Raw genomic sequence first — 125,026 nt, 5'->3', positions numbered from 1 at the left:
GAAACACCAAACTCGTGATAACTTATCGTTAACGGGCTGTAGGAATAATATTGCTAATGTCCCTTTCTTTAACAAACAAGGTATCGTAAGCACAAAACAAGACTATCGTAAATGTACCAGCGCGTTCAATAATGTTAGAATAAAGTTTGTATCACAAACTTTCACATCTATGGAACTGGGTAGCGGCGTAGACTGCGCCACTCTCGTTGGCTTCTTCGGAGGTCGTAGTCTTTTGTTCTCTTCCCATCGGGTGGTCCTGGCTTGGCATGACGCACTGTTGGACGCAGAACTTCTAGGTTCCCTCGGAGCACCTGGCAGTGTTGAGTTTCCACGAAATATGAACATGGCGTTATGGCTTTGCATTGTACGACTGCAGGCCCCCAGCTCTGCTTGTCGCTGTTGTAAATGGGAATGGCTTTACCTGGCACAAAGTCGTGTTGTCGCATTGCTGTCTCATTCTAGTAGACTGACTAACTACGCCGCAGCTCGTGAAGTCACATTTTCCTTTGGAATATTTTTGGGATCATGTTGCTTCTGAAACTGGTAGTAAGGCCCTGGTGTTTCTTCTCATAAATCGCTCTACCGGAGACTTGAGAATATGCTATCCAGGTTGATTCCTTCATTCGAGCAACGCTGTGAAGAACTGCGTCGTTCCATACTTGTACTTCTTGAGAAGATGCTTTCTGATCGCGGTGTGATTAAAGTATTAAAATGAACTTACTCCTTCTTTCTTGCAATCTACTTTCATACATACATACATTTATTTACTTTAAGGACCCTCGATGAGGGTATTACATAAAGGGGGGAGTAAGCATACAACACAGTGCAAGCGCGGCATGAGCACTAAGAAAAATGTTCAAAACACAGTGCTATAAAGGAAGGCAAGTCTCTCTCCAAGGCGATGTGAGATGGTAGGTTGTTCCAGGTGGCAACCATGAATTGATGAGGGGAGAACAGAAACTTGTTAGTACGCACCGAAGGGGTAAAAATTTTATGAAAATGATCAAGCCTGGGAAAAAGTCTGTGAGCCCGTGGGCAGTAGATGGGATGTGGGAGGTCAGCGGCGTAGTATAACCTATGAAGAAGTGCAAGGCTGGATATCATCCTTCTGGTCCGCAAAGGATGTAGAAGGAAACGTTGCTTTATCGCCGTAACGCTAGAGAAGGTACTATAATCGTGAGTAATGAAACGAGCGGCCCTATTTTGGACAGCTTCCAGTTTGTCAATTAAGTACGACTGAGACGGGTTCCATACAAGCGAGGCATATTCTAATTGAGGTAGGACTAGCGCTTTGTATGCAAGAGCTTTGACGTCAGGGGAAGTTAGGTACAGGTTTCGCTTCACAATGCCTAGCGACTTATTTGCTTTGCGGATCACATTATTTGTGTGGGCATTCCAGGACAGGTTGCTAGTCAAAGTTACTCCAAGGTATTTGTATTCACTTAACCTTTCCAGGTGTGAGGATGGAGTATGGTACTGGTGGACTAGGGGAGAAGCCAGCGTTGAAAAGGACATGCATTTTGATTTATCACAGTTTACTTCCATCAGCCATTTCGAGCACCAAGAAAAAAGATTAAGTAAGTCTGCTTGAAGAACAGCACAGTCGGACGGAGATTTGATATTGTGATAAATCACACAATCGTCTGCGTAGAGCCTGACTGATGATTGCAAGTGGAGGGGCAAATCGTTTATGTACAACAAGAAGAGCGTCGGTCCCAAGACGGAGCCTTGAGGAACCCCGCCCAAGCAGCACAATGTACTGAAAGTCGAGTGCAATAGGGGGGGACGGTATGTGCCTTATCAATGTTCTGTAGTTTCATGAATCTGTTCAAGGCCTTTCACCTACCCGTCCACCCCTATTGCACTCGACTTTCAGTGCATTTTGCTGCTTGGGCGGAAGTGACTGAACAACGTTCAGAATAAACTCCATTAATGCTAACAGTCTGGCTCCTATTGCTGAGAAATGCGCGTAACCAGTTCGTGACTTGCGTGGATAGGTTGTACTCGGCAACGTTTAGCAAAAGTCGTTGATGCGGGACCTTATCAAACGCTTTTTTAAAATCAATGAACAAGGCGTCGGTATGACCGAAGGAATGAACCGAGTTGTGCAGGTCTGTAACTAGCTCGAAGAGCTGTCGCTCGCACGAGTGGGACTTTCTGAAACCGTGTTGATTTGCATGCAGGTAATTATTTTTTTTTAGATGAGTCATAATATGAGATGTGAGCACGTGTTCAAATATTTTACAAGGAATTGAAGTTAGGGAGATGGGGCGATAGTTGTTCACAGTGTTTGTGTTACCGCCTTTGTGTATCGGTATCACGAAAGCTAGAAGCCAGTCATCAGGCAGAATAGCCTGCGTTAGGGAATCTTGATAAAGGAGACTCAGAAGTACGCTAGAGTACTTCAGTGTTATCTTGAGAACCTTGTTATCAATGCCATCGGGGCCTGGTGAGCATGAGGATGGAAGATTATCTATGATAGCTGCAACGCCAGCTGCATGTATAACAATTTGGGGCATTGCTTCAGATCTGTTATGAATACCGAAATCAGTGGGTGGAGCCCACTGAGCCGACTGACAAGGTACCAACGTCATTCATAAGTGCCGGGGTGCTGTTGGATCCTCGCGGATTTATCAGCTTCCAAGCCTTCTTCGGATTGTTTATCAATATGTTGGGGAGATCTACCTTATAGAAGTGATTTTTGGCGTTCATGATCTCTTTCTTGAACAAGGTTCTGCACTGCCTATAGGCTTCCCACGAGCCTTCATTGTTTGACTTCCTTGCGTTCCTGTACAATCTTTTCTTTCTGTTTGAAAAACGACGTAGAGCTCTATTGAACCACGGGGCGGATGACTGGCATCTAATGGAGACGCGAGGGACAAAGCGCTGTCGCGCAGTTAAAAGTGCGTTTTTTATGCGATTCCAATTTGAATCGACTGTATGAGTATCACGTCTCCTAAGAAAGTCACCGAGGAAGTTAGCGAGGTGTGCGTCAATGTCACGTATCTTTGCATTTTTATAGTCCCAAATTCTGGACTCGTGTGTCGTGTTTTTTGAAACTTTAAGGTTGGTTTGTATGATGACGATGTCATGGTCACTCGAGTTCGTAACATGTGTGGGGAATGATGTAACAATACCTGGGGAAACAAGAAACAAATCTAGAAGTGCATCGCCTCGTGTTCGTTTTGTAATTACCTGAGACAGACCAGCAAGGGCGCACAGATCAACAAAATCGGAGCACATTCTAGAATCCCTACAGCCAGGTAAGACAGTAAGCATTTTCCAGCTAATGGATGGGAGATTAAAATCACCACAAAGAATAACATAACTGCCAGGAAATAGTTCAGAAATTTGGTCAACAGCACTGTAGTCTGACAACGAAATTGTCAACAAAATTCGGTGGTCTGTAACATACACAAACAATTGTATAAGGCGACGTATGTATGCAAACACAAAGGAACTCTAGTTCAGAAACAATGCTGACCTCGTGTGAATCAATATTCTTGTCAACGCATATAATGACACCCCCGCCTCTGTACAGACAACGATCTTTCCGGTAGATAATGAATGAACTACTTAACAGCAACTCGTTGTTTCCTATGTCAGAGTTCAACCACGTTTCTGTTCCAACGATAACATTGGGACAACAATCATTAATGATACCGCCCAGTTCTTCTTGTTTGCACATCAGACTTCGAAAATTTGCTAACAGAAACGTCAAGTTCGTACATCTAGGAGGGTGCATATTGCGTCATTCAGCGGGTCTAGACTGGTTTTGATATCCACGGCTGGAAAACGAATTTTCGCCTGGGCCACGCGGCGTGGCCGTTCGCTTAACAGACTTACTAGCTGCTTTCACGCCATGTTTGCTGCGGATATGTTGAAATTCATATTACACAGAAGAGGAAAAGCGCTTCAGCAAGCAAGCGTAGAAGGCGGTGATTGGTTTGTCGGGTTGGGTTGATTGGTGTTTTGCTTATCGTGTCTAACTGCCAATGTAAGGAGCATCCAATTTGCTAAATCTCCGACCGCCGTTTCTTATGAACCGAGGCGCGCGACAAGCGAACAAACGATAGGAAGATAGAGCAGCGCGAGAATGAAAAAAAAAAACAAAAAAACTCTCAACTGATGCTATGCTCCATCAAGGCCCGAAAGTGCGTTGAAGAAACGCCATCGCATTAAAAAAAAGAAAAAAAAACTTTCGAATAAAGAACACGAGTGAATGCTCGCGTCCAAACAAATCATGACGTAAACGGGACGATTCTCCAGAAAAGCGCATCTCATATAACCCGTTAAGTACGGGTGGGTCAAGACGGTGAATGCGTATTTATACCGTGCAGGTAAACTGACGTCGCACATCTGGCAACGGGAATGATTACAGGAAAGCGCTCGCTACCGGTTACATGGGGATCCTCCGCTGCTAGTAAAGCAGAGAAAATGTGGTCAAGTCCGCATGCACGTTTTATTTTTATTGTTTTGCTCAAAGAAATGCTAGTGTTTCTCAGAATAATTATCGACTTAAATATGAGCGGTAACATACTGTTGTAAAGTCAACAAATCTGAGCGGGATCGCTGATGATCACTTTTTCATCCTAACATACATTAAAGAGTGTAGAGGTTAGCTTATGCGGACAAAAAACAACGTGAAGCGCAAATGACAACGAAGGCTCATGTCCAACCCGTCAAAAAGAAAGCCATGAAAGCCGCATTGGCGGTAACGGGTGGTTTCTCGTTCGAGGAGGCTTACTGCAGTAGATGCGGAAGCACCACTCTAACTTGCATGCCAACAGTGTTTAACACTACCGTCACGCCGGACTCCATGCGCGTGCATGCACATGGAGAAGTAATCGGCAGCATCCGAAATGCATCGTGTATTCCTGTCGCATTCACGCAAGCCAACCCTCCATCCCCACGGTGTACCGCATAATCAACACCAATAGATAACATAGCAAGGCCGCTTGCGTTCTTGCAGGTTCAGGCACTGCTCAGGTTAAGTGAGGAAGGGTGAGGTTCATACACGTGGTTCCTCAATCAGTCTACGGAACGCTGCTCGAGCCAATAGACAGACACATGAATGAGTTGCGGCATCTGTTTCTTGCTCGCAGTATAATATCCGCTATGAGCCCCAGTATTTCCGGTCTGTGCACAGGTGGGCTTGTCGTGTCGGAATATAATGTTACTTGTCACTTTCGATGCGAAATAAACGATGCGGTTGTGATGTGCTATTGTTTAGTTTCTTTCCCTTTTGTTTCCGCTTTCCAATACTTACTCGAACGGAAGCTTCTTTTGGATGCACGCGCATCTTCTGTTACATGTTTCGGATCGTGTCAATGGCAAAGTTAATTTTTAGATGGACTATCGTTTTTCTCCTCAGTTATTCTGCCCGGACTGATGGTGCGTAACTCTTGACCTCTAATATCTCTTATGTTTGAGAAAGACATTCAGGCTGGTATATAACACTCTCATTCTACTCGCGAGGGTACGAAGGGTCGAAAATGAAACTGAGCAACCGCGAAAGCTGACGGTGTCGCGCATACAAACTCAGTATGTAATGTAGTGTCTTGTACGTATAGTCCCCTGGGGAAGCCTCACACAACATCCTCCAGGCCCCCAATCACCGCTCCATGACTCTCGATCATTTAACAGCTCTTGTTGACACATGAGTTTGTTGTGGTCGATGGGTAACCGCCCCTGAGGTCAATTTCATCATACACGATCATGCACACGTGTGATTTGGTGCAGTGTGCACATTTAGCACGCTGCACTATTTTATCTATTTATTTATTTATTTATTGAGCCATCAAGGGGCCGTGAGGCCATTACATAAGGGAGTGGGCATCGCTTAGTACCTCATATAATACCATCACGTGAACACAACATATTAAATACATCATGATTAGATAGTTAATAAGCGACAATTACGATGGCGTAAAAAGGGTTCCATACTATATAAGCCACAACCATAACTGGGGACAAACAGAAAAGAAAATCGAGTGAGTCAGGTGAAATATAACGTTAGAGCCCGGACAAACTGGTTGTAATCAGATAGTTCAGCAATATCATGTGGTAGGTTATTCCAGTCTGATGATGCTTGTCGGAAAAATGACAGTTTGAATGTGGTTGTTTTAGAGCGGCTTAGTAGTACTTTGCGTTGATGATCGAGGCGGCTGGATATGTATGAAAGGCTGTTTATGTAACTGTAACAGAGAGCTGGTGAGTAGAAGAACTTATGAAAATGCATGTTACCGCGGGTTTTGAGGTCAATGAGTCCGGCTTGCCGCTTTCTTGCCAAATGCGCAGAACGAAGTTGTAATGTACATTACAACTTCGCACTGCGCATTTGGCAAGTAGCTTTGTAACGGATGACTGTTATTCCTTTGTCATTTAGTTCCCATGTGGCAATTCGTCCTGGTAAAAATCGGATTTGATAGATGAAACATTTTCATGAATGTCTCGACTAAGTCTTCCCAACAGCACATGTGTAGGAGAAAAATACTAGCAATTAATTAGCCCGTGAAATGTCGTCCTGTGCGAAAACTTATTTTAATAAGAACTCGTTATTCATAGGTTGCTAAACCAATATTACATATTTGCCTCCATGAAATGACTATACTATATAGCTGCAGCCGTCGTGAATCCTCAGGAACACACGGCTCGTACGGGTGTCGTTATAGTTTGAATGCTCAGCCGAATAAACTCAGGCATTCCCTCCTTCATAAGGCGTTGAGGAGAAGGTGGTGTACCCAGTCTTCTTGGAAGGCAGGTCCGAAAACGGCGCCAGGGTCCTCAGAGTCACGGATGAGCTGATCCTCAATCTGCAACAACAATCAGCATACGGAGACCAATTGCTTTTAAGAACAACAGCAAAGGGTGGTTCATACACGCAAGAGTATGTGAGTGGAATTTTTGCGAGTAAATTTTGTCTCTCATATTTCGAGCTGTGTACTGCGTCTTACATATTACAGCCTCTCCATTCCTTCAAGGCTTAGTGATCCACCGTGCGTTTTTCATTTGCATAATGTCTTACTTATTGATGTCTCATACATTGTTACGCTCAATTCGTGGTTTGCTTTTATTTTATTTTCTTTTTTTATCCTTTTTTTGCGCATGTCATCTTCATGACTTTCGTAGGACTTCGCTTAATGCTTCATTTCCTGTGTGCTGTTTTTCATTCTGGAGGGCTCACTTTTGTCCCAGGAGGCGTTCTTTTTTCCTCCACCGTTTTCGTGTACAACCTACACTCTTAAAAAAAAGGGTGTACTTTAACTCCTCTCCTTGCCACATATATCACTTCCTTTTTGGAGAGTACGTTTACTCTCAAAAAGGAGTCCCCTCACTCCCTTCAGGCTCTTCAGAGAGTAAAAGTACTCTCCAAAAAGGGAGTGATATATGTGGCAAGGAAAGGAGTTAAAGTACACCCTTTTTTAAGAGTGTATAGGATCGTCCCACGGTTTCTTGCGTGTCAAGTCTTGCAGTATCCGTTCACCCAAATCCCCCAGTTGAGCTCAACCAGTCTCCTACCGAAACCACAGCACCGAGAGACACAGACACAAATCAATCAACACCTCCTTTACTGTGTCACAGAATGTTCACTTACATTCTAGCCAGAAGGAAAAAGCGCTCCACTCCCTCCTCACAGCTGCCGCTCAGACCAGAAAAAAAAAAGCCCCCCCCCCCCATCGCGCTCCCGTCTTATCAAGCCTCGCTAATAAGCGCGCTCAGCGCCCCCTCTTTTTGTCTTCCACAGTCTTCAGCTTGCCTATAGACCGCTTAACAAGGCAGTCCTTACCTTAGAAGGGATACTGAGGAGACCCGCTTTTTTATTTCTGTGTTTGTTTTTGAGTGCATCGTGTTCTGCAACGAATAAAATGAGCTTCCGAAAGAACGACCTGCATGAGATGGCCTGCAGCGTGCGCTTGTCAAATGTCCGCCACTCTTCGATACAGCGTATCGGAGAATAAGATACGGTGGAGGGCACGTCGCGAGGTAGCCTATTCCCCTGTCATGTGACTCGTGACCTAGATTGATGCAGCTCAAGCGGGTATAAGCACTGCGTGAGCGGAAAATTACGGAAAAAAGAAAACAGGCAGGGGGACAACCCGGCCTCGTGCGAGGATCGTGTCGGCCGCCCACGGCTAGTTTCTCCGACTGCTTTTTTTTTAGATTTAAGGCCAATTCCCACATACAGCGCGTCGCTTTATAGTGCTAGAAAACAGCTATCAACATCTGGTGCTGTTTTTCCGCTTGCCGTTTTCATATACAACTGAGCACATAGCCCTACACTGCTGGAGTCACGGGATATGTCGTTGCGACGTAATGCATCGGTGCTACCGTGACTGTTTACTGTCCGCGTCGGGTATCCGCAAGAGCCATGCATTGGCAGATGGAACTCGTGGCCATTTTCACGTCGTCATCCTCGTTGCCTTCCCGCCTTGCTGCTTCGAGTGGTCGGAAACAAAACAAACCCAAGCTTCCGCGACGTCACGGCTGAAAGGAGCTCACGATTGGTTAACGGAGGGTCACGGCTCAAAATTGCGCTAGAAAAGTTGACCATGAAAAGTACTTCGACAAGAGTGGTTTTATAGCGGTTCGCAGCAATACGAGGAGGAAAATATAGCGAAATTTTCTAGCGCTATGTAGGAAAGCGCTATATGAGGGAACTGGCCTTCAATTACGCGGTCACAGTATAACCGCACAGCGAAAACATTTTGCACGTTGACTCCTGATGGACACCTTCACGAATGAGACACGGTTTAGGGCCATCTTATATCTCAAACCCAATGTCGCAAGATCCACATCACGCGCAATCGATAGCGGGCAGGCAGCGCACAAGCAGCGGTCAGCGCTAGCATCGTGGGCAGCCATCGTGGCCCTAAGGTGCGGGCAAAGCGAGTCTTGGCGACAGACATCAACAATAGAGACACTTGCCCCCGTTCGCAAACGTGATTATGCATAGAGGTGAGTGCGGGTAAGCAAACTTGGACCCGCAACCGCACACTACCCGCGCGTGTGTGACTCGCACCTGCAACCGCAATAATTTAATCTGGGCGACCCGCACCCAGGTGCTGTCTGTATACCCGCATACCCGCATTGGGACCCGCAGCGGGAAGTGTTCCTCGTCCACTTTACCGCTGTTTCTATTTCAAAACAATGGAAATTGGGAGTGCTGTCTACGTGTCTCTGACGGCTTCAATCGTATGCCAATAAAACTGCAATTCAAAAGAGAGCCATATATGTCTGCATTAATAAACGAACTCACCCGCCAGCACTTGCCTGCTGCAGTCTGGCACATGGATTTATACGGCCAACGACATAGGGCACTGCAGAGCTCGCGTGTGACAGAGACGGATCACTTAATTGGCCATGGAGTGCGGGTATACCAGCATTTTACACGCTACCCGCAGCGATCGCGAATTCCTACTAGCGAAGCGGACTAGCGTCGCTGTCCGAAGGACGTTAGATAAATGTTGTCAGTGGAACATTCGGGAGAACTGTTGTGGACAGCAATTCAGTGAAGCGGTATTGAAAAATTGTGCATATACGGAACCACTACGATCGGACCCGTTCGAAATCCACAAGCCCACAATAGGTGTGCGCGCGCTTCTCCTGCTGTCTTATTGGATGCCGCCCATATTTGCCTCCTGGGGATCCCATTCGTTGCCGTTAAAGACGGCTCTGTTTTCATTGAATTTTTCTCCTAAACGGTAGCGTTGTGTCAACTAATTGTGGTCGAATTATACTGACTAAAACACGGACTTTCATTTGCGAGCAAGTTATTTTTGCATTTTAGTGCCCCTTCACTTCAGCTCCTCCTACAAGGGAAACCATTTCTCTCACGAAGAGGAAGTCAAGTAGGATATCTGTAGTTCTGTAGCGTCAGAGTATCAATCGTTTACATTGCCGAAAACTTGACGATACACAGGTGACTCACAGCATATTACACATACACTGCAATGTTGCATAACTATATAATAGTGCCAAGTGGCGGCATTGTCTAATTGGTCTTTCACGTTGTGTTCTGTTGTTGGGAACCAGCAACAACACGACTCGTTTACACATACGTTGGCGGCTTCTTTACAACAAGCGAGCACCCAGCGACAGGCTTACCGGCAAGCTGTATTGACTCTCGCGGAGTACATATCCTTTTGAAACGTGGTAGTGAAGCCAAACATGCTGGAATTGCTGGCCCAGTGTAGAGCTGGTCTTTCCATATTTTCATACTTTTTCTACTTTTGGTGACTTCCGCTGGATGTTCTCGTTCGGTACACTTTAGTGTGCCAAAGAACTGAGTGCGATCCGAACCATCAGTGAAACGGGACCCACAATGCACTGAAGTAGCAAGCGTAACATATTGAATAGAGAACAGCGTTGACCCCCGCACACGCATATTACTCGCTGTTCATTAGCAGATGTACGTATTGAATATTTTGTGACTTCGCAGATCTCAGCCTCCTCCTATAACGACATGTTATTCCAAGACGAAGCGAACATGGCATCGGTTGCTATTACGAATACTGATGGACTTCACGTGGTAAGGCTTTTATCGATGTACTACAGAGGGTGAACTGCACTGATATTTGAAAGTTTCGTCGTCTTCCTTTTTTGCTCGAAAGTGGATAAACAATCTTTCCGAAAAGAAAATTAGTGTTTGTGGGCGATTTTATCTCAATTGAGGCAAGGCTGCCCATTTGGGTTCTTCGATATTCGTCATTATTTTTTTATGTGAAAGCACGTGATGAACAAGGTCACGAGTTTTTGAGTGCTATGTGCAGGGTGTGGAAGAAAGACACAAAAAGAAAAACAAATGACAACCCTCGTGAACAACAACACGTACCAAAACTGCGCTCACCTCATCCGCTCCGCATAGAAGGCACGCAGTCAATTTTGTTCACATATTCTATCCATAATAGACTGTTAGTTTATGCAAAAACAATAATAATAAAACTTGTGTGGTTTTACAAATTATTGCAAAAATGCGAGCTAGTGCGATTTCTCTCTCAATGTTTGCAGTCGGTTTACAAATAAAGTATACATCTCGAACAAACAATTGTTATATCAAAAGGAAGTTTAAATTTTGCTATTTTTTTGCTTTGTTTGCTCATCAACTCTATAGAAGCAGTGTAATATGCGTTAGATTAGACCATGCTTCAAAAAATTCACCGTATTTGTAAGAAAGTGTACGTCACATCAAGAAAGGTGCCGCGTGCAAACATTCTACCCGGAGTGCATCTGAAAAAAGGAAATTCGAAGACTCATACCTGAGGCTAAGATGTATGTCATAGGGAAATCGAGATCTCTCAGAGCAAAGCATCGAGTCCGGGCGCTTCCAAAGAAAATGTGCGGGAGACCCTATTGTACAAAGTGATGTAGATTCTGCATTAAAATGCTACTTGCAAGTTGAAATGAACTGCTCCATCCAAAGCCCAAACGAAAATGATGTAGTCCACATTTTGACGGATGGAAAGAAAGAACCCGCATCGAAACTTTCATGACCAGTTCCATCAGCGAGACGTACAGTATTTTCAAGACGGATCATCCCGGTATAAAAATTGGAAAAACCAAATTCTATACGCTCTGTCCAGAGCGGGTTCGTCTACAGCCATGTCAAGAACTCATCGTTAAGAATTGTGTTTTCGCACCTGTTGTGCCAGTTTCGGTTTCTTAGTTGCGGCCATGAACAACACATCTGCACAACGAATTTCGGGGGGAACTGAAAGGCACTGTTTTTCTGCGACGAGCCAACAGATGCGTCTCTCTTCCAGCAATGCAACCACCGCGCAGGAGGGAAGCACCTTAACTTACAAAGCTGCGAATCCAGCGAGACGGCGAAATTGAATTTGAGTTTGATTACAGAAAAAAACGACGAAAGTTACATTTCCTTGTTGGGACAAGGGAGGTGCGCTTACGGCGACATTGAAAGCGGCAACATTTCTAAAAGAAGTAATGAAGTTGACTGCGCTTTACATTAAGCACGCACATATACATAATATCCAGAGGAACGCCATCAGGGTCGTGAAGTCTTTTCCGCAACCTCGGCACATTGTCCTACATTTTGACTTCGCAAAAGTGGACGGTTAATTTTCCTAGCGAACTGTATGGACACAGCTAGAAAAAGACCAACTTTCTATGTTCGCATGCGTCCCTGCAACAATGCTGGATACGACGGGCAAAGCCACGGTGAGCGAGGGTATGACCCACGACACTGCACATGCGCTGCCTGCATTGCAAAAAGAAAAAAGAAAACAGAGTAGTTGGTTCTGGAGGATGCTCTACCTCTCTTGTCTCATGTAATCAAAGAATCCGATAGTGCTGCAGCACATTTTAAAAATACATATAAGTTTCATGAGATGGAATAAAAAATCTTGCTGAAGTGTCTCTCCTCTGCAATTGAACACGGGAAAAACGCGTGTGATGTTGCTGACGGCTCTTGAAGCACACGGCTGCGTTGCACAACAATGGCTGCTCAGTTGGTTAAGCAAGTAAAGTCCCCGCAGATTTTGTCCGTGTATTAACAGAAAAGTCCCATTCGACTATTCTGTTGCACCAGTGAAGTCAGGGAATTTCGGGAAACCAAACAAGAAGAACTATATAATATAAAGACAGTTCAGTGAAGTCGTTCATCGCATATGTTGGGTAGAAGAAATTAGACAGTGATAACGGCCGCAAAGCTCTGATGGCAAAAACGTCAGTTGCGTGCATTATTTCGTCCCATCGATGTGCGTTCTTATCACGCTTAGATGGACCACACTGAATGTGACATACTTTGTGTGCTACTTCCGCCCATAGGCAACCGAACTGGACCACAATGACCTGTGTGTAATGCGTGCATACGCGTGCGTTTCTTTCACGGAAAAGTCGTACCCTGAATAGAAGCGCACTTTCCATGCCTGACATTGCATGTCATTTCATGTCTCACATAACCAGTGTTAACTCCTTAGCGCATAAAAGCAGGCCGGTAAAACTGCCAAGAAATAAACAATTTAGAAGCTCCTTTTTTGCCACGCGAAGAAGAATGAAAATGCTGCGTTTCGAGATGCACGCCACGTGTTTTTGCGCGGCAGCGACGTAGCGGCGCGATCTGCACTCTTAATCTGGTTGCTTTTAGGGCCACGTTGAAAATGCTGTAACATCTAATTTAAAAGTTACACTACTTTTCTGACAACGATACACACCTTCTATATGTCACAGTTGAAGGTACTCGTCGGTAATATAAGTGACTGGCCTCGTGCCAGATGGTGTAACTTGTAAATAATTGTGTTCCCTATTCATAGAAGTAACGGCGATGTTACTTATAAGGTTTACCTCACTAGAGCGTCCTTGGCCACGCGCTGTGCACGTGGTTTTCGCCCTCTCGTTCTTCATTATTCGCCCCTTGACATGCAACTGCCTGCAGGTCTTGGACGCCATTTTTTTACACTGAAAATTTACCAGAAGAATGTCGTATGAGCTTCTTCATATCGGAGGTTTTCGGCTGTCACCAGCTCGATCACTGCTGGCGGAGGTCGCGCTGATGTGTCAAAGGTAAACTGTTTCTATACTCAGCACGTTCTGCATGTCACTAAACGCAGAAACTGCTTTTTCAGGCATCATGCCCGTTCTCAGGTACGGTCGCTCGCGGTGTTCGCCATGGAAGGTGCACAGGAGATGAATGCGACTGCCCAGAATACATCTCTGAGACAGGCGAAACTGGAAATCATAAACGCATATTGTGCTGTTACTGTTAGCATGGACCCGGAAGGTACTTGGCACTTTCCGAAATCGGTAGGAATGTCGATTTAGTTGAGGCTGTACCTGTGCTCAATAGAAGGAGAAGAAGATGTAATTTTTATGTGAACAATTTCATTGACACGTGAACAGACACAATAGCAGCGCGCACATGTGCGCAGCGAACATGTTCGCCAAACGAACATGTTCCCTCATGCCGTGTAAAAACAACGCTTAACACCGCGTCAGTCGCTGAAGGGAGAACAGACATTGAGATGCTCGTTAAAAGACAAAGAGAAAGGAAAACAGTAAATAAAATAACGTTCAGAAAACAGCGAAAGGAAATAGCAAGAGACCAAACGACAACTCAAAAAGGAAAAAGAGGACTACGTTTTAATATCGTATTTTGGAAATATATAGTTGGATATAATGTATAAGCTTGAGAATTGCTTCAGGTGAGTTTCAGTAAAATTCATTGTCCTTCTAGAAATTCTAGAAGATTCTCTTTTTTGCAGTGTAACGATTTTGCCGTCCCTTGACTAGATCGCAAAACGAGACGAACTTCCCGATTATATTAAGCGACCTAGGGCATCTTCCCTCACGCCATGAATGTTTCTGTCTGTTGATTTTATTGTAAAACAACCTTTAAAGTTGAGCATCGCCTTTAAAATTGATTCCGCTCTGAGGATGCGTTGAAATTTATTCCGATGATTGCTATATTCTGTCACTTGAGTAACTTGAGTGTCACTTGAGCCTTTTGTGTGTGACAGAGACGTTCCAAAGACTGTTTTCGGGTTTTGTACCGAAGAATGGCTGTAAATATATGTAAGGTAAAAAACTACTGCCTGACATTTCTTGTGGTCTGTGTACACTGACATCAACGTCATCACCACGTTACAGAGGTCGCTATTGAAAGCCAGTCACAAACGCTGACGTCTGAGATGGACCTGACTGGCTCCTATAGTTAGTCGTTTTGTGACTAAGTAAAGATCTTAATCGCATCAGTCTCACAGATCAGGCTTTGTGACTGGCATTTAACAGCGACCTGGTCGCAGAAATTGAGGTACGGTGCAGACAAAGGATTACGAGACACGAGGTCGGCGCAATTTTTCTTCAGCGTGATACTGTGGCCGTCGACACGACAGCAGCAGTGGAAAACAGAAGAACAATCTGTTACTGTTTCTGCTGTCCACTTGTCCCCACGTGTCGGCGGCGGCACTGTCACGCTGAAGGAAAAGTACGCCGACCTCGCGTTCCGTAAACTTTTGTCAGCACTGGATCCTTAACATAAAGGGAACAGCAATATACTTCCTTAAGGCTACGATAGAGCCTCCAAGCAGAGGGTACTGAATTCAAGGCAACAGTAACCTTAACAGAAAGGTAACGGTGATAATTCCATAAGGCTACACACAAGCCTCTACATAAGAGTTACACATTGTAAAAGAGATCGTACTCTAAACATCAAAGTAACCGTGATATTTTAAGAAGTACACCGTAGCTTTTATTCAAAAGAAACGAAAGGGAACACTGAACACTTCTAAATAGAGATAATCTCTTTGCCAATTTGTTGCCTTTACAATAAGGGTACGAAGCTAAGAGTGTGGGTTACCCAGGTTCTGGCAGTGGTTTTTCATTTTATAAATGCGGTTCTACATTCTTAGACTGAGTCTAAGTGGTACCATTGGAAAGATAACATGCTACTGCATAAGTAGTATTTTTTAAATTTTTTGTCAAGGTTAGAACAGGTATTTCTGAAGAACGTGCTTACGAATACAGTGCAACTTTCAGAAACACGCATATTACATCTCTCCAGGAGCATCAATAAGTAAGCAAAATCCATTGCTAAAAAGAGCAAACAATAATCTGCCTTGTGATATGAAATTTGTTTGTTAGAGACATATAGCTTATTTGTAAAACGACTGCAAACATTGAGAGAAATCACACTAGGGAGCATTTTCTGCAATAATTTCTGAAACGAAGTACGCATAAGTTTTAAAGGGACTGAAAAGTGGAAAATAACCCCCATATTTTTGCCCACTATCGTGCACAACATCATTGTGTGATAACACACAGAAAGCATTACTTCTCAATTCGGCATATTTTTTACGTATAAATATTTTGAAGATTGCCGGAACATAGACGGTGCTGCCAACGAACGGCGAAAAAGAGCATCTTGGGTTTCGGTTCCAGGGGTCTCAGAGATTGGTCAACCCTTACAACGTGAGAGCTAATTTTGTAGAGAACAAAGTTGACGCACACTATCTTACAGCTAAACGCCATTTTAAAAATGCGTTACACGCTACATTAATAAAGCGTTAATAAAGCATTCAGCTACTCCGCCGATCCAGCCGCTACGAGCTACGATCCGCAACGCCATCTGCTATAGGCGTTTATTGTGGTTCATTGTCTACGTCGTGGGTGGTCATGCTGGTCGCGCGAAGCAGAAAATGGAAGTGAATGATATGCCTGTGGCTGCTCTGTCACGTATTCGAGAGACCGCCTGGCGTAGTTTTGGCGTTCGGGGATGCAAAAATCATCTTCGTTTATCTCCGACGACGGGTGTTTCCTGCCACAAGATTCTACACGAGAGTTCGCGAAAACGAATGTGGTTCCAAGCACTCTGCTATTAGATACAGCAGTCGTGTCGTGTGTGCTGAGCTAATTTTGCTGCCGATGACTACGAAGATGACGTAGAAAGCGAATTGCGAAGACGTCCGAATCAAGCTGACATTCAGTAACCAGTGATTTTGCTTCATCGAGGTGACGAGTTCAACACATCCTCTTACGTATGTGCAGGTGCCACGCATGTATAGATTATAATACAGCAATTCCATTTAACTTATGTTATCCTACTTGTCCCGTACTGAGCATTGTCAACATCAACAAATTTGATTTTAGGGGACTTTCAGTGTTGAAGTGGTGTCAGACTGCTTCGTGTGTGTGTGATCCAGGCACTCAAGTTGACCTGACAGAAATAGCTGAAAGCAGGTATGCAAAGTCCACAGATAGAATCACTAGATCTGTTACCTGTTCCAGACTTCGTGACATTTTTGGCGTCTTTGGGCAGGTGTAGAACATTAGTATGACACCAACAGCAGGAGAAGAAACCGATGGGAACTACTGGCTTCTTTGTTGAAGTACAGTTATGACTAGGGAACGTTAATTAATTTTCTAGAAATGCATCCTCTACACTTGAAAGCCCACTGAAACAGCGAAAGTTCATTCTATTCGCAGCCCCCGTACTGGAATTGTTCAAAGCGTGTCACAGCTGCAGTGAGCCGTGCAAGGTTACCACATCATATTGGTCCTAAATATGCAGAGTTCCCCTATCTCGGACAAAACAGTCATTTTTCTTTATTGCTCTCTCAATCCTACCTTCTCCTAGATTAAGGTGGTCCTGCGTTGCATGGGTACTGCTTATGCTTTTTCTACTATTGCTTTCAGATTCTTGTTCTGTTGAATAAATCTTCAATTGAGAGTTTGCAGCCATCACGCTGTCTACTGTGTCTGCCCCTCACCTATATTGGTGTGCTATAACGGTATAGCACATCAACATGCCGACAACTTACCAACAGCAACCAAACAACCTTGCCTAGTCCTACTTTTGGACGGAAACTACACCATGTCGTAGCATCCACATATATAAAATTTTAGTCGACGGAGATTTTCTGTTTTTGTACAGCCTTCATTGTACATTTCTTTTGTCTTGCTTAGCATGCGTGAAGAAAAGTTCTCATCTTCATGAAGATGACAGATCATTGTTGGATCTATCTGCAGCATTATTGTTCCTGTAATGTTCTCATCAACAAGAGAATACAAAAGTGCACACATGGTGAAACATAACTTGCTTGTTAAATTCACAAGGGAAAGACAAATCTGTTTTTACAACTCAAAAGGTTTTACAAAAGGTTTCCAACTTTATCAAGTACGTCAAAACATCAGAGGGCGAGAAGTCCTACTCTGTTTCCTAAATTTCTGGACGATAAAAAAGAAATATATAGTTTGAGGTGTGACAAAATGTTGCTTCTGCTCTTATATTATGTTTCAATTAAATGTTACGATGCATTTGTCGTGTACACTGAAGCCAGTTGCAGTTTACGGGGCTGTCAAAAGTACTTTACAAAAGTACATCTCAATTACAGTAACCGATAACTTATGCAATAAATTATTTCACCATTTTTGACTATTATGCACACCAATGCTGCATGGTTGACTTTGTACCCAGATCCGAAGGGTTGATAATACTTGAAGTCAGCCCTCAAGTCCTTCTTTACGAATGTTAGTTGGTGACGTGATAATGAATCAGTTACAAGTACTCCTTTTAGTAAAACAGAGTTAATCAAGTGTTAAATCCCAATCTTGGTTCAAATATTAATTGGCATTTGGAAACGTGGTCAATAAGAAGTATATTAAAAGGCTATGAACATAGTTCAGCTGAATGACACTGATGAAAATTATCCTATTTACTGCTCATATATACAAGATGTTAGTATAACCTACAAATACAGATTACTTAACCCTCAGGATCGCTTAGCCCCCAGGTTACTTAAACCTCCAGGAACAAACTAATAATTGTGCTGTGACAGCAAAGAAAAAGCAACGAGAAAAACTTGCAGGAAGCAAGAAATGAAAATTTGCTGACGTCAACATTTCTACAAGTCTGCGCACTGATGGGAAAGCATCCCAAATAGCGTGCGACGCAGATCGAGATCCAGTGGACTACTTTCTATTGTATTTTCTCGGAGCACCCCATATCCTTCTTGTGAACGGCTGACAGGTGATATAGCGGAATTTGCTGCAGAAATAAGGGTTTTCCGTCCAGTTTGCCTTTCAAGTAGCGCGTAAAGACACACGGCGCTGCCGGGTATGAAGCAATGCTCTTCAGTTTCTCGAATGTATGTAAAAGACACTTGCAGTACTTCGGTGCCAAGGCACAGTATTTCGGAATATTCGTTAGTTGTGATGCAGTTGTCTGTCAGCTTTCCACACGCATTCTCTACCCCTTGGCAGCAAAAACCGTAGTATCCATCGGTTTGCATTTCACATATGAGCACCTGCACGACGAAAAAAACAGCGCTTGTTTCGGCTTACACAAGTGCTTCTTCCTGATACATAGAGATTTCACAAAGTAGTCGATGTTCACGGCACGATGAGCTACTGGTGAAGACGAATGTGACTCCGGTTAATCTCTGGACGAGGAATCTTCTACTGCGAAGCACACACCAGTGGCACACACTTTCCAGCACGCTAACACACGAACAGAAGTTCTGTCCGCGACAGTTCTCGAATGCGGAATTCCAGCGCACTCATGTTCAAGAGGCTCGACATTATCGGCGTAAAGAGTGGTCACAAATGCCCACTGCCATTTTCGTTTTCGCCTGATTAGCGACCGGAAGCGCGCGTATTGCATGCGTCCTCGACACATGGCGCGGGGTCATGCAATTGTTGATAGACTGCTCGGTTTCCTACTAGGTCCCTGGACATGCAATTATGGAAAATTGGATTACAGAAAAACTACAGCGATTTCAGCGGAGTTCTTTGATATTTGAAATTTTAATGGTTCAAGCTTTTCGCTGATCATAAAGTTTCGATAGGTTTATATTCACTTTTCGGTCCCTTTAATAATTCTTGCATAGGCTAACAGTGTGTTGTGCATAGAATATGTCAAACTGTGACTGTGTGGCTTCTATACGTGACGACTGGGGTGCTCTCAAATTGCAGGGAGAGCGCATATCGTGCACGCGCTGTTGTTCACGTGGTTAGACATTTAATTTTGTTTTCTTTCGCCGCTGCAGCGCCTAGCACTCAAAGACTGGTGAACTTGTTCATCACACACGGTTGCTTTAAAATAAAAAATAGTGATGAATATCGGAGAACCGCAGTGGAGAGCCTTGCCTGAATTCAGTTGAAATCGCGCTGTAGAGCAATGTGCTCCTTGGGTGGTGTTCCGACGTGACACAATGATGCAAGATTCATCCTTTGGCGGAACACTAAAGCAATTATCCGCCGATCAAGAATTGCTGCATCATACAGACCGCGTAATTGGTACACGGTGAGACTCGCATTAATGCAGTTATTACGCCTTCAATTTTAAGATATCCTAAACTCTAGCTTGCCCGAAGATAGCTGCACAAGCCAACCGGCTTTCCATTCAATAAATATATACCCCCCTCCCCCCAACCTGTAGATGTGTTTTTGCAAAAGTTCCCAGTGATAAACTTGTTACATGCGCACTGACAACATCAGTATGCTGGCTGTAGCACCTGCTATCGTATATGGTGGTGGTGGTGGCGGTGGTCGTGAAAGAGCTCGCCGCTGCCGGCCTCACAGAGGCGTATACCACGGCGTGAGAACGCCTGAGAGTCATTGGTCGGGTCTTGCGATAGCTTGCAGTGCCCGTATATATGTGAACAACCAAACGCACGTCAAGGCATTGCAACGCATATGTACGCAACCGCGCACACGCATTGTAACGCCAGAGCGTGAACCGAACTACGGAATGATGAGAACCAGTACAAAAGACTTTATCTCTGCTGGAACACAGGCGCTTCGCAAACGATGGCGCAGCAGCATTGAGAAGCGGGTTAAGTTTCCAAAAAATATGTTACATTTCCCCGAAGTTATTTACCTTTATTGTTTGCCAATAAATTATTTAAGGTTACCACTCTCGTACTTACGTTGTGAAAATATAACATTGACCAACACCTCCGATCATGCGCGTTTCTCGGGCGTAACGCGAAACGTACATACCGAATGGAAAGCGAAAACACGAAAACAACACCGGACGAGCTCACTGTTGTTTTCGTGTTCTCCCTCTCTCTTCAGTATGTACGACAACCAACTGGCCGAATCTTCCACTCTCGCAGCAAAATGTGTCAGTGTCTGTGTCTCTGTTGCATGCCGACTCAACGATATATCTCACACTGAATGAGGTATTAACCATTGACGTTGTTTCCAGCGTGGTATGATTGGTGACAAACTACGGATCAAGCCCTTATACACAGCGGAACGATCCGAACTAGGTCTCGTGCCGCATCTGCTTTATCAGGAAGACGCCCTAAAGGGAGAGGCTGCCAGATATGACTACGGTGAGCAGTCGATTCTGTTATACAATAGGCGAAGAACACATAGCTCTGGCGCATACGACACACGCAAATGACGATATGTCTCATTCTGGGGGGTCAACTAGGCTCCTTCTCCTTTAAGGCTATAGTGTAGGAATAGGACAGGAACAGGAAGAATATGAATGTTTTTTTTTCTTCATTCCTTCTCCTTCTTGATCTTACCTTCATGTTTTTCTCAGTAGTTTGTGTTGTCCTTCGCAGGACCACGGGGATACGCGAGTCGTGTTTTAAAGGAGGTCACAAAACCATCTCAAAGATTTTCTGTTTTGGACGCACAACGAAAGCATGTCTAACTTAACATGGAACATGATACTCAACAAGTAACAAACGAAAACCACTCTCTATATATAATATTTCTCTTACAAATCCAACACACCCTAACATCGACGCGCGTTCCCGCAGAAATCGTTCTGCAATCTGCAACGTGGAGGAGGGGGTGGAGGAAACGTAACTGCACCGCGCAAGAATCGCAGCCGGCGCTTTGCACTTTTCTTCTTTCGTTCTCCCTGGGTAGCAGAGTTTCTCTAAATCAAATAGAAGGCTGTACCCTAATACCTTCAAAGTGACCCGGACGGCTAGTTGCGGGCATTGCCACAGTTGCGCGCGGTCGCGTTTGTAAAATATGAGTTCTAAGATATTTACGCATGAGTAAATTCATATCGTGGGGGGGGGGGGGGTTGATGCAGGGGGAAGGTGGGTCTGCCTGCTCTGAACTGGCGGCTAGGCGCATCCTGAGGAGGGAGAAGAGGGGAGGCTGAAAGACGGAAGGGAGATGATGGTGGCACAGCAAAGGGAGAGTCGTGATAACCCCCTTGCTTTGGGACATGGGTAGTCCCACTGGACTACCCAGCACAGGAAACATGCGAGCATCCTTCAGTAGTCTTCATTGGGATGCTCTCTGTACCACTTTAACCGCCAGGATTATTGGCGAAGTTTCCCCAACAATTGCTTTGCGTAGTGCATTTTAATAGGGAGGTTAACGACTACGTTTAAAAAAGTGTGGTGACTGAAGTGCTTCCTGTGCTCTTTGGTTTGTGTGTTCAGTGGCACCACGGCTGCCTGTCCTGGGATTAAGTTTGCCCATCTCAGGGGTCCTTAGGTTTGCTCAGATCCCAGCACAGGGCACGCCATGTTTGACTTACCCCACGAAGGCGGTACGACGCATATGCACGCCATGCTACCAAATTGCTACCTCGGGCGCATCAGCCGTGTTCGAATGCTCAACCTCTCTACCGGTAGGAGTATGGGAAGGGTACTTTAGCTGGTTGGAAGTCTTTCATATTTTGTATAGTAAAGCATAAAGACCATCCACGTAAGACATTTCGACTCCACAAGGTTTTGTTGAGAGAAAGTGGTGAAGGTTCACATCTGCATGGAAGAAGGTTTTTAATGGGCGACTATAGGCTGAATGGTGAAGGTGAAATGAGGAATGTTTCTTAGCGCGCTGGGTAGCGTTGTCATACATCGCGTGCCGGAAGACTGTGGCTGATGATGCGGATGCTACATCATCCCCACCCTTCTGGATGAAAATGTATTTAACTGACCAGGAAGGCACTAGCAGCGCAGCATACGGCTTCACGCAACGTGTTTGCTAGCGGCATGTCGGAGGTTCCGAGGAGTCCTGCGTGTTGGAAGAAGTCGGCTCGTCATCAAGGTCAGTCTCGGAAAAGATTGCTACCGAGGATGAATCCAAATGTGCAGGTTTCAGTTGGTAGTTTGAAACAGTATCCTCACGGCCATTGACAGACAGCTTGTACCACTTCAAGATTCGTGCTATGACACGGCATGGACCATTGCAGTGGAGCTGCAGCGACTTCTTGACGGAACGACGAATAAAACATGCGTGGATGTCTGGAGATCCGAAGCGACGAACGTCTGTCTCCACAGGTGCCGCAGAGCTGGTGATGGACGGATCTTCGTTGTACTTTAGCCGTTGTACTTTAGCACGCAGACAGACAAGACAACGACGGGTCCATGATCTTACGTCAGCGTTTATGGCAGGCCATAGGAACCATGACGTCACCAACATGTTTGGAAAAGTCTGCTCCTAAAAGAGGGTACTGAGGTCGGCAACGACGAACATCCAAGCGAAACTGCGATGGTGACGAAATGTTCTACGTCGTTTGTACAGATGGAAGTGGAATTCACGGCTTGGAAGATGCAAGTCGTCCGTTGACGACAACAGCGGAAAAAGGTATTACGCTTACACCTGCCCGGTGCCAATAAAAAAATTAAGACCTGAGTTTTTGTCCATGACGAAGTGCAGGCAGCTACACGATGCGCTAGAATCACCAGTTGCCGTCTATAGTGACCGGTGTGGCTGTTTCCCTGGAAGTTGCAACGCTGGAGGCACCAGCGTGTATCCCGCAATTTCATTTTGAATTATATTTTAAAACCGCTGCAATTTCACTAAATTTAATTTTAAATCGCTGTTGCGGGGGAAGGTTCGGGGCCTCCAAGCGCTTCACTGTTGCGATGTCAAACCCGCAATGCGCCTCATTCGCCGCGAAAAATCTGTCTGCTAATGACAGGGCGGCGTGTTGCTTGTTCACTGCTATTCTTTATGTCACTATGTAACAGTAAACGAAACATTCTGATGACATGTTGGCTTTGCACTGTATTTGCTTTGGTTGCGTAAGTAGGGAGTAGCCGTAGCGTCCGGGGTTTTGGAATGGGGTGAACCATTCCATTCAAATTCCATTCCTTTCAGTTACTCGGAATGGAAAGTTGTGGTCAATTTCCACTCCTGAAATACGTCGGCAACCTCATTCCATTCCTTTAAGTCCGGCACTAAAAGAAAACAGAGGAGGGCCGATAACTGTACTGGCTAGCCCGGCAGTGTTAGAGGAGGTTGGCGTTACCCAGCACAGAAAAAGCACAAAGACGAGGTGCAGAGAGGTTCTTAACATCACAACAACATCAATACTCTAGTAGTTGTGATGCTAAACTTTTTCTTACCTCGGATATGTGAGAAATCTCGCTGATCAGGGATATTGTGTGTCCCGGTTCAGAAACATCAGGTGCTGGAAATTGATGCCTAATAGTCAACTTCGCTGCCATAGTATACGAAGCTGCAGAGAATACTCGTTCTACATCTGCCGAATCTGCGTATAGTTCTGGGTGACCGCGAGTAGCTTTACCGTATTATCATTATTATTATTTTGGAAATGAAGGACAAAGGAAGCCCCGTTCATACATGCCGAATATTAAACAATATTATTTCGCTTTTGACTGTGTGCAGATGAGATGCACGTGCGCAAAGGGTGCGAGGGGAGAAACCAGTGGGGGTGGGGGTGGAGGATATGTTTAATGCAAAGTAACAAAAAGAGAAGGGAGGGAAACCAGTAGGTTGAAATCAAAACTACCACCGGAGCAACCAGACTATTCAAGCCCAATTCCATTCCCATTCCATTCCTAGTACACTTTCCACCATTCCATTCCATTCCTAGTACACTTTCCACCATTCCATTCCATTCCAATTACACTCCAGGCTCTGATAAATCTGCAATGATTCCGGAATCATTCCAACTCCGGAGTGGCAATACCGCAACCCTGGTAGCGTCACACATGAGGCGGCATTCAAAGTGCCTATTTGCGAACCGTTCAGTGTGATGCAACTTTATTGTCTTCGTCCGTATCACTTGAGGTACAGCCTGCTTAAATGTGGCTGTCCGTACAAAAGTGTTTTAGTGTACCCCCGAGGAGGCCTGAAGTGATGAAGTGATGCCATGTGGAATTCGAGGCTCCCGAAGGAAGGGCGGTGCTGACGGTGCACCCATATGAGGCGTGCCGATGACCCATCGCAGCGTAAACTTCGTGTGGACACACTTCAGAGAGGACGACAGAAGAGAAGTAAGGAGTCGGAACTCTGGCGCGCCGCCTTTGTGAAAACGTGATCCCGATCCCTCAAGTCTAATTGTGGCCGCGGCGCGGCGCACGCGCTCCGTCAGGTACTTGCTCCTCTGAAATGACGTTCCTGTAACGCGCTGTCTCAGACGTACTTGTGTGTCCAGTGCGAGCAAGAAAAAATATTTTGATCAATACACACGATTGTCGTGTATCAAGGAACGATCTCTCTCTGAGTTTTTTACCTCCAGTTTATGTTGGTGCAAAGCGAGAGGCTTTTATTTTACAATGTGGGGAAGCCGCCGTCAAGGAGGATCCGCGTTGGCTTGAAGGCTTGAATGTCGAAATAAGCGTAGTGGTCTCGCAGTTAAGAAGCTGTCAAGAATCGCGGAAGTACGTTTTGTTTTATTTGAGACAGAAAGACACCTGAAGAAGCACAGAGGTTGTTGTTTGACATCGTGCAGGATGGTACGGGTAGAAGTTCCATCACCGGCAACGCACGACTGCGAGGTCTACATTGATAAATGGTGTACATTCATTATTATGACTTTCCACGAACACACCTCGCAGCGAAGGGCAATGATGTAATTGAGCTGGTTAATACACGTTTGCATTCCAGCTGTTCCACGAGAGCGTCGTCACGAGCGTTTCTACCAGCTGCTTCGTGTGCACAACGCTTTGGGAAACGGGAGCTTTTTGTCGTAACTGTCATGCATCCGCTAGAATAGAGAGCATACAGTTACATTTCCCATAGAATTCAATACCAAGGTGCCAGAACACTTACTGGCACAGGTTTGCACACGTGGCACAGGATTCAGCGCATGTACTCCTGTTCAAGGGCGGGATCCCGAAGAAGATTTTTATCTTGGTGTCCACGTGGGGGTGTGAAGCCCATGTCTACTGGATTTGGGGCTGCTTTGGATTTTCTGGCAGGTATCTTGGGGGTGTTGCAATATTGTTTTTTAGGGGGGGTGGAACTAAGCATGGAACTGAACGTCAAAGCGATAGTGTATAATGTAGAAGTCAGTGTTCAAGATTGGTCAACACACATTAGAGACTAGATCCTGACTTTCTTTTCAGTTTCCAAAGTCGTGTCATACAGCGATTGGCATGCATGACAAGAAATAAGAAAATAAGTGTCACTTAAACGTCGCCATTACGCGAACGAACTGGCGCTCATTCAGGATAATAGCCCCTGAACCTTCGTAACTCCACCGTGTCCCTCCAGCAGAGCGTCCCCCCTCCTTGCACTCCCATAAACAAAGGTTTGTTAATTGCTTCACAAGTACACACATACAACTTTCTCAGTCCCAGCTTATGCGGCGACCCACATAGCGCGTGATTCCGAAAAGATGGCGTTCGGTGACTTTGCAGAGCTTCAAACACACGCTTCCCACCACGCCATTCAAATGTGGCTTTTCAGCACAACCTTTGCTTCCTTTGGGGTAGCTTCCACCTATGAAACGAAAACGAGGCAACAGAAACTGCAAAAAGTGACTGTAGGTGACGAGAAAACAATACGCTCTGTAAGCGCGCGGGGTCACCGCGCATGACGCAGGAGTGACGTTTCAAGGACGCCTTTGATTGGCTGGACGAAACATGTGCTCGCTCCTAAAAGGTAAACAATGCAGCGTCTAGCCGAAGCTGAACTGTAAAACAGCGAATACGGCTCTGATATCGACATCAAAAGTGTGTGTGTTTTTTTTTTTCTTTCTGTGATGATCTTGGCTGTATGAACAGACGTGAAAAGAAAGTTGAACGTAGGAAACGCGCTTAAGCGTGAATTCCTGGACGTCTGTATTAGTTCGAATGCGCGTGCTTCATTCAGAGATCGTTCATACCGCGTCAGGGTTACGCTGTCGACCTATGGACGGATGCAGTGTGCTTTGTGTGAATGCCCCAACGGAAATGAGAAATGTAGTCATGCCGTTTGCTGCCATCAAATACGTGTCAAAAACTAACGTACCGCAACAGTAGAAACGCCGCCCCAACAGTACCATACCACTAGACATGATGAGTGTATTTAAGTGTGTTTCTAAGAAGGCCAAATTTAGTCATCGAACTTGAATACTTTTTCTGTACTTCTACGCGTTTTCCATGTTACACTGAAAGCACTACTCTGTGCGTCACCCGGATGTCAAGCGAAATATTCCCTTTTGTCGCAGAAATGCATCATGTGTGTATGAATGCTTCAATGACCGAAACAAGCGGGACATCCATGTCCCTCTTTTGAATGGGTAGCATACTGTGCCTCGGGTTTGGGCGGTTTGGGGGCACGCAGGAAGCGATGTGAGGTCCTGAACGGTATGCGGTTAAACTATCCAAACACAATCAGACAGGACCGATGTCCGCCGGAATGTGACATCAAAGTATATAGAAAGTAACTCGTTACTTTTAAAAGTCCTGAAGATGGTGCCTCGGAACTGCGGCGTCAAAGTAACGACAACAAACAACTCTGGTAGCTGTATCTTGCCAGTCGCGACGGTCGAGTGCCTTCTGCCACCGCCGACGTTCCCGTTTGTCTTTTGGAACATGGAAGACAGATACTCCATCCAATTGTCCATAGCACGTATTTATCACAACACGAAATCCACAACACGTATTTACCATTTTGTCGCTTAAAAACGACGTAAAACACAACAAACTGACAGCGTGAAAGCGACCGATCCGTCTTGTTTACCTTTTTCGCTGCTCGCACGTGGTGCAATGGCCTTCTCCACCAATAGGAGCTCGCCACATCACCGCGCGCTTCACTCCACTCTCTCCCCCTCCTCTTCTGCGCAGAAACTCACTCACAAAGCGTATAACTCATTACTGGAGAGACCGTTGTTCTTGTTTATTTAACAAGCGCTCGTTTTGAACGCTTTTTAGTAGAGCACAAACGGCGCATTGCAGGGAAGGAGATTTCGAGGAGCTAGTTACCGGAGGGAATACGAGCGCCGCGGCGAACAATTGACTCGAGGAATTGGGACGTCATTCTCCAGCCGAGTTCGGTCTCCTTACTTCTTCTCCGTGGAGACGCAGGAGCTGCGCCACATTGTTATGGGCTGTCTCGTTGCGCGCCACATGTCCCCTACAAGGAGGAGAGGATTTTTCTCGTGCATGCGAATGAAATCCCTCCGTATCCGCTATGGTCGTATTATTTTTGAAAAAAATAATACAGGACCAAGTGGATAAAAAGCATCCACTCGTTGGCTGATTACAGGCAGGTGGTCAGTTCCAATACAGCGAAAACACCATGTGTTTGAGACTCTCCCTGGATTTTCCTGTAGTCTTTCGAGAATGATGTCGGCAGAGTTTCCCCTCAAGTCCGCCCAGGACGCGTACTAATCCCCGGTCCACAACTCCTTCCTACTGTCCTGTCTCCATCTGTCGATGTTTGTACGCCTCGCATAGACGCAGTTGCTTCACGACGATAAAATGGAATCAAAAAAGTAACTATAGTACTCAGACATTCTAATAGACCGCAAAAGAGTACTCTTTTTTGTATGTGGATGTGGTTAGGGAGCGGGAAGTATAGAGGGCATTACGCGAGGTTAGGCATAACCAGGAATTTGTCTATTGCGCAAAGTTCTTGCCGGTGTGTATGTGACACTGTGGGAACGAGCAGCATCTTTAAAATGTTCTCCATTGTAGCACCTCGCCTTCTATTGCGGAAGCTGTCCCTGTTCCCCGTCTTTCTGCAATACGAAGATTAAAACTTCCTCTTGCAGCGAGATAACAAAACTATACAGGATGCAAAGGGAAGAAGAAAATTGGGATCTGCACTCTGTAGCGCTAGATGATAAGGAGTACATGCTCCTGGATAAGATGGGTAGAAATCCAGCGAACCGGTAGAGATGTAGGAATGGAGTTGCCTCAGGACAGAAGCCGCCGATATTTCGAACAGAGACTGTTCTTCTTCTGGGCACCGTCCTCATCATTGGCATGGTATTTAAAGGGTTAGGTGTGACGTGTTTAAAGGTTCATGCGAATTGTGGGTCAACAGCCCGGAGGGAAGAAAGGTCCGTACGGGTTTTTACGGCGGGAGTGAATGGCTGCTTTGTTAGAGTGTGGAGGGGATTATGTGAACGTAGTGATCTAGGCTACAGACCGGTTGCAGAAAAATGGAAGGTTCACGAACACGTGGACGAAACGGGACAACAGGCAAGAATTCGCAAGCATAGCGAAAGATAAGGAGGTTAGTGGTTACGTGGGGAAAATTCCAGAACGAGCAATTTTTTTCTTAAATATATATTTGTAATACAAAGTTGTGGCATGCAATACTCTTGCAATGCTGCAAATTACTGTGCAATGCTCTTTATTGCATGCCACAACTTTGTATTACAAGTATATATTTAAAAAAAATTTGCTCGTTCTGGAATTTTCCCCACGTAACCACTAACCTCCTTATCTTTCGCTATGCTTGCGAATTATTGCCTGTTGTCCCGTTTCGTCCACGTGTTCGTGAACCTTCCATTTTTCTGCAACCGGTCTGTAGCCTAGATCACTACGTTCACATAATCCCCTCCACACTCTAACAAAGCAGCCATTCACTCCCGCCGTAAAAACCCGTACGGACCTTTCTTCCCTCCGGGCTGTTGACCCACAATTCGCATGAACCTTTAAACACGTCACACCTAACCCTTTAAATACCATGCCAATGATGAGGACGGTGCCCAGAAGAAGAACAGTCTCTGTTCGAAATATCGGCGGCTTCTGTCCTGAGGCAACTCCCTTCCTATGCTCCTGGATAAGCGCGTTAATGGACGATGATTGTTGAACACGTTTATTCGGGTATGTTGTTTCCCAGTCCCGCTGTGGTTCAATGGGTCTCCATTTGGGCGATTGCAGCCGAAACCGGCAAGAGGTGTAGCTCCAGCCTCTTGGATTTCGCTGAAAAAAATTGTGTACATTCCGTTAGGGGTGTGTATGTTAGATATGAACTTGTTTTCTCAAGATCTTTTTCTTGAGCATTGGGGTGCCTCGAACTTGGCCCAAACATGAAAAAGGGTTGTCCGTTCCGCGCGTCCTTCAAACGCATACAGACGACATTTCTGCAATTTCTTTGCTTGGTGTTGGAGGGGAAGCGTCGATCTTCCTTCTCAAAGTCCATATGGAACGAAAACTAGTGTAGTGACGTGGTGAGAGCTTAAGAATGGAGCGCGTTTTGAGCCAAGTTTACGATTCATTTTCGGAAAGGTAGCATTTTTGCACGAGCCCGAGATTATTTATGCTCATAAAATACTGCATGGAGACTCGCTTCATGTAAAACTTTGAAGCTGACCTGTGTTCATTGCTTAACTAAGCGATCAAGAACATAGACCATTCGTAAAAAAAATTCGGATAGTATTCGGATAGTATTTTCACGTACCTGAGGTCATCTAGGAAGTGAAAGAACTGGTGCCATTTGCAGGATAGATCCTCTCCTATAACATATTGGAAATCCACATGCGTTTTTTCCATAAACCAGACACCAAAAATTTTCGTCACCGTACTCCGCTGGAGCTCCTTCGTTAGTCGATGAGCTGTGGGAAGTATAAAGTGATGCTTTTGTAACCCTCTCCTGTGAAAAGAGACGCTTTCGTTTACCGTGTTGAAAATATACAGATGTATATTTCTTACGCGAGGACAAAAAATCTTCACTATAGTCAGCTGCAGGCCATTCGATAGTTGAGGTAGTTTGGGAAGCAAAAAAAAAGTTTACGTGTGTATTTTTGCTTAAGCTAGGAAAAAGATCGTCAGCGCATTCATATCCCATCTGTAGAGTACAATTATCACGCTTTGAAGAAAGTTCGCCATTCTACTGTTCTCAAAGCTCTACCGCGAGTACTGACAGCCAGCTCTTCGTAGCAGCTTCGTCGTCGTTTCTGGGAGCCTGACTGATGAGTGATGACACTGTTAAGGGCAACCTCCATGGAGCGAATGTACAGCGAAAAAGCTGCGAACTTCGCTCAGCGTCGGACGCCCTGCGCGAGGCGTCAAAAATGAGAGCGTCCGCCGCCGATCTGCCCATGCCAGATATTTTCGCCCAGCGTCCGCGATTCCGGAAGCGTCAACTGCAGATGAACCAATCAAAGTGCTCTTCCGCTACGAATCTACGCCAGATCGCCTGCACGTGGTGGTCTGCTCTCGTGAATCATCGTCATCGTCCTCTTCTTGCAACTGGATGCTGTCGTCTGCTCGCTGTTTCGCAAACTGCATCGTTAGAACGTGAGGCATTGTATGCCAAGAAACATGTTTTCCTTTCGCAGTAGTGAATATGCATTTCGGTACGTTACTGGGCGCATCTTTTCAGACAGTTGTTGGATTTACTTGCAAAATTTGTGACATTAAATGCACTTTTTCGAGCAATTGATTTCACTAAGCTTTCACCTCATATCCTGGCAACAGTGACATCACAGCATGACTTCGCGACGCCGTCCGCTGGTTTTTCGCTCCATGGAGCTGGTGCCGGCGAACAACTGGCGGCGGAACGCGCGTGGCAGTCTGCCGCGCGAACTTCGTTGCAAAAATTCGCTCGATGGAGGTTGCCCTTTACGGTGCACACCATTCGCAACTTGTTTGTTCAACAATGTCCAGGAATGTACTACTTCTCTAATGGCGCTGCGTCGCAATAGAACAATAGAAAATACGATTGCCTGGTTTTCTTTTAAATAATCAATCAATCAATCAACGATTGCTAACCTTTGCCTCCACAAGGATGGCTTTGGCATGCTAGGTAGCTCTTTTTTTCCTCATCCTGTGATAAAGGGCAATGTCATGGGGTTGGCAGTACAGCTCGGAAGGTTGGCTTGATTGAAGTGCCCCTATTGAGTTCATATGTTATGACGCCTGCACAGTTGTTCCTCTGGGTGTTCTGGGTGGGGTGGAGAGAGTGCATGCGTTGTGGCTCACCGCCGAAGACATACGGTTGCAGAAGAAATTACTGAACTTGATGCACAATAAAGCATGCTCCATCCGAGGCAGCAGGAATGTACGATTACTTTAAGAGTACATCTTCTCTTCATCACACCACTTCACATCTGTTTCCAGTGGAAAGACAGTGCACGTGGAGTCATATATTTCCTCTTTTTTGCTTTCTGTTGTGAAACCATAATAAATGGTTCCTAAAGACTCTTGTGTCGCGTTCTAACATATTCTGAGTTAATAGCTATGGTCAAGTGGCGCAGCAAACAGTGGAAGAAATATCATGATAATGGCAAGTCACAGAGTGGGATGTAAATGTGCTGACGAAGTTTTTTTCCCGTTTAAGAAGAAATACGCAGGCAGACTCTTGGTGCTATAGGGGATTGTCTGTTCTTGAAATTGTTTTTTTTTTTACTTACCAGACGAATTCAGGTATGCGAAAACAATCATAAATGAAGACGAAGCTGTTACGAAGCAGTGACTGTGAGCGTTATATTGGTGGAACTTACCAGAACAGCAGAAGGCAAAATTCGACAACGGGGTGATAATGGTACGTTACAGGGGGGATGCGAGTGCGCTGACGAATCTGCTTTCTCGCGTAAGACCAAATACATCTGTCGATTTTTGAAAATGCTAAAGGGGAGGGTCTCTTTTCACAGGAGGGGGTCACAAAGGCATCATTTTATACTTCCTGGGCGACCTCAACTAACGAATGAGCTGCAGCGACGTACGGCAGCGTAACAAAAAAAAAGTTTTTTTTTCTCTTTTAAGGAAGTATACACCTGTAGATTTTCAATACGTTACGGTAGAGGATTTGTTCTAGAAATCACACGATTTGGTTCACCTCCTAGGCAACCTCAGGTATGTTCAAATACCATCTGAAAAGAGTATTTAAAAAAAAAAATTTCGATGTTCTCGGTCGCTTAGTTAAACAACGAATACAGATCAGCTTCATATTTTTACGTGAAGCTAATCTTCATCAAGCAGTTTATGAGCATAAATAACCTCGTGTTCCTGCAAGAACGCCTGCTTGCAGAAAATTATTCGATAACCTGTACCAAAACGCGCTCCGTTCTTAAAGGACGACGGAAACGAAAATAGGCTGCAAAGCTATTTGCCTCATATTGCGATGTGTACCAAAACAATCCGGAATTCGACTTAGATTTGCGTATATTAGTTGAAACGCCGCCACAATCGCGATATAAAATTCGGCCGTAGAGCACTCTGAGCCCCTGGTGAGCGTCGCCGCGCCGCCGTAGCAGACCACGGAAGTGACGCACGTTGGCTCTCCTGTTGGAGTTCCTGACTTTCATTTCGCTTCATTTCATTTGGTGTTTCGGCGTACGTCTAATTCCTGCTACGGGGAAAGAACGGAGACGAAGAAGCATGTACGAACCCATCTCTCGTAGGATATATTGTCTTCAGACTTCCATGAGATCTCCGAATCAAACATCTTCAGGCGTTATTCAGAATTCGCCGTGTTTGTGCCGGGCAGCCGCACATGGAGCGCGAGAGATATTTGACGTCACGCGCTCCTCAGATTTTCCCGCAATGCTTGGCGCGCTCCATGGGCGATCGTGTCGAGTGGGCGGCCCAGCGCTCTCGTAATCGTCAGAAATATGGCCATCCGCACAGCGTACTTGCAAAATACTAGTGGCACCATAATTTTACATAATATTTACACCTTGTTCGGTCCCCTTTTTGCAATGGACAAATTTCGTTTCCGTTGTCCTCACCACGACACCAGAGAGTTGGTCTCGTAGATCGACCCTTCTCCTCTAACTCCGGGCAAACGAAGCCCAGAAATGCCGTATGGATGCGTCAGAAGGACGCGCGCACTTTTTTTTTTTTTTTCATGTTTGGGCCACGTTTGACGCGCCCACAGTGTTCCAGAAAACAAAGTCGTGAGGAAAAACGTTTATATCCTATATACACTCCCCTAAGAGAATGTATAGATTTTCTGCAATATGCAAGGAGCGGGATGGTAAGCTCGCAAACTGCCGGCTATAAATTTACGCGTCCACGGTGCCCCACTGATATTCTTATGTATTACATCAAACCGTTTCTACATTGTACTAAAACCTTTTTCCTGTCTTATTCACTTGTGTGCACTGTAACATATGCAAAATTAACGCCCATGGAATTAAAACTATTCGACAGTAACACACTGGAAATGTATGGAAATTTTGTAACCCTAGAGGTCAGGGTATTAAAGAGTGTATAGCAGTTATTCACTTATCACTAAAACATCTTGAGCGCATTGGTCCTGCAAGGACAATCAACACCAAAGGGCAAGTAATAATAACAGAAAAGTAATCGTACAGACCTATGCAACGTTTTGCGAAGCAACGTAGTATTTTAAATGTTTCCCACTAAGCCTCCCAAAATGGACAACTTCTGTAAGTTCGTTCGTTTCCGATTTGAAAGCCTCCACTCCGTGACAGTCATAGAAATTTTGACGTATACATTAGCTATATACACTCCCTGTACCCTTGGGGTCATTAGGTATTATAGAGGAAGTGGGTCTAAACTACAACTCGTGGGAACATAAATACATGGATGGTACATTGTTTATAACATGAAATGCATAATAACACACTGCATCTACCTTGTACATGGAAGTGGTTATACAAACGCTTTTTAAACTCTTTACTGTCGATAACTGACGAGAGAGAGCCGCGGAGGAGATTACACACAGCCGTGCGAGGTAAGAGCGATTCTTGCAATGACCTCATTGACCTCAATGACTCTTGCTAATTGGTCGTGGTCAATGCGATGAGATGTATAGCGACTAACGATTGTCCCAGTAGGTCCTTATGATAAAAAAGTTATGCAATTAAAACGAATTATTCTGCAACGAAGTAAAACACTGGGGAAACCAAATTTATTTTTTATAGTACATACATGGTGGTCCTTACGCAGACATGACGCGAAAAGAAGACAGGACAACACAACACAGACACTCAATCGCTTTCTAAAAACTGAAATTTTATTATAAATTTATTTTGTCAGAAAGGAGTTGTCTATGTCCTCCCGTCCTGCCTTCTTTTTTGCTCGCATACGTGTTGTCTCAAAACAGGGTGGCACATTTGGTTTCCACTCCATCCAGCAATAGGGATAGTAAACACTGAAATCAGAAGGACCGCAAATAATCCTAATAGAAAAGGATTGAAAATTGGGCTGTTTGGTGTGACATTAAAATCGATAAAAACCCCAGTGCAGGGCTACAATTAACAGACGACACATGCACATCGCTGAATTGAAAAAAAAAAAGAAGAAAGAACGAGTGCTTTATTTACCAACAACCCATGCCTGCTCTCCGCTCTGTCATTCTTCTCTCAACCTCTCCTTGATTGGCCACTTGTCTTCGTGTTTAGTAGATCATGGAGCAGAGAGCAGCTTATCTCAAAGGAGTATTTCAGTAAAGATAACACAAAACGTAAACACGAAGTGAAATAGCCAAATGGAAAATAAAGTATTTCGGTTGTCAGTTCAGTGTGTGCCTTTGTCGTCTTTTAAGTGTCTCCTTGCATTGGGGTTTTTATCAGTTTGAATCATAATAATTCGTAGAGTAAATTGTTTACACCCACATTACTGGGACAGGATGGATATCGTGACGATTTATATTTGGACATATTCTGAGAGTCGTTTTCGCGGTCTACTATTTCGCGCATTTCGGAGTTTTTCGTCGTTTAGCTTTTACATACCTGCACTCATACCTGCATAGCACGCTGTGCGCCAACCATTGCAAAGAATGATAGAGTTATGACTTCTCATTCGAAGAGAAAGGTGGGCGTATGCCTTTTTGTGGTAATTATCAAATATCCAAACTGCCACGAAAAGGCGTACGCCCACCTCTCCCTTCGAATTAGAATCGATAACCCTATCATTCTAGGCAATGGTTGGAGTACGGCGTGCTATGCGGTGAAGTTCTGTTTTTAGAGTGTGCGTTAATATGTGAAATTCATAGGAAAAGCGACGTCTGTAAGATGACCTACTCACTGAAATAATTGGAATCTGCATTGCAGAAGCGCTTACTGTATGCGGCAGAACCGGCAGATAAATGGCATCTGTATCACGATCGCGTGCCGACGTGAGAATCTCGAAACCCGTGTATTCCTTCACATATGCGCAATGCAGCTTTTCGCTCGCGTCCTGTCTTACTGTTTCCGTTGCAACAACTATTTGTCGTTTTATGAGGACAATACACATGTCTCCTCTGTGCCCTTGTACACTTTGAGGAGGAACGGATGCATGATTCACAGAACAGCAGAGAAAAACTTGATAAATGGCTTAAAAGACCTCCAATGTCCTCATGTCGAACAGAGTCACTAATTATAGATGGGTAGAAATCCAGCGAACCGGTAGAGATGTAGGAAGGGAGTTGCCTCAGGACAGAAGCCGCCGATATTTCGAACAGCGACTGTTCTTCTTCTGGGCACTGTCCTCATCATTGGCATGGTATTTGAAGGGTTAGGTGTGACGTGTTTAAAGGTTCATGCGAATTGTGGGTCAACAGCCCGGAGGGAAGAAAGGGTCCGTGCGGGCGCTTCCGGTCAAGAGATCCAACGAGTCAAGAGATCCATCGAGTCAAGAGATCCAACCGGTCACGTGACAGGCGAGTCAAAAGGTCCGAAGCGTCAAGAGTTCCAACACGGTCAGGAGATCCAACGAGTCAAGAGATCCAACCGGTCACGTGACAGACGAGTCAAGAGATCCAACCAGTCAAAGCGTTATAGGGATCAGGATTCCCGACAAAAAAGAAAGTCTATCCCTTACCATGTTCATTGCAGAACGATTGAGCTGTACGTACAATTAAGTTAGGAAGTAGCACGGTATCAAAGGACCGTGGAAGTAGTATGCCCGGTAACAGTGAAGACTTTTCGGTGTTTTCTCTCTTCTTACCACACACGCACCCCCCCCCCCCAAAAAAAAAAAAAGTAAGCGAGAAAATCCTGAGGTTGTGCTGTAGGTTACGGCGGCGAGTCCACTTTTTTTGCCTTTGCACGTTTATGTCCATAGCCCCTAGCGCCGTAACACGCTATGAAAGAACGGATGCTTGTCACCAAGAATATTGAGCTCAACGTACAAAGAATCGTAGGCCGCAGGGCTTAAAACTTATCCTTGTCGCGTTCTTTTCATTGGCCCCCAACCCTTATCACGTTATTCTGTTCTTTTTTTTCTGACCGTGCGGGAAAATACTGTCTGACTCTGCTTTCCAATCAACATTGACCTGTCACGTTCATTGACCTCCCAGTATACCCAAAATGCAGGGTATACTGCTGGACTTAGACTTGTCTCTGTACTTCTGTGTCCATTGGCGCAGCCGTCCCCACGTTATGCCAGAACTGAAGTTTGTTACCGGTAATAATGGGCCCAGCCGCAAAGTGCTTTGTCTTTGTTCTTTTTGGACGGCGGGAAAAATTAAGGGAAAACTTGATACAGAACACACACACACACAAAAAGAAAGATGTTCGGGCATATGAAGCTATCTTTCGTACCGTGAGAGAGTCCACGATCAGACGGTTCCGCCATGTAGAACGTCTGTCCACAACAGCGACTTGGCTCTTCGACTACGAGCCTGCTATGATACGAGAAGTGATTGAATAATCAACGTGTTTGAAACAGCAGCCGGCCCATCCAACGTGAGTGTACATAGCCCACGCTAACTGTAGAAATAATCTCTAACACCAAACGCTGTCAAAAAAAAAAAAAAAGACAGCATTCCTATAAATCCTGTGTTACAAACAGGTTGATCTTACAATGCAACCACCTGTTTTCAACACAAATGACATGACACAAATGACACAAGAGAACTGTCGGTTTTTCTTTGACTGCGCTATGTGTTACAAAGTAAGTAGAGAGAGAGAGAGAAACATGATGACGACGATATGGGGATGTAAAGTAAGTAGAGAGAGAAATACATGATGACGATGATATGGGGATGACTTCCGGTCATTGAGCAGAATGCTACCCCATTGCTATTGGGGGAAAATGAGAGGATGGTGATGAGGATGATGCTGACGACGCTGAAAGGGTTTTAGAGAGAGTCAATCAGGCCGGTAGTTTGCAGGAATTTGATGAAGGGTCGTAAGACGGACATCTGCGTTCGTGTGTCCCATGTTAGAGTTAACGACGTAACACAAAGGGGTCAAAATATCCAGGCCTGGCAAACCCTCAGACGAGTCAAGAGATCCAACCGGGTCAAGAGATCCAACGGGTCAAGAGATCCACCGAGTCAAGAGATCCACCGATGGATCTCTTGACTCGATGGGTCTCTTGACCCGTTGGATCTCTTGACGTGGAATCCGTGCGGGCTTCTACGGCCGGAGTGAATGGCTGCTTTGTTAGGGTGTGGAGGGGATTATGTGAACCTAGTAATCTAGGCTACAGACCGGTTACAGAAAATGGAAGGTTCACGAACACGTGGACGAAACGGGACAACAGGCAAGAATTGGCAAGCATAGCGAAAGATAAGGAGGTTAGTGGTTACGTGGGGAAAATTCCAGAACAAGCAAAGCTTTTTTTTAATAATATTTGTAATACAAAGTTGTGGCATGCAATAAAGAATGCAGAAAGCAGTGGTCATGCAGAACATAACAGATGATAATGGGGGTAAAAGGGAAAAGCATATTTTATTTGTGAAGTGTTTCTAGGGTGCCTTGTGATTTCTTGATACCGGACGGGTGAAGAGCGTTGAACTTGTATATGAGATAAGACTCCCTATCACGTCTGTCACGTGTGGATCTAAACCCGGTTTCTAGAATATATAGTTTAATGTTGTCAAAATTGTGACCAGGAACGTTAAAGTGTTCGGCGACTGCTTTGGGGAGTTTGTTGGACGTGTCGGTTCTGTGTCCGGTAAGGCGGTTGTTCATTTGTTGGCCGGTTTCACCAATGTATTGCATAGAGCAGTCGCCGCTTTCAATGCAGTATATGACATTGGAGCTTGTGCATGTGAATGCGTGGTTAACGGGGTGGGTGTAATTACTCGCAGTGCTTTTGATGGAGTTAGCGTGTTGAACGTGCTTGCATGTTTTGCAGCTCGGGAGGTTGCAGGGCCGCGTTCCCGTGTAGGGGCTCTCGTTTTGCTGATGTTGGCATTGACCAAGGAGTCTGCTAGGTTTTTTGCGCGTCGGTATGTCACCTGTATGGGATGGGTGAATATATTGCTAAGTCGGTCACTGCTTTGGAGGAGGGGCTCGTGCTTCTGTAGAATGGCTTTGATGCTTGGAAGTGCGTTGGAATATCTTGTGATGAAGCTTATTTGGCACGCGTCAGGATTTTTTCGGTTTTCCAGAACCTCGTTTCGATCGAGTGTGAGTGCCTTGCGACGGAATTCGGTTAGGAGGGAGTCTGGATAGTCCCTTTGGGCAAGTGTACTGCAGACTTCGTCAAGCTTCTCAGCGTAATATGTGTCGTTTGAACAAATTCTGCGTAGTCTTACACTCTGCCCATTAGGAATTCCAACCTTACAGTGGCGCGGGTGGTGACTCTTGAAGTGAAGGTATTGTTGTTTGTCAGTTGGCTTTTTGTACAGGGTTGTGATGAGGTTGCCGTTGTCTAGTGATATTGTGGTGTCGAGGAAGTTAATTAAGTGAGTTGACTGTTATGATGTGAACTTTATGGTGCTATGCGCGGTGTTCAGTAGATCTACGAACTTTTGAAATTCATGTTCTCTGTGTTCCCATATTATCAGTATATCATCGATGTATCGAAGGTACACAGTGGGTTTTAATGAGAGGGCGCTGAGAACTTTGTTTTCCAAGAAACCCATGAATATATTTGCGTATGTGGGTGCAACAGGTGTGCCCATACTTGTACCGTGTACTTGTAGGTAGTATTCGCCATTGAACTCGAAGTAGTTCAGTTTAAGGACCAAGTCCGTTACAGCGAGTATGGTTTCCGTGTCTTTTCTGATGTTTGTTGTAGAAAGGGTATTGCAGAGGGCTGTGATTCCGTCGTTGTGTGGGATGTTAGTATACAGTGATGTCACATCCAGCGTGGCTAGTATTGTGTCCCTACCAAATGTAAGAGTGTTGTTTATATCTCTGATTATTCTGAGGAGGTGGGGTGTGTCTTGTACATGCGATGGCAGTGTTGTCGGAATACGGTTTAAATAGTGGTCCAGGAATTTCCAGAGTCTTTCTGTTGGTGTGTTGTTATTAGATACAATTGGCCTGCCGGGGATGTCAGCCGTATAGAGCTCGTTGGCGTGTACCTTGTGGATTTTGGGCAGTAAATAGAAACGACCTGCGCCTGTGTTTGATGGGGTGAGATATCTGAGGTCATCACGTGTGATGAGCTTTCGTTCGTGGAGGTCCTGTATGGTATGGGTTATTAGCGCCGTGTACTCCTTTGTTGGGTCATGGTCCAGTTTGAGGCAGTGTTGCGTATTGTTGAGTTGCCTATGAGCTTCAGAAATATATTTATCTGTGTGCCAGATGACGATACTCCCACCCTTATCTGCGGGCTTGATAATGATATCATCTCTGTCAGCTAGCGCTTTGATGATGTCACGCTGTGTTTTAGTGAGGTTGTGACCACGCGAGCTTTGGGAAATACTGCGAAGGATGTCTTGCTTACTTGTTTAACGTACAGGTCTAATGCGGGTTCTCGGCCGTGATTTGGTGTCCAGGTTGATGGTAGTCGGAGGTCGTTGTTGTTTTCTTGTGTTGTATCAGCGAAGAATTCTCTAAGGCGTAGCCGTCTCGCAAAGTCTGATATGTCTTTGTGGATTTCGTATTCGTTAACAGAATTGAGTGTAGGGCAGAATGTTAACCCCCTAGAGAGGGCTTGTACTTCGTCGCTGGTTAGTGAGCGTGATATATCTATTACGGTGCTTGCGTCAGCGTTTTCTCGCGGTGAGTCAGCGATGTTGCGGAGAGTTGTGGTTGTGGTGCTGGAAATGATTTGTTCGGCTGCTGCGTGTGTCATGTTAGTGGGTCCGGTATCCGTGTCGTTGTTGGAATTAGGTTTTCCGAGTTTTTAGAGTTCCTTGTTAGCTAGCTCGCGGTTGAGTTGTTGAATGTGTAGTTCGAGAGTGTTTGCCTCCGCGTCGGTGAGACTGATATTGTTCATATGGGCCTGGATCGTAGCGAGTTGCGCGTGGCACTGTTTCTTTAATATTTCTAGAAACGTACGGGCTGTGTTGCTAAGGGCTGATGCCCACTCTAGCTCTAGTTCAGGTGTCAGTTTTCCTAATGCAGGGACTGTTTTAGGGCTGATGCCTTTAGGTACTGTGTTGTGAGCCAGGTGGTGGGTGTAGATTCGTAGATGATGTAGGTATCGGCTACGTTTCTCCATGAGTTTTCGCATTCGTAGAAAGTTCGTTGACTGCATGGTAGGCTGGTGATTAGATAGTCAATGGTGTTTTCTGCGTGATGCCGCCGCCCCACCGAACATGACGCACTTCATACTCCACGTAGGGATCAACGACATCGCACGGTCGACAGCACAACATGTCATCCAGGAATTCGAAGCACTAGTTTCCTTCATCACAAACAACAGACCAGGCGCTGAAATAGTACTGACAACAATACTTCCCCGAAGACAGAACAAACACCGAGCATACATATACCAGGACACATGGCTACACGAGTTCAACAGGAAGGCGCACGCTGTCAACAACCACCTCATCCACATGCGTCAGGTACACACCAAGGTTATGGTTATCACAGACGCAGCTTTCTTATACCACGCTGAAGCACATCTCGCTCGGGACGGCATCCACCCAAACCACGCAGGCGTACGACCTATGGCACACAACATCAAACACCTAATGGTCCATAGATGCCGTCCTGCACTGACAAACGCTCAAACACAACATCCTCAACCAGCTTACACTTTAAGTGCCAGCACCGCAAACACGCCAGAACACACGATGGCATGAAAGGGGACCACAACGACCACTGCACCCACGCATACACACGCGGCAAACGAGAACACTCCAAACACAACCCGCACACACACAAAGTTCACGCAAACTGTGACACGGAAGACCACAAGCACGCAAACACAGACAGATGACATCGAGGAACACAGCAAGTCTCCACAGCCACCGACCCCACAGACACGACGCACGCGCACATCTCGCAGAAAACACCGTTGACTATCTAATCACCAGCCTACCTTGCAGTCAACGAACTTTCTACGAATGCGAAAACTCATCGAGAAACGTAGCCGATTCCTACATCATCTACGGATCTACACCCACCACCTGGCTCACAACACAGTACCTAGAGGCCTCACCCCTAAAACAGCCCTGCATTAGGAAACCTGACACCTGAACTAGAGCTAGAGTGGGCATCAGCCCTTAGCAACACAGCCCGTACGTTTCTAGAAATATTAAAGAAACAGTGCCATGCGCAACTCGCTACGATCCAGGCCCATATGAACAATATCAGTCTCACCGACGCGGAGGCAAACACTCTCGAACTACACATTCAACAACTCAACCGCGAGCTAGCTAACAAGGAACACTCAAAACTCGGAAAACCTAATTCCAACAACGACACGGATACCGGACCCACTAACATGGCACACGCAGCAGCCGAACAAATCATTTCCAGCACCACAACCACAACTCTCCGCAACATCGCTGAGCCACCCCGAGAAAACGCTGACGCAAGCACCGTAATAGATATATCACGCTCATTAACCAGCGACGAACTACAAGTCCACTCTAGGGGGTTAACATTCTGCCCTACACGCAATTCTGTTAACGAATACGAAATCCACAAAGACATATCAGACTTTGCGAGACGGCTACGCCTTAGAGAATTCTTCGCTGATACAACACAAGAAAACAACAACGACCTCCGACTACCATCAACCTGGACACCAAATCACGGCCGAGAACCTGCATTAGACCTGTACATTAAACAAGCAAGCAACGACATCCTTCGCAGTATTTCCCAAAGCTCGCGTGGTCACAACCTCACTAAAACACAGCGTGACATCATCAAAGCGCTAGCTGACAGAGATGATATCATTATCAAGCCCGCAGATAAGGGTGGGAGTATCGTCATCTGGCACACAGATAAATATATTTCTGAAGCTCATAGGCAACTCAACAATACGCAACACTACCTCAAACTGGACCATGACCCAACAAAGGAGTACACGGCGCTAATAACCCATACCATACAGGACCTCCACGAACGAAAGCTCATCACACGTGATGACCTCAGATATCTCACCCCATCAAACACAGGCTCAGGTCGTTTCTATTTACTGCCCAAAATCCACAAGGTACACGCCAACGAGCTCTATACGGCTGACATCCCCGGCAGGCCAATTGTATCTAATAACAACACACCAACAGAAAGACTCTGGAAATTCCTGGACCACTACGTAAACCATATTCCGACAACACTGCCATCGCTTGTACAAGACACACCCCACCTCCTCAGAATAATCAGAGATATAAACAACACTCTTACATTTGGTAGGGACACAATACTAGCCACGCTGGATGTGACATCACTGTATACTAACATCCCACACAACGACGGAATCACAGCCCTCTGCAATACCCTTTCTACAACAAACATCAGAAAAGACACGGAAACCATACTCGCTGTAATGGACTTGGTCCTTAAACTGAACTACTTCGAGTTCAATGGCGAATACTACCTACAAGTACACGGTACAAGTATGGGCACACCTGTTGTACCCACATACGCAAATATATTCATGGGTTTCTTGGAAAACAAAGTTCTCAGCGCCCTCTCATTAAAACCCACTGTGTACCTTCGATACATCGATGATATACTGATAATATGGGAACACGGGGAACTTGAATTTCAAAAGTTCGTAGATCTACTGAACACCGCGCATAGCACCATAAAGTTCACATCACAACAGTCAACTCACTTAATTAACTTCCTCGACACCACAATATCACTAGACAACGGCAACCTCATCACAACCCTGTACAAAAAGCCAACTGACAAACAACAATACCTTCACTTCAAGAGTCACCACCCGCGCCACTGTAAGGTTGGAATTCCTAATGGGCAGAGTGTAAGACTACGCAGAATTGGTTCAAACGACACAGATTACGCTGAGAAGCTTGACGAACTCTGCAGTACACTTGCCCAAAGGAACTATCCAGACTCCCTCCTAACCGAATTCCGTCGCAAGGCACTCACACTCGATCGAAACGAGGTTCTGGAAAACCGAAAAAATCCTGACGCGTGCCAAATAAGCTTCATCACAAGATATTCCAACGCACTTCCAAACATCAAAGCCATTCTACAGAAACACGAGCCCCTCCTCCAAAGCAGTGACCGACTTAGCAATATATTCACCCATCCCATACAGGTGACATACCGACGCGCAAAAAACCTAGCAGACTCCTTGGTCAATGCCAAAATCAGCAAAACGAGCGCCCCGTACACGGGAACACGGCACTGCAACCTCCCGCGCTGCAAAACATGCAAGCACGTTCAACACGCTAACTCCATCAAAAGCACTGCGAGCAATTACACCCACCCCGTTAACCACGCATTCACATGCACAAGCTCCAATGTCATATACTGCATTGAATGCGGCGACTGCTCTATGCAATACATTGGTGAAACCGGCCAACAAATGAACAACCGCCTTACCGGACACAGAACCGACACGTCCAACAAACTCCCCAAAGCAGTCGCCTAACACTTTAACGTTCCTGGTCACAATTTTGACAACATTAAACTATATATTCTAGAAACCGGGTTTAGATCCACACGTGACAGACGTGATAGGGAGTCTTATCTCATATACAAGTTCAACGCTCTTCATCCGTCCGGTATCAACAAATCACAAGGCACCCTAGAAACACTTCACAAATAAAATATGCTTTTCCCTTTTACCCCCATTATCATCTGTTATGTTCTGCATGGCCACTGCTTTCTGCATTCTTTATTGCATGGCACAACTTTGTATTACAAATATTATTTAAAAAAAAAACTTTGCTTGTTCTGGAATTTTCCCCACGTAACCACTAACCTCCTTATCTTTCGCTATGCTTACCAATTCTTGCCTGTTGTCCCGTTTCGTCCACGTGTTCGTGAACCTTCCATTTTCTGTAACCGGTCTGTAGCCTAGATCACTACGTTCACATAGTCCCCTCCACACCCTAACAAAGCAGCCATTCACTCCGGCCGTAGAAGCCCGTACGGAACCTTTCTTCCCTTCGGGCTGTTGACCCACAATTCGCATGAACCTTTAAACACGTCACACCTAACCCTTTAAATACCATGCCAATGATGAGGACGGTGCCCAGAAGAAGAACAGTCTCTGTTCGAAATATCGGCGGCTTCTGTCCTGAGGCAACTCCCTTCCTAGAGTCACTAAATAGGGTTACCCGAACCCCGCCAACCAGTCAGCAGCTCTTTGGTTTTCTGGCTGAGGATTTTACTCTAAAAAGCGGGGTTATTCTGATCGTTCGGAGTTTCTGCTTTAGATTTTGTCGACGAATGTTTTTTTTATTCAGATTTTGCGGGTGTATATACCAAACCCCGCAACCCTATTTATAACGGAGTCGAGAACCACAAAATCCCGTGGCTTCGCTAGGATACTAAAGTGGGGTGGTTGGTATGACATCCTTGAAGTACAAAAACGCAGCAAAAGATAAGAGGGACATGAGACAGAAAACGCACAGCACAACTGCGTTGTTTCGGTTAGTTAAGTTCGTCCGCATTATTAGAGATGCGGATGGCACAGCCACTATCGCTCCTGGTCACGAACGTTGATGTAAGAATCAAAAAGGAGGTACGGCTTCGGTGACAAGGCTGATACTGTGGATGGTCTCTTAACTATTCCTGTTCCACTATGAGGGGCTGCTGCTGTCAAAGACGAATGCAAACTGCAAGTCTTCAACTACATTATGACTGACCCAGTGGCGTAGTAGTTATCATAAACCCCTCTTAGGCTGGGACGTGACTATGGCTCGAATCCTGTAAGCGAGTCTTTGGGTGCTTTCTCTGGGGTTTCATCGGAGATTCTAAGTCCTAGTGTCCTCACAATTCCCTACGAAGTAGGCCCAGGGCATACCATTACCCCCTAGCAGCATGCCGCCATATTGGCACGCAGATCAAGCGTCACGACCACAAGTTTACAACTACCAGTGCCGAAAGTGCCTCAGGTTTCGGATGGACCACATGCGTTCGTGGTGTAATATAGCACAGCGTACCCGTGGTGTTGCGGCCGGAACCGCGACATGTCCTCTGTTGAAGGCCATATCAGAGCTTTTGCTATGTATGTGGACAGGTAGTCCAGGGTTTCACACTGAACTCAAGGTAACGTTTGGTCGTGTCTGAAAAGAAATTGTATCTATTAGTTGCAGGACCAACCATCGAGGAACCGGCCAAGTTATTGGAAGGCATCAAGATTGGTAAGTCTCATTCTTTAATAATTGTATGGAATGCACATCATATGTATCAGATACGAGTGGTGGTGGTGGTGATGGTGAAAGGGCTTGCCGGGCAAATACGAGTACATATGCAACTGTAGCCCCAATGGCCAATCGTTGCCCATTCCTGCATCATCAAGGCTCAGGAACAATAATAAGGTAGACTAAGGTCACATTCATAAGCACTAACTTAGTCTGCGGACTCGTGCGAATGCTTGGCCCTAGTTAGCTGACAGTACGTTAGGTTGCAAAGGGGTAGATGTGGGGAGGGGAAGAGCGTGCTATATGCAGCGGAACCGCAGCTGACGGAGCGCCCACAGCAGGGCCGGCGGGGAGGGAACACTCCATTAAGCCATATGTTCGCTCAATCTGTGAAGGTAGCCGCCGTGCTTGTTCAGGTCTCTCCCCCATATGTCACGGCAGCGCTCAGCGAATGCAATTATCGCTACTACTTGGGGTCAGCGCGCTCTTGAGATGAAAACTACGCAAATCCCTCATAGCACCTCTGTTGCGCTTCCTTTGCTGGTTATTTCGGAACGACGCACTCCTAAAATAGACTGAAACAGGAACGAGCTTGGGAGAGGAACAAGGAGAGGAACAAGCTTGGGACAACAGTGATCAAGGGGGTGATCAAGTGAGGAAGGGGGCGCTTGCCCCCCACAACCGGCTCTGACTTTTTGTGTGTGTGTGACCTTGCCAGAACCCTGCCGACGTGACCAAGTCTGCACATCTCTGAAAGTTCCCGCCGCATTTCTCATATTTTTCGCTTTCGTTCCGTCCCCCGGAAACAGCATACGATCTGTCGTGAACAATGTGGGATTGTGGAGTGGCGCCCGTGTCCGATATCTTGCCCTTTCCCCTGAAAAATTGCCTAGCAGCGCCCCTGACAGTGATATTAGTGTTGGGACACAAGTGAGTGACAACTGATGGATGCCGTAAAGTACTCAACTGAGTTTACTGGTAATCTGTCGCGAGCGTATGCAATAAAAGGAATAGAGACGATGATGTTGGCATCTCCTCTACATACCCCTCTCAGCGTAGCGGTCGTAAGAGGGATTGGTGCAGACGGAAGATGTCCAGTGCAGCTGGCACAATCAGGATGGGCTGTCGGTTGGATGACGCCTACCGTAGGGCATGCAGGGCGAAAAGCGGTTGCTAGGGAAGACTGGGCTGGGGCTACATCCACTGGCGTTATGGCATAACCACCTACCTCACCTCACCATACCTCACCTACGTGTCGTCCTTATCCTCCTCTTCGTGGTGTCGACTGGTTGCCGTTGTATTGGCGGCTTGCCCAAGGCAATGGTTATTGAGGAAGACCAGCCTGAAAGCTCGTGAGGGCTGGGTTATTGGACGAGATCGGCATGCCGCGACCGCTACTGGAGCCTGTTGCTCGGAAAGGTACCACTGGTGAATGAGCACCATCCCGAACGCGCTTTGGGGTTTCGCGTAAACAAATAGGATCCACTGCCCCGAATTAGAAAGACAACTTTTTCGTTCCGTTGCCCCTGGCAGGCACCTCGAGTGAATGATATATAAATCACACTTTTTTTTTTCGTCGTGTGTTTTGAGAGCCATTGATTTCAGTTATCGCAAGCATTCGGATAAAACCTGTGAGGACGACGACAGGCCTAAACGGATATACTGCAACGCGTAGACAACGGCCACCAAAATGCGAAGTCTGAGAACGACCGTTTATTCAGTTCGCCAGTCCCACGCCACAACGAAGCAAGACGTCGCTCGCCCGCCTTGGCAGTCTCGCTAGCAAGAAGATGTCGTATCACGTTGCATTCCAATACCCGCAGTTGCCTCGTGATAACCTCACCTAGCAATCACGCACGGTGCTATACTTTACTAGGCACTCCTGCGCTTCTGCGCTCTCGTGGCGCCATCTATCATCCGAGCTGAGTTTTCGCCGCAGACCACAGGAATTTCAGAGGGGATAGCCCTATCACGCTGTCGCACTAAGAGCTACTACAGCGCTGTAGTCCTGGAGGAATAATTATTTGGTGCTCGAAATCACGGGAACTGTTTCGCTCTGTAACGAGATCTGGACCTTGCTTGCACGAAGCTCTTTGAGTGCAACACTCAAAATGTTTCGTGCAAGCGAGCCGTGTTTCGCTGCATGTGTCGGGTCGCCTCTGAATACCCGGGTTTCTCAAACGAGGGCGAGTATGGTTGACAATACTTGCCCGTGCCGGATGACGATGAAAACCGTATAATCTGAATGTTGATTATCAAGAATCCTAACTACTATTTTTGCAATGTTGCTAGACGTGGCCCTTGTAATAGGTGACATGCTCGAATTATCTCGAAGCGCTGTATATGCTGGGCACGCCATCATACTCCAGTGGATATCAGACCACTCATGCAAGTCTGTTCACGACGCAGCCGATGCTGTGGGGTGTACATCACATGAGAAGCATCGTGCTGGACATGGATGTATATAGTTCACTAAATGTATGCTGACACATGTGTCACTAACTGGCCAAGGAACAGTGGCTCGCTGGCGAGGCTTTATCCTCCCCGTCATGTTTACCGAGTGCTGACTCTTACCTTACCGCCATCTCTTCTGAAGTCGTTCACGATGCTGTTCCACTGCCTAAACCGCTGCCTAAACACTGCCACGCCCTACAGCAGACGACTAACTACATAGAGGAAAGCTGACTCTGCCATCTTGCAAAATGTGTGGGACTTGCTTTTGTGTGGGACTTACATAAATATATATTCGCTGTCTTGCCGACAATATAATCAGCATCGACAACATCTTTAGACAAGTTGGTGGATTTACTGTGACTGATTTCGGAGGTCCGTCCACCCTCTCCGTGGCCTCCGTGTCCACCTCGTCTTCTTTTCAGGGGAAGGTTGGGCAAGATGAGACAGCAATTTGCCATTGAATATGATTTTTGTTTCGTGTTTTGTCAAAAAAACTAGCCATAGGCATAGTCCGAGATGTCTACAACTTCTTATCTATAAATCAGAACGGATGTGGCCGGTTCTAAAATAAAACGAGAACAGACAATTCAAAAATTCAAAAATGCAGATTGTCTCATCTTGTCATACCACCCTCATATGTGAACGTCACTCTGTGCACTAGATTTTATCTTCTATACAATTAACCAACCAGGAAGGTGACGACGAAAATGTGCTCACATATTTTATGCGCCATTTTGTATTAATGACATTCTACTTTCCGTTGAGATGTGAATAATTTTAATAGAAAGCGATGACTATCGTTGCGCGTTTCTTTCCTCCCTCAGAACAACGAAGTGAAGAAGACATCAATCCAGAAATTCATGTATTCATCGACTACATCTATTATAGCAAATATGACTTCAACAGAGATGACATTATTGTGTATTTTGGAGCTGCACTAAATTCGGTACGTTCTCTTCCTCACTTGTGTCTTTCTTTCTCGTGAGTGTGTTGCTAATACTGTGAGTTATCCTTCTGATGTCTGGTTTTATTGCGTACAGATCAACCTAAGGTACAAAACAATACAGGAATTAAAGATAACACTGTGTATCGTGGGATTCACCTTCTATTCCGACGTAAGTATTACGAAGAACAAGAGCTTGTACAGTGTGAAGTTGTCAACTTCACCGGCATGGTCTCCACAGGGGGTACCTGGGTTCTCATATGCCGTGACGTTTAGCAAGAATGCCACAAAGATACTCTTTTGCCGTTGATTAACTGCTTTATTCAGTGACCCCTGCCTATGGCCGCAGTCTCTGAGATCCAGCGGACGAATCCTACCTCTATGCCTGAACGTCGGTTTTATCGAATCAAAAGAAGCTATCGGTACTCTTATATCTTAAACGTCAGCCTAAATCCGTAGAATATCTTTCGCCGTGCCCTAAGCACATCAGGAGATATACCATAGCCGATATGCTGATGGAAAGTGTCACGTCGCGTGTAACAGGTTGCCCATGCATTTTCGGAATATTCTTTCACAGGAGGGCGTGGAACTCACCTACTTAAAGAAGATTAGGAACAGTGATTATAATGACATGATTGGAACACTTGAAGCCTTCAAAGAATACTACAGGGTGAATGACCCGCAACTATTTCGACGGGTGGACGTGCTAGTGCACGTGACTGGGTGCGTATAGACCAACCATCGGACGACACTCTATGCAACTCGTATCACATGAGCAAAGCTGCTGAATTCTTCCGCGGATTTCTTAATTTTCCCGAAGTACACCGTATGTAGCTCATGAACCTTCTTGACTTTGTAAGGCATTTAATATCGAATACTTTTATGTAGACACGGGAAACGGGAGACCGATTTTCTATATCTGCTTTGTTGATAACATTTGTAGATAAAGGGATAAATGCAGATGGCTACATTTCTTGGTAAAGGGAGGAGCCTTTCATGTATCCATTATGTACGGCATCAGCGCTGCAAAATGGGCTCCGCCTCCCGTTTTCAACAAATCTGGGACGAGAATGTTGTCATTCGGGATGATGGTCGGCTAGGAGCGTGCTATGTGGTGAAGATAATATTTAAGAGTGTAATGGCAGAACGTTATGCGTACCTCCATCTTGGTGTCAGAATGGGTGCTACAATTCTTAAAATGACGTAACAACCTATAGAGGCATCTGGATGACGGTACGTCTACTCGCCCGTATCCGGGAAAAAAATGCGTTTTTGTATTAACGCTGCACATGTTATAAAGGAGAAGTATCGAACAATAAATTGTAAATAGAATTACGAAGCGTAGAAGAACAATATCACACCTACTACGCCCGTAACTAAATACTTGCAGATAGGAGTTCTTACGTCCTCTAAGCTATCTTCTTTAAGTCATCATTGATCCGATAAACGGTTGATTTAGGCGGAACCTTACTCGCACCTATGTACTTGCCTGTGAACTCACTTTGATGAAGAGCAATGATGATTCCACGCGTTCCCTTGGGTCACCATTATGAGAAGAAGAGCACCTCCCCTTTAAATAAATCTGCTTTCTTTTACCTTTCGAACTGAATGATAAAGTGACATCAGCCACCTGTTGTCTTTATCGATTTACTGTAAGCTAACGAAAAGACAAATGAAATTATTTTAGCAGCCCATTTTTCGGCATGGCTGATATTCAGAACGAACAGGGCTTCAACAATTTATGTCAGTCTCAAATCCTTTGTCCACAACTGTACATACCAGAATTTATCGGTGTGTACATGAAGTGTCTTTGAAGTGTACATTGTGTATTTCCCAATGGCGTATTGTATCACCTTGTACTTCATTCGAAGTTCTCCAATTGCACTAAGTGGATTTATGTAGTCCACAACTAGCGGTCCCCAGTCAACCATTCTGCATGCTGTGAGTTCGTCTGATGTGCCGTTTAAGTGAGACGAACTTGACAAAAGTACACGAATCATAGGATTACAACAATACGGCGTGGAGTACCTGCAGAAAGTACCTAGGCAGAAAAGCACTTGCGATACTGAACGCACATAGAATACCATGAGAGCTGACGTTTAAGGTAGACGGTTGGGAGGGCAACCACCCGGGATCCACTACAGAGATCACATATGGATAGAGCACACATTGTATATTATAATAACTTAAAACGGTTAGGAGCAGCTGAGGTTTATTTGAACAAGAACTTTCGTGCAAGAGGCTGAGGTTAGTTGTGTAACCTGAAGAAGTGCAGCCTCTTGCACGAAAGTTCTTGTTCAAATAAACCTCAGTTGCTCCTAACCGTTGTTATGTTACGTGTGTGATCCCCTCATCGCGGGCTCCTTGACAGTGTTTCTTCTCTTTTTTGTTTCCCATTTCGACGTATATTTATAGTAACCTTGCGTAACGTATGCACGTTGAAACATCCGTAGGAGAGACTTCTGTATAATCAACCGGGACAGGCTGGACTGCACGACTGGAGGTGTGTACCCAGCTCTATATAAAGAACTTTCCACTACCCCTTTCAATATTAATTTTGATTGGTTCTATTGTGCATTCGGATATGTTGATGTGAAGAAGCGCTATGGCACACGCGAGCTGGTACATAGTTACTAGACGTAGAACACGTGACAAGGAAACAGGAAGGACAAGACAACAGGTTCTCAAACGCAGCAGAATATTTAATGACAAAAACTTACCCTCCCGTACAGCGGAGCTATTCTCATCAAAGTAATCGACCTCGATTACTTTGTGTCTCGCCTATCATTGGTCGTTACGCGAAGAAAGCGTGAAGAACAGAGGTGAATGACACGCGTTCTCAGCCAATAGTCGAGCCCTTGATCCTGTAATCTTCGCGCTTTATCGGAGGGCTCATATCACTGCGAGGCCGCCCGTGTGGCCGTGCCATATGTGGGCGTAGAGTGCATAGCCTGCAGTGTGGCGCCACTTGACTCCGAACGTGGCGAAATGCGCAATGTTTCGCAATCTATGCACACGAAGGTTATTACACAGTGAACTGAATATCACCACATCACATTAATTGTAATACACGTTTACACCTATGCACCACGCTTTCCCCTCCTTTTCTCCCTATCGTTTATTTCAGTATAGCACATAGCTCCCCCATGTCGTAGGAAAGGGCGACCTTCCTACTGTTCATGCGCTAGAGACACCAGTGAGCGACGGCTAGGGATACCAGCTAGGGATAAATAAGGGCGGGGTCTATGGGCGGAGCATATTCTGGTAGGTCTGCCCAACAGTTCGTGACGTAAAGTAAACGAGCTCGATTACTTTTGACGAGAATAGCTACCCAGGGGCCTTATTCTCGTCAAAATAATCGACCTCGATTACTCTGTGTCTTTGTCCGTTATTGGTCTTTATGTGAAGAAGGCGTGGTCACTAAGGCGTGACGACCAATGTCATGCAATGAAGTAATCGAGCTGGATTACTTTGTGCCTCACAAAGTAATTGTCCTCCTGTGCTGTAAAACTTGCAAGCAGCCATGTGTTACATTCATAACACGTGTACATTTACGGCATAACTTGGGGTCAAGAGTCAGAATGATTGAACAGAGCATCATCACACTACTTTGCATACAAACGTGACGTCGTGCACTCCTTTTTAATACGCACCATTAATAAATATGGCATATGTTGACTTTAAGGCAGCGGACGAGGAAGCATAACACAACATCCAATGCTGTGTTTTGTGCCCCGCTTCCTGAAACTCATGGAAATGCCACCGTAGTCTACGTTACAACAGCTCACTTGCCCCCTTCTGCTTTGGTCATATTTTCGTGTTCTACATATTTATTTTATCGCTATCACAGGCATAGCCTATGTGGCAGGTGCCTGCACACTACATCGACAATCATTAATCGAAGATAGAGCCTGGTCCTTCGACATCGTCCGCGCCATGGCACACGAGGTGGCGCACAGGCAAGTTCTACATCGTCATTGAATAGGACGTTCTTTGGGCAGATCCACGAGATGCTTATTTCACCGAAGGCCTTTAAAACACGTATACGATGCAGTGTCCATGGTGTTCGACGTCGGAAGCGGCGGGTCCTTATTTTCGTTATGTTGTGACTCAGGTACGACCGTGAACATCAGATCATGTAAAAGACAGTGTCAGTTTGGGCGAGTTTCTGACGCATATTTGAACTAGCAATTAGTGCAACAGAAAAGAGGACGTGAACAGGACAAGCCCGTTTAGTACAACTGAAGAGGTTGCATATGGTGGCACACTTTTCAGAGACACGGGTTTGGGTTGCAGCACGCCTTCCTACAAGATCTGCCATGCTCACAGCAGCTCTAATATCACGCTACACACACGCTCTCAATCACATATACCTGCTCCCAGACAATAAAATGGGTTAGCAGCTATGCTTGCACAAATGATATGGATGGATAGATTTTTAAAGCTACCGTCGAGGGCCCCCACCGGCCACGCGTGGTGAACGGAATAACAAAGCTTGATGTGCGCAAGTGAAATGTTTTTTTTTTTTTTTGAAGTTATGAGCGTGCAACAGCTGGTCAGAAATAGTTTACGTCCATGCAGTCGCTGTAACTTGTGATCGATGTCTTTTTACATTTTACACGGGAATGGCAAGGATCCCAGACATTGTTCCCATTGAATCAAAATTATAACTCCGAAAACGACACCTTACTTTTCCTCGTTAACCATATCGAGGAAGCGTACGCTAGTAAAATGTAACATGACATCACAATGGCGATAACTAATTTCAATTTCGTGAAGTGCATCCAATTTACTGCACTACAAAACCGCCAATCTCTGTGATGCGGTTGTTCTTAAGAGAGGAATAGCAGTGAGGGATCCAACCGAACTCAGGATGAAGACGGAATGACGATAGACGATGCACCACTGCCGTTATAAGTAGCGATCAGTTGCACGTAACTCGCATACCAAAAGAGATGTACGAATGACACGGACAATACCACGAAAGTTCTTCTTCTTTTTTCTTATACAAGGGCACTACGCAGTCGCCATTTTCAGCCAAAGACTTATACCAACCAGAGCTGTGCGTAACGCGTTACTCGGTAAGGGGTTACTGGTTTTGGTAACAAAGTAACGACTCAGTTACTTTCTAAAAATGCAACTAACAACGAACTTAGTTACAAAAATTAGTAACGCTTTACTGCAAGTTACTCATTGCTCCCCATCCCTGTCACCCATTAGTCACCACTAAACTGTCATCATGGCGGTTTTTCCTGCGCACATGGCGGCATTCCACCAGGCTGCCGCCTTGCTCTGTGCTCTAGTGCCCGCAGTGTTTCAACACTCAAAGTATTATTTGTAACACGACGGAAATTGATATTCTGGAGCTGGAACACAGAAGACAGGACAACACACAAGCTTCAAGTGCCCAAGAACAATGAAAGAAGGAAGTCACCGAGAAGGTTAGCCAGCTGTAGGACTCGAACCCACATCTTCTGGATTGCCGGTCATGGGGCTCTACCAATTGGGCTAAGCTAACACACCTCCCCAACGACTTCAAAGGGTGCGTCATTTAAAGGGATAAACCACATCCGCTCACTCGCTCACTTATTCCACTTTCATTCTCACATGTTTTCTCGCTCACACACACACATTCATACGGCGGAACGGCGCAAGCGGCACCTGTGCACTGACAGTGACCGACTGTGAGAAGTAGTTGGGGAGGTGTGTTAGCTCAGAACAATTCGGAGGAGCCCTAGCTGGACCGGCAATCGAGAAGATGTGGTTTCGAGTCCTACACCCGGCTAACCTTTTCAGTGACTTCCTTCTTTCAGTGTTCTCTGTGTTCCTCCTTTTAAAGGAGCATTAAAGTGGTATCTAACATGGCCAAAAAGTGCTGTCATCTTGTAAAGCAGTATATTAAAAGCATTCCCACAAAATATTTCTGTCCAAAGTTGTTTCACCAAGGTGCAATTAATTTGGAAAAGTCGCTGTCGCGGTGACAGGCCGGAGCGCTCCAACTGCAGACCACACCCACTCTAGTGTGACGTTGGTGGTAGAGAGCCCCTCATTCGTTCGTAGGAATAACCGTCTGCTACGAACATTGCGAGCTGTTTCTTGTTGACTTCTATTCTTTATATGATTTACATCACGTTTTCTAAAAAAACAAAGCCGGATGCAGCCTGAGAAAATAAGATTACCATCACAAGGGTAATATATCCGTGGCTTCTATGCAATCTCAGAATTCACAGTAGCAGAAAGCAAGGCGGCGGTATTGTGGCGCCACCTGTTAGCCACTGAACCAATTGCGCGGTGAAAACGGTCGGACAGGCTGCACACTATCGGGGAGCATGGGGTTTTCGCTGTACAAGCGCAGTTAATTTCGGGCTGCACCACTCCTTCTTCCCGTGGTGTCTGCGGTCCCAAAAAATCGTGGTTATGTCGTGGACAGCCTTCAAACCCTCCGTTTCGGACATCACGTAGCCGGAGAACGCATGGCCTCTCCGAAGCGGTAGCAGACGCTCACGATGCACGATGCCTGCACGATGTTGCTCACCTCGATCATGTGATCCCAGGTCCAATGAGGAGTGTCCTCACCACTTGCGTCACATAGCGACGCGCGTGGTGGCGCTCATCACGTGCCCATCGTGAAGGCGAAGGAGGGTGTTTCGCGCACGGGAGGTTCGGGGAGCTATTGCAGGCGTCCCAATTTCGCTACGGTTGCACTAATTGTGGGAAAACTGTTTTCGGCCGCCTAACATTCCATACTGACCAAAAACAGAAACAAAGTTGTGGGCCTCTAGACTGCTCCTTTAAGCTTTCGCTGCGCTGAGAGAGTGTAGCGCTTTCTCTCTCTGTCCTTACTCGTGAACTCATTCAGTCAGCTTTGAATACCAGTTGCTACTGAAGTGCGATTCATCATAAATGCGCTGAAAAATATAAAGTAAGCGATGCTTTCTTATTTCTTCTGTCTGGTATGAAAATGTAACGTATGGAAGTATCTCCTTCCTTCCAAGTAATGGGAACACGTTCGTTTCATTTGTTAGTAACGGGTAACGTATTTAGTTACTATTTGTTCGAAAGAACTAGTGACGTATTTAGTTCTCTTTTTGGGCAACGTGTACAACTCTGATACCAATGGTGAAGCGGTTTTCTCATCCAGTCAATGAAGAATTCAGATTGAGATTTATTTTCATCGATACAAGTACAGATGAAGGGTATGCCGCGGTCATTCTCTGTGTCAACGTGCTCTTCAAATTTGTATAGTGTACTGTGCCAAAACTCCGTACTGAGTACTGCGTTCCAGCTTAGTAGTGCACGCAGCGTAAGGGCCTTCATTAACATTCCTTTTATATGATACAGCTTGGGTTGCGTTCATGATGGAGAGCCACCGACCCGGCGTGTGAGAGGTCATCCAGGAGCCATTGAATGTCCTTGGTCCTGGGGTTACATTATGAGCTACGTGCAACGAGACAACAACGAGTACAAGTTCTCGCCGTGCTGCGTCGCTCAAATGCAGTACGTCTCTGCGTAAGTACATGTCTTTTGCCTCACTGTTGTCGGATAGTCTGCAGTCATCGCGCTTGATAAGCACAGGCAGGCATAATGTAGAATCATTATAAAGGGACTGTAGAGTCGATGGTAAACCTAAAGAATCTTTATGTCCTTAAAGCTCGTAACTTGGATGCTTGAGATATATAATTTTTACATAGATACGAATTTTGCGCGAAGAGAAAACTTCCTGACTTCGTGATCCAGCAACGCTGAGACTACTCGTGCGTCATCTATTCAGAACGTACTCAACTGTGCCAGCCAGCCTGCAATGTGCGCTGTACAGCGTGGTGAAAGCGAACAAAATAGTGGTTGTTGAAGATGCAGGATTGGAATGTCCCGGAACACCACAGAGACGTCCGTGGGGATTTGCACGGGGCTGCGACAGAAAAGCCTCTTTCACAGACCTGACATGTATTTATTAAGAAAACCCCACTGTTCCACAGGAATGGCAGTGGGTAGGGGATGACAATCGACAGTTTATCGAACGAAAGAGAGAGGAAAAAATATGTAGAAGTCACTCAGAAGGCAACGTACAGAACTTGCTTGAAAAGATAACACTGGACGAGGACAGGACAGGTCACGAAGAAGGGTGTACAACACGGTTGGCGATAGTTGTACGAAAACGATAAGGTTCAATTTTGCATCTCTGGTCGAGTCGCTCAAAATAAAAGGAGGTGTTAAGAGATATTTGCTTGGAGGAGTACCGATTAATTCGTAATAAACATCCCGTAGAACTTTCAAATGAGCTTTTGTTCTGCGGTTTTCTGATGACCCCCATCCCGGCATGGACTCTAAATAAACGTAGCGGACGTACGGCGAATAATTATTTGCTAAAAATCTTGCAGCTTGTTTCCGTATTTTTTCTAGTTTTTGCCTAAGAGTGATCTCCGAGAGGTCCCAAACGGCGCTGGAATACTCTAGAATTGCACGAACATATGCGTGGTAGACAATGTCTACGTGGTCACTGGTCAGTGGTCAGTCTAATCGCTCCGGAACAACGGCTGACGACAAGGAGCAGACGACGCGAAAAGAGAGAGGGGAACAGATGGTGCTGACCCAAGATTGATTTAGCCAGGTAACGAAGGCAGGAAAAAGCAACAAATCTTACCCTTCAACACTGTCATCTCCGTGACTCGAGCCATCCTGGGTGTTCGAAGCACAGGTACGATCGTAAGCAAAACAATATTTACGATGCACGCACTGGTCTTGTATGTGCTAATAGTTTATTCATAATTTAAATATAGGAAGCGCTATCTGTTGCTCCACTATTACACATATACGAAATCATCTACCACCCGAGTACGCTTCATTATGCTGCTCCACTGCGCATGTGTAACAGTTTGTCTCTTCATACTTGTATCCGTGCTGTGTGTACGTGCATTGTAACGCGGACGTCGTACAGTTTTTAGATTAAACTGGAAGCGACGTTCACATCTCGAAGCTGTAGACCAAGACTAACACGTGTGAACAGATGAGTGCAATGCACCCCTGTTGTTGGCCCCGAGAAAAAAAAGAAAAAGAAAAGGGTTCGTCATGACGAGACCGGCCATGATAGCGTGAGTGTTAGCAGATCACCAACGATGCCATATATTTAGCACCGGACTTATTATGACCACTCATTGAAGAAATACGAACGGGTAATCACTAAGTGTACATTTAGCTCTAGGAGAGCAATGGATCTCAAGTGAAACTTCCTGTTTATTTATGGTTATCACGTACCCTTTGTCAAAACCTGTGATATCTGTATGTATTTCGAACTGATATGTGTCATTAAACCTCATATGATTAGTATGGTTCGGTCAGGAAAAGAGGAAGGGAATACAACGCAAACGAAGCCCCCGAATGCAAACATGCTATGGCCATTTATGCACTGCTTATTATTCATACTGCTGACGTCATGTCTGACGTCATTTATTTACAATTGTAGTAGTCCGCGCAACGGATGGATGACGCTGACTGTCTCTATCGTGTCGTCATTCTGAAGACACAGAAGCCTATGGAAGTTTCGCAACCTGTCTATATATACTTTCACTGATCTTCCTACAAGTTACAACTGTATAAACCGTAGCAACGGTGGTCAAGGGTTGCCGTCTTTATTTTAAACAGGTTTAATAGTAGTTAATAATCTGTCTCAACTGCCTTACGTAGCACTTCACAATCATGGTTTCTGTCCTGCAATCCAGGTCGGCCCCGCGCTGTGTCTCGTTGCAGACGTCTGTTAACTCCACGGTCAGCAAGCTGTCAATATTTGAAATTCATTATTGGTTAAAGTATCAAGAAGTGGCACGCAATGGCTTGTGTGCGTGTCATAAAAAACGAGCAGTACATGGTGCCTGCATCTCACTTTCTCTTCCCCTTAAAGTCCTTCGTTTGATATCACTCTCCGTATGACATGGAAAGAGGTGTACCTAAGGACTAAATAATAAATAAACATAATGACTAAACTTAATAAAGCCGAATGACTTGTGTTATGTGGGAACAGGGGACATTATTTGCATTTTGGTTTGGTTTACATTTTGGTTCATTACATTACTTTGCATGATGCCCCTGAAGGTAGCATATTTATATAACAATATCAAAAAATGCACTTCCCAAGTGCCTTCTGTGCTTCTTTAAAGCCTCACAACATCGAGCTCTGTGACTAGGGTTGTGAGCCTTAAATTCTGTCCTTCGTCTACGTTTCATTGCCTCATCTGAACTGCTATACGTTGGTCTACATTGATTTCACAGACTTCCCCATATCTGACCGCCATTGATATCATTCGCTTATTCTGAACGCGACGACGCTCCGTGTGGCATTTACCGAATCCTTGTGTCATGGGTGTCACAGCCACGGAAATAATCTGGATCGATAGACAACTTTTTCCCGACTAGCCATTAAAACAGCTCAGGCTTCTACCATGAGAGAGATTAGAATAAACAAATCTTACTAACTGGTGCCACTGTGGAGTTGTGACTGAGATGCAAATGTAGCTTGGTCCTACTGACAAATCCAAATTGGTGTTGAGTCGGTCAATGCTCATCATATTGCGATCACACACTGCAACGACATCAATTAGATTCCAATATCCAAACAATGCACCAATCCACACCAAGTACGTATTCTCGTCCATATAGGGATATATCAGTAGGAGAAAGCTGTATTATGTTTTTATTAGTTATGTGGCGTTCGCAAAGACTTGCGAATGTGACCACTGAGAAAGTCGCGTTGAACAGCTGGAAGACTCGCTGCACTACGAGCTACTGAGAGGTGTCACGTGTTGTTGTCAAGTACGCTTTGCCTGTATTGTTCGTCCTTTCTAACTAAAGGGTTGAGTATCTTGCAGGTTACCCCAATACAAGTGCTTGTTCGTGAACAGCAGCCACACAGAAATGGAGAAGTCGCGTTCCCTGCCCGGATTCGTAGTGACGCTAAACAAACTTTGCGACATCACCTTTAGACATCGAGGATACTCTTACTTCTACGATTGGGTGAGCCCTATATACGCCTGCACTTTCTAACTATTCGAACAACTGGCACCTTAAGAGTCCATTAAATGTATTTGCGTCGTATTTCCTAGTGCGCACGGGATTCCAAGTATCCCGTAACACAATCTGTCACAATACTTACAAATCTGATGACATCCCCCACCCCCAAGCTACCTGCCAGAAGGACAGAAATACCTGCTACAAAATCCCCAAATCTCACCAGATACGGGCGTCACATCCTAGCTACAAAATTCGAACACCCCCTCGAGATGAAAATCCTGCGGAAATCCCAGATTGAACACACAACTGAAGTTTTCCGCTCGGCAATTTTAATGAAGTACTAGCCCCAGGTCAGATTTTCTCTTCAGCAGGTAAGGAAGATTTTATTGGTTCCGAATGGGAGATGGCGAGCAGTGACGTAGCCACAATAACAAGAAAATGAGTGCGCTGTCCCGGCACGCTTGCGGTCGCGCGTCCGTACATATCATAGTCTGCTCATATATAGGGCTGTTCCAGTGAAGTTTGCACAGCGCCATTTGGTGAGCAAGCGGCCACCGATCCAACAGTAGGCAGTTTCGTCAGTGGCTTGCGAATGGTGTTTCAAGCCGTATGGCGCCAAGGAAAGCTACAAAACCTATAAGAAACCCACAGAAAAATACTGTGAATATTGTCAAGTTGAGACCATGTATTCGAAACTGCCGTCATCGTCTGCTAAACCACTGCGCGTTGCATATTTTGGGGCGCTGACGTTGCTGCTCGCTCGCGCCACCCGGCTCGCAGACCAGGTCCATCGCGGAACGATTGCAAAGATCCGAAAAGATAAAAATGTGCCAACGGCGTGTTCGAATGACTGAAAGCATTTCAATTCAGGAATATATATATGCAGGGTGTCCCACTGAAAAAGAGCCAGCGACTATAGAAAAAACAGAGTGCTCTACACAAATGGAACCAACTGTACGTGCTTGGCAGTTGTGTGGTCTGTCCAAAAATATATTTTCATCGCCCCTTGTGAATTAATTTGCGGTAATTAATTTTCTAACTTTTTAATTATCGCTTTTAGCTCTCAGATGTCAATGAGGAAGTTGTAGTGCATGTCGAAAAAGGCGCAACTGAAGTGGCTCGCGGTTGCTATGGCTTGTGGTTTCGTGTTTTCCCGGGTTTAAAAATTGGTTTCAGAAGCAGCGCGCACTAGAGAGCGCTCCCCATAATTCGGCACACGCGCGCGACGAATGCAGTGCACTCTGATAGGTGTTCCGTGAAACAGGTGAAATATCTTGTGTGACGTGGCCCAAAGATGGTCTCCAAGCACTAATCTGAAGGTCAGTGTACACCGGAGGGCGCTGGAATCGCGCGGGTGCCGGACTGTGGGCAGCGATCTGCTGTCCGCTCGGCATCTGAAACCAACTTTTAAACCCGGGAAAAAACGAAACCACAAGCCACAGCGACCTCGAACCACTTCAGATTCAGTTGTGTCTTTTTCGACATTCATGTACTACAACTTTCTCATTGACATCTGAGAGATAAAGCCGATGAGTAAAAAGTTAGAAAATTAAATACCGCTAATTAATTGACAAGGGGCGATGAAAAAAATATTTTTGGATCGACCACACAACTGCCAAGCACGTACAGTTGGTTCCATTTGTGTATATATGCGCTGAAAGAAATGTGTTCGGGCGACCGCGAAATTAAATAGGTAGTTTAAAAAAATTAGAGGCAGACAGCGAAGGTGTAGGAAGTAAGAAAAGAGGGGGGAAGTTATTTATTTTCAGGTGGAAAGTTAAGCGGTAGCGTCGACGTTGAGGCGGAAACTCCGCCTTCGTCAGGACTGAGGGGTGATAATGACTGCTTGGAGCTTTTGCACGTGTGTAGGTCGACGTCAGAATCCAGAGCCGTTTATAGGGAGAGTTTGGCCATTAGGAGGAGCCTAATTTGAAGCGTGTCATGGCGACGTCATGGCTAAGGCACCTCCCTCGCCGTGCTCTATTGTTGTCTCGTTATCAGCCGGTCGCCGACGCCATATTGATGCTGATCGTTGTTTACGATGCAATGAGGGAAGACACGTGCGTACATTGTCCTCCGAAAGCCCTTCGTCCTTGAACTCTTTCAGTTTGGCAACAAAACCCCCCTTATCAGAGGCGGCTGTGGGTCATAAGCCGGTTATTCCTCTAGATTGCATTCATTGCGACAACAAAGCTGACGTACATCATCAATATGGCGCGCATCAGATGGCTGATAAGCGGATTCTGCTTGGATTCAGTCTTTTTGGGCGGCGCAACGACGACTCTGACGTCAAAATAGGCTCCACCCATGAGGCGGTAAAAGATCAGAGAATGGCCAAACTCTCCCTATAAATGGCTCTGTCAGAATCAGGAGGACCCCGCCACCTGGCGACTGTCAGTAGGTCAAGTCAAGGAATGCTGTGTCAAGTCTGGGTGATGTCATCGTCCTTGGAGTCTGGGAGGGGGCGTTGTCAGGACCCCAGTTGAAAGGGAAAAAAAAAAGTTAAGAAAGCAGTACCATATCTAAGTAGTTAAACTTCTTATTGTTGACAGTACACCAGGGTCTTCGTTTATGGCTGACTGGAATTGGTAGATAAGGTATGATTCCCGTTGTTCTCGGGGTCGATCGGTAGTGAAGTTTGATTGAAGAAGACAAAATTGAAACATCTTGAATTGAATGGCCCTGTTGGCTTAAATGGCGCGAAACTGGAAGGCTTTGGAAGAGGTTTTTTCGTCACATCCGACCGGTGGTCATTGAAACTAATTCTAAAAGATGTTTTAGTCTTACTCACGTACTGTGCTTGGCACGTGTGCACTCGATTACAACGTTATACAACGTTAGAGGAGTTGTAGTCTAGATCAGCGTTGATTTTGACGTAATAATCGGATTTTGCGCTCTTGACCGATTGGGTCGTTTGCATTAACATACAGATCTGGCATCTACGACCGTTGCATGGGTGGCAACCCCTTGGTGAATTTTCTAGCTTCGTTACTTTAGATCTGTAGAAGACAATACAACGGAGGAACAGAGGTGACGACGTTTAATGGAAGGGCTAGGAAGAATGAGTGATGCACGATGTGGCGTCGTAGTCCCAATCAGGAAAGATTTAACAGACTGCCCCCGCGAAAAGGCGATATCGGATTCTTGTGTCAGTCTGATCGGATTCTGGTGCTAAAAGGCGATCGGAGTCAGTATACTTGCGATTCCAACGTCAGCAAACGCGACTGGTACATCTTATAGCCGCAACAACCCAGGTTCGAATCCTGGTCACGGCACCACTTTGTAGAAGACAGTACAACGGAGGAACAGAGGTGACGATGTTTAATGGAAGGGCTAGAGAAGAATGAGTGATGCACGAGGTGGCATCGTCGTCCTCACCACGAAAGATTTAACAAGATCGAACTAGGCTATCTTGTAAGCTGCGTGCACGCCTGTAGGTGACACCCGGCGGTTCAGAGAAAATTCCCTTTGTGCGTTCGGCCTGGAGTAGGATGTTGTGATGGCGATTCAGTATATCGTTAATACGAGGGGCGTTCAAGTCAAACCGGGATTTTCTGTCTCCAGAGTGTACAAATGGCTCGCGCTACTTCTTTTTCGTCATTTTCACACGCGACAGGCCTCCGCGTTCACCACGTAGTGGTCCAAAGTTTGTGCAAAACAGAAGACACCTGCTAGACAAGATGGCCGACAACGAGGTGACCGCGCACATCGAATAGCGAATTGTCATGAAGTCTCTCGTGAATGAAGGCGTAAAATCATCTGGAATTCACAGAAGACTTCGGGCTCAGTATGGCCACGATACACTTAGCCGCAGGAAAGCGTTTGAGTGGTGCGAACGGTTCCGCGACGGCTGTGCATCACTGCAGGACGATCCCGGCCGGGGCGGCTCAGAGCCCAGTGTCAGAGTTCCTGATAACATCCAACTTGTGGAGCGCCTGATCCTCAAGGACCGACAGATAACATGCCTCGAACTGGCTCCAAAGACGGACCTTTCTGTGGGAACGTTGAACACTATCATTCATGAACACCTCACAAGTTAGTGTCCCTTTGGTCCCGAGGCAGCTCTCCGTGTTTGACCGGCAGAGAAGACTGGAAATCTCCCAAGAGCTAAGGCACCGCTTCGACACTGAAGGACAGCCGTTCCTTGATCTGATCATCACGTGCGATGAAACGTGGGTGCATCATTTCACTCCTGAGTCAAAACGCGCATCAAAACAGTGGAAGCATCCGGGCTCGCCAGCTCCCAAGAAATTGCGAAGCACCCCGTCTGCGCGTGAGGTCATGGCCACGGTTTTCTGGGACAAGGCTGGCGTTGTTCATGTTGATTTTCTGTCCAGTGGTACCACCATCAATAGTGCATATTACTGCCAGGTTCTCAGGGATGTGCATAAGGCCCAGACTTGACACAGTATTCCTGGACTTGACCTACTGACAGCCGCCAGGTGGCGGGGCCCTCCTGATTCTGACATTATCCTACACACTTGCAAAACCTCGAAGCAGTCATTGTCACCCCTTAGTCCTGACGAAGGCGGAGCTTCCGCCGCAACGTCGATGCTACCGCTTAACTTTCCACCTGTAAATAAATAACTTTCCCCTTGTTTCTTACTTCCTACACCTTCGTTGTCTGCCTCTATTTTTTTAAAACTATCTATATATACAGGGTGTCCGGCGAGAAAGTGTCAAAAAATCACAAAACAAACTAGGGGTGATAAAAACACGGGACTTGCTTTATGAGACTCCTGAATGATTTTTCCACCTACTGTAATGATTTCGTTAGTTTAATTAGTGCAATTTCGCTAATTAATTTCTGAAAAATGCCAAGGGAACGTGACGTTTTTGTGCCGGAATTGGAAAGGCGATGTCTGGAATAGCGTATCGCAGTCAAAATTAGTTGATTGAAAGAAGCAAACAAAACCGGTAGAGAGTAAGAGTGAAACAGAGCACAATCCTATTATCAATCACCCATAATGTATTTTACAGATGCCAGTTGTGTATCGGCGAAGACGGCAGGCACTTCGAGGACCTTTTTTAAATTTTTGTTTTCATTTAGAATAAAAGGGCACAATGCTGTGGCTGCGCCCAAAGCGCAGTCTAACCATGTGACTCCGCTTATCGGTGATTCAAAATAGGATTGCGGTCTGTTTCACTCTTCCTCTTTACCGGTTTTGTTTGCTTCTTTCTTCCTGCTTTCTTCACAGAGGGAAGGCCCTTGCGAGTGGAAGGGAGTGGAAGACCGTCCTTTTGCGCTTCACCGCGACCAGCCGCGACAAAAATATGTAAACCGAAACCTATTAATTACTGCAACAAATGACCCCCTTCGGTGGCATATTGTTCTCTAAAAGTTGTCCACCGAAGGTCCCAAAAGGGGTAGTACCCATTTTAATGCCTACTGCGCCCTGCTTTGGAAGTCATGTTTTTCACGAAATTCATTTGATTTTTTATTTAAATACTGACCACCTCGCCCTCAATCACACCGTGCGCGGCTTGTAGGTGGTATCGGACAGATACTTATAAAAAAGAAAGTTCTTCGATTTATTTATTTTATTTATGATTGTATCTCAAGTGCCCTCGCGGGGCGTTACATGAGGGGGGAACAAAGTCACAAATAAGCATACAAGAACATGCAGAATGTACATAAAACTTGCGGTACTGGCGGCAAGGTAAAAAAACCAAACACAACAACCAGATCAGAAACCAAAGTATGTAGACAACCTGCTACGAAATACAGCAGCGTCAGAGACTGAGACGAGAGACTGGGGAAGGTCATTCCAAGCAGCAATAGTATGGGGAAGATAAGAATACAAAAAATAAGAAGTGCGACACGTTATGGGCATTACTTTACATGAATGATCACACCTTGCTGAGATGTAATGAGCTGGAGCAACAAAGGAGGGACGGATAGAAGAGTTGTAATAGAATTTATGAAAAAGACAGAGACAAAAGAAAGTTCTACGAAGCGAGAGCGGAGGCAAATGAATTGACGACTTAAGAGATGCAATGCTTGAAGGATAGGAGTAGTCAGAGAGAATAAAACGAGTTGCACGGTTTTGGACAGATTCAAGGAGATTGATAAGGCTAGTCTGGTGGGGGTCCCAGATGGCAGTGGTATATTCTAGTTTGGGTCTGGCTAATGTTTTGTAAGCAAGTAATCGGACATCGGTCGGTGCCTGTTTTAGATTGCGTCGAAGATAACCGAGCTTGCGGTTAACATCATTCACGACATTGTGTATGTGGTCAGCCCAGGAGAGGTTAGTTGAAAAATTAAGACCCAGATATTTGTAACGGGAAGAAGAGGGAACGGGAGTGTGCCCAATGGTGGTATTGGAACGTTAGGGTTTTTTTAGAGCGAGAAAAAGGAAGATGATGGCACTTTGCAGAATTCAGGGGAAGAAGCCATGATGAACACCATGCAAGTACTGAGTCAAGGTCTTGCTGAAGGGCCAAATGGTCGGAATGAGTGTGAATGAGTCTGTAAACAACACAGTCATCTGCAAAGAGGCTGACAGAGGATGTTCAAGAATCTGGAAGATCGTTAATGAAGATAAGAAACAGAAGGGATCCAAGAACAGAGCCTTGCGGAACACCAGAAGAAACAGGGACAAAGAAAGAAAGGGAGTTGTTTACAAGTGTGGCCTGTGTTCGATCGGAAAGATAGCACTGGATCCAATGGACAACATTCGGGTGAAGATTAAGTAATGACAGTTTATGGATAAGGCCACAGTGTGAAACAGAGTCAAACGCTTTCATCGAGAGTCAACCGCGGTCCATACTAGAATGTATGTCCGAGCTGAACAAAGACAGCTGTTTTACACGATAGACCCTTGCGGAAACCGTGCTGGTGTTTGAAGAAAAAATTATTTCCAAGATGAGAGGAGATAGCCGAGTTGATGACATGTTCAAGAATTTTACAGCATATGCTTGTTAAGGAGATAGGACGGTAATTTAAGGGAGACGACTTGTCGCCCTGTTTAAAAATGAGAATAACCTTCCCCTGTCGCCAGTCATGAGGTACATATGCGTGATGAAGTGATTGCGTAAAAATGGCACACAAGTATAACGATGTGACTACCCTGGTATTCTTAAGCATTTTAGTGCTGATGGAATCGGGTCCAGCTGAGGAGGATAACTTTAGCCCGTCGATTATCTTGATTATCCCGGCCTGTGAGATCACAATTTTCTCCATAGCTGTGAAACTACTATTAGGAGTGGCTACATTTGTGACGATGGCTATACTATCCTTCGTAAAAACAGTAGCAAAAGCTTAATTGAAGATGCAAGCGCATTCGGCATCATTTATCCTTGAGCCATCGGCATCAGTTAGGCTAATGGGTTCAACACGAGGGGGATTAATAACTAGCCAAAATTTGCGAGGGTTTGTTGAAAGCATAGCTGGGAGTTCAGAGTTGTAAAAATCATGTCTGGCCTTGCGGAGAGCCCTAATATATTGACATGAGCATTCCCTATACTTTAAGTATGCCAGACTAGAACCAGTGCGTTTGGCCCGACGAAATAAACGTTGTTTCTTATTTTTAAGCTTTTTAAGGCGATTACAATACCAAGGTTCCCTGGAGGCGGAGCGTATCGTAACGGATGGGACGTGTGCGTCAACCAAATCGGTAAACTTGTTGCGAAAGAGCTGTCAATTTTCCTCCACGGAACGTTCATCGAAAGAACGCATGAAAAATGGGAGGTAGGAGTACAGTTCATTGTTAATTGTCAAAAAATCGGCACGGACAAATGGTTTAATTGTCTTACGCACCGGCTCTTTAACTGGAGGGGGTAGTCGCAGCGTGACACGTATAGTTTTGTGGTCGCTAAGTGAGGTTGGAAATGAAACAGAACCAAAAATAGATGGGTCATTAACAAGCATTAGACCGAGGGTACATAACGATGAACAAGCAGCACGAGTTGGTTCCCGTATTAACTGCGAAAGATCGAAGTTGAGACAAATATCCACAAAGCCAGATTCCTCTACAGATTTACCAGACGGGACTGACCAATCTATACCTGGACAGTTAAAGTCACCAAAAATACAGGTTGTAGCATTAGGAAAACGAGTTATTAGCGAGGAGAGTACATAATTAAATAATGGCAAAAAACCAACAAAGTCAGGTGGCCTATAGAAAACGACAACAAGGAGTTTGATATACGCAAATGATAACATGACACAGCATGTTTCCAAGGGAGACAAAATGTCAACCGCTGTGCACTGTACATCGCTTTTGATACCAATGAGAACGTCTCCACCACGACGTTCAGCTCTGTCAGAGCGATATATATCAAAAGCTGGATACAGTGAAGATATTTCGCGATTGTTTATATCTGGTGTTAACCACGTTTCTGTTAGAATGATAAGATCAGAAGAGCAGTCATGAATAAGACTTGATAAGTCGTCTTGTTTATTAAGAATACTTCGAATATTCGAAAAGATAACTGACATCTGTCGGGGTGGAGTGCTCTGACAGCCCTTTGCAGATGGCGAAGCTAGCTATGTTTGTGCTCGTATCTCTTGCACATGACCAGAAGCGTGATCATAGACAAAACATTTATCACCAACAAATAACTTATCGAAGCGAAGTTTAAAGGGGAGCCCAAGAGAACGTCCGTGTTCGATAAGCTTCCACCTGGCGTGACGGGTGGCAGGTGAGTAATACTGGGAAACGGACAGATCCGTTGATAGGAAGGCTGAGCTTTTGGAGATAACCTGATCTTTAACCTTGGTCGAAAGAAACTTACCAATAATGGGACGGTTCTTTCCAGGTACATGTTTCCCGAGACGATGGGCCCGTTCAATTTCGTTCGGTGCAATGTCTATGTTCAAGTTGGTTGAACAGGCAGAAGTTACAAGCCTTTCAGATTGCGACCATGTCTCGGTTTGAGAATCGTTAAACCCGTAAAACACAAGGTTGTTCCGACGTGATCTATTTTCTAAGTTCGTAAGGCGGGAGGACACGCTAGTAACAGTGGTAGATAGAGCTGATACTTAGGATTTGACAGTGGTCTTATCACTGGACAGATCACGAAGTTTAGCTAACTCGTTCTCAATACCGACTACTTTATCCGTAAGAGACCGAAGAGAAACCTCGGCGGATCTTTGGCTTTCCTGCATTTTACGAAATTCACGAAGAAGATTGTCCTGTCCTTCCTGTAATAGCATTAGCGCAGCAAGAACATCTTCTTGTGTTTTAGTCTTAGGTGGGCCAGGATTTTACTCAATATCCCCCGAACACAGCAACAGCAACCAGGAAACAGCAGGATTCGATGCGATATCACTAGACAGGAGAATGCTCTTGCGAATGCCGTAACTCAATATACAATGCAGGCAAACATAGCGGTTGCGATAGCCTGGGCACGGCACCGCTAACAAGCAAAAGTCATTTGTGCGTACGTATAAGCACCCCTGAGGTAACCAACCTGAAGAACGAGAAACGGTGAGTGCATTTGTGAGGTGTGGTGAGTGCAAGTACTGGCATGGCGACGTTTGACTTACAAACATATGCTATACGTGCAGCCAAAGAGCTCCTGCTATTTTTTCCTCCCTTATACACTTGACTGGCTTTGCACTTGGCTTTCAGAGCTGTCTTAGGACACCCTGACGGGAGGCATCACGTGCGACGTGACCTTCTGACGCCATCCGCTGAAACGTTGCCTGTCTGCGAACTGCTGATGAGGCCCAAGAAGGCAGAACCAGCTGTCCAGTACTGGCATGGCGACGTTTGACTTATAAACATATGCTATACGTGCAGCGAAAGAACTCCTGCTCATTTTCCCCCCTTATTCACTTGACTGGCTTTGCACTGGGCTTTCAGAGGTGTCTTAGGACACCCTGACGGGAGGCATCACGTGCCACGTGACCTTCTGACGCCATCCGCTCAAACGTTGCCAGCCTGCGTACTGCTGATGAGGCCCAAGAAGGCCGAAACAGCTGTCCAGTACTGGCATGGCGACGTTTGACTTATAAACATATGCTATACGTGCAGCGAAAGAACTCCTGCTCATTTTTCCCCCTTATTCACTTGACTGGCTTTGCACTCGGCTTTCAGAGGTGTCTTAGGACACCCTGACGGGAGGCAACACGTGCCACGTGACCTTCTGACGCCATCCGCTCAAACGTTGCCTGCCTGCGTACTGCTGATGAGGCCCAAGAAGGCCGAAACAGCTGTCCAGTACTGGCATGGCGACGTTTGACTTACAAACATAGCTATACGTGCAGCCAAAGAGCTCCTGCTCATTTCCCCCCCCCTTATTCACTTGACTGGCATTGCACTGGGCTTTCGAGGTGTCTTAGGACACCCTGACAGGAGGCATCACGTGCCACGTGACCTTCTGACGTCATCCGCTCAAACGTTGCCGGCCTGCGTACTGCTGATGAGGCCCAAGAAGGCCGAAACAGCTGTCCAGTACTGGCATGGCGACGTATGACTTACAAACATATGCTAAACGTGCAGCCAAAGAGCTCCTGCTATTTTCCCCCCTTATACACTTGACTGGTTTTGCACTGGGCTTTCAGAGGTGTCTTAGAACACCCTGACGAGAGGCATCACGTGCCACGTCACCTTTTGACGCCATCCGCTCAAACGTTGCCTGCCTGCGAACTGCTGATGAGGCCCAAGAAGGCCGAAGCCGCTGTCCAGTACTGGCATGGCGACCTTTGACTTACAAACATATGCTATACGTGCAGCCAAAGAGCTCCTGCTAATTTTTCCCCCTTATTCACTTGACTGGCTTTGCACTGGGCTTTCAGAAGGGTCTTCGGACACCCTGACGGGAGGCATCACGTGCCACGTGACCTTCTGATGCCATCCGCTCAAACGTTGCCTGCCTGCATACTGCTGATGAGGCCCAAGAAGGCCGAAACAGCTGTCCAGTACTGGCATGGCGACGTTTGACTTACAAACATAGCTATACGTGCAGCCAAAGAGCTCCTGCTCATTTCCCCCCCCCTTATTCACTTGACTGGCTTTGCACTGGGCTTTCGAGGTGTCTTAGGACACCCTGACAGGAGGTATCACGTGCCACGTGACCTTCTGACGCCATCCGCTCAAACGTTGCCTGCCTGCGTACTGCTGATGAAGCCCAAGAAGGCCGAAACAGCTGTCCAGAACTGGCATGGCGACGTTTGACTTATAAACATATGCTATACGTGCAGCCAAAGAGCTCCTGCTCATTTCCCCCCCTTATTCCCTTGACTGGCTTTGCACTGGGCTTTCAGAGGTGTCTTCGGACACCCTGACGGGAGGCATCACGTGCCACGTGACCTTCTGACGCCATCCGCTCAAACGTTGCCTGCCTGCGTACTGCTGATGAGGCCCAAGAAGGCCAAAACAGCTGTCCAGTACTGGCATGGCGACGTTTGACTTACAAACATATGCTATACGTGCAGCCAAAGAGCTCCTGCTCATTTTTTCCCCCTTATTCCCTTGACTGGCTTTGCACTGGGCTTTCAGAGGTGTCTTCGGACACCCTGACGGGAGGCATCACGTGCCACGTGACCTTCTGACGCCATCCGCTCAAACGTTGCCTGCCTGCATACTGCTGATGAAGCCCAAGAAGGCCGAAACAGCAGTCCGGTACTGGCATGGCGACGTTTGACTTACAAACATATGCTATACGTGCAGCCATGCAACGCATACGCATGCAGGCAGCGTTTGAGCGGATGGCATCAGAAGGTCACGTGGCACGTGACGCCTCCCGTCAGGGTGTCCTAAGACACCTCTGAAAGCTCAAACGTTGCCTGCGTTCGTAATGCTGACCAGGCCCGAGAAGGCCGAAACAGCTGTCCAGTACTGGCATGGCGACGTTTGACTTACAAACATATGCTATACGTGCAGCCATGCAACGCATACGCATGCAGGCAGCGTTTGAGCGGATGGCATCAGAAGGTCACGTGGCACGTGACGCCTCCCGTCAGGGTGTCCTAAGACACCTCTGAAAGCTCAAACGTTGCCTGCCTGCGTACTGCTGATCAGGCCCGAGAAGGCCGAAACAGCTGTCCAGTACTGGCATGGCGACGTTTGACTTATAAACATATGCTATACGTGCAGCCAAAGAGCTTCTGCTCATTCCCCCCCCCCCCCTTATTCCCTTGACTGGCTTTGCACTGGGCTTTCAGAGGTGTCTTAGGACACCCTGACAAGAGGCATCACGTGCCGCGTGACCTTCTGACGCCATCCGCTCAAACGTTGCCTGCCTGCGTACTGCTAATGAGACCCAAGAAGGCCGAAAGAGCTCTCCAGTACTGGTATGGGGACGTTTGACTTACAAACATATGCTATACGTGCAGCCAAAGAGCTCCTGCAATTCCCCCCGTTATATACTTGACTGGCTTTGCACTGGGCTTTCAAAGGTGTCTTAGGACACCCTGACGGGAGGCATCACGTGCCACGTGACCTTCTGACGCCATCCGCTCAAACGTTGCCTGCCTGCGTACTGCTAATAAGACCCAAGAAGGCCGAAAGAGCTGTCCAGTACTGGTATGGCGACGTTTGACTTACAAACATATGTTATACGTGCAGCCAAAGAGCTCCTGCAATTCCCCCCGTTATACACTTGACTGGCTTTGCACTGGGCTTTCAAAGGTGTCTTAGGACACCCTGACGGGAGGCATCACGTGCCACGTGACCTTCTGACGCCATCCGCTCAAACGTTGCCTGCCTGCGTACTGCTGATGAGGCCCAAGAAGGCCGAAACAGCTGTCCAGTACTGGCATGGCGTCGTTTGACTTACAAACATATGCTATACGTGCAGCCAAAGAGCTCCTGCTATTTTTTCCTCCCCTATACACTTGACTGGCTTTGCACTGGGCTTTCAGAGGTGTCTTAGGACACCCTGACGGGAGGCATCACGTGCCACGTGACCTTCTGACGCCATCCGCTCAAACGTTGCCTGCCTGCGAACTGCTGATGAGGCTCAAGAAGGCCGAAACAGCTGTCCAGAACTGGCATGGCGACGTTTGACTTATAAACATATGCTATACGTGCAGCCAAAGAGCTCCTGCTATTTTTTCCTCCCCTATACACTTGACTGGCTTTGCACTGGGCTTTCAGAGGTGTCTTCCGACACCCTGACGGGAGGCATCACATGCCACGTGACCTTCTCACGCCATCCGGTCAAACGTTGCCTGCCTGCGTACTGCTGATGAGGCCCAAGAAGGCCGAAACAGCTGTCCGGTACTGGCATGGCGACGTTTGACTTACAAACATATGCTATACGTGCAGCCATGCAACGCATACGCATGCAGGCAGCGTTTGAGCGAATGGCATCAGAAGGTCACGTGGCACGTGACGCCTCCCGTCAGGGTGTCCTAAGACACCTCTGAAAGCTCAAACATTGCCTGCCTGCGTACTGCTGATCAGGCCCGAGAAGGCCGAAACAGCTGTCCAGTACTGGCATGGCGACGTTTGACTTACAAACATATGCTATACGTGCAGCCAAAGAGCTCCTGCTATCCACCCCCCTCTTATATACTTGACTGGCTTTGCACTGGGCTTTCAGAGGTGTCTGAGGACACCCTGACAAGAGGCATCACGTGCCGCGTGACCTTCTGACGCCATCCGCTCAAACGTTGTTTGCCTGCGTACTGCTAATGAGACCCAAGAAGGCCGAAAGAGCTGTCCAGTACTGGCATGGCGACGTTTGACTTACAAACATATGCTGTACGTGCAGCCAAAGAGCTCCTGCAATTCCCCCCGTTATATACTTGACTGGCTTTGCACTGGGCTTTCAAATGTGTCTTAGGACACCCTGACGGGAGGGATCACGTGCCACGTGACCTTTTGACGCCATCCGCTCAAACGTTGCCTGCCTGCGTACTGCTGATGAGGCCCAAGAAGGCCGGCCAAAACAGCTGTCCAGTACTGGCGTGGCGACGTTTGACTCACAAACATATGCTATACGTGCAGCCAAAGAGCTCCTGCTATCCCCCCGCTCTTATATACTTGACTGACAAAAGAAAAAACGGAGTGCTCTACACAAATGGAACCAACTGTACGTGCTTGGCAGTTGTGTGGTCTATCCAAAATTATTTTTTTTTATCGCCCCTTGTCAATTATTTATCGGTAATCAATTTTCTAACTTTTTAATTATAAAAGCTACGAAGTTGTTCGAATGAGAACATCTGATCTCTGCGGTCACCTGATACCAAAGCCGTTTTCAGAACAAAAATCCGTTCGATAGCTCGTTCGCAAAAAATTCGTGAAGAAACACTTTTTTTTCTTTATTTTGTTCATTGCGCATCTCAAGACCCGCGCCTTTCCTTCACCCCCAATACGAGAGGATGAAAGAGCTCACTATCATCTCTTTTGTCCTGGAAAAAGATTAAAAGAAAACGCCACCCAAGATAGCGGCAGTTGCGATAGAGTAACCCCATACATATGTTTTTGTTTTGTTTCCGCAAGTTAAGGCTCATCTTCGACGCATGAGGCGGCACTGTGCTCTTTTACCCTCTCACATTGGGGGTGAAGAAAAGACGAGTCTTCGAAGATGCGCAGTGAACAAAATACAGAAAAAAATTCGGTTCCTTCACGATTTTTGTGCCTACGATTTATCGAACGAATTTTTCTTGTGCAAACGGCATTGGTATGAGGTGACCGAAGAGATCAGATGTTCTCATTGGATTCAACTTCGTAGCTTTGATAATTAACAAGTTAATTAATGAAAGTTAATTTAGACATTGCCTTTGGACTTTACAAATGCCCTCCTAGGGAGTGCCCTTGAGCATATGCTAGATTGCAATTGATTTCATCTTGGAAAAAGTGTTATATATATTTTTTTTTTAAATATGTTCACAGTTAGCGTGGACACCCTGTATATATTTCCATTGTTATAAAACATTCATAAAAGAGGAAAACAGTGTTGATAAAACATTGTGATAAAACATAAGACATTTTCATTCGTGTTTGATTTCTCCAAACGGTTTATCGTTGTTGTTTTTGCTACCTCTCTGCGGACGAGGGTACACATCCTGTGCGAGAAGGAAAAGGGAATGAGCTCCTCGAACTCATTCGCTGGGCGAATGGTGTTCTCGTGTATTGCCACTTGGTTTCACTTTGTGACACGGAACGAATATCGTTCACTGCCAATGCCATTCGCTGGGAACTACATTCGCTGGGAACTACATTCGCTGTGCCGTGTGACAGGGTTATAAGACAAGGGGACGCAGTCCCGAGCATTCATCTCTGCGTAGCAGATTGTACTCTTGCTGCTTGTGTCGCGTGCTTACCGTCCCTGACTTCTCATAATGGTGGCCTGAAACAGTCATTCTGAGGTAACGGAAATTCATGGGAAATAGCATACTTATTGCGATTACCGTCTCCAGGAGCCTCATTATAGCCGTCAGAGGGAATGCTCTCATGAACCCAGGGGACACCTTATCAAACATTTACTTTTCTGCTCAAGTGTGTCATCCCGTGTCCAGGAAGTCCCACCTGAAATAATCCTAGGAGGCACGTCGCAGTGGACAAATGCTGGAGAAAGACCCTTCCTGAATTGAAATGCTTTCAGTCATTCGAGCACGTTACTGGCACATTTTTATTTTTCCTGACGGGGGGAAGACTCTCCTGTATCATACCGCCCGAGATGAGCGCGCATGCGCGACCGAGGGACGGCCGTGGGAGCGCTCTCATTTTCTAGTTATTTGCGTTTCGTCACTGATTGTCCTGTCCCATTTCAGAGCCAATCAAATATTCCTTACCCCCTGGAGAAAAAATCTGACCTGGGGCTTTAAATGCAGTAGCGAAGTTACATGAAGCTGACATTACACCTGGGGACGCGGTACGGACATCTGTTGAGGTCATGCTCCCCGCAAACCCATGCGACACACTGCACAGCAAGGCTGACAGGCTATTCAGGTGCCTGCATCCGTGGATAAGGCATCAGTTGAGAACAAAGTGTTCCGAAACAAGAAACAGGTGGCATGGATGGTTGTGAAAGAGAGGGGTCCCGGTGGCGTGGTCCGATTTGTGGTTCTGCATAACTATTATTAGCTTGCTCATAATTGCGAAATTTTTGGATCCAGTTATTGGATATACATCTGCATGTGATTTGTAGCATGTTGAAGTATGCTATTGATCGGCATGCTTAACGTCGCTTCAGGGCGGTAGGATTGGGGGGGGGGGGGGGTTCGAAAAGTTAATTTGTCCCTAATTAATTGTACGTTGATTCTGTTTAAATATGACGTCACGAAGTTAGAAATAATAACGGCAGGAAACTTTTACAAGGGATCTGATTGAGATTTTATTGCTCATCCTCACACACAAAACAGCTGCCAGTGTTAAGCATCAGCTGACTACCTGCAACGCGTGGCCTTTCAGATCGTGTTTCTTAATTCGGCATTCTAAATTCTAACTCAGAATCAGGTCCGTGCCGGATAAAGCGTATATGCTGTAAATAAATGCTGTCTTCATCGAACCTGCACTAACCCTGCACTTTAAAATAACCACGCCCGAACATGCCCGGAACCAGGGTAGAGTAACGGACGCATTTTTGTTACCGTTTCCATTTTCGTTACTGCTATATTTTCGTTTCCGTTACCCGTTTCTAATACCACCCTTTCAGCTTTGTTTCCGTTACGTTTCTGTTACTGGTTCCCGTATTGGAACCGCTGTTACAGAGCTGCGGGAGGACAGACCGTCCAGCTCTGTCGGCACCCTGTGTTGCCCAAGCGCTGCTTCGGTGTCACGCGTACACACTACACAAGTAATTTTACGCCGTTGGGATGTGCAGTCTTCAGTCACTCTGAGTCCAGCAACTCGAGATGGGCGTGACCTTCATCCAGTGTCGCATTCATAGCCGGACGCTCTCAGTAGTAAATAATACTGCCATAGCCACGATGAAATGAAAAAGAAGTAAAATAATATATAAAAATCGTATGCTTTCATCCTCATGCTATGGTGGAGTATAGTGCGTGGAGTCTATGTTGTGTAAGTCTCAAGTGTTAATGTCATGGAGTTATGAGGACTGGAGCGAGTAGGTAAGCAAGGAATGCACCCTCGAGATAGAGATTGCCCTTTGTTTCCATGCTCTCGTGTAGTATTTAGAGCATTGCAGGGAATGGAGACGTCAAAATACAAAATAAAATGAAAAGTCACTCGCATGTCATCGCACAACACGAATAGCCATCACCCGAATTCAATACCGGACGATAATTTTCGTTTCCGTTTCCATTTCCGGTAATGGAGGACCGTGGTATGCGTTTCCGTTATCGCTACCATCTCCAATTTCGGTAATATACGGTTTCTCTTTCCGTTACCATTACCGTTAGCTTTCCTGCCCGGAATTGCTGCTGACCTTGTGTAGATCCATTGACCATCGTGGGATCTACACCACAATTGACACTACATCGTCATTTGTGCAGTTCCTACCATGTTCATACATATTTTGAGCGAATTTTCGGTTCAAGGCAAAGACGTTTACAAAATATTGCTTACATTAATGGTGTATGTGATAGAAAGCAACGTAGGAGAGAATGCTTGCAACGTACGCTTTCTTTCTTTCACAAATCATGTCTCGAGTTAGGAGGCTCATGGTGTGGAGCCACGGATGATATGTATGTGCACTATGCACATACATAGAGTGGACCGTAAATATCCATGAGGGAGGTCGAATGCACGAGATCCGCAAGCGATATCACCAAGCCTCAAAGCCGTTGTAGTTATTCAGGGAAATACTTGTGGGTTTTGTTGGACATGTCCTGTGCCATATGAATCAGCTTATGGGAATGGTACACAAACTAACCAATACGCACACCAGGAGAACCGCAACTTTAACCCTTCTTTGCTAACTAACAAAAAAAAAACAAGAGAAAGAAAAAAAACCACAGAATCCACTACCACCATATAAATGCGTTGTACTATGTGCACTTTGTTACAGAACCGACAGCATGACGAATGTCGAATACCGTGCAGAAGTCAAGAGCTCGGCGGACGAGATCGATATGACTTTGGTACTGCGAAAGCTGTGGATGGAACCAACTGCACTGTTTCTGGCAACAAGGTGAGTATGGCACTGAAGCATTCGCGGTTTGACTGATCCCTGGTGTCTTGTGTTAGTAATTTATAAGCACTCACGAGATTCACTTCTTTAGTAGTAGTGGCAGCCGTGCCACACCAATATTACGTTACAGCGATAAAGGTTCGGCGATATATTTCTTGATATTTATAAGGCATAGCTTCCGCGACGTCCTTCCCAGCAGGCATTACAGAGCACAACTAAAAATGTTATACGGTCCCCCTATAACCTCACCTGGTCAAAATTGAGGCGGATGTTTTACATTCGTGACGATACGACAGTTCAATGATTTGTGAATACCATTAGGGTTTGTTTTACTGACACATTAACCAGGTGCGGGATCGCAGAGTTGCAGTTGTCATCATCGTGAGTCTCTACGTGTGTCTCTGGCAGTAAACGTAATGAGGTAGATTGTGTTAAATTTTTGGATGTGTACTTAGACTTCTCCCTGACCTGGTTTCCAAATGTTACTTCTGTGAGAAAGAAAATTTCACAGGGCCTATTCGCATTATCTCGTTTAAAATGCGCTGTCCCCCTTAGTGTGCTGTTGTCTGTCTATTATGCACTAATTCACAGTCATCTTTCTTATGGTTTAGAAGCACATGGCATTACATATAAATCTAATTTGGAACCTTTACTGTTACTACAAAAGAAAGCACTGCGGATCGTACTAGGTATCTAACCATCTGAATCTGTTTCCTTTGCTTTTAGTTTTCTAGGTGTTAAGGACTTGTTAAGGTATAAGCTCATTCACAATGTGATATCTTCATCGTTAATTAAAGTTAATTATTGTGATAGACCTTATGAGTCCAGATCATCTAACCTATGTATTAAATTACTCCAACCTCTGCTAAATTTTGGAATATTTACATTTAAATACTATGCAGGAAAAAACGGGAATACTCTTCCATTAGAAATACGCAAAATCGCAACTTTCTTCGTTTTCAAAAGTAAGATTTCTCAAATGTTATGGGCGGATTGTTAGTTTACTAGTTTTCTTTTTCCTTTGTGTGTGTATATGTGTACATGCGATTTGTTGGACTTTATATTCTGTTCCACAGCTAAATATGACTTTTCATTGTGTGTCAGTTTGTAGTTTTTAACATGTATCAGCTTGCAGACAAGTATTATATGACTGGAAGGGACCGCGTTACAGGTGCACCTTGCGGTCCTGTTGAAAAACTGTATTTGTTTGACCAATAAATAAAATACCTACCTACCTACGGCAGTGGCGGATCCGGCAGGAGGGGGGGGGGCGGTCCCTAAAAAACGTCAGGTTATACATTGGATCTCCCTCTCTTCCCTCTCCCACTACGCGCTTAGACAATGAACCCCCCCACCCACCCCCGTAGCGGATCCACAATAGTGACGGCCTAGATCCGCCACTAATCCTCGGGATGTATGCGGTGTTTCGTACTCGTAGCACTAAATCTACTGAACTATGCTGGTGGGTTGCTTTTCTAGAAGTTTCGCCTGTGGAAACAGCTACGTGGAAACGCTACAGGGTATGGCAAATCCCCCAGCAGGATACGAGTTTCCTCTTGTGTTGCCGGGGAAGCCCGGCAAAATTTGAACCTACTGATGGACATTCGGTATTTGCCGCTACACCAAGACCAGTTGTACAGGTCACTTCATGGCAACACGGCCTAGCGCTCGGAAATTGCTAGGTCGGTGCCCGAGCTGGATCACGTGACCGCTGCCACCCGAACATGAATGCCAAGAATCTAGCGGTTTTAGTCGCTTAGGGGCATCGCAGTCGCTCGTCTTCGGGTTTCGCCGTTTCGTAACCCATGTGAACTTCAACGTGTGGGCCAATGAGGGCCCTCGCCAACCTCACGGTGTGGACGGACGATACCGTATATAGTTGGATAATCCCCTGCCCGGTCGCTTCGAGTCCGGGCGTGAAACTGCTAGCTGGCAAATTCCATACGCTCGGAAACCGCCCCCAGGACACACGAGATTTCTACATTTTGACCAAGTGAACGCGATTGCTCAGAATCTGTCAACAAAATCTGCCAGGAAATGACCACGCGCATTCAGTAGTTGAAGGAAAAGGAACCCTAGACAAGGAATGAGAACAAACACGACACGTTCTCCTTCCTTTTCTAGGGTTCCTTTTCCTTCGCCATGTACCGGCCCGCCTGAGCCCTTGCTCTTCTATCGTAGCTTTCCTTGCATATGTCTCTTTCTTGGCGTATACCTACCGCAGGTTTTCTCTCGTAGGGTTTCTTGGGCTGTTCTTGCAGACCACTTGGTGGGTGGTATTATGGGCGCGTAGGGGGTAGAGCACTGCACAGCATTAGATGGGCAAGTGTCATCACAATGTTTTCCTCGCCTCACCTCACAGCACCGTATTTCTGAACAATTTTCCTCACCTCACCTCAATCTATATCCAGAAGATGCTGTCTCAGCTCACCTCGGCTCACCTCGAATTCCTTTTAGGACTAGTTCCGCAACATTTTACAGAACACCTTTTGCTCGCCTCACCTATCCTCATTTGTTGGGGGGAAATTCCCTCACCTCACTTCCCCATTTTTCTGAAGAATTTTCCTCACCTCACTTCAACCTTCTTTCCAAAGTGTGCTCCTCACTTCATCTCACCTTATTTTAAAATACCTTCACCTCATCTCATGTCAACCTACCTGTTTCATAATTTTTTGCCTCGACTAACCTTAACCTCTCCCTTAATAAGTTTTCACGTTACAATTGCTCTTCTATTAGGAGTGGGTAGGTGTATCTAATGTGTCGTAGTGGGCTTTTTACTGCTTCGGTGGTTGATTCCTGACCAGAGGGTACCCCCTATTAAATACTCGCTATAACGATTCATTACCTTGCTTGCTTCATCCCTCTCTCATCAAGTATCCACTACACTACATGTACTACTACATGTACTACATGTACAATCAGTAAAAATTGGACATTATGTACTGGGTAGAGAAGTTGCACAAACCGAGCATTTTTTAGCTGTTTCTGTTTTTCATACTGGCAAAATAAGGATTGGTTTTATCGAGTACCTCTCAAGCGAGATTGATGATGAAGCTGCGAAGGTCGCTTTCAGGATGCGTGTGCAGCTATACTTTTAATTTTCTGTTACATCATGCATTTTTGTCTGTTATGACGTTATATATTACCGAGCAATATTACTTAAATAGCAGATGTATTCATTTGTAGTCGGAATTCGAGGACCTTGCCTTCAATTACCTTGTTTTGAAGGGAGGTGAGCTGTACCGGCTACTATTGACTTGTGTTTCGACTTACTAATCTATATAACTTATAGTTTGACTGATTATTTAATTTTGAAATTAGCTTATGAAGCACACAAAAACTGTATTGACAATATGCCGTTTTATCAGGTAAACAAATGTCGCGAAATAACTTCACATTTTGCTAATTGCCCATGTTCAAAAATAATTATACTTTAATTTAAATTAATCTATCATCATGGAGCTTTCTCGTTTTGTGTATTTTATGTTCTCTTGAGCTAATCTCTTTCTGTTATAGCTAGCCATAGGACTATGTTCTATGGACTACGTTCACCGTGCTCGTGAACGTGGGGAATAAATCTTCTTCCTCTTTGTTGGGAATGGACGTCTCTACCTGGACGAGAATAGAACATTTGGCGACGAGGGTAATCGAACCCAATCTGCAAGGCAATTCGAAATTCTTGCGCAAGGAATCACAGGAGATCATGTGCAGCACCAGTTGAAGCAAAGGCAGCAAGTATTTCTTGGCAATACTGAAGTGCTGATAACAACGTGATCGTTATTCGAAGCCTCGGTTATTTAGACACTTGCGGAAGGAGCGACGCTCCAGATAGTAGAACTGATTCACTGTGGCGCAAGCTCATCCTTCCACGAAACTGGGTACCATGGCAGAATATAATCCCGAGACGGATAGCATTCATTCGTACTTCGAACGTTTTGAGCTGAGTTGCAGAATTAAAATTCCGGAATTGGAATGATTCTGGAATGATGCCCCGTTTTTAGCGCACCGGAACGGAATGGGAATGGAGTTAAGTCACAAGCTGTTCGGAATGGAATTTGAATGGAATTAGACCTGTTTGGGGCCGGAATGAAATGGCCAGCGAATGGTGTTAAATTGCTGGCCTCCAGCACGCTGGGTATTGAGCGGCGGCCACTCAAAGTAAGTGTCTGGCAACCATTCAACCGAAGGTCATCTATAGGGACCGTGCGACACCTAAAGGGGGCGCGCTGCTCCGTCGCGACAGCGCCGCCAGTAGCGGTCTTGGACGTATCCGACGTGATACCACGCCACCCGTTCTATGCATTCTCAAGTGGAACCGTAGCTTGCGTGGCGACCGCCGTAATTAGAAGGGCTAATTTTCGAAGTGCAAATAATGTGGAACCTTTCTGGGGCGCGAACGAAGAGAATGGAGACAAACTGCACAGAAGCAACCACCGTATTTATAATGCATCCAACAGTACGGAAGGAAAACAGCCACTCGCGTATGCCCGCTCAAAACACCTGATACGTCGAGACGATGGTTATTTGACTCCTCACAAAAGGGCTTGCTAGCGAAGGCTATATACGTGTATTCCTCTGACTCCAGCCATTTGTAATATCATGTTTTTGACTGAGTCTTGTATTCCTTTCGTCGTCTTTGCACACACATAGCTTCGTCATTGAAATTTACATCGTGCGTCCGTTTTATCCATACAACTAAACACGTGGGGTCACAACTTATTGTCTGAACTTGTACTGCAGTTTTTCCAGTATCTTCAGATACAATAACTCTAAAGAGATCCTCTAAGAAGGAAGTATATGAGTTTTTACCTCGGCTACCGCCGTATGCTTGCTGGATGGCAGCTGTGAAATGGTCGGTGAGTAAATACTAAACCTTTTGGACAACGTAGAACTTCTGTTCTCACTGTGAGACTCGTCATACCGGGAGGAATATCGGCTCTGGGTACTGGTGATGAAACACCTCAATCATTATCTCGAAATAGGTTGCCGTTTGGTCGGTGCATTTGACGGTGATACAGTATATCCAGCGGCGTTTCACCGTCACGAAAGTGGCAACTGTAAATCATTGATCATTTTGCAGGTCCTCATTCAGTTTCATTGAAACTAGAACAAAAGAAATAGAATATATTCGCTCATGTTGTGCACACCTCATGCAATGGCCGAACGCGCGTCACAAACGCTATTTGCTGCGAGTCTAGTGACCTCGGTGGTGTTGGAAGCGTAGAAATCACGAGAAATTAAGCATCTGGTCCCTAATGAAGAGTTCTTTTAGGTGCTGGCACAGTTAGCGATGCTGTGGCAAAAAAAAGATACCCGCACTTCACATGTAAACAAAGCTGGCTACCCGGCGGCTATCACGCAAGGTACACTCTAAATCGTTTCACACCTTTAAAGGTGTAAAATAGGTGTATTAACAAAGATCACACCCCTTTCACACCCTACAACTTTGTTTTGGAAGTTCCTGAGGGTGTAACAATGGTGTAGTGCACCCTCAGGTGAACTATGGTGATAGGTGTGTCGCCTGGGTGCATAAAGGGAGTGTGTTTATTTTCCCTCACATGAACAAAAGTAAATATATACAACAACAGGGAACGGGAAGCTACATTACAAAAGTGCATGGCGTGGATTTACAACACGTCTACCGTCTGATAATGTATGCAGATTTAGAAGATCCGTTGAGATAGTGCTTAAATTTCTTAAAACACGTTGCTCCTCATTGCAAGACAGAACAAATACATGACAGTCCTCATCATACTCAACTGCACTTAATGTTTGTATGAGAAAAATGGTATCAGAGTTAATAACATATATGCCTGCAATCTCAACAAACACGGGTAAGTCCTCCTAGGATGATTCTTTGGCAACAACACAGCCAACAGCAAATGTGTGATCATTATCAACTGCACTTTCCACATAGACTATAGATTCTGCTTGAATGTCACGGTTATGAATGTAACTCTGAATTGCTCCTCGGGCATGTTGAAGTAGTATCTCCTCGGAACCATCAGTAGATGTGGCATTTCTGATGAAGGGCTGCGACCACACATACATTTGATAAAATTCATGTCTTCTTGCTAATGAAAGGGTTATGTTCTTAAAATTTCGAGTTTTTCTAGTAACATCTTTAAAATGCTAGTGTTTCCCTTCGAAACGCATACACCATACAGCTAGGAGAGGACCAAACACCCTGATGAGTCGCGGATAATGAACAATGTAATGCATTTTACAGGGGTTAGATATTTGTGGGTACAACACTGCAAAGCCTTGAAGAAACGAATAAGTGCAACGTTCTAAGTAATGAACATGCATATGGGGGAGGTACCTGCTCATGAGAAGGTCTACAATTTCACGAAAAGCTATATACAGCTGCCATGCTTCATTGCTATGCTCAGCTGCTGTGCCATACATGGCTGTCTGTTTGTCGGCTGTGCATGTTTACACATATATTTAATCACCTTGATGTGCATACATATATGGACCTCAATATTCAATATGCTGGTAATTGTGAATACACAGTTACCAGCATATTGCCACGAACCCAGCAGTTTTATTCGGCGTTACACCCTTTACACCCCAATTGCCATGAGGGTGTTAAAATACACCTTAAAAGGTGTGCGCCATGAACATTTTGATTTACACCCTTCAAGGTGTAAAACGATTTAGAGTGCACTTTCTCCGGAGGCCGCATCGCGGCGCCATCAGTTTGTCGCACAGTCCCTATAGTTCCGGATTACAACGCAAGAAAAACTTCCGCACTTCGGACGCTGTACGTGCAGGCAATCTTGCTCGTAAACAGGGAAAGGGAACTGAAACGGTAGCAGAAACAGAAACGGTATTATACCGGAAATATAGCAGGTAACGGTAACAGAAACGGAAACGGATATCGCACAGTTAGAATACCTGAAACAGAAACGGAAACGACAATAATTTACGGTAATGATTCGGGTACCGCTTGACCCGAATTATTGCAATTCTTCACAATATCGTGTAGATAAATTTATGAAATAAACCTCAATGAAGCAAACTAAAATTAACTGAAGAAGTAAAACTGAACTATCAAACTGAAGCATATAAGTAAGTAGTATACAGTAAATAGAAGAAGCATAGTTCTTATACGCTTATTGTGACCTGGAAGTTGCAAGCTCGTTTATGGTCAAGAGATCCAACCGGTCAAGAGATCCAACCAGTCAAGAGATCCAACGAGACGAGAGATCCAACAGGTCACGTGACATGCGAGTCTAGAGTTCTAAAGGTTCCAAAGGCCTCGAGGTATCAGTTAGAACGGAATGCTCAAAGACGGTTTTAACGCTAGTTCATTGCCCTTTATTGTCGATATTCATATTTCCTGGGCTTTTCCTTGACCTTGTACAATGGCCGGTAGATGAAGTGAATCCTTGAGGGAACTGCTACTGAGAACGAGAGTGACGGGTGTAAAAGCAGGATCAGCAGAACGCGGGGCTGGAATGAACCAAAATTGGGATTCACGGGGTCCCGTTTGTTCACACTGGTTGCAAAATACTAAGTGAGGGCTCCAGCGCCACGTCATTGCCTTTATTGTCACTTTTGCGTATTTTCTGTGTCGTCTAATCATACAGTACCGCAGCAAGCGAATGCCGAACGCGGTGTTCGAGTTCTCGTTCAAGTTCGCAAATAAAAACCCAAGCATCAACGCAAGAACCCAAGCGACAGCGAAAGGGACGTAACGCAACGGAAATGCAAAGAGCGAAAAAAAAAATCAAGTCAAGAGCTGAAGCGAGTCAGAAGGTCCAACCTGGTCAAGAGATCCATTGGGTCAAGGGATCCACTGTTGGATCTTTTGACTCGATGGCTCTCTTGACTCGTTGAACGTAGAGGGATTAAGTTTGTCACGGTTTCAATGGTCTTTTTTTTTTTTAAGAAAAAAAAGAAGGTAAACAAAAAGCTGGAGGTGGGGCGGTACCGAAAACCGAAACGGAAACCTAACGGAAATGAAAGCAACAATCTGGTAACCGAAACTGAAACAGAAACAAATAAGGGCCAGTAATGGAGGTGGTAACGGAAACGAAAAATATTTCGTTACCTTTCCCTGCTCGTAAACGCTCGTCGCGGCGCTGGTTCTTGATTTAAGATGTTAATGTTGGAAACAGAGGAACATAAAATTCATCAAAATAAAGCAGTATACGATTTTTTGAGCGTTGGCTGTTCTTGGGATATCTAGTATCCCGTTACATGTTTCTTTTTTCTTTTTTTTTGGCACTGATCAGTGCACCAGTTAATAACTTATAGTGCATCACTTTAGCCCCGGAGTGGAAATGGGAATGTCCGTTTCTTGGGTGGAATGGGAATGAGCCTCGTCTCTTCATTCTGAGGAATTAAAAGGAATGGAATTTTGACTCGCGACCACTCCTCGGAATGGAATTGGATGAATCGGCCCATTCTGCAACACTGGTTTTGAGAATTATGTCGACATGAGTAAAGTTCCAGAAGGAAAGAAGCTCCAACTGCTTCTCAACGTAATAGGAGGACATGCTTACGAAGAGGTCAAGAAAATTGCTGTACTGGACCTGCCAACGCAGAAGACGTACGACGATATCAAAAGGCTCCTACAGAGTCACTTCAGTCCACCGCGCTCAGTCATTGCTGAACGTTGTCGTTTCAATCGTCGAGAGCAGCTGCCAGATGAGAGTGTCAAAGACTTCATCGTCGAGCTCAAACATCTGGCCAGGGAGTGCGACTTCGCTACATTGCTAAATGATGCCCTAGGGGATCGACTGGTCGCAGGACTGCGGGACGAAGAGACTCAACGAGTTTTATTCGGAACTGAAAAGCTCACGTTTGAAATGGCGTGCAAAACACCACTGGAGAAAGAGCTTGCAGCAAAACAAACGCGGCAGATGCACGTTACGAACGGAAAGGAGGGTAGTGTGAACGCTGTCAGCAGCGGAAAGACAAGCGGCAATGTATCGACGACGAAAAGGATAACGACGGCTTGTGAACAAAGAAATGAAGACGAAACGACTAAATGTCGGCACTGCGGAAAGAAGCACCGGGCAGATAAGTGTTTGTACAAGAATCACACATGCCAATCCTGTCACAAAAAGGGTCGTTTGCAAGCAGTCTGTGAGAAGAACAGGAAGGTCAAATATGTTGACACCACGGACGATGAGTCAGGTGACTTAAGCTGCTACACAGTTTATTACTCAAAGACGAGGTCACCTGGATACCGCGTGAACATGAGAATCGAAGGCAAGACTGTTCCCATGATGATAGACACCGGGACAGCAGTAACCCTAATGCCAAAAGTCCTCTATCGATGGTACTTTCCTCATGTTCAGTGCCGCAGGGATCGAGGAGCTTCAGTTGGATTGGAAAAGTGTATATAGAGTGTCAGCAGAAGAACTAAAAGAGTGAAGACTAGAAAGGCTGCGCAAGAAGTATCCAGAAGCGTTCAGGACCACACCAGGCGAACTGAAGGACTTCAAGGCACACATCCTCGTTAGGGCGGGCGCTGAGCCTGTGTTTGCAAAAGCACGGCCAATACCGTTTGCTCTGATTGATCAAGTAGCAAAAGAACTGGAGAAACTGGAAGCACATGGAATAGTGAAAAAAAGAGTCACAAAAAGGTGATTGGGCTACGCCACTTGTTGTCAGGCTGTCGAATCGAAACGTTTTTCGTTCCGGTTCTATCATAAACGGTCCGGTACCGGTTCTGCTCCGGAGCAAAAAAATAGCGGTTCATACCGGTTTTAACCGGTTCCGCTTCTGGTGGGCATATTTATTCCCAGAAAAGAAAAATCAATGTTGCAAAATGTAAACCCGTTTATTCCGCATACATGGTATTTAATATTAATAGCTGGGAAATTGGTAGCTCCTGGTTCCTGTAGGTGACAGTCTGTTCAAATAGTCTTTCTCCTTTCTTGAAGCTCTTGATACAGACGGACTTGTTTGTTGTGATGTCATACGTAAAGTACTTTCTTCCTGGATTGGTGCGATCGCGTCCCATCCGAATGCCTGTTGCTGCTTCCTCGCCAGCAAGCACTATCGCACGAGTACGACGCAAATCGAGGAACACCTTCACTCACAGTCACAAACGCGCTCGACGGTTCCGTTTTCTTTTCTTTGTGTCCTGTCCACAAAAGAGGCGCCACTTCGCACGCGCTTGCCTTGTGCATACGTAAATGTATTCAACTTCACTGCTCTCAAACAAGGGACACGTTGCGTGACATTACCGACAGAGAAGCCGTTTCGCAGCCTCCTTGGGTCGCTGTTTAGTTGAGAAGAGTTTGGGCAGATGAAATTAAAACGAACACTACGCCACATTGGTAGAGAGTCACAACAGGTCATATGTGCATCTAAATCATTGTGCGCGAACGATAAAACGTTACAAAGGGAGCCTAAGGGTCATAGCATACCGACATACATTGCACCGTAACCGCAACCCTGGTATCCATGACATGACTTCAGAACACACGACGACAGTTTCATTCGCCTACTCGTCGTCCAACCGGCGAAGTTTATTCTTGGACCGAAAACCGTTAAATTAATGTTTCGGTTTCCCTCCTGAGCGAAAAAAACGTATACGGTTTCGATTCCGTTCCCGTTCGCACCAAAATAGCGTTTTTTTTTTTTCAGTTTTCGGTTCCGGTTTTCGGTTCTATCCGACACCCTGCTTGTTGTGGTTCCGAAGAGAGGAGGAGCGGGGTTACGACTCTGCGGGGACCACAAGGTCACTGTCAATCCTGTGCTAAAGACGGACCACTATCCCTTGCCCCTGCCGGAAGAGTTGTATTCTTTTCTGGCAGGTGGAAAGGTGTTCTGCGTCCTCGATTTGTCCCAGGCGTACCAGCAAGTTCCACTTGATGAGGAAAGGAAGCCTTGCTTACGGTGAACACACACCTTGGTCTATTCCAATTTCAAGGGCTTCCGTTTGGCGTTTCCAGTGTCCCGGCTATATTTCAGTCACTCATGGATAACATCTTGAGGGGCATTTCCAGAGTTGGATGCTACATTACCGACGTCATCATCGCTGGAGAAAATGTGGATGGATGTCAACGAACTGTCGAAAGGGCCCTGCAGCGACTAGCACAGTACAACATGACAGTGAAGGAACAGAAATGTGAGTTCTTCAAGGACTCGGTGATATATTGCCACGAATCATCTTCGAGAAACTTCCAGGGCAGGCACGAAACGGTACATCTCATCCCGGCGCATGCTGAAGAAGAAGAAAGAAGCTTTCAGACACATCGCCTGCTCTCTGGCAAACGCAGGGGCTGTTTCTAGACTTTTCGGCGCGACGCTTAAATGCTTGTGCGCTCCAGGCTGCCGCATTCATTCTTTGAACTCAGTTGTGTTCAGAGAGCTATCACTCTTGTGCTTTTGCTAGTTTAACAAACCGTTTGCTGTTTATTGGACGACTCGCCGGTCCATTTTGCTTCGTGACAATATCTTAGACACAAGGTGACCCCTGGTGAAACGAAGTCTGTGATACCTTCACTAACCTTGCATTGCGAAAAAGCAATACAGAATAAAACATGCCCAGGTGAACTGACGATCTTCGTGACGGCTTAATACGTAAAGGTTACTATATGAAAAAAAAAAAAACAGCACAAACAGCTGACGTGAATGTGAAGAAGTGCGTAGGGAAGCTACCGCGTAAGTACTACGCCACCCCCACTGAAGCAGGGAATGTCGGAAGCGCCATCAGTGCTCCTGCGGCAAACATGTGAAACCGAAAAGCCGGTGCTTTTGCGGGGGTCTAGTGGTCCTGGTCCCTCTCTTATTAAGGTTGTGGTCCGGATAAAGCACTGGTGCAGAGTTCTGGCTTTTCTGCACGACTACATAGCAAGTCGCCGCAAAGCACCAAGTGCGTGATGGAATTTATCGTATTCGCGGGTTGTCTCATAAGGCCTCCTTCTATGTTCCTGACATCTATGTAGCCGTATGACGGTACCTGTCGTATGTAGATACTCATTGTGATGAGTCTGCACTGTTTGCGAGAAGGATCATTCGGGACAGGTGCACGGCTAGCTTCAATACGTATTTCACCGGTACTAGTCAAGTGGAAGCTAACTAAATCAGGGGCACTGACGGGCACTGAGGAGCACGGATGTTTGGATAACATACAACGCAGAACGCTGCACATGACAATCGATCTGGCTGCCGTCAGAAGCTGCTGTTCCCACCGTGTTTCATTTTAGAGTGCAGAATGAAAGTAAACAGCAAAGTGAACAACAATTGTTTAGATTTTTCATAACGAGCTACCGCACCCAGACAAGGAAGGAACGAAAACGACAGGGACAGACACTAAACTTTCAACGACTGACCTTTTTTGGAAAACAAGATAATCGAATAATGAACACCAACCACACACCGCCGCCTGCGAACGTAACATTCCATTCCTTATTCCATTCCGCGCGAATTCCCTATCAGTCAGTGATATCGACGGGTGACTTGTTCACTTCAGTTGTGTGTAGCCTCCATTACTTATCTGTTGATTGCGTTTGTTGTCTTATATAAAGCATCCGGTCCTTCAAAGGCAGGTTAACATCCGGAACTCGATGTGTGATCCCTCACAGTGACGGTAATGCTTCCCTGCAAGTGGTCTGTGCTCTTTTAGTGTGATGTTTAAGCATCGGCCTCTTTGGCCGATATAAGCTCGTCCACAAGAAAGCCTTATAATGTACTTTACTCGAAATGCACTGGCTACATCTCTATATACATGTTGAGTGGGACATTCCTTTCTTTCGGATGATTTCGGCTATCAGGGTCCTAATTTTGTTTTGCGTACTGATGTTTAGTAGACTCTTGACCGAGGTACCCACCTGTCCCAGCAAACCAGATACATCCAGCAAATATCCGTAAGATATCTCGCCCGGGACGTTTGGATATCCAGTGGAGTTTGCCACAGATCCGTTTTACATCCATGCGATATCCCAGTGACTACCATTTCTGCCATGTTTGTAGATCCACTGAAAGTCCCTGCGACGTCTGTGATGGATACTTGGATATATACGGGAGATTATGAATATCGTACATATTTTGCTTTTAACAATTTTGTGCATCAGTTTGTAGAGTGCGTAGAGACCACTGCAACTGTGTTCCAGCAAATAATATTTATTGTGTGTTTTAACCCAGTTGATACTATTGGGAACGAAAACATTACCTAAGCCTAACAGGATTCATCACAGTACAGCAACACCGTGGGACACGCCAGCATAAGTGCCGAACCCTGCGTACCTCACATGGACCACTTGGGAAAACCCGCAGAAACCTCTATTTGCGAGCTGGTTGGAACATATACTGAAATACAGATCGTTACACACACGTTCGTTAGGGGTAGCCTGGTGTAAAGCATTTGTAACGGTGACGAGGATGTATCTTCGCAATTCCTCTGTTCCTGCATCAACCCGCAGTATACCCAACAACATTTCTGACATCCCTTCCTATCAACTACTGTGTTTTTAATTCAAGTTACCATCTCTATAAGGACAAACAAATATTTCCTGGATCTCCCATAGACATCCCTAGGATCTGCAGGCTGCTTGTCATGGGGCATTCAAACATCCAGAGCGCGATATCCTTCCAACATACCAGGGACATCTGTTGTTTACTGGAGTAAGCCCAAAAGGCAATGAAATTGTGCGATATCCCATAGATATCCTATGGATGTCGAGATAATCAGGACGTTCGCGACCTTGTAGGGATGTCCCATGGATATTAATGGTTTGCTGGGGTGCTGTGGGGTATCCCGCACTATTCTCTCCCTATCTGGCTGCGAAAACTTTCTTTCATCATTACTTTCTTAGGCACTTGAGGCTTTGTATGTATTTGTCCTATCTATGTGTTCCAGCCTCAGAACATCAATTATCATCATGTTCAACAGATGCGTCGGTACCGTCGTATGAATGTGTTTGGTGGAGGGAAAAAATGTAAGAGTGACTTTTGCTATTTTTCCCCATACACTTCGAGTAGCCGTGCCAAGAATAATAACAACAATAAATGATGGAAAAGTGATGATGACATGGGATGTTTCCCCGTGGTGACGGTGCCACAAAAAAAAGAAAAAGAAAATAAATTAATCCACGAGACACCAAAGAGTAGTATGAGCTTAGAAACGATCGTTTTGTGGTAAGGAAGATAAATGGGTGAAAAATGAAAGATCTGATGTTCTGAGGCTGGAACAACATAGAAGGGACAAATACATACAAAGCCCCAATTTGCCTAAGAAATTAACTATGAAAGTCGCTGAGAAGGCGTGTTAGCTTAGCTCAATTGGTAGAGCCCTGGACCGGCAATACAGAAGATGTGGGCTCGAGTCCTACAGCTGGCGAACCTTTTCAGTGACTTTCATCTTTCACCGTTAATTTCTTGGGTGAAAAAATACCTGAACTCGGGGCAAGCTCGAAAAAACTACAAATCTAACTTCACATGTAAAAAGAAAGGTGGACAATGGTGAAAAAGTATGCGGCAAGTGTTAGAACAAATTGTCATGTCCGTGGTACAAACTGAGCAAATTTTAGAAAAGTATAATATTGTATCGACGAGAAAACAATTTTTAAACTCTGCTATCCAGAGGAGTCAGGATGTACGTGACAGATCTCGCTTCATCGCATCACATCCTTTTGTTGTCGTCTGCTACTTGGAAGTGAGCATTAGAACGCGATTTCGGAAGCTATGGAAGCCGGAACAAGAAGATACAATACCAAAATTGTACCATTTAGCAAATGACACTGAGGAAGGCGAGATTTTCTTTGAGATGCTCGAAGAATTCACAGTGGTGGCTGGCAGGTGTCTAATCAGTGCTGTGCTTGATTTCGCAGTGACGCACACAAAAATTGACGATGAAATACCGCCTAGCGCTTTACTTGCTAGTGCTTGGTTTACTATAAGTTGAACTACAGGGTTCTCAAACATAACATAACCCATAATTTCCGAATGTAGATAAAGCTTGACTGAATGCAACCTTTTGCGACTGCAAGTTTGTTTCTGCGCAAAGCTCTCTAATCGAGTGACCTCCTCGAATTGCAGACGATATCGTGAAGAACTTAATCAGTTGAATGGGCTGCCGCGAAGAAGCCGAGCGCGAAGTCTGTCGAGCAGTCCCTGACCCCCCTCGGACACCAAAGATCAAAAATTATTTTTTCCTAAAAAAATATGCTTTTCTAAAAGTTTGTTCCATGCACATGCCGCATATTTTCGTGCTGTCGACCATTTTGTTCGTATATATTAGATAAAATTTGCCCTTTTCAAGTTCGCTCCGAGTTCGCGTTTTTCTTTTTTTCACCCATTTATCTTCCTTGCCGATGAAGGACAATTTCTAAGCTCATCCTACTCTTTCATATCTCGTAGATTATATATATATATATATATATTTTTTTTTCACTGTGAGTCCAAGTGTAGTGGAAAAATAGCAAAAGTTGCCTTTCGATTCGCCTTTCACACACACATGGAGTCACATACTGTGAGTCATGAGAACATTGTAAGTTTTCAGATATGTGGACCAACGCTTCTTGCCTACCGCAACAATACTCGTGATCTCGCCTTGATTTGCACGACACCGTTTGTTTCCTACAGGTGGTCATGAGGCAATTCCGAGTATTTCAAATGTGTATTCTGAGACAAACAGATTTCTAAGGCAGCTAAAACATTCAGCGTATTTTGTTGTTGTGATAATAAATCAGCGTGATTTTGTAAAATAAAATTGATGATGGTCGAGCGTCACCTCTGGGGCGTCTGGCATGGAATGACCATGATTGACTACTGCATAATCAAATCTACAAAGCACTCGGAGAAAGCAGTAATGGAGGTCCAAGACGATCGTGCACCATGGTGACGGAAAATCCCAGTAGCTTTCTCTCTGTTCCTTTCTTCTGAGCTCGTTGCACTCGGGCGCGTTCAAAAGTCATCCAAGCTTTGAGTGGAGTACCGATGCTTTCCTCTCGCCTCTGCTTGAATTTGTCGACAGCCCATATTGATTTAGTTAGTTCATAGCTTGACATGCGTTTAACACAAACGAGATAGTAGACAACTCAGCGAACTGGTGAGGAATGATACGGGAAAATCCTCAGGACCAGAGCCGCGGATATTTCCGACAGAGGTTGTACTTCTTCTGAGCACGCCGTTATGGCTGGCATGGTATAGGGGTAGGTGGGGCAAGATGAGACAGATATTTGCAATTGAATATAGAATTTTTGAATATGGAATAATGCTTCTTTTAATAAAAAAATAAGCTAGCCATAGGCACATTCTCAGAGCTCCTGATCTGTAAATCAGAACTGACGTAGACGCTTCTAAAATAAACACAAGACAAGAAATTGAAAAAAATGCAGACAACGCGTGGAGCAAGGTGAGACAGACCGTGGTAATGAACTATACAAATTAGCTTTCAAAGCCAAACACCCACAGAGCCCCCTTGAGCTCACCGTACACATGATGTGCAATAAAGCCACACAGAACCCGGTGCTATTTCCCTTCACCGTGTTTTGCAAACAAGGCACCGCCGGTCTGATGTGTCGCTGATCGCTCGCTTTTGAGGAAACTGAAAAAAAAAAAAAGATTCCTGGAAGGCAATATGGAAAAAAAAAATAGAGAGGAATCCCTGAGAAACAAGAATAAAGCCACCTGATAGTTGACTTATCAGTTGCTAAATTACATTAAATTTAAATTACATTAAGTTGTCGCGTCTTGTCCCGTGTATATCATCCTATGCATTAATTGTTCTGGTCAACACCGCATAACAAAGAGTTCCCATATATTGCATATATCTAGATGAATGCATAAAAAAATAGGATGTGTACCTACATTGACAGAATAAGCCTGCGACACGCAGCTGCACAGCTGACGAGAAAAGGGATTACAGAAAATCGCGCCTTTTTTGGGGGTCTTTACATGGCAGGCAGAAGTAACTGATTTTTTTTTCCCCTTCGACGCAAACACCAGTCCGGACAATTCTGGCGTGCGATAAAGCGGACATGCAGAGCCACCTATGAGTAAAGTTTCAAGCGCATGGAGCAACGCGTCTCTGCGACACGTGGGGCCCAGCAGGAAATGTCTCACCTTGCCCCTCCTTACCATATAAAGGATTAGGAATGGCGTATTATAGTATTCGTGGTTATTTAAGAGCAGTAGCATCTGCAAATCGAAAAAAAAAAAACACAAGTAGGCTTTTACAACTGAGGTGCAGGGCCAGCGTACTTGTGGCATTTTGTGGGGATACGGAGGTGAGTTATGTAAATGAATGCACCTTTCCAACAGTGCCAACAGAGATAGTTGGTGGATTATGAGAGGAACTGTCGAAGGCTTCAAGTGTGTAGACAAAATGGCGTAAATGCAGGCTAGCTGGTGGATAAATTCCATGATAGGCAAGCCTGAGCGATGGGCAAGACACATAAACAAATGACCTTGCTGGTTTTGAGCCCTTGTGTTTGTGTTTGTTTACGTGTCTTGTCCATCGCTCAGGCTTGCCTATCATGGCTTCAAGTGTGTATGTGTGTGTATTTACAGTGGTGTTATGCAATAGATTAAGAGGGTACTTGCTATGAAAATAATAGCAGCGTTGATATATAATAAACAGGATAACAAGAAGCAAAAAGGAATGGCTGGAGGAGTTTTATTTGTGAGGTGTTCCTGGAGACCGTTTCAGACTTGTTAATGACGAATGTGTGAATAGTATTGGGCTTGTACATTAAATATTACCTTTTGTCACGTTCACTGCGTATGGACCTGAATTTGCTTTCCATTATGCATAGTTTAATGTTCTCGAAATTGTGTCCGGAGACGTTGAAATGCAACTACGTTTGGGGAGTTAGTTGGAGATGTGAGTTCTGTGGTCAGTACGGCGGCTGCTCGTTTCTTGTCCGGCTTCACCAATATATTTTATGGAGCAGTCGCCGTATTCAATGCAGTGCCTGACAGTGGATCTCTTGCATGTCAGCGCCTGGTGAATGACGTAGCTGTAGTTGTTGAGTGCTTTAGTACGTTACTTGGATCAAAAGTACAGTCAGAAATTACACGCACTTCATTGACTATGCATTCACATGCAAGTGCTTCTATGTCATTTAGTGCATTGAATAGGGCGACTGCTCAATGCGATACCTTGGCGAAACCAGACAAAAAATGAACAACCACCTTACCGGACAGGTAATTCACAGTTTCTCCTAACAGCCATTCCAGTTACATGTTTTCCCACACGTCGTGTTCCGATGTGACTTCTATATGTTATATGTTACAGATATGTATACGGGGCGAATGTGTACCTCGCAAGCGAAGCAACAGACGGAGGACCACCACACGCCCTCCACGGACACCGTCACCCCCAGAACGGCAGTGGAAATGGAATGGCCAACAGTGGGTTCTTTAGAAGTACTAACGGGGAATAAATTTGCAAACGCATCGTGATGAGGTCAATCCAATAAGGCCTGAATAAATATTTTTATTTATCTTTCATCTTACTGAGAGCATGCTATCAGTTCTAAGTCTGCAATAAGACTGTGGTTCAACAGAGGAAATGAGGCAAGGCACACAACATATTCACAGGAATGTACTTACAAGAAATGATTTTCTAAAGACGTCAATCAGAACCAATACTACTGGAACTTAACACATCTGACGGCAACTGACATGTTTTGCACACTGCGGGGAGATTATGTAATTTAAGTCGTTTACGCTCACTGCTGCTATCGCCTAGCAGCAACCTCAGAGCACTGCACAGGCTGTAGATTACCCGGAAAGAGCCAGTCCAGCTCGGCCCACGGGCTCGACCAGGCAAGGTCTCCTTTGAGGGCCGGCATCAGGTTTGACTTTGTGGGCCAGGGCAGAGGACGTCGGGTCCAATCATGTGCTACACCTCTGTTCAACTTTTATAGCGCGGTACTCTGTAGTTGACGGCCGGGCAGCTTAAAAATTGCTTGGGATTGACAGGGACCTAGGGCGGGAAACCTAGAAAATTTCTCGGGCACGAAACGGGCTGGGCTAGAAAACGTAGTAATTCTTTAGGCTCGGGGAACACCAGCCAGGTATGAACCCATCGGTTACGGTCCGGGATATGGATGAAGGGCGGTAAGTAAATGGAAGGCAGGGCCGACGCCTAAGAACGCGGCCCTGCGAGTGCTCTAACGTGTTTTAGGTAGATATTTCAATATCGATATGCGAAAGGGTTTTGTTGTAAAACAAGCAGTTTCAAATGTTAGTGGATGGATATAGATTCAGTAACACGGTGCGCTCGCCTGTTGGTCTCACACGAGATTAGTTACCTTAGCTCGATTTGTGTATAACCAATTACGAGTTTCTATTTCTAAAAAAACCTCTACTGCGGCATGTGATGTTGGTAATAATATATGCGAGTGTATTTGATTGCTAGAAGGTCCACTACAGAGTAAAGAGTAAACATTACAATGGCCAGTGAACGTTCCACGATGATAATGGAAGTTTGCATTCCCTATGGCGACCCTGATGAAGCGCTACAATGCATTTTTCATAAGTTTTGGAGTGCATCCGTCACGGTCCCCTAATATTTATTTCGAGTCTAAATGGAGACTTGTGCTTGCCATGGATACCAGCAGAACTGCTGAAAATGGTAGGGAACAAGCATAAGTTGTATCATTGTATCCAAACGAGATGTATTTGTGAAAACGAAGGACAGCAGGACATTCAAAGAATACAAAATGTTCACCATACTGAAGGTGCCTGGGCAATGGCCGGGAGACAGGACACGAAAGCACACCGGTATGCGCTAAATAGATTCACATACCCTGAAAGACGGAGCACAGAGCGAACAGCCAGTCGACACTGCGCGCAAACTACGGACCGGCACGGGAGAAACAGGGTCAAAATAGCATGGAAATAGGCTGTTTAAAAAATCCGCAACATCTTTCCCTGGTGCCAAGACACATTCTGTTACATTGTCATAAAAAGGACTAGTACAGCAAGAATGAAGGTGCTATGCTGTATAACTTTTGTTCCCCATTCGCTTAAAGTTTGGTACATTGCTCCTCTGGGCCTTGGACTTCGTCGTGATATCAACCCCGTATCACAAAATATCATCAACAAAACTTGGCTACTAGGCAACATATGTCGCAGTAATTATGTGATCACCGGTAACTTATCTTACGACCCGAAAGAATAACTCATTGCTGAGAACTACTTTTTGTTTCCGAGGTCAGTGAATGTGACATTAGCGACAAATACAGTATTTATGCGGAGCTATCGTGCCCCCGGCGTTGGGAACTTGGCGCCCCCATCGTCCAGCAGCAGCCGCAGTAGCACCCTCCTGCACTCACGGTTGGGTTGCCACAGGAGGGACACCCCCACGTATAACTGTGCGCGGCTTTCCCGTGTCTGGGGAAAAGGGGATCCTGGCAGTTGAGTGGACTCGGAGGTTGGTTTGGACCCTTCGGGGCCCCTCCGGGAAAACAACACGCTGCTTTGGCCCCTGCTTCCCATAAACGGGTGGTCCTGGAAGGCCCGGCCAGGACTATTCAGCTAGTCGCCATCTCCACTTTCCTTACTTTCCCTTTCATCTCCTCCTCCTCTCTTTCCTTATTCACCCTCTTTGGCGGCAGGGGTCAACCTTGGGCAGTACTTTCAATCTCTCGTTGAAGCTGCACTTGGGTATAGTGCAGAAGGATGTGTTAGTGTGCGGAGCACGGTTGGGTTTCCCTTGGTTGGGGTCGGTGGTGGCCGACACACTTACTGCACTGAATACCACATATTCCTACATGGACAATCAAACTTTCAAAAGACGCGATCGGCCTCCCAAAAGAAGCCGCAACGAAGTACTCAGCATGAATTTCCTTAATGTCACTGAAGAACCCTTTTTCCTAAAGTATCTAATGATACATTCAGAAGACCAAAACTGCCCACTCGAAAAAATTTCTCAATTTCTGACTGCGAAGGCTCTGGAACGGTTAATTGGGAAATCGTATGATGCCAAAAAGGCTGAGAACAGGTGACATCCAGGTTAAAGTTCAAACAAAGCAACAGAGCGCAGCCCTTCAGTCACTAAAGAAAATTGGCGATGCTGCTGTATCTGTTACAGCACATCGCACTCTTAACATTGTAAAGGGCGTGATTTCTGTGGACGAATTGCTCCCATGCTCAGATACTGAAATAGAAGAAGGCTTAAAAGATCAAGGAGTCGTGCTCGCAAAAAGACTTGTAATGCGCAGGGAAGGAAAGGAAATCCCAACTAAACATGTAGTCCTGTCTTTTCAGCTTCATACACTTCCTTCTTCGTTGAAGGCAGGATACATCAACCGCCAAGTAAGAGCATGTGTTCCTAGCCCAAGGCGCTGCTTTAAATGCTAGCACTTTAGACACACACAGCTCGCAAACCTGCAGGGACATGCAACATGCCCAAAATGCACAGAGAAAGAACACGCACCAGAGCCTTGCCAGAACAATGTAACATGTGCAAACTGTCACGGCGAGCACGCCGTCTACTCCAGGTCGTACCCCCGATTTCACGAAGAAAAAGAAATCCTAAAAATAAAGACAGAGCAAAACATCACATATAAAGCAGCTAAGACACAACTGGAATTCCAGAAAAAAGGCACTTTCTCCGAAGTGGTGCGCAGGGGAGTGGCACAACTCGGAGTATCTGCGGAGACTCAGACTCCTGAATCTCCACTCCACACTCCCCAAAGAAAAGAGAGGGCCACGGAAGTGTCCCCTCATGCTGGCCAAACCGCCAGCCCAAACGGGATGGCAACAGCCTCATCAGAGGTTGCTGGGTCCCCTTCTGTTTGGGACGAGATTACAAGCCATCCGTCCCAAGCCATAACAATGGAAGTTGACGACGACGACCGAACAGTCGTCGCCACACAACAGAAGTCGTCGTCGAGTCTTACAGCTGGTTCTTCTCACGATAAGCACAAGCGGGAGAAGTCAGGTGGTAGAGGTAGAGGAAAGCATAAGGAGCAGCAGAAAGTACCCCCACCAAGAATACAGGCTCCATAAAACCATGCAGAGACAACACAAAATCCACATAAAACACACACACTACACAATGCAGGTGTTCATTTCCCTCCTCCTAGTTACCTTAATGAATCCTAGGAATACTCTTCAGTGGAATTGCCGAGGCCTGCTCACAAACATGATGATGTTCACGACCTCTGTGACACACACAAAGCCGCCTGTATTTGCTTGCAGGAAACTTATCTGAACCCCTGTAACCCTAATCCATTCAGACAGTGGAATATGTTTAGGAAGGACCGATCCAACACAGCACGGGCTTCTGGAGGTGTTGCAGTTCTGACACGAAAACACCTTCCTCCAAGGCACCCCATTCCACTAAACACAACACTTGAGGCTGTTGCTATTCAGATTTGTCTCGATAATGTGATAAATGTATGTTCTCTTTATCTTCCACCTTCGATAGCTGTTGAACAGAAACAAATAGAAGATATTTTTGACCAGCTTCCCTCACCGTTCATCCTGCTTGGGGATTTCAATGCACATAACATCTTGTGGGGGAGCCAAAAAACCGATAGTCGTGGGAGAATGTTGGAACGAGTCCTCCTTGCTAGGCCTGTCTGCTTACTAAATACGGGATTGCCAACATATGTAAACTCTACATCAAGGTGTTTTTCCGCAATAGACATCTCATTGTGCAGTACTTCTCTTTTCCACTGCGTGGACTGGAGAGTTGAACAGAATCTCCGAGGTAGCGACCATTTTCCGGTCATTATTAAATTGCATGGTTACACCAACAACATAAAAACACGTCCACCACGGTGGAAATTACAACAGGCAAATTGGGTCATATCTTAAAGAGAAGCAAATTTCTCGTCTTCTGCTTTTCAGGGTTGGAATGTTGAGGAGGCAAATAAGTTGATCACTGATACAATTATAAATGCCGCTGAACAGTCCATTCCGCAATCATCTGGCCGACTCCCCAAGCGCTCCAAGCCTTGGTGGACGAGCGATTGTGGAAGCACACGAAAAGAACAAAACCGGGCGTGGGGTGTCTTTCGACGGCACCCCACTACCACAAACATAATTGCTTTCAGAAGAGCTCGGGCGAAAGTGTAGTGCTACTGAACACTAACGAGACCAGGCAACAACATGGCGGTGGAATTGCCAGGTCAGAGCGAGAGCGAGAGCTCGGGCTGACCGACGCAAGGCTATTTATTATTCGCGCCTTGATGTGATGGCGCTGGCAATGCCGCCACAGGGCCTCCCCACTAGCCAAGCGCTGGAAGCTGGCGAATAGAAACGAGCTTGGGAGCCCAAGTGACTTGTCGGGGCGGTCTGAGTCGGGGAGACGGTGGGGGAAGAGCAGCCGGAGTAGTGAGCGGACAGCTTGCCGTGGGGGGTGAGTCGTGGTGTAGCTCCACGGAGAAGGAGGGCGGCAACGGTGGTACACCGTCGACGTATGCCGGCTTAAGCCGTTCTAAGGCAACAGTGTCCTCGCGGCCGTTCAGCTGAATGGTGTAAAAGTTGGGTGAACGGCGCAGCACGAGGTGAGGGCCTGTGTAGGGCGGTTGCAGGGGCTTCCGTACAGCGTCACAGCGCACAAAGACGTGTGTGCAGGAGGCAATGTCGGGATGCTGGAAGGCCGAGGGCACACGCGAGGGCCGAGATGTTGCTGGACGAAGGGCGGCCATAGTACGGCGGAGCCGCGAAACGTATTCAGCTGGTGAGAGAGCAGTGCTGCCTGGCAACGGGCAAATAAGATCTCCGGGGAGGCGTAGGGACGTGCCGTATACCATCTCGGCGACGGCGCAGCTCATGTCAGATTTGAAGGTGGAACGGATCCCCAGGAGCGCGAGCGGTAAGACTTCTGGCCAGGCTGTTGCAGGAGCAGCCCGGAGGGCTTGAGCTGTCGGTGGAAGCGCTCAACGAGGCCGTTTGACGCCGGGTGGTAGGCAGTTGTTCGAATGCGCTTGCAGCCCAGCGTGTTGACGAGTCTAGAGAAGAGGGCGGACTCGAAATGGGGACCTCGGTCTGACGTGATGATAGAGGGTACACCGAAGCGCGACACCCAGGTGTTCAAGAGGGCGGCTGCAACTGTGGATGCAGTGGCGTCGGGTACCGGTACAGCCTCAGGCCAACGGGTGAAGCGGTCAATGGTGGTGAAGATGTAACGATAGCCGGATGATATTGGGAGTGGTCCCGCCAAGTCGATGTGGATATGAGCGAAGCGGCTGTCTGGCGCGGGAAACTGAGAAGGATGAAGGCGGCTGTGCCTGTGAACCTTGGTCCGCTGACACGGACTGCAGGCTTGAACCCAGCGCTTGATGTCCTTTTTCATGAAGGGCCAGACGTAGCGCCGAGAAATGAGTTCTTGAGTTGCGCGTATGCCAGGATGGGATAATGAATGATAGCTCGAGAAGACTTCTCGTGGAAGTGCCGCCGGAACAAATGGGCGGGGTCGACCTTGTGACGTGTCGCACGCGACAGGATATGTAGCGCCTGGCAGGTCGACATCATCTATGGTCAAGGAAGACGACGGGTCACTTCTGAAAGATGCCAGTTCTTGACCGGATGATTGGGCCTGGGCCAGTGCGTCGAGGAGTGAAGACTGACCTGGTTGTCCCAATGAAGTTGACGCGACTGAGAGCGTCCGCCACCACATTATCTGCACCACTGATCTGCTGAACATCTGTGGTGAACTCCGAGATGAATGCGAGGTGGCGAGTCTCACGAGGGGTGTAGCTTGTGCTGCATGAAGAAAATGCGTAGACGGGGGGCTAATGATCGGTGAATACAGTGAATTGTCGGCCCTCCAAGAAATGGCGAAAGTGCTTGACGGTGAGATATATGGCCAGGAGCTCGCGACCGAAGGCACTGTAGCGAGTCTCCTGGGGCTTCATCTTGCGTGAAAAGAATGCTAGAGGGAGCCAAGCACCCGAGATACGTTGTTGGAGGACGGCGCCGACAGCTGTGCTGAATGCATCGACCATGATGGACATTGGGGCGTCCAGTTGAGGATGGAATAGAAGGGACGACAAAGCGATGTCCTGTTTGATTGCCTGGAAGGCAGCTGCCGCTGCAGGTGTCCAAACCAGCACAGAGTGTTTCGAGCGCTTGGTGGCGAGCAGAGCTTCGAGGGGACTCAGTTTTGCTGCGCATGATGGCACAAAGCGTCTATAAAAATTAACCAGCCCCAAGAATTGTCGTCACGGAAGCGGGCTGCGGCAAGTCTTGAATGGCAACGACTCGGGATGGTAAAGGCATGATGCCCTGGCTGTTGACATGGTGGCCAAGGAAGTCGAGTTCTCCGACTCCGAATTCGCTCTTAGCGGCGTTGATAATGATGCCGCTCTGTTGCAAGTGGGTAAAGAGCACCCGAAGATGTTGTTCGTACTCTGTTGGGGAGCGGCTTGCGACGAGGAGGTCATCCATGTACGCGTAGACAAATGGTAATCCGCGAATGGTGTTGTCGATGAACATCTGAAAAGTCTGGGCAGCGTTCCGCAAGCCAAAGGGCATACGAAGGAACTCAAACAGGCCAAATGGGGTCGTGATGGCGGTTTTTGGTATGCCCTCCTCTGGAATAGGAATCTGATGGTAAGCGCGGACGAGATCTATTTTTGAGAAAGTGTTGGCGCCTTCGAGCTGAGCTGAGAAGTCCAAGATGTGCGGGATGGGATAGCGGTCGGGGATGGTTGCTTTGTTCAATGCGCGATAGTCGCCGCACGGGCGCCAGTTCCCGGTCTTCTTTGGCACCATGTGCAGCGGCGAAGCCCACGTACTGGATGATGGCCTGATGATACCAAGTTCAAGCATGTGGTCAAATTCTGCCTTTGCCACGCGGAACTTTTCGGGTGCGAGGCGCCGCGGGCGGAAGTGAACTGGTGCGCCACGGGTGGAGACGTGGTGAACAACGTCGTGTTGTACGGGTTTCGTCCAGTCGGGTGGTTGAGTCAACGCAGGGAAATCCTTCAGGATAGAGGCGAAGGGGACGTCCGGCGCACTGCAAGATAGTACGGGGGATGGTGGTGCAGGGAGGTTAAGGCCGCAGACTGACAGGGACGTTGAGCGATCAATCAGGCGCCTGCCGTTGACGTCGACGAGCAGCTTGAAATTGTTGAGAAAGTCTGCTCCGAGGATTGCTTGGGTGACGTCGGCGACAAGAAAAAGCCATCTAAAATCTCTTCGGAGCCCGATGTTGAGGGTTAGAGACCGTTGGCCGTAAACGGGTATGGTAGAGGCGTTGGCGGCTCTTAGGCTGAAGCATTGCTGTCGGGGTCCGCGTGAAAATTTGTCGGCGGGTATGACGCTTACTTCCGCGCCTGTATCAACGAGGAAGCGCATCCCGGTGGTACGGTCAATGATGTGGAAAAGGCGGCTGCTGGTGGGCTCGGGCGCGCTTGTCGTGGAAAGGGTTTTCGGCCGTCGCGGCCACGAGCAAGGTAGGAGGCAGCGTTGTGCATCGGCGCCAAAACGGTGGTAGTAGCGACAAAGTCTGCTGGAGGTTCGGGAGCAGGAACGCGTTCTGCGTACCGATGGGGAATCTGCGCGATGGTCAGCGCGGCAGGAAGTTGATGATCTTGGTCGGCATAAAAGGTCTGCGACCAGCTGGGTAAGGTGACGAACCTGCTGAGACAAGGCGTGGGAATCGGGCGGGCCAGGAACGGTGCTACCGGCAGAGGCGGCGGAGCTTTCGAAGCTGGCCTGGGAAACAGGCGGAGCGGGCAGTTCCGAGAAGCCGAGAAGCCGGAGGAATTGACGACTGCCATGTCCAGGTCCGTCAGGTATTGTCCAAGGTATTGTTCGGGCCACAACTGTAGTGCTACTGAACACTAACGAGACCAGGCAACAACATGGCGGTGGAATTGCCAGGTCAAAGCGAGAGGGAGAGCTCGGGCTGACCGAGGCAAGGCTATTTATTATACGCGCCTTGATGTGATGGCATTGGCAATGCCGCCGCAAAAGCATGTTGGACGCGAAGGCAAGCAAAGAAAGAGTCTTGGAGGAATTTTGTATCATCCTTAAATAGTACCGCTCCATCAAAAATAATATGGGACAGACTAAAGAAAATAAAGGGCGACTGTAGAAGCTTCTGTGTACCATTGCTACAAATAAATGGTACCGTATGTCAAAGTATGGAGGAGCAGGCCAATGCTCTCGGGGAACATTTCCAACAAGTGTCAAGTTCATCGCATTACAGCAGAGATTTCTTAAAAAATAAAACATCTGCTGAAAGACAAACACTTGATAGTGGGTTAGATGAGAGGTGTGGCTACAACTCACGTTTTTCAATGGTGGAGCTACAAAGGGCTCTGTCATCACCTAAAAACTCGGCGCCTGGACCTGATCGCATAGTGTGCTCCATGTTTAAACATCTGTCTTTAACTTCATTAAGGTCTGTCCTGGATTTCTTCGATTTTGTCTGGCTAGAAGGTGTTCTCCCTTCTGGCTGGAAGGAGGCAACCATATAGTTCCACCACTGAAGCAAGGAAAAGATCCCTCGCACCCGTGCAGTTACCGACCCATAGCGCTGACAAGTTGTCTGGGGAAGACCTTTGAGCGCATGGTCAACAACCGTCTTATGTATTTTCTAGAAGAAAATAATTGTTTAGATACATATCAGTGTGGCTTTAGAGCTGCCTGCTCAACAGTTGACAAACTTTTGCGTTTGGAGACTACTATTAGAGAAGCCTTCGTCAGGAAACAGCACTGTATGTCTGTGTTCTTCGATCTAGAGAAGGCATACGATACAGCATGGCGATATGGTATCCTTCGAGACTTGCATGAACTTGGTATACGTGGCAGAATGTTCCAATGTATTACCAATTTCCTACAGGGGTGAACTTTCAGGGTACAAGTTGGGACAACACTATCTCGTCCATTCATCCAGGAAAATGGTGTCCCGCAGGGGTCCGTACTTAGCGTGACCCTTTTCATCGTAAAAATCAACTCTATAGCAAGTGTTATCCCTACATCAATCAAGTATTCATTGTACGTCGACGATGTTCAGATTTCTTATTGCTCCTCTAACCTATCGGTGTGCGAACGTCAGCTACAGCTAACAATAAATAAGCTGGTTAGATGGTCTCAGGAAAATGGCTTCAAATTCTCTTCCGACAAGACAGTTTGTGTTCGTTTCTCGAAGGTTCGGGGAACGTTCTCAGAGCCCACTCTTTCTATGTGCAACCAAAGTATAAGCGTGAAACCTGAACACAAATTCCTCGGTCTCATTTTCGACGAAAAACTGTCTTTCTCAGCTCACCTGAAAACCCTCAAGAAAAAATGCATACAGTCTTTGAACATTTTAAAGGTACTCTCACACCGATCATGAGGCACAGATCGCGACACATTACAACGCATCTATGTCTCCACTGTCCTTTCAAAACTTGATTACGGTTGTGTGGTGTATGGGTCAGCACGACCTTCTACTCTTAAAATGTTGGACCCTGTACATCACCTAGGACTGCGCCTGGTTCTTGGAGCGTTCCGGACCTCGCCAGTCGAGAGCCTTTATGTAGTTATGGTCTCTCGAAAGACGGCGGTTCTATCTGAGTACATCATATGCATTAAGAATTAGAGGCTACCCATAAAACCCCGCGATCCCTGCTATAAAAGACACACAATATAAACAGCTCTTTTTGAACAGACCTTCAGCGGTATTGTCATTTAGTACGCGCATGTCGCAGGAAATTGAGCACTATGGCTTTTCAGAATATAACTCAATGATCCTTGAGTGCAGCAAAGAAATCTCACTATGGCAACCTTATCCAAAATGTGATAAATCACTGACCAGATTCTACACACGTGACACGCCAAGCATTGTATTGAAACAGGAATTTGAGCACCTAAGGGAAACCTTTGGCAGCCATATTGAATTCTACACTGATGGATCAAAAACAAATACCAGGGTTTCGTGTGCTATGGTTACTGGAATAGTCACACGTTCACACCGTCTAATGAGCACCATGTCTATTTTTACTGCTGAAGTGTAGGGAATAATTTTAGCCCTCAGCTACATCCTACAAAATCACATAAGATCCTCAGTAATATACACAGATTCTCTCAGTTCTCTGCAGGCTATTTGTAACATACACCCCACTAAAAACCTGGTAGTTGATCGTGCAAGGAGCCTTGCAAGCACTATAGCTAATAGGGCCTATCAGCTACTATTCTGCTGGGTACCTAGTCATATTGGGATACCTGGCAATGAACGAGCTGATCATGCTGCTACGGCTGCGCTAACAAGTGACATAACCCCTTTCGAAATTCCATACCAAGACCTCAAACTATGTCTAAAAAGATGCATCAATAACGACTGGCAGACATTTTGGGACCAGCAAACCAACAATAAATTACATAGTATCAAGCCCTATGTAGGCTCCTCCTCATCAGGTATGTCCAACCGACTATATGAAGTGCTGTCCACCCGCCTTCGTTTGGGACACACATACTTGACGCATGAGTATCTTCTACGAGGAGAAGACCCACCGGAATGCATCCACTGTGGGGAACAGCTTTCGATCATTCACATCCTCATCACGTGTCCAGCGTACCAACATCTTCGTCAACATCATTTTGCTCCCTTTTATAGAACCTTTTCGCCCCTCCACCCAATGCTTCTGCTGGGTGATGACAGATTTGTTCCTTTTGAGAACGTGTATAGGTTTTTTAAATATAACGGTTTTTTAAAAGATCTGTGGTTTTAAATACTAACCTAACAGTTACTCAAATTTTAGTCCTGCACATGTACTTCCTAACTAACTAGTCTTCAGTGGTATTTGGCGCAATATGGCCTTTGTAGCTGATGCGCCAATAAAACTCGAATCAACCAATGAGGAGCTATCGCGCAGTCAACGCCTTTTTCAGTCACGCTTCTACGTGTCTGAAATAATATCACAACAAATAATATCAGTCTAAGAATATCTTGATGCATTACGGTTTGTTGGAAACTAGCGCGGCTTACTGAAAGCTTGGCGCCGTAGAGATCCACTGCAAGTCGTTCTCTTCCCGTTGCCTAGCGGTTCCTCACCGCCTGAGAAAGCTTTATGGAGGTTATAACTTCGTACGATCGCCGTTACGTTGTGAAAGCTGCCAATTTAAAATGCTCATGCTCTATTTTCTACGGACGCATCATAAATCATCTTTATGGTTCTGTCTAGCAATATTCCTTGTACAGGAACATGTCGATAGCACTATGAGGTCCATTCAATCACAGTTACAACCCATGCAGAGTTTCATATCACAAATTCATGGTTGATCCGTGTGCATGTAAAGCAACTCATTTTCAAACATTGTAATGACGAAAGTTGATTGGTTAGGATATTGCATGTATGACGTGTATTTACTCGTGCACAGCCACATGCCTATTAGGTTGCATAAACTTCAGACACATAACTTTTCCGTTGGCTACTTGGCATAGTGTAGGGCATTAGAAAGATCTATTGAAAGACGAGTCATGTGGATATCTTGAAGGCCTCTTCTTTCCAGTGCTACTCAAAATGATGAATCTAGACAATGGGCGTGAGGATAAAATTGAACGCTGTCTTCATTTTGCGCTCTTGTGAGACAAAAGTTCGTGAATTTTAAACAGCTTGCCACAGCCATTTTGTCAGTGTTGGGGGTAACTCGTTACTCTAACGAAGCTACTTTTTTTCTGTATAGCTTTGGTTGCCTTTGAGTTCCAGTAACTTCTTGAGGGACTCTTTCGTTTTAGGTAACTTTGATAAAGTGAATCGGAGAAAGTTGCAAGTTCCTTTCGTTCGATTCTCGTCTACAAACATCGCTCCTTAGTAAGACGCCAGCCACGTGTACGCAGGTCGCACGTGCACAGTGCGCCTGACTTCCTTATTGTTACACGATGAGCGTCACAAATTATGTTTTGGCTCTAGATAAGGAGGCCCACGTGACACTCCTCTTAGCGTCGAGCAGTGTATTCATAATGGCAGAGGGCACTGTCCAGTTGGATTAAACCTTGGCGCGGTTCCTCGACATGTGCGTAGGGGACAACCCAGGGAACCTAAACGTTCAAACCTTGATTTGTACTCCGTTCAAGAAACTTATTACGAGATGGTTGCTACCTCTCCGAATTTCACCCGAACAGTTTGGAGATTCATGGCTTGCATGCGGTGTCCGGATGATGTCGTAATGTAGACATAAAACGTCCGGAAAACGAGAAATTTACTCTATCCCAAATTATTAAAAGTTGCAGAACTAATGTCAATTTATTTGCAACTATAAAATACGAAATACGCTGAATGTTTTTGCGCGACTGCATTTGCTATCGCAGACGGTCTTATTCCAGTGTGATGCACCGTTTTTATGTTTTTAAACGTGGGGTTGATATTACCCAAACAAAACCAGGAAGCAAACTAATTCCACAGCTTCCTCAATGGGTGAAACAGTCTCATGATAGGCCATCACAAACAAGAGTTAGAAATGAGGGCTGAAAAGTTCACAAGAGCTCAACTCTGACAAGCCGCGTTTTCCGGCTGTTCATTGCGTGCAAGGAGGAAAAGAAGAACAAAAAAACACCGGTGTTTTCTACCGCTGCAGCGCAAAACTTTGGTCAGGCGTGTAATCATATCCAAGCCGAGCATGATATGTATTGCTAAGAATTTGAAACGTAGGTGTTATGAATTTAGCTTAGAATGATTAAGGAACCAAGGTATGTAACCCAAGTAGCCGAATGACAAAACCGTTTAAAATCTTTTGAGTCCCTCTGCATTGCGTGCAGCATGTGCTTAGTTCTTAGCACTAGTACTTAAAGTCCAAACCCAATATTCGGGGTCACCCATCCCCCCCCCCCTCGCACGCCGGTGCGCGCTCCGCCACTATGCTCAGCCGCTATGCAGGAATCGGCATTACAGGATGTGAATACAATGGGAGTCAGCGTTTATGCCAGTTAACAACAAAACTGAGTAAAAATTTTAAATTGTCATTGTCTAATACAGAAGAACACCATGTAAAGAACCCTTGGAGACATGAAAGGCGCTAGCAGAATATAAATCTAGTGCACCCTGGCCAAATGATTTTTAATGCATTAATTGCGCCTATGGGGATTTCGTCGATATTTACACAGGGCCCATGTTTAGACTGCGATTTTCCGACAGTCAAATCCTGGAAATGTCATCGCCTATTTTTAGTTACTGCGTCCTCCAGGGCACATACCAACCACGGCACGATGTGTGAGTGTTAACCCTGACGCACCCAGGGTCTTCAAAGTTGCGATTCAAACATGGTTCCCTTTCTAGGCACTCGATGGACCAAGACCCAGTATTACCGTAGTACGCATGCGCTGAGACTGTACGGCTGGTCTGGAGGAGCTCGAAAGGCGGGCGGTTATTCTTTCGGAAACTCCAAAGGGCTGACAGAACAGACAACTTTGCGTTGAGTGAGTAATATACAAATGATACTGTTAATGATGCTATACTACTTGATAAAATTGTCCATTTGGCCACTTCGAGCGCTGTTAAACGGGACCTTTCAGGGTGTAGAGAAAAGGAGACCAGACCCGATAACCAGCAACTGACTGTACTGGAAGTATACTGAACCGTAGACCAGCATACAAGAGAATAACAAAAGCGCGAGACCCCCGCGCCCCGCATTTTCCTCTTCGTTTTAAATCTTTAACATCCTCCCCCGCAGCAAGATCCACGCTACTTTGGAGCTACAAACAAAAGACGCAATTGTTGTGTGGGCAACCACACGAACGCGGCTCCCGATTGCCGTATGTAATCGCAGATTGATTCAGGTGTTGTCAAATGGTAATTTCTGGCAAACTGTGTCACATTATTCTCATTGTCCCGGACTCTCTCTTAATTTGTTTTTCCCACACCGGCCTTGTGACGTCACCCGCGGAAACTGGTCGTATAGACCAGTTTCCGCGGGTTTGTTGAGCAGTCTTAGCGCAAATGCTCTTGCGACGCCGTCTCGACCTGGGTTGCTGGCTGTAACGATTGCCTTCGACACGCCTTCTACGTACGAGTAGCTGGCGTGTCGGAGGCGCTCCGTAGCCGCTGGGTACTTATGTTGCACACTCTCGAAGTGGCGACGGAGTGTGGCAGCTAGGAGAAAGGAACTAGATGCAGCTCCAAAGGGGACACGCGTCATTCTCCACTCCTGGATCTGCACTGTAAATTTCAGAACACCTTTTTTGGTGTGTTTGAGGTGTAATTAGGGTGTAACATTGCATATACTCCCCTATTACACCTTCTATGGAAAAAACAGTCACCAGAAGTGGTGTTAATGGGGTGTTAGTGTTTCGAAACACCCTCTTTCCAACGTGTTATCACATTTTGGTATAAATATGGTGTAAATGAACAACATACATACTAATGAGACTTTTATTTAGGGGACATCCACAGTGGGTGAAACATGTGTTCCAGTTTGACATTTTCTTAAGAAAAGGCAATGAATGGATATGTGGCGAATAACGAATTACCTTCTTGTGCTGTCAGTACCTAATACTTACGACATGACTTCATCATTAACTAATGCCATAAAGTAAAAAATACTTGTCCTGCCCAATGTTTTTGTGGACATTATGTCAGATGTCAGCCCAATACAGTGTGGTAAGCAAGTGCAGTGCATATTCAACAAAAAAGAATTACGATAAAGGATTGGCAGAGCAAGAAGTTATGTATTCACCAGTGATGGGCAGTACTTGAAGTACCAAGTACTCAAGTAGTACTTTAAGCACATTTCTGTGTACTTGTACCTTAATTTAAGTACATTTTAAATCGTGTACTTTGTACTGTACTTAGAGTACTTTTTTCCGAGTACTTTCCCATCAAGTACTCAAGTACCCAAACTTGGACTCCAGACAAAAAATCACAAAAGAGTATCAAAAATGCACCCTACTAAAAGCGCTAACATGACAACAAGAAAACGAGAACACACAGATAGCGCGCTATCTGTGTGTTTTTGTCTTCTTGCCGTCATTTTAGTGCTTTTAGTGGGAGCAGTACCAAGAGTCCAGTCTGACATTTTACCAAAAAAGGATTTTTGTGCTGTTAAAGAGCATATTTGTTGAAGCAAATTTATTGTTGAGAGGCTTGAGATGTTGAAAAAGTATCAACGCTTCTATGATTATGTAAAACGAATGGAACGCACACATTATGACATTGCAACCGACAGCACAATGACTTGGGCAATCGTCATTTCAGTTCTCCCAATGCAGGGTTCTATGCTTTTTTTATATTGTTTCCTTCATTGGCAATTAAGAATCATTTTATATCACAATGTGTGATTGCATGACAAGATGAACAATCTGAAAGACACACATGTTTTAATTTTTACATTTTACATTTTTTAATTGGTCACATAGATTACATTGCTGCAGATCACAGTCGTATAAAAATGATGGCTTACATTGTGCTTCATCCTTTTTTACGTTCATATTCACGATTTAGCAGGCTTTAGAGCATTTGTCAAGAATGCTCGCTAAAGTTTTGCAAAAAAAGCAAGACACAGATACTAAACACTGAAATGCAAAGTGGTACAAATTAAATTCGCAATGTACTCGATGAATACTTGAAGTACTTTGATTAGTACTTTGTACTTTACTTGAAGTACATTTGGAATTGGGTACTTTGTACTGTACTTGAAGTACTAATGACGCCAGGTACTTGGTACTTTACTTTAAGTATAATTTTGAGGTACTTTGCCCATCACTGGTATTCACACAACAGAGGAAGAGAGCATTTGCATAACGAACACAAGGGTACATACTGCACTAACAAACAGGAAACCATGAAGAACTGTATGTTCAAGTGAACAAAATTTGTACTAATATCTGTATTTATTTTATTTTATTTATTTATATATATTCATCTGCATCATCCGTATCATTTATGTATCTGTATCAGTTTGGCTTACAGTGGTTGCTGGAATTAGATTGCTGGGATTCCAAAGCCCAACCATGGCATCTTCAGACATTCCTCAGACGCGTTCACGGACTTCATTTCGCCGTGTCTCATATACGACACATGGTGCACTCCATTTACACCCTTTCCAGAAGGGTGTACAGATTCCACTGGGTGTAGGATTACACCAAAAAGGGAGGTAGTTATGATACCGTTGAAATACACCAATTTGGGTGTAAGGAATACACCTTTTCTGAGGGGTGTAACTTTTCCAAAGGGTGTTGATATACACCAAAAAGGGAGTCAGTTATGATACCGCCGAATTACACCAAAAAGGGTGTTTTGAAATTTAGTGTGTGGGGGCATGGGTTTTCTGGAGATGGAAGGTCTTCTAGCCACAGGAAACGCAAGGCGTTGCGGTCTTCGGACGAATTACGACCTGCAGGTACGCCTTCCGGATATCCGCGGTGAGAATAATATGATTACAACGGAAGGACACCAACTGAAGCAGCAAGTCTGCGTTGATGTTGGGCCCCTTACCGCCGTACTTGGTTTAGAGATGGGGCACCGCTGACGTGTGACGAAGCGCCGAATACCACGCGAACCTTTGTTGTCACTGCTTCCTTCCGGATTACGGCGTGGTGACGAAGATAGTAGAGGTTCTCCTGAGGTACGTTCGGGGCTTTCTCTGCGTGGCCTTCGATGGAAATATTCGGAAATCGTGCAGGGGTACTGCTTTAGGAGGCCCGGATGGTCTCGAAGACGCGGAAACTGCGAGAGTGGTCTCGTCTGTGCGATGCTGCGGGTATCAGCCAACATTCCGCAGCAGGAGGGCTTGATGAGGAGTGATATACCAGGTACCGGTACCCCTTGAAACGTGACGTAGTCTTCGAACTGTTGTTGCGCTGGATAAATCTGAGTTTTCCCGTCGAATTGGTCAGTGATTCCAGTGGCATCCAGCTTCCACATCTCAGGTGGGTCGATATCAGTGTTCTATTGGCGCGCAAGCGAGAGTGCAATGACTACAGCAGACTGTGGAGACAGGATAGTATCCGTTATCGGACCCATCCGAAGCAGGTTTCCACAGGTGTTACACTCTTAAACCCGTACCTTTTATTGTAACTTTTAGAAACATGTAACTTCTGTATAGACGTAGATTTCGATATTTCTTATAGGTTACACCACTGTAACGTATATTTAGAGGTTAAAAGCGACCAAGGTCATGTCTTTACAACACGAATAGAAGTTACATCTCGGAAAAAACAAAAATATCTTGTTGTAACTTATAAATGTACCCTCTACTCCGACACTGTAACTTCTAAGCGAAATCTCCAACGATAATCTCTTTGTTAGTTTCTTATCGTTTGTTTTCCTTTTGTTTTTCAGCATAATGCCGCGTTTCAGCCTCCCATTCGAGACGACAGTTGCGAATCTACGCTGTTATTTTTTATCTGTTTCAGCGGCACCGATACGTCAACTACATGTTATCAATGCTGTATGAACACAGATTATAAGTTCGCAGTATGAAATACAGATAGTATGTTTCTTTCTAAAGGGTGGAAAACAATTGTCAATGCCGCAACCACCAAGATTTCCGATTTCGCTGCGTAGCCGAGCCTGGTCTAGGTCTATCCACACTGAGAGCGGTTTCCTTGAAACACTTAACGCTCGTCGTCCGTCCGTTAACAAGTGTAATCTGTTTTAATCAGTGGTTTTCCTCGCGTTTATCATAGTATCGTCAGGAACAACGGAAAAGCTAGATGTCGCTAGCAAACAAGTATATTTTCGGTGTTCTGAGGGGAAAGTGTAGTGAGTGCGAAGATTGCAAAGAATATATAACCGAAAACGAACGTCACCACCGCAGCCCTAATTCACACACTTCATACACTGGGTAAGTGTACATTTTGTGCTAGGTACGTGCGTTATTTTGATAGCAAGAGCTCTTAGCGCATGTTTGTTGTGATTATGGCAAGCGTTTTGCGGTCCTGCATATGAACGCCACTTACGCTTGCTACTTTTCTGCTCTTACTTGGTCGCCAAGTCAATACACCGGCGTGCATTTTGCGAGCTGCGGATATATGCATCGAGATATATAATTCGCAGCTTCCTACTTGTTGTATTCTTACGATATTCTAAGACTCAATCGCGGAGAGAACGCATTCCCGCATTTATGCTGATTTGTACCTTGTGCTTTGTACGGATTTGAATGGTTCCGTAAATGTTACTCTCATTGCCCAACCTTTTGTTCCCAGGATCCCACATGCAGGTTCACATACGGTCACCAGCGCAATGCAGTACCTCACAAACTCGTCCCAGAGCGCCTCCAACGCTGATAACGCAGTAATGTAGTGTCTCCTGCGTTACTGTACACTCATATTCCTCAAGGTTGTGTGCGTTTTATGTAATACTGTATTGCCATTTGCGCTCGCCTCTGCAACACGAATGTGGAATAAATTTTTTTCTGCTGCAATTCTCCATTTCGTTGGGTGTGTTCAGCTTAGCAAACATAGGTCAGTTGTTTTGACTCGCTAGCTTCCTCGCACTTTTATGCATTGCTTCTCACTTAGAAGATAGTTCTTTTTTCCACATACATGGTAAAGCGACCATGGTTTCTCCTCACATCAGAATCGCACTTGTGCACAATGTGTCACCTCTCGACAGACTTCTGTTTTTGTAATATACATATGTTCAAGATCTCCTTTTCTGCTGGTTCATTTTGGTACCTTGGTGTGTTCTGTAAATGTCTGTCGATATCCCACGCACAGGGTGTTTGTTTTTATTCGCATCACACCAGCGCTCATTTGACAGGTGGGTTATGTTAATTATCGCAAATTAACCCATCCGTAGTTACAAACATTTCCGACATTTCCTGACGCATGTGTTTGTAACTACGGATCGACTAATTAGCAAAAATTCACATAACCCACCTGCCAAATGAGCGCTACTCTGTTGCGAATAAAAATGAACATCCTGTATAAAAAGCCGCACGTTGGCGTAACCTTTACGGGCAGGTGCTGGATTGAAGGCCGTAACCTCTAATTAGTGGGTTTCCTTGTACCTTTTATAAAAGGGGTCGCTCAGAGGGTACCTGGTAGCTTCTGAAATAGAGGGTAAAATATTGCGATTTTTTACCCTTTACTAAAGGGTACGGAGTTAAGAGTGTAGATCCGGTGGGAGACGGTGAATGCTACCGGTTTCCATCGTCCACTAAGCGACGCTGATCCAATCCATGCCGTCCAATCAGAATGCTGATGACCGCATCGACGGGGTGTGCGGGAGACGATGCATCGGCGATGTTCAGACCAAGGTTGTGCATCTTGTTCAAGAAGGTTGCCTCCAAGGAGAGATTGGTAACCGCACAAACTTCAGAAACTTCTAGTGTCTTGAAAGTGATTATTGCTGGATGGTACTGCATCCTGAGTGTCGAGACCACCGTCAGACAATGGTACGTTGTTGGAGTCTTGCTACGCCCAAAGGTGTATACGGTTATGCTCTCCGTGCCAAAAGCTGGGCATTGGAGCTGCGTGGCGACGTCTTGGCGGATATAGGAACGATGACTACCAGTGTCGAAAACCACTCGAACAAGACTGCTGTCGCTGTTTCCAATGGCGAATGCTCGAGCAGTTTGGAACAGAACAACTTGAGATCGTGGGAGGCACGCTGCTGTGGTGACCGGTGAATTGGATGTGCTTGAACTGTCTCGGCGCTCCCTGTCGGGTATCTGGATTTGTGATCCTGGGTTGGGGCATGAACGGTGTTGACGGCAGCCGGAGAGCGCTCAGGACGGCTTGGTCGAATGTCGTGAAACAGTGAAAGGTGGTGCCCACGACATGTCATGCATCTGAGTGATTTCGACGATCGACATTCCCGCACTAAATGGTTGCGTTTGTCGCATTTGAAGCAACAGCGATTGTACGCGACAAGCCTTCACTTCTCAGACGGAGGAAGTATGGCTTGACATTCCATTATGCCAGGGGCAGTGCTGTTGCATAGCGGGCAACTCTGTGGATGACTGCTTGTCGGTGTCGAACGTGCCATTAAGGATAAGGCTGTGAGGGGAGCATCACTGAAGTAATCTGAAGATTCACGTGCGGGAGGCTTGCGTAGGGCGAGGCGGCAATCTTCTCGGCTTTCTATAGGACTGCGATGAAGCCTCATTACGTCTTCGACGGCTTTGATCCGTTCTGCATTAAGGATGTCGCTCGGAGACGGTGAGACAGCAGATTCAGTGCGCTCGGTCTGCCGTTGCCGAAATTCGACGGCCAGTTCCTCAGAGAGTCAGCGCATCACAACGCGATACAGTACCACCACCTATGTTGATTGAGGAACGTCGAGGATGTTGAGACAGCCCGTTCTGAACTTGATTGAGTTGTAGAGATTCCTCAACTTCCCGACATCATTCGCAGCTGCTACAGGATGAAGACTTAGGAGCTTGTCGATGTGTTCGAGTATATTTTGATACCAGATCATATTAAGCCGCAAATTTGATAGAATTTTACTGATTTTTTTTTTTTTTTTGTCTTCGCGAGTGTCATTTTCGCATAGATTGAGAAGTTCCCCGTCAAAAAGAACTCGTTACAAGTCAAGTTACCGTGTGAAAAATGTCACTAAGTTAATAACGAAGTTCTTCAGCCTGAAATGTAACTCGCAGTTACTGAGTTACTTAAAAAAAGAACGAGTTACTTCCAAGTTACTTCGGACACAAAATAGCATTACGCAGGTGGAGCGCGCGTGAGCAGTTGGGTTAGACCTCGGAGTTGCCTGCCGAGGAGTGCAACACGCTTAGATCGTTTTCGTTTATGTCCAACAGCAGACCTCTCCCTGTTTGTAAACAAACGACGTCACAGTGTGCGACAGCGTCACAAATTTGGTAGAATTGAACTACGCTCGAAGCTAGAGGTGAACAAGGTAGCGCCCGAAAGCTACGGTGTTGAGGGGATCACGATATGTTCCAAGAACGCGACCCGCGGTCCTACTTTTCTTTCACTGGGAGGCAGCGAACAAGTGCCCGTTCGTGGAACCCAGCCCTCTCCTTCCGATATGTTTCGGTTTTAGTCTGTCTACCAACGTCGTGATGACGTTTCTCTCGTAGAGGTCTATTCGAACGTTTTGCATGTTACTCCCAGTGGGCGCACAATGGTTCAGCTTCATTTGAACGGCAGCGGTTCTTACTTCCTGATATTATGATATATAAAATAAAATATTGTCATCTATATAATAAAATATTGTCATTGGTTGAATATGACGTTTTATGGCAAAAAATGCCATGAAGGAACAGGAGAGAAAGCAAGAAAATGTGCGGACGTGAGTGAAAAGCGAGTTAAAAGTAACTTAGAACTTAACTTGAATAACTTTGGCAAAGTTACCTGAAAAAGGAACAAGTTCTTCTGAAAGTTACCACGGCGCAAAAGTACGGAGTTAAGTTACAAGTTACCAAAAAAGGAACTTAGTTACAGTAACCAGTTACTTCGAACTCTGCATTTTCGAAGCAGCTTCCTCAAACGCGACCTCTCCATGTACGGGAGAAACAGGTACGCCCTGGCAGTGGTTTATCCATCATCCCAAGCATGGAGAGGGGTTGGAAAAAATGAAGGGGGGGGCATTATTATACAGGGTGTTTGCTCTAACGTGTCTAGAATTTTTTTTTAAAGCGATCTGTTAAAAGTTGTTGTTCTATGTTGTTCCAGCCTCAGAACATCAGTTCCTTCATGTTAAAAGTTGTCTGTTTAAAGCTGTCTGTGATGTCTTGCTGAGTGGAGCGAACCATAGGGGGGTATATGTACGAGGGTGGTTCCATAAGTTTCCGGCCCGAAGTAGAAAATGCGCGCGAATTTGAAAATGCGATTATGGACGCGTGGCACCATCTGTTGGAGGGCCGGAGCACCACCCTCAACCCTCTCCATGCTTTTGTCGGTTGGAGAGCGGCATTTCAAACAGTCAGGGTGCACTCTTCATTTAAAATGGAAAAAATCGAGTACCGCGCTGTGATAAAATTCTTGACAACAGAGGGACTTTCGCCTAGAGAAATTAAAGCGCGACTGGACAACGTGTACAGGGAAGCCTCTCCGTCGTACACAACGGTAAGAGACTGGGCTAAGCAGTTTCGCCTGGGGCGAGAGTCCATTGAAGATGATCCACGCGATGGTCGTCCAGTGGAAGTGGTGACACAAGAAAATTTGTCTCTTGTCGAGGAGGAAGTGCTGAGCGACAGGCGTCTGAAGGTGAAGGAAATCTCAGAAAGGCTGGGGCTTTCCAAAACAACCGTTTTTCGCATCATCGGCGAGGGCCTTCACATGAAAAAGGTCAGTGCGAAATGGGTGCCACGACTTCTCTCGTCAGTTCAAAAGCAACAGCGCGTCGTCTGTGCCAAAGAGTTTTTGGAGCTCTGTCAAGAGAACGAAGAAGAAATATTGAACTCAATTGTCACAGGGGATGAGACTATGGTGCTCTACTATGATCCCCTTTCGAAACGGACGGACCCTTTTGACGGAGTCGATTGAATGGCGCAAACCAGGAGAAGCACCCCCAAGAAAAGCCAAGGTCACACAATCCACAAAGAAGATCATTGCAACAATATTTTGGGATTGTCACGGGATCCTCCTCATCGACTTCAAAGAGAGGAACACCACAGTGAATGCCACATATTATGCTTCACTCCTGCACCGACTGCGAGACGCCATCAAGGAAAAGAAGCGCAGGTTGAAGGTTGAAGAAGCAGGTTGAGTCGAGGTGTCCGGTTGCTCCAGGACAATGCCCCTGTCCACACGGCTTCTGTTGCCAAGGCTGCACTGAAGGAGTGCGGCTTCGAAGAAATCCACCACTCACCCTGCAGTCCAGACTTGGCACCGAGTGACTACTTCCTGTTCTCAAACTTGAAGAGAGATCTCAAAGGATGGAGATTTCAAAACGATAGTGAGGTGCAAGAGGCAGTTTTCCAGCATTTTGCGGACAAAACTTCGGACTATTTTTTCAAGGGTATAAGAATGCTGGTTCAAAGGTGTCGAAAGTGCATCGAAGTTAAGGGTGACTATGTCGAAAAGTGATACACTTGTTTCGTCTCTATGACTATTAAAAGTTGGTCGGACCGGAAACTTATGGAACCACTCTCGTATATGGATGCATATCTATGGTGTTATGTATTGGTGGCCAAGGTGTATTAGGCAATCTCAGGAATTTAGGGGGGGGGGTTGTGAAACACCTGGAAATGATCGCGAAGTGCCTTAAGGTAAAAAAAAAGAAAACAAAACAAATGAGTCGTATAGTTATTTTGCATTCGCATGTACAGTTTATCAACGAAAAACTTCACTTGACACACCAGCACAAAGAAATAAGCTGCCTTTCCAAATGAGACACTGAAAATTTGAAAGGCATTTTAAGTTATTCGTACATAGTTCTTCACGAACGATTATCCCAACGTTCAGCCGCACTGAAATTGTCGGTTTACTCACTGTATTCTTCATTTTGCTTACATTTTCAACGCGAAAAAGGAAAGAAAAATCAGAGAAAGAGAAGTAATCAAAAATATAATTTTCACACAATGACCCACGTACATAACTGACTATTTTTCGCCTTTTTTTTTCTGCGCTTCTCTGCTCCGTATAGTTTTTCGCAGATGATACCCGGAGAGGCTGCTGCTATGCTGCAAGCCCATAAACTTAGTGTAATAATTAAGATGATGCCATTCTCTGCACTTCTCTTCACGATTATTTCTAAATTACCATATTACTTACAGTGTAGCAAATCAAAATGCACGCGCGGAGCAGAACTGTTGCTGTAACTACTTGTTGAGGTTTGTGAGTCACAACAACTGCTTGGATGTGTATGTACTTCCTAACATCGACAGGAGCAACACTACATCGAACAAGGGTAAAAACAATGCCTGAAAACCTGGTTTCATTCCGAATTCTTATTCGAATCATTATTCGTGGAGGGGGGGGGGGGGGCGCCTTTATTCAACTTAGTGGTCAAGAGCCCTCGGGCCATAGAATAGCTGACTGGAAGCCATGCATCTTCATCGAGAAGGAATAATGTACTCGATGGCGCGTAGCAATTTTTTAGCGTTATCTACTCAAGAACAACTTCATTTTTGACGTTGGGTGTCTAATCCCCGCCGGCGATATTCTGCCCTGTTCCAGTCGCTACTACTCATTCTCAATCCCATGCGAGTCTTCATACCATGGATCCATACAAATGGTTATTGGAAATCTACAATAAACACTGCAGACCAAGTGGAAAGGTATAGGCGGCGATTAAGCTTATCTAAACTCGTTGATTGCTATGCAATTTAGTTTAACACACACACAAAAAAAGTAAGGTGCCTCGAGGCACCTTACATTTTTCACACATAACAACACCACTGAATACAGCAGACATCTGTCGTCGTCTATACGCCCGGGCAGTACCGCTTGCGGTGCTGTTCCGGGAAGATCTTTTCTTGATCTTACGCCGCTCATAGCCACAGATACTTCGCGGCGTTCACACGCAATAAAAAAAAAGCACGCTGAATACCGTATAGAAAAGAGCGACATCAGGTCTGATGTGATTTGGGACACTGTCTTGATGCTAACACCAGCTGATGTTAGCATCAAGACACTGTCCCAAATCGCATCAGATCTGATGTTAACAATACAGCTGCTCTGATGATGATGCTAACATCAGAGCTGTCCAGGCTGATGCTGACATTAGGGCTGCCCTGGCTGATGCTAACATCACAGTTGTCTTGATGCTGATGTTGACATCAGAACTGCATTGATGCTGGTTATGGCAATCTTGAAAATGCTGCAGCCTTTGTTTTCTGAAATGTTCTGCAAAGAGAGCCCCTCATGCCTGCGGTAGATGAGTACCGACAAGAACCCTCACGAAACAGAAGATAGCAGCAACAAAGAACTTGATTCACCGCTCCGGAGTACGCACCTTTCAACGCATATCCATTTACCATCAACATACCTGAGCGTTGAAATCACGGGGGCACAAAACTGGTAATGATCGAACGGTGAGCAATAACGAAAAAGAGCACACCTAGGTCCTCATTTCCGGTCCAACTTGTCCGTCTTCCGAAAAAGCACTTTGAAGCATTGTCATGTCGAGCAAGAGTCCCCACCACATTGAACACGGTGCTTTCGTTTCTCTTGCTGGAGGCCGCTGCGTCATACACGCTCAACCTGCAAGAAATATCGTTCCAGAAAACAGGATGGCAGGATATCTATGTAGAGTAGTGTAGAGACATATGACATATCGTCTGCACAAAGCATACAGTCCATTTCACCTAACGTTCTATCTTCCTGTCGTTGTGCAGATCGCCTGCAAATAGAGTACATTGGACAATGAGAATGCATGGCGCAGTCGAACATATTACTTCACAGTTATATTAATTACACACCTGAAACGGCAAGAATCCTGAAGGCGAAGAGCGATTTGGCTTCACATCCAGGGAAGCGTCTTCACTATGACATTTCAAACGCGACTGACTGGTCTGCTCGCGGTTTTAAGATACGCTTCCACTTACTGACAGTTGCAATGTCAGACGGGTTGCAAGAACGACAGCATCAAGTGAGAGCAACAACACAAAACCTCTAAAACGCTTTAGACTTGGTGGAACGCTCGAAATTACACGAACTACACGCGGCGACGAGGAAGGTCCGTTAGAGCAGCCAAGGCGAACCCAACAAAAACGGCGCATGCGTGACACTGGTTGGTGGCGTGGAGAACAAGAAAGGACGCGTGAGCGCGGGCGAGCCTGCGTTCAAATGGGCATGGAGCCAACATCTCCGCGCAATAGGCCAATAGGCTCCGTGCGCTAACCAGAGGGCGCGGCGAAAATTTGACACGCGCGCCACTTGTGCAGAAAATCGGTATGGCTGGACTGAACGCTGGCTGCTGTCGTGTGTTGTGCAATGGCAAATGCATCAACTAGCATCAAACTCAGATGCGTCTGGCGACTTCCTAAAGAAGCGGGGGTTTTCTTTTCTTGATTTACAACTGTACAACTGTAGACCAAGGAAGGCTTTATGGGTCCGGACACGTTCCTGAACTGGAAGAGTCTTCGAACACCGGTGGGTGCAGTGCCGTGATAGCCACATGCCTTTTCTCAGCTAGTCTTCCCGTTTGAGCTTCATGCATATCTCAGACGTAGGTTCTGTGGCTTTCCACATTTTCCGAAAAATGTCGAAGAACACTCCCCGATATATATACAGGGTTCACCAAGTTAAACTTCGGGGTTTGTAACGAAGATAAAACAAATAAGAACAGTGTCGGGAAGCTAGAGTAGATGTTAGAGGATGTATTATGCCCCAAAATTTTATGTCGATACTGCCATTTGGTCCGTTCCTCTGCGGATAAATCGTGAAAATTAGAAAACCGCCGCTGCCTAGTCGGCTATACCTGTGTTTCAGCTCCTCTCCGGCAGATGGCGAAACGGTCGGACGCGGCATTGCAGACGACATCGAAATCGGAACAAGTGGAACTGAATGCAGAATCGTACTCTGCAACGCCGCGTTCGACCGTTTCGCCATCTGGCGGAAAGAAGCTGAAACACAGGTATAGCCGTTTAGGCAGCTGCGATTTTTTAATTTTCACGATTTACCCGCAGAGAAACAGACCAAGCGGCATTATCCACATAAAAGTTTGGGGCATAATACGTCTTCTAACATCTACTTTGGCTTTCCGACACTGTTCTAATTTGTTTTATCTTCGTTACAAACCCCGAAGTTTAACTTGGCGAACCCTGTATATATATATATATATATATATATATATATATAAAGAGGGGGGAAAAGCCATTAAAAAATAAGTAAATGATGCTAGACGTGTTTGAAACTCAAACTTACAGATTAAAATGGCTTCTATGGCTGCACGAAGAGAAACAGATACTCATTGAACGATGCGACATATATATATATATATATTTTTTTTTTTTTTTTCAAATTCAACATATTCCGCGGATTCAACATATAAAAAGCGGACCGCTATGCGGATGTCAGTATGGTCATATACGCTTGCATTTATTACAACAAACGACAGGTCTTCCTCGTTTGCCTGTTTTGTACTGACGATAAACGGCATTGTTCAATTTAAATTTCACTTTTGCTAGCTGGTTGTTTCCCTCACTCACAAAATAGGTATTGCTTCGCTTGCAATTAAATCGATGCTCGCATTCGGACATCCTCTCCGTCCCGACGGAACATAGCTGCAGAAAGAATCCGATTTTTAATAAACCATACAAGTGTGGATAAACATACCCTGAATTCGCTTGAAAGCAAATGCCAAAAACCACAAACCTATGAAGGGACACTGCGAGTGTAAAGCGGAGCGGTCGGCAAATGTAAACACGGTGCTGCACTGGCGATGTTCCGCAATATGCACGAATTTACAGCTGTCATCGGTTTGCCACAGTGGCGGGTATAAATCCCAATTTCGAAAGGAATGGAAGACTACGAGAGGCCTTATTGTTTTGAACACCAGTTATTTCCTGCAACTATGAAACGTGTGTGCAAACATTATGCACAGCAGATGACGTCTGTACAGAAGTTTTACCTCGATGCTTTTGATATAATGTAGTAAAATAAACGATGTGCAGACTGCAGAAATGAAGACGTTCACATTTACTGTAGAACAGGCGCATGTATCACGCGAGTAGAATATGCAGGGTAGATCATACTTCATTGTTGCGCCAAATGACGTGTATCCACCGTTGCCTGCGGTCGCGCATGTACAGCTGGGCAGGGAAACGATAAAACCTCATGCTACGTTCACACTGCATCATCAAAAGCCGCGAACGCGGGGAACTCATTCATCGCTTTTACGGCATTCGCAACCCTCTCGTTCATACTGTGTTCCGAACGTCGGGAATGCCGGCGCTACTGGCACCACGGTACTCAGCTACAAAAACTGATCCGTTTCATTCTTCGAACTCTACTCAAGCTCTACACATGTAATACTT

General features: G+C 45.7%; 2 protein-coding genes across 2 annotated transcripts; one reads left to right on the top strand and one right to left on the bottom strand.

The window, feature by feature from the left end:
- Positions 1-5,255: 5,255 nt before the first annotated feature.
- LOC135392976 (venom metalloproteinase antarease-like TtrivMP_A) lies at positions 5,256-96,757 on the top strand. Its single transcript, XM_064623593.1, has 14 exons — positions 5,256-5,394; positions 6,721-6,893; positions 10,442-10,531; positions 20,663-20,792; positions 45,892-45,945; positions 49,224-49,345; positions 49,440-49,514; positions 49,920-50,065; positions 51,796-51,845; positions 53,193-53,301; positions 56,684-56,851; positions 60,202-60,346; positions 78,212-78,334; positions 96,543-96,757. Exons 1-14 carry the CDS (start codon positions 5,313-5,315, stop codon positions 96,669-96,671), a joined length of 1,596 nt encoding a protein of 531 aa, XP_064479663.1. The 5' UTR covers positions 5,256-5,312; the 3' UTR covers positions 96,672-96,757.
- Positions 96,758-101,493: 4,736 nt separating this feature from the next.
- On the bottom strand, positions 101,494-102,042 carry LOC135392322 (uncharacterized). The gene has a single exon (XM_064623037.1). It carries the CDS (start codon positions 102,040-102,042, stop codon positions 101,494-101,496), a length of 549 nt encoding a protein of 182 aa, XP_064479107.1.
- Positions 102,043-125,026: the final 22,984 nt, after the last annotated feature.

Source organism: Ornithodoros turicata, chromosome 4 (assembly GCF_037126465.1).
Source record: "Ornithodoros turicata isolate Travis chromosome 4, ASM3712646v1, whole genome shotgun sequence".
NCBI lineage: Eukaryota > Metazoa > Arthropoda > Arachnida > Ixodida > Argasidae > Ornithodoros > Ornithodoros turicata.
This window is presented reverse-complemented; position numbering and strand designations above follow the sequence as displayed.

What these genes read in the sequence shown, in the direction of transcription:
- LOC135392976 (XM_064623593.1), top strand. Translation starts at nt 5,313, where the DNA reads ATGTTTCGGATCGTGTCAATGGCAAAGTTAATTTTTAGATGGACTATC. An exon ending in GGCTGCCAGATATGACTACG is followed by an intron (nt 20,793 to 45,891) that starts GTGAGCAGTCGA and finishes TGTATCTATTAG; the next exon opens with TTGCAGGACCAACCATCGAG. An exon ending in GATTCACCTTCTATTCCGAC is followed by an intron (nt 49,515 to 49,919) that starts GTAAGTATTACG and finishes ATTCTTTCACAG; the next exon opens with GAGGGCGTGGAACTCACCTA.
- LOC135392322 (XM_064623037.1), bottom strand. Translation starts at nt 102,042, where the DNA reads ATGAGCTGCGCCGTCGCCGAGATGGTATACGGCACGTCCCTACGCCTC.